A 144,179-nucleotide genomic window follows, 5' to 3' on the forward strand; every position below is an offset into this window, starting at 1 on the left:
ATATTACATCACATGTGTTTTCTGTATTCATAAATTCATGCATTAATGTATTTCAAAAAATGTACTTGAATAATACAAAACAGACATCAAAAACATATACTTCATGTAAATAACTCACTTGTAAAAGTGTAACAAATCAATAGAATTGACACTAATTCAAATGAACATTAAAGCACTACTTAGTTGCTGTCAATGAAACTTATTTGTCCAGAATGTTTGAGGTTTATTTACAGCTGTCATAAAGCTGAATTTCTGCAACTTGTTTGTGAAATCTGACTTCTTTAATGCTTTATATGACCATGCCCACGTTTGCACTTAAAATTCTCATGTGAATGAAAATGCCGAGGAAGTAAACCAACTACCAAAATAACTCCCCTCTTTCTTTCTACATGTAACCTTATATTTAGGTACAGTTAGACTTAATGAAAGACATATCTACTGTTCACAACAAGAAGAAGAGATTTTGTTTAACTGAATACTTTAGGATTCTCATTTGAGTGGAGCTGAAGCAAATTTCCTATGCATATCACTAGAGAACAACAGCTTCTGGAACAAATAATCACACATCTGGAGTCAACAGTGTATGGCCTGATGTCTTCAGAGAAGCCTCCCTGGTAAGTCTTCTTAGCTATCTTGCAAAGCATCTATAAGTAATATCTCATTACACAAATACATTTTAATTTCCAGAGGATTTTCCCCTTAGAGACACTGAAAGGAGGTTCACAAGTAAAGTTTCATAATATTTTCATAATCAAAAATTTCATGGAATATTATATGTATATATCACTATTTCTGAATCTCTGTAGTAGAGAGGGTATTCTTGGGATTAACTATCATAAAAATTTTCTTCCTGAGTGCTTAACAACTTGTTGGTTTGTGGTCAATTGTTGGATCCAATCAAGTCCAGTTGTCTCCTAACGTAAATCCTCTCTTCTGGCTTTGACTCGGAGTGCACAGTGGCAGGGAACTACGGAGCATCATGGTTGCTAAATTATTGTGCTGGTTTGGATCTGTTATGTACCCCAGAAAAGCCATGTCCTTTTAATCCAATCTTGTGGAAGCAGACCTATTGTTGGTTGGGACCTTTTGATTAGGTTGTTTCTGTGGAGATGTGAACCAGCCCATTCGAGGTGGGTCTTAATCCCCTTGCTGGAGTCCTCTATGAGAGGATAAGAGAAAGATGAAACTGCGAGAGCTCAGAGACGCTTAGAGAAAACACCCAGAGACACTTTGGAGAGGGAGGGCCATTTTGAAACCAGGACCCAGGAGAGAAGGACCAGCAGACATCACCATGTGCCTTCCCACGTGACAGAGGAGCCCTGGGTGCCAGCAGCCTTTCCTCAGAGAAGGTATCTTATGTTTGGTGCCTTAATCTGGACATTTTCATGGCCTTAGAACTGTGAATTTATAACCTAATAAATCCCCAATGCAAAAACCAATCCATTTCTGGTATATTGCATTCTAGCATCTTTAGCAAACCAAAACAATGACCTATCAGAATTTTTTCATTCCCCTGTAGTTGGATATTCAGACATTTCCACTCTTTCATAATACATATAGTCCCGTAGTTAACCTATTTATGTCTAAATCTTTTTACAAATGTCTAATTACATCCTAGGATAGATACTTTAATGTGAACTAATTGGTTAAAGATCTGAACATATTCATGTCTAAATTACTTTCCAGAATAGATATTGCAATTAACCCAATCACCAGCAGTGCACTAGTGTGTGTGCAACCCCACATTTTAGGGTACTCTTGAAGACAACATGACTTCAAGGCTCAAAGGAGCTAGGATTTATTGGTGGAATTTCAAGAACAGGATCAGATGTGTAAGAAACCGTCCATGTACAGGGAACTCCCCTGGGGGCATCCTTCCAGTGAAATTTATACTGACCTTATTTCAAAACCTGCTATGCACCAAACCCTGTAGTAGGTGCCTTGGAAATATTATTTTACACAATCTTCATGACTATCCGAGAAGATTAGTGCCTTATCATTACCATGGCGTATTTGGAAATTGTATCTCAGAGAGGTTAATTAACTTGCCCTTGGTCAAACATATTGAGTATTGTCGACCTTCATGCTGACATCTGCCAGCAATAAAACGAAAGTAAGTAGTCCATGCTGTCTCCCAAATCACACCCCATAGAGGGTCAGTAATTCAAATGACGGGATCCCTATTGGATAGCCCCCTGTCTGTGGTCCTTCATCTTATGTTTAATTAAAATGTGGAATAAGAAGTCCCATTTCACTGTACTCATTATTCACACCAAATCACATGAGCCACATACAACTGACAGAACAATAGTGAGAATTTCTATCTGACTATTTATCACCATCACTTCATACTTTCATGTACTGTTGTTTAATAAACAGCAGATTGCCATCTCTTGGCACTGTGAGACAACTATACATACACAATGAAAGCAAAAGAATTTAGCAACATTTAATTAATGGCACAGCCTAATGATTAATTATGGGAGCTCATTAAAAGCTGCTGGTTTCTACAATCATTCTATAATTTTGAAATAATGGTAAATGCTATTATTGTAACCAAAGGGTAAATTAGGTTAAAGGAGAGCATTCACAAGTGGAAATGGATGAAACTACCTGTCCCTAACAAATCACTTAACTGTTCATTCAGCTGTTAGAAAAGGCCACTTCTGTTAAATGCAATCACTTCTTTTCACCGGTTTCCAATCTTGGGTGACTTGTAGATGAGGGAAATTTCTACTACATGTAATTACCTTCCACAGCAAAGAACTACCAGCCAAATGAACTCAGTTACTAATTGGAGGCAGCTTCTCAGTTGAGATACGGTATATACTAATTAATAGTTACAGAAAATTACTATATTGCAAAACATTGCTGGAGATTATCAGAAACATGAACAGTACTTGCTTCCTTCTAGTGCCTTTGGGCTCTGGGAACATGGACTTGAAGATGCAGATTTTAGAAAATAGTAGCTTTATTGAGATATAATACACATGCCATCAAATTTACCCATTTAAAGTGTACAATTCACAGGTTTTCAGTATATTCACAGAGTTGTGCAACTGTTACCAAAATCAAATTTTAGAATGTTTTTATCATCCCCAAAAGAATCGCTATAACCACAAGTACTCCCATTTCTCCTCACCCTCTCCCCATGACATCGTTGCCTCACCCCATCTTTGTGGGGAGCTCCTTAGTGCTTGATTACCTCCAATGACATCCCTGTAAACAAAGAAGGATAGAGCCCTGATTAGCACATAATTTGGCAACAGTGCCACACTTCAAAAATCCTTAATTTGTGAATATTTTATAATTAGTATTTCATTTCCTAAACGCTGAGCTACAGACTTTATTTTCTTTTCCAGAAGATTCTAAGGAGTGAAGGTATCTTTGCTAAATAGAAATAACGTAGCTCAGTTAGCCAGGAGGAAAGGGTAAAAGAAAAATGCAATCAATTTCTCGGACTATTTAGAGAAAGTCTTTCAGAATATGCAGAGGGGAGGATGCAAATTCTCTTTTAATATTCGACCCACATATGAGTCTTAATATTGTAGCTCAGTGATGCAAGAATGATGAGAGAGACGCATGCAGGGGAAGCTGGGAGTCTAAGTAGGGCACAATCTGAGCAAGTCAAAGTCCACCTTCTTTGTCTATACCCCACTGACCATCCTTGAGCCACAGATTCTTCCTGAATTTAGTAACACTTATTGTCTTTACTCCCAGCATTGTCTGTCCATGCTCAAACTTAACTTTCTCATGTCCTTACTCAATAAGAGCGTCTTCCTGGACAAAGGTTATTTCTTATTCAGGCAGGAATGCAGCAGGCTGATGACATGGGATGATGTTACTTACTCCCACGAGATCATTAGCAACATGAACCTGATTCCACATATGTACTGAGTGCCCCACAGATTGATTTCAACTTGATTCCATAATGTTATAACCCTATGTTATCTTTACGGCTCAGTTTTTGTCCTCAGAGTAACCTGGAGAGAGCAGAGCAGAAAGCCCACAGCCATTGACCCCAGGACCCATGGCCATTGGGTCCTGGCAACCTACTAGCATCACAGAATCAGGCAAAGAAGAGGGATTTCTCACTGGAAGGCAAAGACAACACCAAGTCAGTGAAAAGCTGCCTTACATGGGCCCTCAAGCAGCACGCAGCCTTTGGAAAGGTCAATTGTCTGTTGAAAGTGTTTGTTTAGCCAGCGAAATCTGTGACTACCTTCACCTTAGAGTACAGAGCTGGAGAGCAATGTGCTCCCAAGGTGGGCGTTCCAGCTTCATTAATCAGAGTCCACGTCCCCATCGCACACACACAGACATATGCACACGTGCACACACATGACATGTGCAGCTCCTTCCCTGTGCTTTGGTATATGCCGTACTCTCCCCAGGGATCTTTTCAGGAACCAAAGTCAGACCAGGGTGCCCACTGTATCCCTGCAGAGGGAGGCTGCTAGAGCAGGGTGAAAGGGTGACAACTCGGCTGAGCCAAGAAGGCCAGTAGGGGATGGGGCCAGAAAGCGGTTCAAGCAAAGGGAGAAGCATGTGGTAAGATCTGAGACCCCAGAGAAAGTTGGTGGTCCTGCAAATAGTTCAGAGTTTGCATATGTGTGTGAGTGCACATATATGTGTGTGAGTGCACATATATGTGTGTGAAATGGTGATGGGCGAAGCTAGAGAGGCAAGCTGGCTTTGGGGGTCAGGTTTCATATTTACTGTATTCTAGGCATTCCTTACTTTCTAATCCTCACAAATATCAGAAGTTGTGACAAAGGAATGGACCTCAGGGTAATGGGGAGCCATGGAGGGCTTTAAGCAAGTCACCCTATCCTCACATGTAAATTTTAAAGCATCGCATTGGGGGAAAAAAAAGAAGAAGATCACCATGGCAACTTTAAAGAAAAAGGACTAGAGATAAGCGTTCTCAAAAAATTATGCATCGGAATCACTTGAAAGCTTGTTTATAATGCAGGTTTATTTATCTCTCTCCAGAGACTATGGTAGAGAAGATTAAACAAAATAATCCTTATGCAACGCATGAGAGTGCCTGGAGCATCATAGTCAAAGTAGAATAAAAATGGCCATTCAGATGATGATAGTGATTTCCATGATGATGATGATTAGCTGATCAGTTTCTAAGGGGCAGAGTCTCATCTGCAAAGTTAGGTCCCACCCAGTGTAAATCAGCTCCCTGGGAGTCTTAACCTCAAGGATCTGGTTTCCTGAGGGAGCGCTGCTCAAAAGAAATTGGAAGGCTTTCAGAAATCCTGGATCATAACCACAGTATTGTCAAGTGTGGGGTTCAGGTTTTGGAAGATCCAGAAGGAATTTTAGTATGCATGTAGACTTGAAAACTGATTGCCATGTGTCCTAGTTTGCTAATGCTGCAGAATGCAAAACACCAGAGATGGATTGGCTTTTATAAAAAGGGGGTTTATTTGGCTATACAGTTACAGTCTTAAGGCCATAAAGTGTCCAAGGTAACACATCAGTAATCAGGTACCTTCACTGGAGGATGGCAAATAGCATCCGGAAAACCTCTGTTAGCTGGGAAGGCACATGGCTGGCGTCTGCTCCAAAGTTCTGGTTTCAAAATGGCTTCTCCCAGGACATTCCTCTCTAGCAAGCTTGCTCCTCTTCAAATAACATCACTCACAGCTGCACTGTGTTCAGTCTCTTTGAGTCAGCATGTTTTATATGGCTCCACTGATCAAGGCCCACCCTGAATGGGTGGGATCACACCTCCATGGGAGTATCCCACCAAAGTCACCACCCACAGCTGGGTGGGGCACATTCCAAGCAAATCTAACCAGCACCAAAATGTCTGTCCCACAAGACCACAAAGATAATGGCATTTGGGGGACACAATACATTCAAACCAGCACACCATGTTACAAAACTCTTGTTGTACGTTCATATGGGGCCTCTGAGAAAATGGAAACTCCTGAATCTACCCCAGATATGCTGGAGCCAGATTACCTGGAGTGTGGTGGTTAATTCACTCTGCACCCATCATACAGCTTCTGGTTCTGTTTCCCAGCTCAGCAGGGGATTTCTATGCACATTAAGTAGAAACCACTACCTTGGAGGTATGAGTTTTGTATAAACAATATTTCATATCATCATCTTATCTTACCTCAAAGGTCTGATCTCTGCCTTATTCAAATTTGAATGATCTATAGCTTTTACCATAATTCGTAATATGTTGGGTCACCAAATATTTGTAGATTGATCAATGATCTTACGATGTTTATCAGGGTTCTCCAGACCAAACCCATAGGAGCACATCTATACACACACATGTATTTTTAAGGAATTGGCTCAAAATTTGTAGGGCAGCCCAGCAGGCTGGAAGTTCAGACAGGATCTCTATGCTGCAGTCTTCAGAAATAATTTCTTCTTCCTCAGGGATTGTCAGTTTTTGGTCTTAGGGCTCTTAACTGATCGGATGAAGCCCACCCACACCATCCAGGGAAATCTCCTTTACTTAAATTCAAATGATTGTAGATGTGAATTCCATCTGCAACATACCTTCAAGCAACATCTAGGGTAATGGTTGCCAATAACTGGACACCATCACCCAGACATGTTGACACAAAATTAACCACCGCATGATGTATTTGTTTTATAAAATTTAGCATGATACACACATATAGGGGTTTTCTTAAACTTTGTATTGTAGTAACATATATGCAACTACTTTTTGCTGTTATTAACATTCAAAATTTTGTGCTCCCATCAACGATGTCCATTGCCCCAATTTTCATCATCTCAAATAGAAACCTTGCACCCATCATACAGCCCCTGGTCCCTGGCAACCTATTTTCTGTCTCTATAAATTTGCATACATTAGGTATTTCACATAAGTGAGATCATATAATATCAGCTTTTTGTGACTGGCTTTAAGGTTTATACATGTTGTAGCATGTATCAGAATGTCAGTCTTTTAATGGCTGAATAATATTCCTCGTGTGTATATCCCACATTTTGCTTATTCATTCATCTGCTGATGGATACTTGGGCTGCTTCTAGCTTCTGGCTATTGTGAAAAACACTGCTATGAACACTGGTGTATAAATACCTTTTCGAATCCCTGCTTTCAATTCTACAAGCCAGCAATCCCACTTCTAGGTGTAAATGCAAAATAATTGAAAGCAGGGACTCAAGTTGATATTTATAAACCAATACGTACATTTTTAAAACCAAGCATTATCACTTTGATCTTTCATCAAAAAGCAACAGCTGTGCAGTTAACTTTAGTGGATTATTCTTTATTCTGCTTTTTCTTTCATCAATGGAAGTGGAGAGGGGAGGGGATTTCGTAAATACTTACTGGGTGCCCACTATTTCTTAAGTACATATACTATATCCTCCATGCCGGCACATGCCCACAAACAAAATCACCTTAAATCCAGAACAAATCTGAAATTCAGAATTTTCTATGGATTAGTTTAAGTACACCCCCAACAATACATTTGTTATTTATGTTCCCTACACTACACTTGCTTTCTTTATCTTCTCCAGTTTGAAGTAGAAACTCTCTACAGCCAAAGAAGCAGAAGCTAAGTGCTTGGATAAATGCTAACACCTTTGCAATCATTCTCCTTGTGTTTCTTTTCCGTGGTGGTGCTTGTGCAAGGATCTTGTCATTTCTCTGCAGGAACGTTTGTGCAGATCATTAGCCACCCTCTACCCCTCAACTGGGAGGCAAAGCCATAAAAATTGCCATCAGTTCTAAACCTTTTTAATTTTTCCTTTTTTGGTGGTTCATCAGAAAGTAGTGGGCTCTTCAGTCAAGTTTAATGATTCTCAATAGTCCTGTTAGTGATATAAAAGGAAATAAACAATTTACCCAGTGGGATGAGGAGCCAGTCACAAAATTTAGAAATGCAATCCTTTTGATATCCTCAGGATAAATTATTTTAGGGCTGGGAATATGTATTTATATAACTATATATTTTCAGTTCTCATTCTGATAAACTTTGTCTTTTATGTTTTACTTAATGATGCTTTTGAAAGTTTGATGATCCATTCTGTCATATTTTGCACAAAAATCAGTGCCACATTAAAAAAAATGTTTGGGACATAAAACAAATGTTTTAAATAGCTTGATATATAACTCTTCTTGAAATGCAATCACTTTAAAAAGCATAGAGTTTATGATCTGATTTTTGTAAAGCTGTTGCTCATATTTCATCAGCATATTTAATGCCTGTGAAGGTCAAATATTTTCCATTTTGATCAGAGGCTTTATGAAATAATTTAAAACTCTATTCATACCTACAGTGGATAGACAAACCAGAGGAAGGACTCAAATATCCTGCCTCTACTTGAAGAATACTAACCAAAACACATGAGGACATAGTCACCCTGAGCCCTCAGTCAAGAGTCTCAGGCAGGACAGAAAAGAGAACTGGGAAGAGGGGCTCCACTTAGAAAAATATGCAATGAGTCATTCCGATGGCATTCTCATTTTGTTCCATGTTGGGAAAAATTTTGTTCTATGTTGGGAAAAATCCCTTACCTGAGCCTGGTCATAGAACTTCAGATTATTCAAATCCCAGAGAAGTGTCAGGATGTAGAAGTTGAATGAGAACTTTCTCTTGGAGTCTGGGGTCGTCTGAGCTCTTTGCCTGTCTTTATTCTTTAATATATTCCTCTCATTCTCTGCCCTATAGAAGTGTTCCCTTCATCCTTGTTTTCTACATATGTTATTCCAGGTGCTACACAATTACCTTTCTGCCTTTCTCCAATTTCTAATAGTCATTTTGCTTCTTTTGCTCACTTAACCTCATCTGGGTTTTGGACTCTTTGTCTACTTGCCTATTCCCCTGCTGTCCATTATATCACGAGCAAAACTTCCTGTAAATGAGATTGCTTCCTCAAGCAGTCTATGAACCATTGGCATCCTATCCATTCTTCTGAGAAATTTCTGAACAGTGTCTCTGTGTCAGGACCTGGACCAGGTATGAGTAATCCTGAAATGAATAGAGACACCTAAACTCAAGGAGCTCAAAAGGAAACAGGAGCAAATGGGGCCAGAATAGTGGGCGTCACAGAAGAGAAGACCAAGGAAGAAGAGGGTCCTGGGGAAAATCACTCTGGAATGCTTGGTCATGCTGTCCTAGACCGGCCTTTGCCTCCCTTGTCAGGTTTATCATCTGTGGGACCATTAGAAGTAAGAGCGAAAATGTCATGTTGGCCTCTGTGTGCAAATGAAAGATCATCCCTTCTTTCTCCTGCTGATATCTACTATTGATGTCCCTTTTTCTTCCCTCATCTTCTCAACTCTTCTTCTGCAAGCTTACCTCTTTCTCAAGGAAGATTCCATCAATCTGAGTGGCTGCACAGAAGGATGCTTCTCACCCTGAACCCAGAAAAGGCAAAAGTTAGCGCTTTGCCTTCCATTAATCACTGAGCTCCCCTGACTTATCTCCTACCTCTCCCCTGTGCAGTCAGGGTACCTCTACTTTTTCAAACTAACCTGTTTCCCAAATAAGTAAAGCCCATTTTCAAGCCTTTGCACATTCTATATTCCCTGCCTGGATTGCCTTTCTCTCCTGTCCGCTTGATTCAGTGTGTTCTAACTTGAGACTCAGTTAAGACATTGTATCCTCAAATAACGATCCTTTGACTCCTTCTTCTCTCCTCCCAAACTTTTCAAACCAGTTGTACACCCCAATCTGGAGAGCAGGTTTTTGCAGCTCTCTGCATCCATGCTTCTCTGCACAGTTCTGCACAGCTCTCCAGGGCATTTCCTCCTGCACTGTTATTGACCATTTACTTGTGCATCTCCTGCCCCAGCCTGCCCCTTCTCAAGGGTGGACTCTGTGTCTCCCATCTCCACAGCTCATTATCACATCTGGCATCCGGAACATGAGAGCAGAAGAGGATCTGCTAACATTAAGATTGTATTATGTGCTAGAATGAGTAGTTCAACAGAGGCAAGAAAAAAAAAAAATACCCAGGGAGGAAGTGGCATTCCCTATGATATAAAAACACAAGAAAGCTAATAGTTAATTGGGTCTAAGACAAAGGAGGAAGCCCCGTGTCAACAACAAAATTGAGAAAGCAACAGAAGCTACATAAAAGCGGTTAGTGTCTTGAAAATAATCTAGGACTTTGTGTGGAGGTAAAACAAATGAACTAAAAACAAAAACAAAAAATCTGTTCTTTCTGTTCATGCTCAAAATAATTGACTGTTGGGCATGGATTTCCAGAGAAATATTCATCACAACTGAAGATTTCTCCCTAAAATCAATCTATAGCATTTCTTTAGTGTTCAAATTAGAGAATTTAAAATACAATCTCTTTCCTTGATAAGGCCCAATATTTTCTGAGAATTCTATAGAACAAATAGAAATTTCACTCCTTCAGAAGGATATTTGGTGCTTTTACACCAAGACCTTCACATTAAAAATGAAGTAAAATAAAACAAAATAAAAAAAATTAGAGAAAATGGCCCAGCTTCTTATGCGAAAATAGCAATGTGTCAATCACAGATAAAACTGTTATGCATAGCCTCCTGCTAGACCCAAGTAATTCTTAATTATTTTTCCTCAGTCGATTGGTATAGAAGTGAGATAAAATTATGTCCAGGAGTAAATTTATTCACCGAGAAATGAGCCAGAGGAAATAGAAATATCACAGGATAATACAAAGGAAAGGAAGTGTGAAACTTTTATTTCATTGAGCACACATGTTGCTAATGAGTTTCTAAACAGCATTTGCCAAGAAATAACCAGTGAAAAGGGCACAATTGAGGACTTTTGTTCAGTGCTGTTGGTTGATTTCTTGATTGTGCCTGAAAGTGGAGAGGATTAGAACACTACCACCGAATCATTAAAAACTCACCAGGACTCCAGGGTTGCTGGGATGGGAAGGGACATTTGGTAATGGATTTCTAACTTTCATTCACTTATTCCTCCTCCTCCAGTGTCATGAAGCTCACATCAGCTGGGACAGGCAGTGTCCTGAGTCCTAGGGACACAGCAGTGAAAACATATGTCACCTTCTCACACCAAGAAGCCCATTTAGATATGTTTGGTGCTTTAAGAGAGACTTGCCTCTCCAAGAACATCAACCAGTTTCATGGCTCTACCCCAGAAGGTCAACACCCCTTCCCAGCAAGAAGTTGTTGAAATGGTCATTGCCCAGATATCCCTGAAGACTGAAAGATAAATGAGAGGGAGGAGGTGTAACTGAGGAATTAGGATTTAACAAATGACTGTGATTACTGACTCATTGTATAGATATTTCTTTTTAGTGTCTAGGGTTTAAGAATAACCAGAAGGAAATACTTGAAATAGTTGAACTGTAATCCAGTAGTCTTGATCTTTGAAAATGATTGTATAACTATATAGCAAAAAAAAAAAAAAAAAAAAAAAAAAAAATAAGTTGCCCATATTTGTATGGATCTACTTCTGGATGTTTTGTTCTGTTCTTTTGAGCTATACTTCTATCTCTTACAATACCACACTGTCTTAGTTAACCTACCTCTATTATAAGTCTTAAAATTGCATAGAGTGCAATACTAGTGGTCAATAAGAGGGAGGGGTAAGGGGTATGGGATGTTTGGGGTCTTCTTTTTTCTTTTTATTTCTTTTTCTGGAGTACTGCAAATGGCCTAAAAATGATCATGATGATGAATACACAAATATGTGGTAATACTGTGAACCACTGATTGTATACTTTGGAAGGATTGTATGGTGTGAGAATAAATCTCAATAATATTATGTTAAAAGAGAGAGGGAGAGAGAGAGAGAGAGAGAGGGAGAGAGAGAGAGAGAGAGAGGGAGAGAGACTTACTAGAGGAATAAAAGATGTGGGATCACCATAAAGGAAACCAGAAAAGGAAAGAAATAACATCTGAGTATATTTAATTACTTAAAAAAAATGATATATGTAATAAATTCAATGTAAAAGTTTGCCATCTGGATTTGGAAAAAGAAGTGGGCATAGCCATTATGTGTAACTAATGTTTATGATTTAAAAAGAAGTAGCAACATATTCTTTCCCCAAGGTCACTATCATCATTGAATACTGATTGAATATTATTCATTGGACCTACGTGACCTCGTGTAAAACACTCACCTTCCTAGGCTCAGTTGCGTGGGCAGCAATAATTGTTCCATCTACCCCCTCAAAGCACTAGGGTCAAGATCAAAGGACTCGATGTTTCTGTGGTTTCTATATGACTGCCAGAGTTTAATAAATATTTCCCCTTGTGGAGTGGGCCAGGTTCAGTTCAGATGCAATCAGTCTCTGCTACTCCCATAGATGTTTTCCAACTAGTCACAGATATCAGCATGGAGCTTTCACTGGTCCTTAGGGGAGGAAGATAGTGTAAGAAAATTATAGAATTGTCAGAAGAATCTGATTGGCACATCTGTATAGAGCCTCAGGTCAAAAGCCAGGCTTGCTGATGCAGCCCCAGCCTGGGTTCTCTCAACCTCACCCTACTTTGGCATTTTCTGCTTCTTTGCCTGCCTGTCTCCCGAGCCCATCACTTCCTGGACATACTCTGCCTCTGTTCTCCTGGTGCCCCGACTCCCTAGCCAGGAGCCCTCCCCTGCCTCCCGAGCTGCCCGCCTGCTCCCTACTAGCCCTCAAGATGGAGCTCCAGCCTCCACTCGGAGGTTCTTGCAGCCTCTCTGCCTCCAGTGGCCTCTCTCTGAATGCTTAGGACACTTAACTTCCTGCGGTTTCAGAAACTTACTGCACACCAAGATCCATCCCTTGCTCTCTCTCAAATGCACACTCTATTCCCCAATCAGAATTCATCTCCTCAAGGGGAGGAACTGTGCCTGAAAGTGGTTGATTCACCCACAGTGCCTAGCACCCAGCCCTGCTGAGGGAAGGCGGTGGGAAGCAGATATTGTGGAGCGAGGCAGAGCTGGTTAGAAATGTCAGAAGCTTTTTCCTTTCGTGTGCAGCTGATGGTCATCATTGTCACCTCCACTTACATACAGATGAAACTGTTTTTAACCATAGTTCAGAAAGTAAAATACTTACAGCACGAAATTTGTTGAAATAATTCCTCTGTTGTTGAAATGAGGATTCTGTAAAATGGGTATATTGCTTTTCCTTTTATGAAAAATATTGCCTTCCAAAACCTCTGCTGCTGAAAATATCATTTTGTCTTCCTTTTAATTAAGAGATTATATGGAAAAACCTCATTGCTTTCCCCTAATACTACTGTTTAAGTTGGACATGAAACCAGCTTGTGGATTCAGAGAGGGTCGTGAAAGTTTTTAAAGCATAAAGCCACTTAGGAAAAAGGTTTGACAAGGAAAAACTTTCAGAATTGATGCCTCATACAAAACTCTTAAGACTGGAGTGCATCTTTTCCATTTCTGAATGTAAGAAGCAACTGAATTATTTGAAAGTAAGAAAAAATGTTCTTCCTTTTATTAAGTTTCAATAAGTGCATAAATTACTGATCATCATTTTAATGCAATCATCTTTTTGGTGGTGGTAGAAGAATACTGCATTGTTTCTCTTATGTGAGTAAAAGAATTAGGCTCTATAAATAAGTAGTGATTGTCCTTGTCAGAAACAAATCCCTAAGTAGTCTTTTAAAGACACTATTAATAATTCAGTTTGAGCATTTTAGATGAAATTAATTGAATGAGAATGTATGTAAAGCATCTAGCTCAGAAGCTCATCATTATCATTATTATTATTACCACTACTAACACAATTAACATTAAAAAAAATCCCCAATGAAAGAATCCAAATCAGAAAGGGAGAAAGAGAGAGAGAGCATACTGTACAATTCCATCTATGTAAAATTCTAGAAAATGCAAAGTAATCTATATGGAGAGAAGGTAGATCAGCGTTTCCCTGGGGATGGGGGTAGAGAAAGGAGTGAGCCATTGCTAAGGGACAAGGAAAACTTTCAGGATGAAGGATATGGTCTCTGTACTGATTATAGTGAGGGTTTCAAAGATGTAGGCATTTATCAAAACATATCAAAGTTTACACTTTATGTGCACAAATATATTGTATTCAATTATACTTCAATAAAGCTGTTAAAATAATATTCTTAAAGCGTCTCCATCAATACTGAGGGACAATAATGTGTGACCCCCTCCTTCACTGCCCCTAACCCAGCTGCCCCAGCAGGGCTCACTATCTAGTAGGAAATCCAGCTGTCTCTCTGTGCCCAAAGGACAGGGCTGTCTGCTAGAGGCAACATCCCCACTTCCCCTTTTCAAACTTCAGTACCCTCAGACCCTATTGCTATTCAAACCTGTGCTAAAGAAAGTGCCAAAATTATATTCAACAGAAACTACTCAGACCCCAAAATACAATCATATTCATACGCACACACTCATGCATACACTCACACATCCACACATTCGCACAAGCACACACACACTCACATTCACACTCATACACATTCACATGCTCATCTGCTTCAACAGATAAACTGCTCAACCTAAGGAATAAAATGATCTCATTGAAACTGAAGGTGTCAGGATGGAAAGAAAGGAGGTTGCAGTGTGGTATCACACAAGGTTTATGCATATCCAGAATTCCAGCCCTGCTAGGACCGTTGGCATATGTTTATTCATTCATTCACTCATCCATTCACTCATTCATGCAGTGGGCAGTTTTGAATACCTGCTACGGATGAGGCACAGAGCTCAATCCTGAAGATCCATAGAGCTTGTAATCCTCTTGCCCCTTTGCTCTCATAGGAAAGTGGGAGTGACAAACAGATAAGCACATAGTACATGATCTGAGCTATTAAGAGCGAACTCTGGCAAAAGTCATCTCCTCACCCAGTGTGCCACCACCCTGGTCTTTAAGGCACATCCTTATACATTAACGTGTTTGAATCACTAAACAGGTTGTAGAGCTATTTTATATTTCTAAGATTTTTATTAAAATTTATACTATAAAATTATCTCTGGCAAAAAGAGGATGAAGGACTCAGTTCTTCCGGTGAAGTTATGGAAGGCAATCTGGAAGAGGTGGTATTGGGTCCTACTCTGGAATCATGAATGTATCAGCTTTTCTATCATTAAGCTGCATTTTTTGATGATATTCACACTTCTTTCTTTCCTCAGAAGCGTAAAGCTTCTAAATAAAGATCATGGGTGTCCATGTCAAGACATTATTTTGCACTGATTTATATTTCTTTACTTATAAAAACCCAAGAACTTTATGTGTACCACAGAACTATGTTGATTTTAGGGAAATAAAAACAAGGAAAAAGAAAAAAAAGAAAAAATCTCAGTCTCAAACTGCCTAGGGCTTCCTGACACTGGGCAAGAAACTTTCTCTCAGTAAAGGCAGAGAAGGGGCTGCAATAACATCAAGAAACAAAAATCAGAAATGGCAAGCACCTTCCTTTAACTTTTCTCATATAGCTAGAAAATATTAAAATGACTTTCCCATGACACTTGCCTCACCGGGTTGCAAGGAGCTCTTTCCTTGGGTTCACCTGAAGAAATATGATGGAAATTGAAGCTTCCCTAAGACTCCAATTAGATGGAATCTACTGTAAAGAAGAGAAACTCAAAACTCCAACTGTATCCTAGGTGCTTCAGAATATCTGAAGTTTCAAACTGAAGTACATTTTAATTTGGATATTTAGGCTTTTATCCCCATTTTTAGAGAGGGGAAAAGTTTCTTCTCCTATTGGCATTTCTGAAAGGTTTTTAAAGGCACAATGTGAGACCCTTTCCTTTTTCCTTCCCCATGTTTCTGACTTTTATATTTTTCTTCTAATAAACAATGTTGGGAGGAATTTTTTTATTTTGTTCTTTCCCTCCTCCTCTGGCTGCCGAGGGCAAAAGAACCCTGACATTGACCTCATTCCGGAGATGCCCTGTCCTGAGGCCTCTAATCAGCTTGGAGCTGTCAGTTAAAATTCCCTGGAAACTCTCCTGTGATAGGAGCTCATGTAAGAAATGTCAGCAGAAAGTGGAGCGCTCAGTAAAAGAGACGTACTGTATTTCAGACTCATCAAAGAGCCATTTTCCACTCCAAATCTCTTATCAAATCTCTTGGTGAAAATTTCTCAGGAGGGTTTATAGTGCCCTTCATTAAGTGACCCTTTATTTAGATTTCAGCTTTGATTTGCTTTTCCGAATAAAACAACAAAGAAAGGCATAGTACTTTCTAGAAAGAGTATAATTATACTAATGAAAGGGGGGGCAAAGCTTCATTTGTAACTTCTTTTCATTTCACTTCAGTATATCTTTTATTATCAGTCTCCTTGAAATAATTTTTATTTCAATAAACATTTTTTTTGAGAATTGAATGCAGAGTCTTACTCTAGACACTGGGTGAAATTCAAATAGTCCCTGTTTTTCTTCTCTTCATGAGCTTAAGATCTACTAATGGAGACACACAGATAAGAGAACAATGAAATGAATTGTGACACCTACCAAGTACTCTATTTAATACAAAAATTTCTTATCAAGTCTGTGGACTGAGCTGATGCAGAATATCCCTTTATCTACATCATATAATAGGCATTCTGGAGACTTTCAACTGAACTATTTTAAACAGAGAGTCAATTTAATGCTCAGAATGGGTTTAGTGGTGTGGCTTTGGGTAAGGAGATAACTCTTATTCAAGTCCTATGGTTGGAATGCAAATTGGTATAATCATTATAACAAAATTAAAAACAAATTTGCCTTTTGTTCCAGTATTCTCATTTCTGGGAAGTTATGATGAAGACACATCCCTGGCAATACAAATATACATTTGTGTAAGGATATGCATTGCAACATTGTCTTTAATTACACAATACTGGAAACATCATATAGCGTTACATAAAAAGTTTGGATGAATATGCTATGGTACGTCCATCTGTTATGAAGTGATTCATAGGATACATTGCTATATAAAAAAGAATTAAAGAGTATGCTAATTTGAGTAAGACAAAAATGGGGAAGAAAATATACATATGTTCAATTTATTTTCACAGAAACAAACAAACAAACAACACTGAAAAGATAAAACATCCACTGATGAGTTTAACTGTCTATAAAGGGTTAATGAATGGAGTAGAATCCTTGAGTGTGGGGAAAGGACATTTCTTTGATTATATACTTTTGTGTAGCTCTGACTTAAGGAATGATGTTAATATTTTACATATTCTAAAATATAAAATAAAAGAAATAAGAATTGCTCAGGAAAAATAAAATGAAATTCCAACAAAAGCAAATTATGTAACTGCATTTTAAACAAATGTCACTAATGACCCTGAAAGAAAAGAGGTGGAAACCAAGTAGCTTTTGAACACACTGTTTTAACTATATAATCTCAGTTTTAAAACAAAAATAGCCATGAGGGGATAGTGGAATCTAGTGAGTAGTTTTCTTTTCAGTGATATGAGTTATCTGTTCTGAAACCATCTTTGAGCAAAAAGGTAAATATAATGAATGCAATGGGAACCAGATTTCTCACTGTTAAAAGGTTTACAAATATGGAAAGGGGGAAGATTAAACTGAACTGTGTAAAGTTGGATTGGATTGGAGATACTAGTGTGAAATCAAGGTTTTAGATAGATGGAGATTAAGGCATAGAGATGAAAATATTTATAACTATCCATCTTTCTGCCTGTTCTATCTCTGACGAGACCTAAAAGCACTGACACCCCACTATCAATGAGCACACCCTAAGCTCTCATCTTGCTTTCTAAATACTCTTCTCCATCCAAAGGAACCAGGGCTCTTTAGAAAAACAGTTCATTTCAGGTTTAAGGCAGGGAAAGTCCAAGAGGTACTTTGAACAATTGTTAGGCCAGAAATAAGAAACACTGCCGAGTGTTGGGGATATGACTAAAGGATACAGGAGCCCTCTAACCTGTCTCTATTTTGGTCTATAAGAGGAACAGTGAATTGCTTTCCTAAGATGAACAGCCAATGAGTTATTTAGTCTCTAAAATGCAAAATTCAATAAAATTGATGATATTAGTCAGTTTCTCTGTTATGCTACAGTAACAAACCATCCCCAAGTCCTATTGGCTTATTGCAAAAGAGGCAGGATTCTTATTTTTGCTCTGTGTCTACTTCTGTGGGTCCCCTGGAGCTCTGCTCCATGTGTCTTCATTCTGAGGTCCAGGCTTAAGGAGAAACTCATGTTTAGGACATTTCTGTCTCATGTGTGCATCAATTAAGGAATGATGGAAGCAAGAGGGGCTCCTAGAGGGTCTTCTCCAAGATGGCACATGCCACTTCTGCTCTCATTCCATCCACAGAGCCAACGGAAGTCGTCTGCTCAAGCCTGCTGTCCATGAGGCAGGGAAGTAAAATTCTCTCTTAGGAAGGAGCAGTGCATAGTTGGGGGTATGCATTGTGAAACATTGATCTTTTAAAACTCTAACAATATAAAATACTTTCAGTGGATGATTTACAAATTATGAAACAAAAGATAAAAGAGGAAAAAAAGTACAAACATTTTAAGCAGTTATGGAATACTGTCATTAATGTTACGTCGATGCATTCCTTTTCATTTTATCTCCACATACACATATGCATTCACACACACATATTTACAAAGGTTGAGTAGTACACATGCGATAATGTCGATCTCTTTTCTAGCAAAATTACATGTAAAGAATTTTCCCAGGTCATCAAAAAATGTATAACCATTATTGTAAATGGATGAACACCAGTCTACTAAAAGAATGTGGAATATTTTAAAAATATTATTGGATATCAAGGCCATTTCCAATTTTCCTCTTTAAAATAATGTCAAGATGAACAACTTTTGTGTTTAAATTTTTATTTCCATATATGATTGATTCTTTAGGATGGATTTCTGAAAGTGGACTTACTGAATGAAAACCTCAAAATCATTTGAATGTTTCTGTTGCATATTACCAAATTGTTTTTTTTCATTTTTTTTATTTTTTAATTTTGTCTTTGTTTCCCAGACATACCACCACACCCACTCTCCTGAGGCAAAGCAAACTCAAATTTGGGGCCATTTTTTGTTGAGCTACCCATGATTTCTGAGATGAGGATCCCATTGGAATAGCCATAGCAACACAAACACCATTTCTCCCCTTAAGTGGGGTTCAGCCTTTATTGTTTACTTTCCAGTAAGCTTTTGCTCATGCTTGCTTTAAAATATCAGTGCTAGATTTGAAAGATTGGAATCCTTCATGCCTCATGTCCTTCAATAACAGGAGAACTGTATAAGATACTTCACATATTTAAAATTCCATTAGCATATTTAACGAGTACAGTGATGGAGTGGCATGAAGAGCATGCTTTATAATATGTGACTATCCAAGAGAGACCCAGAGGTGATGGGGACTCAGCATCTCCCCCCAACACCTACCTGCCAAGTCAGCCACAGAGAAGGAGAAAAGAAAACAAGAGTTTCTGATCCTCCGTCTCTCACCTCTTCCTTCATACCCCTAAACCAGCTGCCTGGCACTACACTTACCACTGTGATTACTGATCTTGTTCCTATAAAAGTAACATTTGAATGATGGCAGGCACTGCATGCTGCTATCCACTGCTAAGAGGGATTTCCTTCGGGAAACTAATTGGTGACGACAGGAGGAAGGAGATCTTGTCAGATGCAAAGGGCAATATACTAGCTTTCAAATTACGGACTTGAAGGATGCAAATTCTGTTCAAGTTATCTGCTTATGATGGTCTTTGGGACCATCATTTTCCAAAAAAAAAAAAAACCTACACAACAAAGTTCAAATATGATAAGGCTATACCCAGTGGATCTCATCAAAAAGTACAAGTTTTGCCCTTTTCAATGCCCTTGGTAACAGCTCTCATTGGAACTTGAGGATACATAGAGAAGCTCTCTTATCTGGGGGGATGTGAGTTTGGTGGTTGCTTTCACAGAAGATTCTTCTGAATAGTTGCTTTTCTTTTTATCTGATCTTTGTCAGCCACTGGAGAATGATGCATTATAGGCTGCCAATCTCCTGCCCAATGAAGGAAACATATAATTCCTATTTCTTTCCATAATCACCTCAGAGGAAAGGAGACTGAGTTTCAGTGTCAGTAGCATAATCTATTGATGTCAAACTCCTCCCTTCTCTTCCTCCTGTTTTCACACTTGCTTTTACTTCTGTGAAATCCATTTCTCTTTCCTTTTGACTTGGCTAACCCCTTCTTCCCTCTCATAATCAGGGTAAACATCACCCCCCATCATTCAGCTCATTTAGTGGTCTTTCTCTGGCTCCCACACTATGCTGTTTGTCATTCTATTAACACATGTCAGGCTGCTTTGGTAGGAATTGTGTCCTGTTCATCTACATATCTTAACCTATTGGTATGGATCCTACTAGCAGCTCAATGTGCATCTAATCTCTGGTTTAAAGAGAAAAAATGAACATATGCCAGCACTCTTCCCATGGAAAGTCAGATGCGTATATATTGAATAGGGTCCAAATATTCAAGGGATTCTGTTTTGAAGCAATGCATGAAATATGTCTATGGTCAGGGTGGAATAACTGCAGTAAGTACATAACAGGTGTATGTTTCATGTATGATAATGGGTGGGTCAGGTATGAAATTTTCCCAAGCCTATTTGCCAAAAACCCAGTAGGCAAATGACTGACACACAGGCAGGCATCTGTCAAATGGTTGTTTGATGGAAAAATTCATGTTTGTAAAACATGGAGCTGACCTAGGTTGAAATATAGCCTACACTCTTGGTTATTTTCCTTTTTCCCTAATCTAGAGAATTTATGAGAAAAAAAAGATAATCCAGGCAGAGCAAGCAATGCAAAAACAGAAAATGGGAAAAAAAAAAAAAACAAAAAAAACAGAATTCAGTGTATTCTGTTTTGCATATCTGATAATCCACTTTTACATATGTGGGCATTCAAGTGATATCTCTTTCAACTGGCAGTAGTTAAATGCCAGAAAATGTTTTACATTTGCATATAATTTTTTTTCCTCTTTAGTTCAAAGGAGTTGGAATTAGAAATGCTTCCACTGTGGTACAACAGCCACTGTTATAGTGAATGAATCTGCAGATACTGAAAAATTTAGTTCCCAACCTGGTGCCTAGAAAATATAAAGCAATACATCTTCACTCGAGTCTGATGGGCAGAAGTGATACGCAGTGATTCTTCAGCAGCAAATGGGTAAGGGGAGCACAATTAATGGAAATCATTGGAAAAATAAAACCATTTCATCATTATCCATCACACTCTTTGATGCCTCAGTTGTTGGGGATTGAATCATGACCCCTACAGAAAGCACTCCCAGGTCTCATCGCCTGGTACTATGTGTGAACCAATTTGTAAATAGGACCTTTGAAGATGTTGTGAGTTCAGGTGTACCCAGACTGCATGAGGGTGGGCCTTCATCCAGTATGGCTGAAGTCCTCATAAGCAAAGGAAATCAAACACAGAAAGGGAAAGCCATGGGGAGAAGCAAGAAGCCAGAAGTCGGGGGAACCCTTAAGAGAAAGGATAGGACATCAGCATGTGACAAAAAAGCCAAGGACCAAAGATTGCCAGCAGCCAGTCGCAGAACACCACCATTTTCAAAAAGGAAGCATCTCTTGGCTGAAGCCTTGATTTTGGATTTCTCCTAACCACAAAACCATGACCCAATAATTTTCCATTGTTCAAGCCGACTCCTTGTATGGTATTTGTTTTAGCAGCTGGGAAACTAAAACATCAGACATAACAACTATACATCTTCCCCCTCCCCAGAGTTTTAAATAAAGGGGATATGTATTATCATAATTTCAGCACCCAGACATGAGCTCTACCACACAGAACACATGCAATGCTTCTTTACTTGAAAGTGATAGACATCTGTCATAGATTGAAGCATGTACCCCAAAGACGTGTTGTTAATCTTAATCTATGTTCCTGCTGATGTGAATATGTTGAAGATGTTATTATTAGTTAAGGTACAATGAAATGGAATCAGAGAGAGTCCTAACTCTTATTATGGGAAGACTTATAAAGAGAGGAAGTTCAAAACAAGTCAGAAAAAGAGAAACAGGATGAACCTGGAGGTCATCAGGACCCAGGATAGCAGACACAAGGAGAGAGATGGCCAGGTGACAGGAGGCAGAGATGGAAGTCAAGGAACCCCAAGGATCGTGTCAAGCCAGTGCCAGAATGCTACGGACTTTGGGGAGAAAGCACGGCCTTGCTGACACCTTGATTTTGACATCCAGTTGCCAACACTGAGAGGCAATTTCTTTTAAGCCAACCTGTTATGTGGTATTTATCATTGCATGCCTTGGCAAACTAAGACAATATCATTTTCTAACAAGTGGCATCCAAGGAAGGCCCTTTTGAATGACTTCATGTGTAAAGAATGTCATGCTGCATGGGATAGTCTTGTTAACCATAAGTTGCCTATAAGAAAATAGATGAAGAATGGCAGAATAAAGAAGCAGTAAGTAAAAAAAAAGAACCTAAGATAGTAGAAAGAGGTCAGTAGAAGGTGAGAGAAGTACTTAGAGTAGGAGTGAGAGAAGTTGAGAGAGGGAAGGAGATGGGGAGAAAAAAAAATGATGGAAGGCATATGTGAAGGGGTAAAAGAAGGGAGTGGACCACTATGGGGAGAGGAAGAGAGGTACCTTCAGTAACAAATGCTTCCCTGGATTCTGCTGAACACGTGGGTCATGGTGTCTTTCCTCAGTACCCAGAGCAAAATCTGGAAACACTTGAAAGAAAGTAAAACCAGTGTAACTGCAAAGTTAAGGAAGACCCATAATTATGTGGGCATAATCGTCTCTATTTGCCAGCATGTTAGGGTTTTTGTTTGTTTCTTTGTTTTGTTTTGTTTTTTCTTTTTTTCTAACCACTTGGATATCTTCCAACTCAACTTGGAAAACAAAGTCTGAGAAATTGTTTTTAATGACTTGCAAGCATATCATATTTTGCTAATTTAACAAAATAGCACATTCATAACTAAGATGAGAGAAAATGGTTAGAGGCAAAAAAGGGAGATGTGTTTCCATGGTCTTCAGCATTGTAGCACAGTATTTAATCAGCCCACGTTCAAGAAGAAACAGTGTGTAGCTATTTAGTTGGTTCTCTGCTGCCTAAAAATGTTGGTTCTTCTGTATTTTATTATTAACATTTATTTCAGGCTGTTCTAATTAAGCAAGAAAAGTTTTGTTATTTTCAAAGATATGACTAGACTTGAGGTTGCTTTGGATGCCAGAGTTATTATACTTGGTTTGGGAAAAATAAGAGGAAGCCTAGAAGAAAGAAGAGATTAGATATTTGTTTTAGTTTGCTAATGCTGCAGAATGCAAAACACCAGAGATGGATAGGCTTTTATAAAATGGGGGTTTATATCACTACACAGTTACAGTCTTAAGGCCACAAAGCATCCAAGGCAACACCTCAGCAATCGGGTACCTTCACCGGAGGATGGCCAGTGGCGTCCGGAAAACCTCTGCTAGCTAGGAAGGCAGCTGGTGTCTGCTCCAAAGCTCCGGCCTCAAAACGGCTTTCTCCCAGGACGTTCCTCTCTAGCAAGCTTACTCCTCTGCAAAACGCCACTCCCAGCTGCACTCACTTTCCTCTCTCTGAGTCAGCTCATTTATATAGCTTCACCAATCAAGGCCCACACTGAATGGGCGGGGCCACACCTCCATGGGAACATCTCATCAGAATCATCTCCCACAGCTGGGTGGGGCACATTCCAAGCAAATCCAACCAGCACCAAAAACGTCTGCCCCACAAAACTACAAAGACAATGGCATTTGGGGGACACAATACATTCAAACTGGCACAATATTTTTCTAAAAGATATCTAAAGAGGTTTGTAAAATATTGTGATAGGGACCTGGGCTCTTGGAGAACAGACGTAAGTGGTTGATGTCTGTCTTTTTTGGCCAATCTCCTGATTTCTAGAGTGTTCTAAATACACTTAACTTTAGGACATTTGCCCATCAACCACATTGAAATCAATGGTTGTCATGGTGAAGACAATCTTGGAGATATGGACTTTTATAGGTCAGGCAATGAAAATGCTCGTGGACAATAGCCAAAGACTTCTGGGTGGATGGCCTTGTAGATACTTTGCATCACACAATCTTAGATTTGAAGGGAAACTTCGAGATTATATTATTAATGCCCTCCCCATGGTAGCCCATTAAAGACGGGAAAACAGAGCAAGGAAAAGACTTATCTAAGGTCCCAAGAAGCTGGTGATAGGGCTGGGACTGTTTCCATCCCCACTCTGAAGCCTCAGTGCCTCTGATAGTGGCTGGAAAGAAGAAACACAAGGAAGACGTAAAGGAGACGCTTTCTCAAAATATTGAGGATATTTTCCTTGGAGGTAGACCAGGAGAGCATCTAAAAGAGGATTCTTTTCCTTTTATATCTCATGAGGCCTCAGCAGATCAGTAGTTCAGATCTGCATGGAACACCCTTATGTCTTTAGCAATACCCCAATGGGCAGTTATCACCATCCTTGGGGGTCTGAGTAAGAGCTACTGAGTGCTGGTCACAATATTTGGCATGGCTAATGCACTGCGTTTTAGCCTTTGTAGAGTTCTATTTTGAAGTGGAATGCCAGATAGTACAAGGCAATATAACATAAAGAGTATCTGAGAAGCAGTGTATAGTCTCTCTTTCTCTGTTTTAACTTTCTGTTTATTTTCCTCTTTTATTACAAACAACAGGTAGCATATTTATTTATACTTTGTTTATCCCCTATTTCATCTCTGATTCTGTCAAATTTCATCTTAAAATTGGTCAGATTAGAGTGACAAATGGAGACTGGGAATTACTTTATGAAAATCATCTTTTGGGAAAATACACTCCACAAACTGCTGCAAAGCAGAAGAGAAGTTAAAGGAAACTGTGCTGCATCTCTGGCTTTCTGTCTGCATCAATCAATATTAATTTGCATCAATCAATATTAATGAGGGTCCAGGAATTTCCAAAAGCCAACAGCACAAATACCGGTTCCACTTATTACCCACTGTATAAATTTGGCGGGGGGCTATAAAAAACCTGGATCTGTACAAACAGTTACACCGTTTCACTCATGGAGAGATTGTGAGGATTAAATATGGTAACTGATGTAAAGTCCTTGGAATAATGTCTGCCAGATAGTAAATGTTCAATCGATGTCAGCTGTTGATATTCAGATCAGTTTTCTCTAAGGGCATTTGTTACACTTTCTCGCCATCTGCTTGGTTTCAGTGGGTCATGTTCCAATGGCCGTGTGCGAGAGTCTTCACCAACCTCACTGTCTGTGTGGAAAGCTGGTCCTGAGTCAGTTACAGTGTTTGGTAACATTTACAAATGCTCCTTGGAGGGTAACGAGTGTGATTAATTCCATGTAGGGTTGGGGTGTGGCGTGCACTTGCACAGTTGTTGTATAAGAGGCAACAGTTAACTCAAACTTGAATATAGTGTCAGAAATAAGATGACCCAATGCCTAAGTAGTGAAGAAGCTAAAGGATGTGCTTCATCAGGATAGATTCCAAGTCTAGAAGAAGTTAGAGACAAAGTCTAATGTCTCATAATTCCCCTAGCTTCCAAGATGATAGATTGCAGAAAGCAGAGGATTGGCTTCAATATCAGTCAGTGGTGTGCTTGTAAATGTTTAACAACCTGCTTTCTGAAAATAGAAACAAAACAAAACAACGCTGATTTGTAAAATTTGCTGATTTCCATGGTATAAATACTTCTGTCACAGTCAATTCTGAGTTACCATTGTGATGTCACTCAATGTGGATTTGTGAAAAGCAGCACATGACAGGTTTTGGAGGACCTGTTGAAGCCAGTGCCAGCACATCACCGCATCAACTTCATAATGAGTGTCTTTCTGTACTTGGCTAAGGTAAGGTTTCTCATCTTCAGGTTTTGTTCCTTGTAAAGTGGAGACTATGGAATTTACCTGAAATATTGATAGAAAATTTGAATAAGAGTATCTGAAGGCTCTCAACCTAGTATTTCACATATGATAGAGGTTCAAAACTGCTACTTTCTTCCTGTTCTCATTTTTTAATCTTAAAAATTTTAAGATTTGAAAATTTTAAAATCTAGATTTCATGAGTACGCAAGTACCAAGAGGAGGAAATGTTGGCACCAAGGCCAGGCAACAGCAGGAAGGGTCACAAACTTCCAAGGATTTACAGTGACCTCCATGCATCTATGGCAACCAAGCTTGGCATATCCATCTCTGTCATGCTCATATCTAATGCACCCTCAAGCCTTGTTCATTATTTTCCACTTAATATCAACTGAAGTCATCCACTTCTCTCATTTCCAACAACTTAGTCTAAGATAAAATTGTTTGTCCTAAGGACTATTAGAATAACTTCCTTACTAGTCTTCCTGAGTCCAATGTTCCTTTTTCCAGTCCATTCTCTTTGCTGCCACTAACCTGCTAGATCAACCACCTTCAAGGGCTGCCCTTTGATTTCATCATAAAGACAATGCTTTAACATGGTGTACAAGGCAGCTCTAGGTTAATCAGCAGGAAAATCAGTTCACCAAAAAGGCATTTGCAGAATTTTGAAGATTATTCTCCTAGTTTTTTATTTTTCCTTTGCTCCTCCTTTTGCATCTGCTCTTGAATCTGTTCCTGCTCTCTTGGAAGCACTTATTTACAGTCACAAAACAGCTGCTCCAGGAGCAGATCCAGATCCAGAGGAGGAGTAACAGCAGAGAAAAAGACAGATGCAAAATCAGGGCAAGACTAATACTCAATAAAATCCTCATTGATCAGGTCACTCGGGCAGGAGATGAATAGTCATTCAGCCTATTGGTTTAGGAGAATAGACTCTAGAAATTAATTTCTGCACAATTGGCCTACCTCTAGCCCCAACATACTGAAAGACCTAGGTATTATCATTCTTTCCAAGTTCATTTTATACCAACGCCTCCCCACCACCCTATCCATCACCTTCAGCCACAAGTGCCACTCTATGTAGTGGTTCTTAACTAGAGGTGTTAAGCTGCCATGGAGAAGTTTCAAATGGGGGGGAGCATTTGCTTGTCATAAGAAGCAGGGTGGGCTTTGGGTCTTGGAATTCCTGGCCTTTAGTGAGTGAAGGTCTGAAATGCAAAGGCTCTGCCATGCAGAAGTCATTTTTGGTCCTTGGCAGCAATGTTGAGATAGATCTGGTGTGTCTGAACTGCCCCACCACAGGTCTTCACGCTTACTGCTCTCTCTCCCTTGAATGGTATCCTCCCTTCTCTCTTTAGCAAATTAATTCCTGCTTTACGTACAGAGCTTGGATGGGTTGCTATTTCACAGAGAAGTCTTGACCTCCCTCAGTGCATCAAATTGTACTCTCAAAGTGACATGCCATTGCTGAGAGTGCTTCTCAGTTTTACATTTGGACATTTATTCATGTGTTCTTTGATTCATGTATGTTTTCCCCCAGAAGTCTTGCCATATGGGAAAGAACCATGCCTGTTTTGGGTAACAACTGTTTCCCTAGCACCTGACACAGTATTGGGCACCTCTACTGGGCACTAGAGTAGTGGTGATTGAGTGTGTGAATGAATGAATAAATGTATGCATCAATGATAAGGCCCCAATCTCAAGGGACTTGCTATATCACTGAAAGTAAGGAACAGAGTTGATGATGGGTACACCCTGGGCACTTCCTCCGGTCGGGCCCAGCCTGGGATGATGTGGGGCAGAAGAGGTGGCCCCGAGTCATCTTGGCATGGTGAGGCCACACTGCAGAGAGAGGGTTGGGTTGGAAGGTTTCCCACAGACGTATGCTTTGGGATCCTTCAGTGATGAATTTAGCGTTGCAAAGTCGACGCTTGAGGGGAACCACTTCAAAAAGGATGGTGGCTTCAAGCATCTCTGTTGGAGGCTCTCTTTGGGAGGTCTGCTGTCTCTCAAGGAATTCTAACCCAAAACATGTACCTTCTTTGCTGACGGAAATGCTATGGAATGCTGCTTTTCATTTGCACCCACAGCAAGAGTCTGTGGTCTCATAGAGAACAAAAAAGAGGGAAGCAAGGGGTCAGTTGCTGATCAGGGCAGACTTCAGAGCTGGAGGGCAAAAGGCAGAGAGTGGCTGATGGAGGAGGGAAATAAGCGAGTGGATGAAGAGGAGGAGGAAATAAAAGAGGAGCCGGCTTTAAAATAATTCCCCATGGTTGACAAGAAAAGTCTATTTCCCTCATCTGCAAGGAAACCTGGGGCACACAGTCACCTTGGGATATTCATTATTCCTTTAAATCTTTAATTGGACACTTCAAAAGATCACAATTAAGCTTTTTTAAGAAATATAAAGTTTAAGTTGAAAGAAATCCATGGGGGTGTACACTATTGGCTCTCCTAGTCCCAGCCAATGGCCTTATTAAAAACAGGAGGAGGTGATGGTACAAAGTCATAATTCCTGAGTCCCTGCCTAAAGGAAGTATTTAGACTTTACTTCTGCTGTTAATGGGCTAAGAATGAAGAGGAAAGGCAAGGAGAGACAGGAAAATATGCTCTATTCAGCACTAACTCCGCAATGGAGATGTGCACCCAAGAGGCAAGTTCATTCCAAAAACCTGCAGAAAGAAAAGTCAAGGGAACGATGTTCTGGAGCTTTGATCTGCTCTTAGCTCTCCTCTGTACTTGCTTGTGTAAGTCCTGTTAACACACTCTCCCATCCAGGTCCTGACAGTGGACATCAGTGGCCTCCGCATCCAGATATCCCAATTAGGTCTGGCCTGGGCTGCTCAGTTGCCTTATTACTGACCTGTCATTCATTCTTTCTCTTGCCCTTGAGTCCCACTAATTCTTGCAACCAGGGATACACCTTGTCCTGTGATATATGGCGCTCTGCCCAGGTTCTGGAAGGAATCTCAGTCCAGCCACTTGGCATTTCATTCTCCTCCTCCTTGTTGCCCACTCTGCCAGTCCTAACCTTTAACCCCAGATCTTGTGTGCTTTTGTCATTTCCACCATAGCCAAGCCAACAGGGGTATTCTAGAGCTCTCTGTTGCATTTCTCTTCCTGCTGAATGCTCTAGATCAGCGACAATGGAGGCTCTCTGTTATTCTTACAAGGTTTCTTTGGCCTGAAGTTCTAATCCTGTACTGTAGATGCCAGAGCTGGATAATCATGGCTCTCCTAGAGCCTTCAGGAATCGTTGCTGGGAAGCTCTCCATCTGCTGCAGCCAGAATGCTCTGGCAACATGCCCTACATGAGCGGCCAGTGCAGCCTGATGACGAAAACCCGTTACACGGAATTACAGTTTCCATTGCCTATAATATACTTTGAAAAGGCTCCATCAGTCTCTTTTGACCTCTACCTACTGCTTCCATTAAATGGCAACTTTCCAAATTGCCAGCTGCTACTGTAAGTCTCTTTCTGATTTCCAGGAGGCTGCCCTTTTGATGAAGCTTCTGGCAGCTAATGGGTTTCTGATGGAGATGTCTTGGCTCCATCCTGGCATGGGGTGTACATGGGTGTAGCTTCTAGCATGTTTCTCCAGTCTTGCTATGTCTCATACGAACTGTTTTGCTGCACTCTCTCTCACGACCCTGGGCATGACTTCAGAAAGGAGCAGGGAGCTCTGCAGGAAAGCACATTTGCTATTCATTTGCCTTAAGCCATTCCTGGCTTCTTTAGAAACACCACATCATCATCATCAGGAACAAAGCATCTAGGTGTCCAATGAATGCTCTCTCACACTCTGTGGGGACGGTTCTATGTTTCATTAGATTTGTCTAGTTGTATCACAAAGAAATGATGCTTCATTTTCCTGACAGAGTACACCATAGTGAACAGAGTGTTAAGAAAGCCAGTGAAATATGCATATTAGAAACAACCTGGTTTGACAAACTGCAGCTCATTAACACAAAGTAGTACTTTTCAGTTATTAAAATATAAGATAGACTTCTATTAGTTGTTTGGTGTGATTAACTGGATATATTGTTAAGTGAAAAAATTAAGATGCAAAAGAGTATTCTATCTTTTGTGTAGAAAGAAGGGGTGCTGAGAATATACATATATTGTGGGTTGTAAATATGTATATGTGCAAAAAGAGATATAAGAAGAAGACAGGAAGCAGTTATTTGTGGGTGAGAAAATGGTTGGGAGGATAGGAATGGAATCCTGAATTTTCTGAGTATAACTTTGTATGTAGTCTTGACTTTAGAATCAAGTATATGCTTTACATTTTCAAAAGCTAAAGTTAAAGCTAAAGAGTTGCTAAAGCAAACTCTTAGATATTTTTTTTAAACGAGAAGCAAATAAACCTAACTATAAATTGAAACTGATCAACTAGAAACTGATCAGACTCTTCTGACTATACACTCGCAGTCAGATACATTCTAAGAACAAAATAATTGCAAAAAATCTTGACCTTTTTAGTAAGCTTGTTGATAGCATTGGTTTTGTGTAGTGTTTCCAAAACTCTTTTGTATGAATTGTGAGTTTGGACAAATGAGTATATATTCATAATTTGAGAAGAAATCAATCAACAAAATTTGTTAATTGTGTCTTTCAAATCTTTATTTCATCTGCTTGTTCTATCGGTTACTGAGAGATTCGTTCAAATCTTTCATTAAGAGTATGGATTCGTTGATTTAAAATAGAAGTTTTATCATTTTTGCTACGTTTAATTTAAGGCTATATGTTTATACATATATTCTATTTGGAGGCATGTAAGATTAAAGCTGTTTTCCTGGCCTGGTGAATTGTGCCTTTTCTCATCAAGAAATGTTATTTATTTTTATTCTCTATGTTTTAAGCTTTGTTGTTGTTGTTGATGCTTTTTACCTTATTGCTAAATATCCTCCAATAACCTTCCCATGTCCACTTTATGGATCTGGGGCTCAAAAGGTTGACTCTTTGGACTTCATCTGTCAGAGGTTCAGTTGGATTTGGCCAAAGGGATGCACTGGCAGGATATAGAAGGAAGGCAGGGAGACAGTTTGGTGAATTACTTCCCTGCTCCTTTCCTACTGGGCAATGGGGTGGCAATAGCTGGAACCCTCTACCTAAAGCCACAACGACTGCAAAGGGGCCCTCTCCATAGCTGCTGCTGTGACTCTCTTCAAGTTCTCATTACCTTGCTCTCACCTGTTCCTTTTGTGTTTTAAATTAAATCTACTTTTTCTAGTTCCTTCAGCTGAAAAATTCATCTGAACTAGAACCCCAGTTTCTGAAAGCAGAATTCTTCACCCATTTTTCAGAACTTCAAACGTAATCCCCCAATAATTTATATCTAGAATCAGATACAAGAACAAACAGAGCCAATCAGAGTTCTCCATTGGGTTTCATAGATGGATGTTGAGCAGAAGATTTCATTCCACTGGAATTGCTTAGGTGGAATGTGTTGGCAACCATGTTTTTCTCTCAGAGGCATAGACTTCCTCTGCAAAATGACGGCAACCATAGATAAGTGAGGTGAAGGAAGATTGTAAACAGAGGAAACCATAGCCGTGTTGAATTCCTCTTCCAGTACTTCAGATCCTGGTAACTGTCTGTTTCTTGATTCCTGTGAGCTTCCTCAATATCCTTTAGTGTTATCTGAACCAATGAAGTCCCTGTATTTCAATTGTTTGAGTGTCTGTTACTTGAAACCAAAATGTTCTAACTAACATAGTGATAAAACTTGCATATGGAGGAGCAACAAATCAGTTTTTCTCATTCCCAAATCTTCCAGTCATACTTCTCAGTCAGTACTTCTATCTAATCCTTACTTTATTGTTGTCAGTATTGATTATTCTTTTTTTGACAAAATGATTCACATATTTTCTATTTGTTTGTTTATTTGATTTTATGGCATTTTATGAATTGAGAACATTGACAGCTGCAATTAACCTCCAGTTCTCACTTTCTTCAGCCTAATTCAGGAACCAATATTCTAAAAGAAAAATCAAAACCATCAAAAAGTCCTCACCTCGATCACAGATCTTTCTTTTTTAAATGAAAGAAAATATTCCCTTTCTAACGTATCCAATTGTTCAAGTCGTCAAAGCTGAGGGAAACAAAGTGCTTCTGAAATGTAATTTTAAATATTTATATGTTAGTGTGTACATAAGTAAAACTCCTGGGGTGAAAATTTAGCATAGGAAGGAGAGCTGCAAAGTTAGTTGGTTTACTTTTTGATGAGAAGCTGGTGATGATACATCACTACTCATGTTTTTGACAAATATGCATCAGATTTACAAATGCGCCCAGAATGAATTCCCACAAAGCTTTCCCAGTGGTGGGAGCCATATTTTACCTTTAAAATCCATTCTGTTCAAATGAATTCCACTATTTTTTCATCATTATACTGGGTACATTCCAAGTACAGGATAAGAAAAGAGATACTCAGGGAGTCCCATGTGACAGTGGCCACAGAATGCTAATACAGACAATGGTTCTCCACTGCTGTTATCACTGGGTATTGCTGCAAAAGAAAAGGTTTTCTATTCCAGATTCTGCCTAGTGGCAGAAACCATTCTCAGAACAAATCCCAGTTACTCTTTCCTCTTAATGGATCAGAATATAACACCCCTCCAATTGTAGGAACAGGGAGCTGGCAAGAAAAATAGAAAGCTAATGTTAGAAAGGCAATTTCTGATAAGACCACACAAAGAAAGCATAGCTATACCTTCAGAACCTGCAATTGTGGCTGACATTTTGTACATCATGTCGGAAACAACAAAAATGTTTCTTTAAATACCATTCCAAAGACACTCCACTTAAAGTGCACACCAAAAAATATAAAAAATAAAAATAATCAGAGAGGTTTGAGCTCATGTTACAGGAAAGAATAGGAGATGGGCATTATCTATCTAAAGAAGGTAAGAATAAGATGAGGATGTTATTGGAAACTTAGAAAAGAATGCATAAAATTTAAGAATTGAAAGTACAGATTATTTTACTTATTAGTCATTAAATTAATTTAAATAATCAATTATTAGTTAATTATTAAATTAAAATAATTTGTTCCACATTTTTGTTGAGAGACTTCTACATGTTTGCTACTGGTCTAGGTTATGAGGCTTATGTGCATGAATATAATTTAGTCCCCACTCATTTGGAGGTACTAAACTATTTTACTTACCAAGAGTAGTTACTGGATACCTTATAAGGAAAGGGAAAATACCAATCCATACTTTTGTATATATGGAAGCAGTGCCAGAGCTGTCAAATATCTTGCTTCACATTATTCCATTCATAGCTGTTTTATATAATTATATTAGAAGCAACTATAGAGTAATGTGCCCATGCTGTCATTTCCAGAACTAATAATTCAGTTGTCAAATACATAAAGCAATGAGTTGAAGAAACCCCCAAGTTGGGTTTGGATGGCGTGGTCGCCACCTAACTTCTGTAGTCAAGACTGGTGTCCAAAAGAACCTTCCTTAAAAAGAAAAATTATCTGGATTTCCTCTCCAATCCCTCCTGATTCCAGATCAAAGGAGAAGGAGCAGCATATCTGAGTCTTGAGGTTTCCCTACTCATTGGTGTCAAGGAGCTCCCTGCTCAAGCCTGAAGAAACTGCCTTCAAAAACAGCGAACCCTTTTCTCTCTCTATGTAGGAAAGAGCAAGTTTTCTCTCTATGGGAGGAGGCTGTCTTTCTCCACTTCTTCTGCTCATGACTGCATGGGACAGTGAGAATCTGGTTAGTTCATCATCTGTCCCTCATGGATAACCAACCATACTGGTTTCCCAGGATCCAGGGGTTTCCCAGGGACAGTCACTGGGATGCTGGGACTAAACCAAGGTCTACTTTCAAGAAGGAAGTAGATGATCTTGGCACAATTTCTACTCTTCTTTTTCAGTTTTCCTTAAATGTGGGAAGTGGGGATGTTGGGTGCCTATCCAGTCAACTATGATCAAGATGGTGATGACAATAGTGATAGTAATAAGAAACAATATTCATTGAGAGCTCTCCATTTTGCAGTAGTTACTGTAAGGGTTTTAGATATATTTTTCTAAGTGTCATCCTTATTTGGCACAGGAAGAATCAGATGTACAAGGAAGTTGAGGAACTTGGTTCAAGTCTCCAGTGGTGAGGTAGGGGAGCAAGGTGTGGGCACAGGCAGTCTAATGTCTGAGCTCACACATGTAAACACTCTTGGATGTGGATGCTCTTTTGAGTGTTGACTCCAGCGCCCACTGGCTCTGTCATCTACCCCTGCATGGGGTAGGAATGGGTCCTGGTCCACCTGACCCCAGCCTTCTCCCTGATCAACCCAAGGGCCCTATCTAGTTCCCATTTTTATTCCACAGGATTTTCAAATAATATGGCAATAAGTTGAATCATATGGCACTCCCAGATTGTGGCCAGATCTGTGACCTTTCATTTTCTCCACCGTACTAGGGCTTAATAAAAGTCTAATAATCCACCTAGCATTTTCCATTTTTCAATTATGATGAGATTGTTAATTTTAAAAATGAGAAAACCAAAACACTAGAGAGAAAATTTTAGTGGATGGAAATGATCTTCAGGCAATTATTCAGAATTAAATTATTTAGACTAATGGCACAATTTTCCTACAAATAAATGCAATTACGTTTAGAGATTTTAAAAGATGCACCCAAAGCTGGGTCCATCTGAGTCCAATTTCTTTCTTCACAGATACCTTTGAGGTCCTGTTTCATTAACTTGTATTATTAGGATTACAGAAAAGTGATATAATCCTACAGTTTCTCTTGCGTGATTTTTTTTGGGCAATGTTTGGAATTGGGAATTTTTTTCCTAATAAAGAGATATTCCATCTCCAAAAGCCCCTCAATTTATAAGGTGCTGGAAAAAGATCTGATTCTTAATCCAAGAAAGACTCCACTATCCTTGATAGAACCCTCTGCAACAGATGCAGCCAGCAGCAGGTGGAAAGTTGCTTGAATAAAGATGCCACTTACATTACCCTGCAGGCATTTGCTCCATCCTCTGATTAGCTTGGAACAGAGCCCATCATTCAACAGTGGATCATCTAAATGTGAACAAAAGAAGTGAGATAAATGCACATGTACTGGTTTAGGATCGCTTGGCTGTGTGATGTTTATCTCACGCTTTTGCTCAGAAGACAGGACAAAAACTACCCAAAGATAAAACACATTTCTGATTAAAGCAATCTTACTTTTCAAACCTTGGGGAAAAATGGCTCACAACAACTTCCTATTCCTATGTTCCTATCTCATGCTTGCCAATCTGGAGGGAAGAGGTGTTTGTACCTCAAACAGTGCACCTCCCACCCTCCCCTGCAGGAAAGAAGCTGATTCTTGTAACAAAGAACACCAGAACAGTCCATTCAGTGTGGTTTTCTGATAAGAGTCCAGTCCAGTTGAATACAGATTTGGGAAGAATCAGTTTTCTTCTCCCTCTTAACCCTTGATATCAACATTGTCTTCTTTGTTACTTGCAATATTAAATTATGGTTCTCTAGTGGTGTCCTTCCATCTCTTGTAATTGACAGCATATATTCAAATAATGATTTGATGGCCATAAACAGAAATTGGGCAACTGATTCAAGTCAACTCCCTAGTCTGAGTTTTCATATTGCATATTAGCTAAACACCCAGGCTTAGACTTATCCACTCCTGATTGCCTCAGAAAATCTCTGCCAGGAATGCATTCTGAAGCACATCTTTGCATTTACTGTGACCGCCAAAGCCAACTCATGGGTTTTATTGTAGTGTTTGCCCATGGTTCTTGACTTGATGTTTCAGTTGGTTCTTGATACCCGGGGGACTGGAGATTCAGTTCATCTTTTCTCCTCCCACTCAGTCCTAAGCCAATTTATAAATCTTAAATCTCAGGACACTTGATACTTTGAAATTCACTTTTGGTGTTGATTGCATTGTGCCATTCATTGCATTTATCTTTCAATTAAATTTTAAAATGCTCTTGGTGAGCTCTCCTCATGAGCCAGGTGCTGGATTCAACATATGGGGATTGATGGAGAGATGGATAACACTCAGCCCCAGGCCATTAAATATCAGGTGTGCAGCTCTCACGGCTCCCATTAAGACTCTGGATTACTCATGCACAGTAACCATGTACTTAAGTAAAACCATAGGAATCCAATTTTCAAACTGCAGGTCTGTAGAAGTCTACAGCCAAGTGGCCTAGGGAGCAAAGGAGGAAAAGGCCAGTGAATCTCCTTTTGCTAGCGCTGCCTTTGTACCACTGGGCAGTGGGACTGTACGTTTTCTTGTCCATTTATCTGGATGCTCAGAAAGAAGAGACATATTTTTTTTTCAAAATTTTGCAAACCACAGCGTTTGGAGATTTTTCTGTAGTCGTGGCTTTGCGCCCTATTTAGGATGTTTTTGAGGCCCTGAATCAAAAACCTCCTATCGAGGCCTGGAAGACCCTCCAGGCTGAATCTGACCATCTTTCCAGGCTTCCTCCTGCTGTCCAGGCAATGCCAAACACTGTCTGTGCTGGTATGAATGTATTATGTCCCCCAGAAAAAGCCATATTCTTTGATGCAATCTTGTGGGACAGACATATTAGTGGGGATTAAGTTGGAACCTTTGGATTAGGTTGTATGCATAGAAATGCGCCCCACACAACTGTAGGTGATAACTCTGATGAGATATTTCCATGGAGGCATGGCCCCATCCATTCAGGGTGGGCCTTGATCAGTGGAGCCATATAAATGAGCTGACGGGCAGAGGGAACTCAGTGCAGCTGCAGCTGTGAGGGAAGTTTTGAAGAGGAGCTACAGCCAAGAGGGACACTTTGAAGAAAGCACAGGAGTTGCAGATGAGAGACAGTTTGAAAATGGCTGTTGAAAGCAGACTCTTGCTCTGGAGAAGCTGAGAGAGGACAAATACCCCAAGTGCAACTAAGAGTGACATTTTTTGAGGAAGTGCAGCCTAGAGAGGAACATCCTGGGAGAAAGTCATTTTGAAACCAGAACTTTGGAGCAGATGCCAGCCACATGCCTTCCCAGCTAACAGAGGTTTTCCAGACACCATTGGCCATCCTCCAGTGAAGGTACCCTTTGTTGATAGACACTTTATGGCCTTAAGACTGTAACTGTATAACCAAATAAATGCCCTTTCATAAAAACCAATCCATCTCTGGTGTTTTGCTTTCTGGCAGCATTAGCAAACTAGAACAAATTTTGGTACCAGAGAAGTGGGGTGCTTTTGCTGCTGAGTTTGCAAATACCAAACATGTTGGAACAGTTTTTTAAATGAATAAGGGGAAGATTCTGGAAGGATTGTGAGGAGCTTGATAGAAAAGGCCTAAACTGCTCTAAAGAGACTGTTTGTGGAAATATGGACCCTAAAGATACTTCTGATGAGGACTTGAACAGAAATGATGAATGTGTTGTTGCAAACTGGAAGAAAGGCAATCCTTATTTTAAAGTGGCAGAGAATTTGGCAAAATTGAGTCCTGGTGTCAGATAGAAGGAAGAATTTGGAAGTGACAACCTGGAATACTTAGCTGAGGAGATCTCCAGACTATGTGTGGAGGATGTACCCTGGCTTCTCCTTGCAGGCTATACTAAAATGCAAGCGGAGAGACAGAAGGTGAGAAATGAACTCTGGGGTTCAAAGAAACCAGAAGCTGTGGCTTGGAAAATTACAGGCTTCCAGGGGGTGGAATCCCAGAAGCTACAGCCCAACATGAGGATGTAACCAAACATGGAACCCAGCTGCCATTTCAGTACAAGCCAAGAATGGAAAAGGAGTTAAGCCGAAAGCATTTGTGGAAAGTCCTATTGTCTGACGGCTTTGAACCCTGTGTGCTTCATGCGAAGCCAACAGAATTTTTGTGAAGCCAACAGAATTTTTGCCTTTGCCAGTCTGGACTGGAGGAGACAGACAGGGAACAAATTGAAGGAAAAATTTCTTCAAAGACAGAGCCATAGAGGTTGAAGTCTGGAGTCAAGAGGTCTCAGGCTGGGAGAGCAGAGCAGCCCACACACATGGGAAGGGTGAGTTTGGCCTGGAGGTCTAGGGTGGGCCTTCTACCTTGATGCTCCAGAAGAGTTTTGCCACCTCAGACCCCAAAGATGATAGAGCACATTCCCAGGGAATTGGGGAGAGCCTGGCTGCCACCACACTGTTCTGAAGGGGTTGAGCGTGTGCCCCAGAGATGGAAGGGAATCCGGGTGCTGCCCCAATGTTTGAGGAGGGTGGGGCTGAGTAGGTGGTCTCCCCAATGTGTGGATATGTTGGAGAACTCACCTCAGCGTTTGGAGAGGAAAGGGCTGCTGAAAAGGCCCTTAGGAAGGGTTAGACTCCCACTCTCTCAAGTCTCAAGGATGCAACACCATTCTGTTAATGACTCTCAGACTTTGAAATCTAATGAAGTTTGTCCTGCAGGTTTTAGGAACTGTTTTGGTCCTCTTAACCCTGTTTTCCTTACTGTTTCTCCTTATGGCAGTGGGAATGTTTATCCTATGAATGTCCTTCCTTTGTATATTGGAAGCACATAACTTGTTCTAAGTTCACAGATCCAGAGCTAAAGGAGAATTATGCTTTGGGACTGATCATGCCTATAATTGATTTTGATGGAATTTTGTACTTAACTATTGTTACTGAAATGATTTAAGTTTCTGTGATATTTTGGGTGAATGTATTTTGTATTTGGAAAGAATATGATTTTCTGGGGTCCAGGGGGTGGAATCTGCTGGTTTGAATGTATTATGTCCCCCAGAAAAAGCCATATTCTTTGATGCAATCTTGTGGGGCAGACATGTTAGTGGGGATTAAGTTGGAACATTTGGATTAGGTTGTTTGCATGGAAATGTGCCCAACCCAAATGTAGGTGATAACTCTGATGAGATATTTCCATGGAGGTGTGGCCCCACCCATTCAGGATGGGCCTTGATCAGTGGAGCCATATAAATGAGCTGACAGGCAGAGGGAACTCAGAGCAGCTGCAACTGTGAGTGATGTTTTGAAGAGGAGCTACAGCCAAGAGGGACACTTTGAAGAAAGCACAGGAGCTGCAGATGAGAGACAGTTTGAAAATGGCTGTTGAAAGCAGACTCTTGCTCTGGAGAAGCTGAGAGAGGACAAATATCCCAAGTGCAACTAAGAGCAACATTTTTTGAGGAACTGCAGCCTAGAGAGGAACGCCCTGGGAGAAAGCCATTTTGAAACCAGAACTTTGGAGCAGACGCCAGACACGTGCCTTTCCAGCTAACAGAGGTTTTCTGGACACCACTGGCCAACCTCCAGTGAAGGTACCCTTTGTTGATGGACACTTTGTGGCCTTAAGACTGTAACTGTGTAACCAAATAAACCCCCTTTTATAAAAGCCAGTCCATCTCTGGTGTTTTGCATTCTGGCAGCATTGGCAAACTAGAACACTGTATATTTGCCCAGGCAGCCACGCTGTTTCGACATCTTTGATTCTGTTTTTTCTTCAAGTGAGTAGCCTTCTTTTTGCCTGTGTAGTGTAATCCTAGGCATTGTTTCAAGACCAACTCAATTTTAATTTCTTCAGCCAATATCTCCTGCTCCCTCACTGCAGTTGGTCCCTCTCTTATTCCTACAACTTCTGTACCTTTATCATACTTATAAATGGTACCGACTGTATATATTTACATATCTGTCTCCTCTTCTGGATTGTGAACTCATTAGAACATGAGCTGTGTTAAGATATAGCGTCGTATCTGGACTAGAAAAGCAACCTGCAGCTCTAAAGAGCCCTTGAGCCCGGAAGCCACTTTTAAGTCACTATACGTGTCTATCACTACACATGAGCCTGCACACTGGGAGCAGAGAGCCAGACAAGCTTACCCATCAGGGCCCTGGAGCAAGAAATCAGGTTCTCTGGGGCAAGGTGTCGGTCTGAAACAGGAAGGGCTGGTGTTGTGACTCTGAGCCAAGTCCTCAGAGAGCAGTGAGGAGCCTGACAGGCAGAAGCTGGGGGACCCAGCTGTGAAGACAGACGTAGGTCTCTAACTAGGACAGAAAACCAGGGATGAGGGCCAGATGGGAGCAAGTACACAGAAGGAGCAGATCAGGAAGAAGGGCCTGGGGCCAGGGATGGTTGGAGCAGATGTCAGTAGTTGGTGGGAATAGGATTCAGTCCCAAAATCTTGCTCTTTATGGGAGGGGGCCTTTTTCCACCTGTTCAAAAGGCATCTTGAAAATCTATGGTCACCAATGCATAATGGTGTTACAGAGAATTTAAGAGCCTATCCTGGGGTGGTCATTGTTATCACTTGGAGGCTGTGTGACAGCAGCAATATAACCAGGGCTGAATTATTATTTTTCTCTCTCTGTGAAGTGCAGCATAACATGCCTTGAATGAAAATGGAGGAATGGAATAAATTTTCTGAAGACTTTATGTGCTGTCATAAGTGAATGACAGTACCATATTTTTCTGCATATTTAAAAAATACATTTTATCCTAATTAACTAACAGAATCATATGAATAGGTCCCTAAGAAGAATATACAAAATGAAAACAGTCTGTGGGTCTTCGGGATTTGGGAAAAAAAAAAAAAAAGAAAAAATTTGGCTTCTGGGAATGTTAAAGGCTGTATCTATGTTTATATATTGCAGTACAAACCTGATGAGTCCTTGTTTATGTACTTCAAGGGATTGTGCTAATTTTCCCTGAATGGAGGAGATAGCAGTGGTGAATGCTTGATTCCTTTCAGTGTGGGGAATTACATACAATAATGCCAATCACATGCACTTTCTGTATAGAGACAGAGATTCAGTCCTGCAGAACGGAAGTACATTTTCTTACCTACATTTTTACCACCAAACATGATATACCTTTTAAAATCATAGGATGATCTTAAGCTGCAATGGATCTTGGAAGATGTATAATTCATGGTGCTACTCTTTCAGAGGAGGAAACCGGGGTCTAGAGAGTTCACGTCTGATGAACACTGGACTGGGAATCAGAAGATCGAGGGCTCCACAAGCTACTTATAAGTGCTTTGACCGTGGACAAGATATTTAACATCTTTGAGCTTTGACTTCCTCTCTTTTAAGGAGAGGGAAAAGTATGCTAAGACTCAGAGGCTTCTTGTAAGAAAGAAAGAAATTTACAATAACGGGGAGGTCGCTGGGATGATTTTCACCACATACTATGTGTCTTTGTGTCTACTTCACCCCATGACTTAGAAACTTAACATTGGGGCTCTTTAGGAAAAGGTCCTGATTTGTCAGATCCTTTATACAAGCATATCTCTAACTGCTTGCCCACTGCAAAGTCATTAATATTCTAAATCAGATCCATCCTTTCCCATATTTTCTCATTCTGATTTCTAAACCAGTGGTTTCTGAATTTCTTTGTGGTGTCCAAGGGACTACGTAAGATTATCTGTTGAGATACTAGAAGAGAATATTAGAATATGTCTTCATATTTATCTTTAAGCCAAATCATAAGAAAACAGTCTTAGCCAACAGTTAAAATACTAGGCTGACAATGGCACTCTTGCTCGGTTCTTCTACCTTTTGTTCTGGGTCCCAAGAGGATGAGTGAGATATTCCAAAAAGGGAGGACACATCCAAGTGCAGCCTGAGAGCTTGATCACAGTTCCCTCCTTTTGGAGCTATCCACATCCTGTCAAGTGTGTTTGCAGAATATATTACTGAGTTTCATTGCATACACATTCTCCCAAAATGGATATAAATGGATCTCTGCTAAAAGACTGTGGATTAAAGACAATACTCATCTGTAAGTACATGCAAATGGCAAGAAAATGGCCGACATGGTGCCACCCCAGTTCCTGATAAAATCTCATCGATGGCCCTGGACTGCAATTGCGAAAATTATCTGGAAGACATTTTCAAATGTAATTTACATTCCTTTTTAAGAAGGAGAAACATTTCACTCAGTATATGTTGTGCCTTAAGATATTAGCTAACAACCATATGAAGTAAAAATGGCATTGTCTACTCTTTCTCAACTTTAAGCCTTGTCAATTTTATTCATGTTTTATAATGTACAGAATATAACTGGCCATTAGTACATGGATGGTGGAGATGTGGCATTTTTTTCTGATGAGATGTGCAATCATAAAAAGTTTGGTGAACATAATGCTCTACTTCCCCTAGCTAAGCTTGTTTTTTCTTACTCTACCTCTGTGTTCTCATCTTCTGTTTTAGGTCAACTTGCTCTTCAGTTTCCAACTTTGATGGTTTGGCTACATTTGTGTCTTTCTTTTTTGACTTGAAATTCTCTGAGGTGACCAAAAAATCTCCTCTAAGACAGGTTCGAACTTGTTATTAGAAGGGATCCCAACAAAATACAATTATAACAAGAATGAATGATTTGAATATCAAATCACGTAGGTCTCATATCAAAGGACAGTTTCTTTACCTCTAAGTATAGAATACAAGTTCTCTAACAATGTTTAATAGGTGTTCCTCCTACAAAAAAAAATGAGAATTGATATATAATTGTGCATATTTATCTATTAAAGATGCTAAAGAATCTCATTGCAAAGAAAGATCTTTTGCTTTGTTTGGCTGAGCATCTTCCATTTACACATAAAGTGAGTGTCTCGCAGGATACAATATGGTATAGGCTGATGTAGATAAATAAGCAACTGAGAGGTGAGAGAATTTCACATGGGTTGCTACAGTAACATTTTTACCTTTCAGCCTAATGATCTCTAATCCTGAAGGCTTTTTCAGGGTGGACTTTTGATTGCTCCATTTAAATGTTCTTTGTTTGAAAATTGTGGCTATTGTATCCAACTACAAATCTGTATTAGAGTAGGATTCCCACCGTTGGTGGTTTGTACCCACTCATCTGTTGGATGCCGCTATGGATTAAACAAAGTCTTCCCAACCACCAACTAGAAGCAGGAAAGAATGAAAATGTAGTATTCTGAGTTCGTCTGAAGAAGCTGATGGCACAGCTTTGAAACTCAGTCCTGCCAAATGTGGGCTCTGACAATGGGGCCAAATGAAATTTTGGATTTGGGTGTAAGACAGATACGTTTGGGCTTCGTTCAATTTCTCACTGGCGGTGTGATCCCCTGTTCTCTCTGAGATTCGGATTTAGCATTTGTAAAAATAGGAAAAATTGCTTCTATTTCGATGACTCCGTGAAGAAAATATGAGGAATCCCCCAGAACAAGCCTGTCCATTCTACAGTTTTCTACATGTTTCCATCTCTGCTTTCTTCCTACTTGAACTTCAGGTGTAGACTATGAACTATTATTTTAAGTATGAAATTTTCTAATTTGATACTTAAAATATTAATACTTAAAAAATTGATACAAATGTTGATACAATCAATATTTACAATTATTTTTTCCCATATTTGAAGTTCTCCATAATGGGCTTGCCCCCTAAACTTCTTCACCCATTCTGTGCAATAGATACTAAGATTCTCAAGTTTGCTATCTAGAACATTTCCATTTAATGGTATTAAAGAGGAAATAATGATAACAGCATTAAAGTGCTGTCTACTATTTATTGAGTGCTTAACATGTGCCAAACATTGTAATGCCTTATATAATAACCTCATTTAATTTTAATTTTAATAGTCTTGAAGATTGTGATCTAAATGGTTTCGAGTAAAATTTACAATGTTAACATCTATAATGTGAAAAGTAACAATGTAACATATATACTTCTTTCTGAGAAATGGAATATACATGAAATACAAAAAAATGAATAAATATAACTATTGTCTTAGATTATTTTATTGCCATTTGTTAAGACACCACTTTGATTAGCTATTTCAAGGCACATTAAGATTTTTTGTTTTAATATCAGTTAAAATTATTGGAACTGGAAGAAATATTGAACTATTTAAAAATAGTTCTCAGAATAAACAACTTTTAAAATCTGGACTCTGGAGTTTATCAGAGGCAAGTTGCAAATTTTGTTGGTTGATAAAATAACCACTTACATGCCAATTTTTATTTTACTGTTGAATAAAGACTGGAGTGGCCAAAGCATTTTTTATTTTTTTAAAGAGAAACACTGAAATGCTAGAAAGAAGGGACCTGCTTGAAGGAATCAGGGCCTATAAATTCCCAGAAGGATGGAAATGAGGGTCGAGAGGGATCAATTACTATCTGTGTTAGTCTATCAGGGCTGCTATGACAACTACCACTCACTGGCTGGCTTAAGCAGCAGGGATCTATTGTCTCCCAAGTCTGGAGGCAGAAGTCCAATATCAAGGTGCCGACTGGCCTGTGGTGTTCTGCTACTGGCTTATCATCATGCTTGGGACTCCTTGGCTTGGCTCCATCACAGGGCTTCTCCTGGTTTCTCCTTCTGTTCAGTCATCTGTGTCTCTGTACTTCCTCTCCTTGTAAGGACTTCAGCTATAAGGATTAAGTCTTACCCTGATTTGATGTGGCCTCTCTAAACAGGATCTTCAAAGATCGTTGTCCACAAATGAGTCCACCCCTTCACTAATAATCACATCAAAGGTCCTATTTAAAAATGAGCTCAGATCCACAGGAAGGCAGATTAGGACTGGAACATGATTTGTGGGAGACATAATTCAATTCCCATCACCATCCTAATAGTCAGGACCTTGGCCTACTGGTCTACCATTAGGAGGTATTTTTACTCAAAATGCAATGGTCGAACCGATAGCAGGTGAAGTAGCAGGACATTTGTTTATTTCAAAACTAAAAACTGCTAAGGAGTTAATGACTTTCCAAAGGAAAAAAGTAAAATTTATGGGGTCCAACCAAACTCTACAAATCCTTGTTGACCATTAAAGTAGAACAAGCATCTTGGATTTTGTAAGAAAGAGCTCTGAGATTGGGACATTTTGGATGCTTCCATCAGAAACCCCACTCAAAATGAAGCTAGCACACTCAGGCTTAGGGACCAGCCCTCTGTACTGATCAGTTGGTTATGAATCCCCGGTGCAAAAGGTAAAGAGGGAGAGTCTGTATACCTAGGAATTAATGTGCTGTCACTAATACATTTTCTAGAATTTTGAATTACTAAACTCTTCACCAAAAAGTCAATCTTTCATAGGAATCAAATTAATCAATTTTACATCATTTTGCATACATATTAAAAAATACCTAAGGAAAGTATTATATATATACACACATATATACATACTCATACATACATAATTTTTTATGCACTTCTATTTTCAAAACCAGATTATAAACTCCTTTGAGCCAGACATTGCCCTCCACATTACATTTAAAATGAGGCAGGGTCAGGGAGATGGTAGAAGATGCATCAATTCTGGCTCATTTCACTTTTTTTGTATTGTCTCAGGGGACCTAGAACTTGGCATATGACGGTACCTCTTAATACACATTTGGAGTAACTTTTTAAATGCCTTATCAAGGAACATGCCATCCCATGCCTCACTCTTGTAGAGGAAGGTAATAACAGGAATTATTATAAGTCACTGGTTCTTCAACACACTAAGCACAAGGTTAAGTTGGAAGAATCTTTCCTTGATTGCTGCTTTAGATAATCAGTAAAAGATAAAAGTCATGGAAGAGTGAAATCATTTATGATCCATACTGCCCTTCTTATACACAAGTAATATTTCTTGAAACTCAGAAACAAAATATTTCCAAATGGGCTCAGAGAGTTGTTTCTGCCATTCTGAGCTGGAGGGTGCCTTGCAGGGGCCAAAATAGCTTGGATCAACCTTGGTGGGAGTTGATTACAAGAAGCTTTTCCTCCCCATGCCTGCGTGCTCTTCTGGGTCAGACATCCAGCTTATGTATGGTCCTCTGGTGCCAGCTCACTTTACCAAGTGATGCTTTTCCACTTGTACTTTCCATTCCAGTCACACAAGCCTTCAGAGAGCCCCTAGAATTTGCCAAGCTCTTTCCTAATTCAGAGATTTGCATATGTTTTAACCTTTGCTTAAAACTTAATACAATTACAATAATATCATGTCATCAATTGTAACAAATGAAACACACTAATCTAAATTGTTCATAAAAGGAGCTGGGGTGTATAGGAACTCTATTTTCTGTGCAATTTTTCTCTAAATCTACAACTTCTCTAATAATTGAAAAAAACTAGCAAAATATCACTACTTCTTCCCCCAGCTGTCCATTATTCCCATGGCTGGTGCAATTGTATCATTCAAATCTCAGCACAAATGTACATCTCTCCTTGCCATGATTAGTTTCTTTTTTTTTTTTTTTGAAATAAATTCAAAGTTACATGAATAGTTGCAAAAACAATACTAGCCCCATACACAGAATTTCATCATACCCTGACCCTCCTCCCCCAATAGCTCAATCCACCAACTTTAACATGCTGTCACATCACTATTTCTTTCCCTCCCCATCTATCATCCATCCTATATTTCTCTGTCTTCTGAACATATGAGAGTTAGCTGCACACATCCTTGAACATACACTATAATTCACATATGTACTTCCCATGAACAAGAACATTGTTTTATGTAATTCCATTAAGCACAGCTAAGAAGTATAAGAGATTCAACAATAATACAATGCTTATGTTCTATATTTCCTTTTCCTTATGTCTCAACTGTGTCCCTTCGAGCCACCTGTCCTCCACCCTCCAATCCCATCCTAGTTCATCCTTAGCATTCAATTGTCGTCTAGTTAGACTGTCTTTTTTTTTTTTTTTCCTTTTATCAATTGTGGAAACATATATACAGCCCAAATCTTCCCATTCCACCCCCTCCCTAGACTTCCATTAGTGGGATTAATCACATTTAGAATGATGTCATGCTCTTTCCCACCATCCATTGCTAGAAATTTCCCTTCACCTCAAACAGCAACCCTACACTCCTTTCTTAACTCCCCATTGCCCCTTCCCCCATTTCTCTTAACCCAAACTCTAATTTCATCTCTATGGTTATATTCTCTGATAATTTATTTGTGTTTACTGTGGGGCTTAAAATTAACCTCTTAAATCCCTATCAATCTTGTTTTTTTTTGATACCACCTTCACTTCAATAGGGCACATAAACTATGTTCCTATACTCCTTCATTCCCCCACCTTTATATAGTTGTCTAAAATTACATATTTTACATTGAGTTCAAAACCACTGATTTATCCTTAGGGTTTGTGTATTTTTTTATCATGTAGGAAGTAAATAGTGGAGTTATAGTTCAAAAATTATTGACTTCTATTTGTATTCCATTGTAGTTGGAGAATGTGCTTTGAGTATATGCAATTTTTTTTTTTTAATTTCTTGAGGCTTGTTTTATGTCCCAGCTTATGGTCCCTTCTGGGGAAAGATCTGTGATCACTAGAGAAAAATGAGTGTCCTGGTGATTTGGGATGTAAGGTACTATATATGTCTGTTAAAATTCTCTATATCTCTTTCTCCTTTCTTTGTCTCTCTGTTGGTAGGGCTTCCTTTAGAATCTGAAGTAGGGCAGGTCTTTTATTGGCAAAGTCTCTCAGCATTTGTTTGTCTGTGAAAAATTTTAAGCTCTCCCCCAAATTTGAAGGAGAGTTTTGCTGGATAAAGTATTCTTGGTCGGAAATTTTTCTCTCTCAGAATTTTAAATATGTCATGCCACTGCCTTCTCGCCTCCATAGTGGCCACTGAGTAGTCACTACTTAGTCTTATATTGTTTCCTTTGTATGTGATGAATTGCTTTTCTCTTGCTGCTTTCAGAACTTGCTCCTTCTCTTCAGTATTTGAGAGTCTGATCAGAATATGTCTTGGGGTGGGTTTATTTGGATTTATTCTCTTTGGAGTTCGCTGGGCATTTATGCTTTGTGTGTTTGTATTGTGTAGAAGGTTGGGGAAGTTTTCCCCAACAATTTCTTTTAATATTCTTTCTAGACCTTTACCCTTCTCTTCCCCTTCAGGGACACCAATGAGTCTTAAGTGTGGACGTTTTATTTTATCTATTGTATCCCTGAGATCCATTGCGATTTTTTCAATTTTTTTCTTCATTCTTTTTTTTGTTCTTTCATTTCCTGTTCTGTGGATTTCCAGGACACTGAGATGTTGTTCAGCTTCCTCTAGGCATGTATTGTGAATATCCAGAGTCTTTTTAATTTGTCCAACAGTTTCTTTTATTTCCATAAGATCTTCTGTTTTTTTATTTACTCTTGCAATGTCTTCTTTATGCTCTTCTAGTGTCTTTTTTTATGGTGCTTATATCCTGGGCCATGGTCCTCTTGATGTCCTTTAAATCCTTTGCCATGTTTTCATTCTTTGATTGTAGTTCTTTAATTAAATTTGCAAGGAATAATGTTTCTTCCGAAATCTTGATTTGTGTGTTTGGAGCTGGATTCTCCATATCATCTGGTTTTATCATATGCATTAAGATTTTCTGTTGTTTTTGGCCTCTTGGCATTTGTTTTGCTTGATAAGGTTCTTTCAAGTTGTATCAAAAAAAAAGGGATATCGATCTAATTTTTCAGACATACAGTTTGGTGACGTCCACTTTCTCTAAGTAACCAGCAGATGGTGTCTGTGAGCCACCTATATCCCTCCAGTGAGTGCTCGCTTAGTGAGGGGAAATGATTCTTGTGTGTTCAGTTGGAGAGCTCAGCCTGGGCGCGCCGCTGGAGTCGCCTGCCCTGAATGTGGGGCGTGCGCACGGGTGGCCAGGGAGGAAGGGCAGCTCTCTCTCGGTGTCCCGTAAACCACCGGACTTGGCGTAGTGCCCCTGGGTTCTCTAAGCGGATCCCCCCTCCCAGCCACGTTCCTCCCTCAGCTGAGGGGGCTGCCGTGCTACGTCATCAGTGTGCGCCATCCCTCTAGGGAAGCCCTGGGCCACTTGGCTGTGCCGCGGGGCTCTCAGCTTGTTTCAGAATGCAGAATGTGTGAGGCCGTCTCCACTGCAACTCCCTGTGGGCTGAGAGCAGCCGAGGTTTTCTCCACAGAGAGAGAGCGAGAGACAGAATATTTCCCCCGATTCTCCCAAGGTCAGTTGTCACCAAAAGCCTCTGTCTGCTTGTTGAGGATTCGCTGCTGTATTGAGCAGTTATTATTAAAACCTCACTTTGAGCTTGTCTGAGAAAGTGCACGGCGCGGCTTCCGTGAGGGAGGGGCTCCCGGCTCTAGGTTCTCGGCTCTCAGCGCGGGTCCGCAGTTTTACTTACAGATTTTATGCTGTGATCTCGGGCATCCCTCCCAATTCAGGTCGGTGGATGTTGAGTGTACAGTCACGTTTGTCTCCCTGCTGTTACTCCAGGTTATTTACTGGTTTTTTGTTCATTTATGAATTGTTCTGGGGGAGACTAAGTCTTCCACTTCTTTCTATGCCGCCATCTTCCCAGAATCCCCCCTCCATGATTAGTTTCTTAATAATTTTTCTCTTGGCATTTATCTCAATGTGTAAGAATTTGTTCAACATTTTTTTTTTTAATCTTTCTCCCATTAGACTGTGGGGTCAGGGACACTCCTAGCTCCATCGTTTATCTATCTGCAGCCATTAGCACAATAACTGGCAGGCTGCTAAATAGTGTTTGTTGAGTGAACATATAATGGATAACAGGAGAATACAAACAGTAGGGTCTCATGTAGATGGAGACCTTTGCTGATCAGAGTCACCTTGGTGTTTGTTAAGAATAGGTAATCCCCAGGCCACATCTGCAGAGATTCTGATTCAGGTTGTGAAGAGCCTCCCTGCTTGCCAGAAATACAACACCCCAGGCCCTTCCCCACCTACCGAATCAGAATCTGTATTTTAAGACGATTCCTGGGTGACTCCTATGCTCATCAACATTTGAGAAGTGCTGGTCTAGGGTGCTTATAAAATTATCTCCAGGTGTTTCTAAGGCACAGCCAAGAATACAACTGAGCCAATGGAAATAAAGACAAAAGTAACCCCCAGCCCCATCCCTGCCAAGCAGAACAGATATTACAATGTGCATTTACTCATTTATTACAACATTCATCAAGAGCACCTTCTCTAAATTAGGCAGTGTGCTGGGCTCAGAGGCTATGAAGAAAAATCAAGCGCATTTCATCCACTTAAGAGGATTTCTGCCTAGAAGTGGGAAATACACTTGCAAACAATTGACAGCAACCAAGTGTTAAAGCTGCAATGATGGACATTATATGGTATGAAATCCGGAGTTAAAAGCTAAGGAAGGCATTGCTACTTGCAGAGTTATGAAACCCATTAGGAAAAGTGACCTGGTAGCAAATCTGGACCCACCAGTACATGTTTACGGGTCAGACAGAGGTGTGGAGATCCAGAGCAGCCTGTGTGATTGAGAATCTATACACATCAGTAGGTCTTGGTGGGAGGCAGATAATGAGGCCAGAAAGACCCCCAGGGCTAACATTCAACCATGCACAGCCTTTGCCTGCATAAGGCTATGGGGAAGACAGGTGAATGAAAGAGCAATTAAATGATAAAACAACAAACACTCTTCGGGGTGTTCTGGGAGCCTTGAGGAGGGTCACGTAACCGGCCTTCAGACCCCCAGCTGTGTTCTCGAGGATAAATAGATGTTATGAAGGTGGTATAAGAAAGGGGAATATTCCAAGCAGAGATTGCAGCACATTTGAGGATTTAGAGATTAGGCAATGCTTCATTTGTTTCAGGAAAAACACGTACTTCCCAGGGTTTGGAGCGTAGGGGATAAAGCAGGTGAGACAGGTGAGGGTCTGCAAGGTAGGAAGGGGCCATGTGTGGGGGCTGGGATTTTATCACTTGCAGTGGAAAACCTCTAAGTGATCTTAAGTAGGAAAGTGACACACTCATACTTGCATTTTTATCCCTGGGAAGAGGGAATTAATGAGGAGCTGGGAGCTGTCAAGGCCAGCTGGGAGGTGATTTTCAAATCAGTACAGGTGGGAGATGATGAGACAAATACAAGTGGAAAGTGTGCATTGTTCAAAATGAAACTCCCAAAGCAGTCTGTTTTTTTTTCCTGATATAATTCTGAGGAGCTTAGTTACTGGATTTCCTAGCCCACAGAATAATTTATTAGAAGCAGAAGTTAAAATGTGTTGGAGGTGAGTGTAGGGTAAATAGAACTGCTTCTTGCTAAAAGCAAGAAGGGAAAAGCTGAGGGGATAATCTAAGAAGGAAAGAGAGAACAGAATAAAAACAACAGACCTAATGTCTCCAAAATTAAATCAATATTGTACCATTGAAGTCTGAGGTAAATATCCCTGGACATCTCAAAACATCAATATACACCCACAGAAAATGAATAACATATTCCTTTTCTGGAAAAGAGCAAAACGTGCTCATGAAGGCAGGGAAATGTCTTATATTATTCATTTCAGACACACTTCCATTCAAAAGATCTCAAGTTAAAGTTGTTTTGGCACTTCTAGGTATGCATGGAGAAGTACACGGCTATGCCAGCTACAGCTGCTTACCTGCTTCATTTCCTTCCACCCCAATGGTGCAACAGAACATGCAATTTGGGGCCCCATTACCCAGGGAATTTTGCCGGCTGCAGGATACTTTGAGTGGAGGTGGGAGTGAAGCCCGTGCAGGTTGATGCCACAAAGAACAACGTTCCCCCCAAAGGGATCTGATGTGATTTTCTGATTACAGTCATCATGAATGACAGTGGCAACAGTAGCAAAGAGGATAGTTGCAAATACCGTGTCTTGGATAAAAGAAAATAGTCAAATTACAGCTTTTTCCTATAAAGGTCAGAACACGAAGACCAGTACTGTAGTTTTTGTGCTTTCTCAGGACACACGGGGTGATTACTGCTGTGTTAATTTCCTAGATCAACACATCCGCGGAGCGGAGAGGCGCAGGTGATGTGGGAGGGTGTTATTTGCCAAAGGAAAGGGAGGCATAGTGAGAAAAAGATCACATCGCTATGAATTATTTAAATTCTAATAAAATATTTTAAAGCTTAGGACTTCTCCCGTTTCTGGGATGTTGCTCTTTTCAAGACACTAATTAGGAGAGTAAAGGCATTGAGATAAATTTCAAAATCAAGGGACGATTTGGAAGGGAAGTCTCCATGAGGGAATCTTGTGAAAACCCAGATGGATGATGAGGAAAAGTCCAGGATTACAATATTAATAATACAAATATAAGTACTTTGTGCCATGCACTGTCATAAGATGTGTTAGCTAATTTATTGTTCCCTTATACGGGAAAGTCTGTTGATATTTCCATGTCACAGATGAGAAAACTTTCTTGAAAAGGGTTAAGTAACTTACCGTAGATCACACAGCTGGTAGCCTAGCTCCAGAGACCCTGCTCTGAATAACTGATTATAGTTAGTTTCCAATATGTATCACAAAATATGACAAATCTGAGAGGAAGGAAAGTCCCTGAACTTGAGGGTGTGATTTCAATGTGAAGCTGGAAAAGGTACCCAGTTAATCTGATCAAATTACTGCCATCACGCAACCCTTTTCAGATAGAGTTTTCTAAAGAAAATTGCTCCCATTTTGTGCTTCTCCAGTTCCAAATTCTTTAATAGCTGTGCCTTCCTTAGAGGACCGAGTGTCCCTGGTATTGTATTCCCTCCACCATCTGGTTCCAATCCATCCAGATTCAATAATCTGTGATCTTTTCCATTCTAATCTCTTCCAACCCTGTCCCTTGGAAATCTCTGCCCCAGCCAGAATAGATTCGTATTTCCTCAAATGCACTTTGCATCGCTGCTTCTCGTTCCCTGCCATTAATTGGGGGTGTTCTTCGCACAAAGGACAAATATGCATTTCTTTTTCCAAAACCATCATCACCTCCGTGTGTGCTGGAACCGTGTTGGAAACAAATGCTCTCTAATGCAGAGGACTGTTCTCAAGACCGGCTGAGAAGGGACATTTAGGATGCTGCCTAGCACGTGGTTGGCAGTTGAAAGTGACAGCACTTATGATTTATAAAAGGTAAATGATTTTGTACACAAGTACTGGTCCACTGAAAATGGCCAGAGAATTCAGGAAAAAAAAAAAAATTCTCCTTCTGAGTCTGTACTGTTTGGCTTTGTTTTCTGCATAAAAAGCATTCAGCATTTTGGCACCCTGCTTAGAGGATATATACAACGTTGGCCTTTCATTCGGGCTATAACTGGCTCTAGAGTTTCACTCATCTCCTCCAAAGTGTCTGTCATTCATTTATCTAAGGGCTATTTTGACCCAGGCACAGGTAACTTTAGGTGCCAGGGTGCCATACCATGGAGACACTATTATTTCCCATTTTCACAGATGGGAAAACTAAAGTTCAAATGGAATAAGTAGCTGCCCTATTATCACACAATTAGTAAGTAGGAAAGCTGCCATTTGGATACAGCCTTGCTAACTCTAAAACCATGTTTTCTTTCAAATTAAATGGACTCTCTTTGCTACCCTACTTGTCATTCATTGTCTATAGCAGTGATAAATTTCAGCTTACCCATGTTGGACAAGAAGCCTATTTGCTATAGTGACTTTTTTAAAGACAAATCAGCTTAAATTCTAGATTAATTAGGACAGTACCTGGGAAGATTATTCCATCCCTGGATTAGCACCTCAAGTTCCTCCCTTATGAGCCTATCTTTCCAAATGTGGGTTGCTGAACAATCAGACCTGAAAAGCAACAATTCAGGAATAAAGCAGTGTAGAGAACTAGGCCGATTTGAGTTCCCTATCCTGTTCTGCAGGCCTTTCTTTGAACATCTGTTCAATAAATATTTCCAGAAGACTCACTTGTGCCAAACTCTGCTATGAGGTTGTGAAGGTTAACAACACAGAGTGTATTTCCTATAGGAGCTAACACTACAGAATTGCTGCAATGCTATTGCAAAAAACCACAGGTTGAAAAATATGTTCTGTCAACTATGATTCTGCAAGATGTTTCTTTAAAAGGGGTGCCAAGGTCAAACAAGTCTGGGACATGCTATGTGCTCTTAGTGTTTTCTTGATATTCATTGTGTATCAGTTTATTAAATATACTGCAGCAATGCAACCTGTTTCACTTTACCTAGCTAAGGTTTTACAAAAATTCTATGTCTATATAACCTTCTTTGTTCCCCCACCTGCCACACTTAGTAAAACTCTGTGAAATTAGAGCTTTTGAAATACATTCTAGGAAACATTAGCCTACAGTATTATAGCAGCCTCATAACTAATATCTGTCTCCCATATTCCCCAAATATTCCTTTACACTATTGCCAAAATAGTCGTACGCAAAGAATGATCAGACTAGGCCGATTATGCTATTTCTTCATTTCAAATCAAGTACAAGCAAACAAACTATCTAGGGTCTCTTACTGAAGAGTAAATTCTGAAGCATTATCAGAGCTGTTCAGGGTTTATTTCTGCCAAAGTACTTCTGTGACTTTGTCTCCTACTGTTCTGTGCAATCATTAGATGCACGGAAGTGGTACTATTTGCCATTCGCACAAGGCTGCCAGAATACCTTCACGTCCTCAATGTTGGTCCCTGGCATACCCCTTTCTCTCCCCTCCACCTCTAGAGACTCTCCCCTGCTGGAATGCAGCCTGGAAGCCTCCACGAAGCCCTTCTTGATCTTTAAAACTTACATAAATGCCTCCTGTCCTGTGTGTCCACAGCATCTGTTCTGCTTTGCTATTGCTGGTGTTATACAAAATACCAGAAATGGGTTGGCTTTTATAAAGGGGGTTTATTAGGTTACAAATTTACAGTCCAAAGACCATGAAAATGTCCCAATTAAGGCATCAACAAGAGGATAACTTCACTGAAAAACAGCCCATGGCATCCGAAAAGTCGCTGTTAACTGAGAAGGCACGTGGCTGGCATCTGCTGATCCTTTGCTATGGGGTTCTTGTTTCAAAATGGCTTTCTCCACAATGTCTCTGGGCTAGCATCTCCAATCATCTCCAAGCACCTCTAAGTGTCAGCAAACATCTCTCCAAAAGTCTCTCTCAGCTGCTCTGAGCTCCTTTTCTCTGTGAGCTGTCTTAAGGGACTCTAGTGTTTTAATTAAGACCCACACTGAATGGGTGGGTCCCACATCTCCATGGAAATAATTTAATCAAACATTTCCCCAAATCAACAGACTAATCAGCCTACCCCCACAAGAATGCATTGACGAACATGGCTTTTTCTGGGGGACATAACATATATAAACCACCACAGCATCCTTCTTTGACCTGTCTTCAAGAATCCAGCTCTTTCTGCCTCCTTCACTGGAGCACTCCTTCTCCCAGTCTGTTGACCTATGAAGGTGGAAGGTGAAAGGACCTCAGCTCCATGGCCTGTCTTGCTAACATGGTCTCTATCCAGGAATCACACTCTCCTTTGCCTACCAATGCTTGTCAGGAGTGAGTCCTGCCTTTCGGGTTATCTGCATTATCATCGGCCCTCAGAAGTTTGTGTTGGCTCCCTGTCACTTTCCAAATAACAAAAGTTGCAGCCCTTGAATCTATAAATAAAGGTGAGTTATATGAGATTTAATAAATAAGGTATAATAATGTAGGACTGTGATAGATACTGGCTTTGGTGGAGGCAAGTTCCCAGACAGCCTATCCATTCTCTTGCTCCCAACTCTGAATGCTTCCTTTCTCCCATTTCTGTGATGAGCCATCCAGGCCATCCTCTGTCCTCCATACAGGGCTGGACAACAGCCAGAAAGGACACCTAAGGTCAGGTGTCTGCTGGAGGACAACAGGTCAAAGACTATTGTCCACAGAATATAAAACAGAGACGTGCGTGGTGAGATTTCTATCGCTTAGCTTGTAGGCCAGTCCTTTTCATAAAGTAGACCATGTAGAAAATAGTTTGTTAGTAGTAAGAAAAGTATAAGCTAGAGTTTATAGAGGGCTTAGACAAATCAGTGCTGTGGGGCAGGAGAATAAACTGAGCTCCAAGAGTTTCCCCATGATCACCACTAGAAAGTGTCACCTTGGAGTTTGGAGCCAGGTGTGTGTTGCTAAAGTCTGTGCTTGTAACCACTGCCTTCTCCACTGTCCCTGCAAGTTAAGGAGAGAAGAAAGAAATGCTCCAAAGGATGCTGGTGGACTGACTTAACCTAAGGAGGACTTTTGCAGCAAGTGAAAAAAGATAGTATTTATTTGAAAGTTGGCTAAGTGAAGTTTTTACTAAGTGATTTTAGGCACAATGATTTTGCCTGAGTTGCTGTACATCATGCTACATACATTCATACAAAATAAATAACTTGCAATGAAAATGCTGGTGGCCTGTTGTAGTGTAAATTTTCCATATGTTTGTTAAAGTATATTGACTTCCAAGAAATAGTGTAATTTTGACTTGATATATATTGACTTATACCTACTAGGAACTTATTGATTGTTTTCAGTAAATATTCTGTGAAATGTTTTCCCATTTAGGTAAAAATAAAGTTCAGTCTTTGGAAGGATTTTTTGTTCCCTTTTCAAGTAGAAACCTTTGTTTTTCACAGCGCTCATTCTCTAAAGTTGATCTGAGACCATTAGTTGTAACTGAACAATCTGAAAATCTGAGAAAAAAAAACATTTTAAAAAAACTAGTAATGATAATGGAGAAAAGAACATACCATTTCCTACCATAATAACATAAATATAAAAGTATGCTTAGTGTAGTCCAACTGTATAAAATTAACAAATAAAATCAATGTAATAAATGGAAACAAAATAGATCTGACCCTGCATTCATCAGAATTATTCTCTGAGTGGTTCCCAAATTCACAAAGAAACATTTAAACAGGATTTTGGGTTTCTCCCAAGATGTGTTTACTCTGAGAGCTTTGGTTTCTTTTGTTTGTCATCAAACAATACGAACCACTTTTTAAGTTTAACTCACATTTTATCCTTTGCTAAATGACCATAATTTCTACAAAGAAATAAGGCTTTAATTTTTTTTCCTAAATATATGTAACTACAATTATTCTGTTTCTGACACTGAAGGGACCAAAATCACATGATTATATTGTTATAATATGTTGGGGAATTGGCCCACTGTCCTTTTTCCAAAAAAAATTAAAAACTTTCCATATGCCATCGTAATTCAAACTCATGTCCAAGGTAAATCACAAGTGTTAATTAGGATAATTTTTTTTATTATGTCCAGGGAGTTAAATTATGTAAATTTGTGAATTTTAAGGATCTTCTCTGTATCAATACATTAATAGCAATTATCTCTGAATAGTGGAAATATGGACAATATATTTTTCTTTTTTCTACAGTTCTGAGCCTTCCAAATTTTCTGTAATGATCCATTGATTACAGTAGAATCTTTTTAAAATGAAAATTTAAATAAATCTATGACTTTACATTTTAATTAGGAGATAGCTAAGCGCTTCTTCAGTATGTTTCACTAACGTCTATATCTTTGCTTTGTAGATACCATTTATACAGCATTACATTAGAAATAGACATTTTATCTGTGCTATAGAACATGGGTCAACATGACTGTCACAGACTTAAAGCACAGCCTGAAAAGTCCCTAATGAGCAGAAAGCTAGAGTTCACAACCCTTTTCTTATCAAACAGGATTTTGAAGGAGAGATTTGCCATATTGCTCTTAGCCCCAGTCCCTGCCATTCCCCTTGTCTGTTCTCTGTCACAGAAACTACATTTCCCAGGATCCCCTGTCACCTGGCTTCCAGTTAGGCTCAGCCAGTAGGAGGTGCTGGCAGGAGGTCTAAGGGCACTTTTCATCCTTCCCTGCCCCTAACTGGGTCCTCTGTAGAAGAGACTAATATATAACATTCCCTGTGTTTGCTCCAGGAACGGCTAGATGGCCACACAGTTCTTCCATCGAGTGATTCTGGCTCCTGGGTTTCAGTAACACTATCACCTCCCTTGCCTCCTCCTTTTTTTTTTCCCCAGTGGTTTATGGTGTTGGCAGTTGCCCAGTCCTTCTTTGCTATCCTGCATTGCATTCCTTCTGTTTGGTGTGCTAGGTTGGATACAATTTTCCTGACCAGATCCTGACAGACAGATGCAGGGGCCATTTGGGTCTCATTCCACAGCCTTCTGGAATTCCCTAGAATTCCAGCCGTCATCACTGCCTTCTGACTTTATGAAACTGGACTGCCTTGGGTGTTTGTATTGATCGTTTTAAAACTAAAATTTCCTGAGAAGCCATTCTGCACGAGGCATTGTGGTTGGCTCCCTCCAGCCTCCCTGCCTCTGCAGCCTCATCTCAAGAGACAGTTGTCCCCACCCTCTGGCTTCCATCCAGGTCTCCAAATAAATGCATGTCCCTCTACCTCAGTGCCTTTACACATGCTATCCCCTGTGTAAAATGGCTTCTCCCCTTGACCCCTGAAAACTCACTTATCCTTCAGGTCTCAGCTTAAACACTAATTCTCTGCAAAATCTTCCCTGACCCCAAACTGTTCACAGAGTTCTGCTGTATGTTTGCATTCCACACTTACTTCCCCTTGCGAGTATTTGCCTTAAAAATTATTAAGCAATTTACATATCATTTATATGTTAAGGTCTCAATACACTTGCTAAAATGCAAAGTTAATGAAGGCTGGGGCCAAATCTGCCTAAATCATCCATGTCCCCAGTATCTACGTGGATTCTTATTTTATTATTATTAGAGAAGTTGTAGTTTTACAGAAAATCTTGCAGAAAATACAGAGTTCCCGTATTATCCCCCATCCCCGTTATTAACACCTTGGATTAATGTGGCACATTTGTTACAATTGAGAAAATATTATTATTATAATTGTACTATTAACTATAGTCCATAATTTACATTAGGGATGACTGTGTTTTACAGTCTTTATGTGTTTTTTTTTTTTTAATTTATATTCGTGTAACATATACAAAACCTAAAACTTCCCCTTGTAACCACACTCAGGTATATAATTCAGTGCTGTTAATTATGTTCACAATATTGTGCTATCACCTCTATTGATTCTTACACATGCAAAATTGGTGCTCAATAATACTTGTGGAATACGTATTATTTCATTTAGTCTTCTCAACATCCTTTTTTTTAATATTCATTTTATTGAGATATATTCACATACCATGCAGTCAAACAAAACAAATTGTACTTTCGATTGTTCACAGTACCATTACATAGTTGTACATTCATCACCTAAATCAATCCCTGACACCTTCATTAGCACACACACAAAAATAACAAGAATAATAATTAGAGTGAAAAAGAGCAATTGAAGTAAAAAAGAACACTGGGTACCTTTGTCTGTTTGTTTCCTTCCCCTATTTTTCTACTCATCCATCCATAAACTAGACAAAGTGGAGTGTGGTCCTTATGGCTTTCCCAATCCCCTTGTCACTCCTCATAAGCTACATTTTTATACAACTGTCTTCGAGATTCATGGGTTCTGGGTTGTAGTTTGATAGTTTCAGGTATCTACTGCCAGCTACCGCAATTCATTAGAACCTAAAAAGGGTTTTCTATATTGTGCTTATGAGTGCCCACCAGAGTGACCTCTCGGCTCCTTTTGGAATCTCTCTGCCACTGAAGCTTATTTCATTTCCTTTCATCTCCCCGTTTTGGTCAAGAAGATGTTCTCCATTCCACGATGCTGGGTCTAGATTCCTCCCCGGGAGTCATATTCCACGTTGTCAGGGAGATTCACTCCCCTGGATGTCAGATCCCACGTAGAGGGGAGGGCAATGATTTCACCTGCCAAGTTCTCAACATCTTTTTAATTATCGGATATTATTTTTCCTATTTTACAATAATTTACTCCATTTCTTCTACAATATATTGCAGGAGCAGCTACATAGCATGAATCATTTTAAGTGCTGAAGATAAAGCAATGGACAAACCAGACGAACTCCTTTCCTTCAAACAACCTATGTTCTAGTAGGGGAGATATACACTAAACAAATGAAATATACAGTATATTGGCTGATAATACGTGATATTGAAAATAAAGCCCGGAAGGGGAATAGAGAATGCCATGCAATGACAAGGTGATGTTTTCAATAGAGACGTTGCAAAGATTGTCTTGATATCATGACATATGAGAGGAGAAGTGAGGAGGTGAGGCAGAAAGCCAAGTAGATACAAGTGGGGAATAGTTCCAGGAAAAGGAAAACCCCTGATCGTAGAGGTGAGAAAAATGAAGTTCTAAGAGGTGAAGCCAATTTCCTTAGGTCACGGTGAGCCTTGATTTGTAACCAGATCCTGCGGCCCCAAGCTCCCTGCTCTATTCACTCCATTAAAATTTCACATTCCAGGATCTGGGGGATAATACCTTTTGCAAAATGTTCACCATAACCGACATCAAAATTGAACCATTTGACCACGATCAATGCATTCCTCCTCACTGTGGTAACCATATTTTACAAGGGAAACAGCAGTTGCAAGCAATGTTAATGATAAATTCAGCCTGTGATTTTAGGGCATTTCAGCTAAGGAGTTGCTTTGTGGATGTATGTTAGCAGTGGGGTAGATTTCCCGTTAATAATAAACAAAGCTGCGGCCCTTGCGTTCCAGAAAAATCCTGAGCTCTGTGCTATGTCAGAGCTGTGGTCAGACCCTCACGATTTATCATAAAGCAGACAATGGAGTGTGCAGGGCTGGAGCTGGGAACAATGCTGTGGAAACATTTAAAAATCATTTGCCATTTTCACACATAGAGGCATTTTTAGGCCATGAAAATTATGCTTTGGAAGTCATGTCTAGTGGAAATCTCGTGTTCAGTTCTCTGCCTTTTAACTCAACTGTGGCATTAAAAAAAAAAAAAATCCTTTTGGTGTGTGAAGAACCACTAATGAAGACAAATGGATAAGAAGTCCTCTGTAGGCACAGCGTATGACAGCTTACATCGGGTTGCCCCATTGTAGAGTTCCTGTGGGTCAATGATTTCCTAAGATTGTCATGGTGATTACTTTTGAGCATTTCTTTGGCTTGGCTTTTCTTCAAGTTCCAAGATTAAAAGAAAAATTTCAAGTTAATTATGATTATGAGGCAGCAGCTAATGTGCAGCACTGGGGGTTGGCCAGGGTTGGGTTTTAAATTCTAGCTCCAATATGTAATAGTTATCCATGTTTTACCCGTCTTGGTCCCATCCACAAAATTCAGGAGCTGGAATTACCTTAGAGGGTTAATAGAAACAGTTGGTGGTATATATTAAATATACTAATTAATAGTAGCTGGCATGTATTAGACCTATAACAAAAGATGACCCTTATGTGTATATTTTTCTATCGTAATTGGGCAACATTGAGGTGGATATTAATAGAGGGGAAAATCATAACATACTGGAATTGAGAAAGCTAAATTATGTCTTTGCTATTCCAATAAATCCCACTAGGTTGAGGAACACATAGTGTAACCCACTGGACTCTACTTATTAATTTATTTATTCCTTCATTTTTAATTTGGCAATTAGGGAGTTGGAGCAGGAGACTGAAAGTTATTTGTCTAGACTTTCAAAAAGGAAAAATCCCAAGATTCTCTAACTTATATACTCTATGAATTTATATGATACCATCCAACCTTCAGTGGCAAATGCAATCTGAAGCACTTGGGAAGGTCTGACATTCTATCCATCAGACAGTGGAATAAACTTCCATTAAAAAGCACATTACATTTGGGAAAATCATCCATTTTCAATCACAAATAGCATTTTGATTCAATCTCTTATATTACCCAGGCTAACAAAAAACGTTAGTGATATTTCCTTAGGTAACCCAGATTGTTTTTTCCTCTAATTTTGATAAAGCAAGAGACACATTTTTATTAAATATTAAATTCAATGAAATAAGAGCAGCTCCATTCAGAATCAAGATTAAAAAATCTAATGGGGCTTTGTCTTTCCAGTTTCCACTCAAAATTTCTATCTAACTTTTTAAAAACCTGTCTGTATTAATGAGGTTGGAAACTTGAGCGACATTTATGACTACTTGCTTGAGGATAAATAGCATTTTTACCTGAGAGTTCTGATTTTTGCATTGCAGTTACATAAGTCATTTGACAGACCTATAGATGCTTTTCAATTATTCTCTCTTTGCACAAGTACTTTATTGCCTCCCTACTATTTCCCCCCATAGTTACATCTTTCACTGGAAAGAGAAGAAATGAAGCCATACAAAATCATTTCCTCTCCTTCAAGATCTCCATAAAAATCTAAACTGCAGAAATTTGGACTCTTCCTTTGGAGAAGGAGGGGAGGAGAATTGGGCCGAGGAACATCTATTCCTCTATCTGTCAGGCTCTATGGGTTTGGTTTCATGCATTTAAATAACTGTAAACTCTAAGGCTTCATATTTACACTTTTTCACTTTTGAAAACTAGTTTAGCTTTTATCCTAGAAAACGAGTGTTCATTAATATTTTCCATTCTCCTCTTCTCATAGCATTGATAATGAAGACTTTAATGTGGCAATAAGACTTTAATGTTAATTATAATTTATACCCCTTATGAAAGTTGATATGCCTAATATGGGAAAATAATCTTCCCCAAAGAGATAAGAATATGGTGACGAATACTGACAGCTCTGTAGCAAAATGTGCTAGAAATATGAACATGTATTTTTTCAGAAAAAGTAATGTCAATTGCCCTCAACCATATAAAAATGATTCTGAAACTGGATCATAATAAGATAAATGAGAATTTAAAATACTGTCATATATCATTTCTTATCTAACACATTGGCAAATTCCAAAGTTGACAACACACTTTATTGTCAAAACTATGGGGAAATATCACCAGTGGAAATGTAAAACTATACATTACCCAAGGGGGTGTGTGGCAATATTTTCCAAATTTATATCCACAATTATCCTTTGATCCAGTTCTAGGAATCTATTGCAAGTCATATGAGCAAGGTGATTTACTGCGAACTTACTGGGAACAGCGGAAGATGGAAGCAACCCAAATGTCCTTAATTAGGAGAATGATGGAATAAACTCTGGTAGATCTTCACAAAGGCTTATAGGCAGAGTTGAAAAAGAATAAGGGATTTATCCTGAATACCAGGGGAGATAGCAGCAAGGTGGACAAAAATGCATAGTTAATTACTGTTTATCTAAGAAAGTGTGCATGTGAGTGTGTGCACAATATATATGCACACTCAACATGTTTGCTTACATTTTGCAAGAAAAACAATTAAAAGGTAAACCCATAAAATTAAACAGAATTTTCCTTTTTGTATAAATGAAGGACAACAAATGGAGGGGACAAGAAAAGAAGCTAGACTTCTCCAAATATATGAGATTTTATAGATTTGACTTTGTAAGTGTGTGGATATTTTACATAATTACCAAATTAAATACCATATACCAAGGATTAGCAAAATGAATTAAATATGCATAACTGTATCTCAAGTTGGTGGCAAAACTGAATCAAGCAGAAATATTTTAAACTATGTAAAACGGCTATTTTGCTGTTATCCTGCTGGACTATACCAGAAGGAAAAAAAATGGAAAACAAAACACAACAACTTTAAGTTTCTTTAATAGTCCTATTGTTGAAGGTGATGTTGATGTTATTGTTCTGAGGTTGTTGAGTATGTCTTATGGGATAAAGCAATGAGTCATTTTCTTGGTGTCACTGATAATCAGGAAAAAGGAGTTATTTGTAAGGTCATGGAGATTTGCACTGATAATAAGGCAAAAGGAGTTATTTGTAAGGTCATCCATGCAGACCTGAATTTCAACTGAAAATGCCAGTATGAATTTGTGATGTATTTTAACTCTAGAAAGAAATAGATTATTTCCTAGTTGTTGCACTGAACACTATTAAGAAGAAAAACAAAGCCAGTGAAAATGAGCACCTCTAGCAGGTAATGTGTGCGCCTAAAGGTCATTTCCTGGTAATAGGTACAGGACTCCTGGGAGAAATGGCTGAAGTGGGAAAAGGAAAAGTTGAACCCAGAACAGTTTGTCAAATCAGATAACAAGGAGGTTGTCAGAGACAAGCATAATTTTATTAAAGTGACTCAACAATCACCTTAAAAAGCACCTCCCTGACGAGGCAAATTGAACAGCAACAATAGAAAATGCTGCAGAAAATTGATGTCCATTAAATATGACTAAATCCATGAATTCATTTAGAGGATACTAGAACAATAACTCATAATTTTGAAAATTTATATATAAAAGAAAGTAATCAAGAATTTATTTTCCTCTTCCTAAATGTACTATACTTGAAGGTATCCAAAAAATGGATGAGGCATTTTTCATGTAGAAGTGTTCAAGTTAATGAACAAAGATGCGGCAAAATTAGAATAGTTCATTTGCAATCTCTAATAAATTAATGGATTTACATAGTGATCATCAATAGCTACTAACATCATCACAATTAGAATTAACTAGATATCCTCATTTCCTGATAGAAACATACAAACCGCCTATGAAGGATTCTTGCCAAAAGAACCAAATCTGAGTATGATCAGCACTATAAGATATAAACCAATTGAAAGGAAATATTGGGAACAGAGAACATGTTAAATGAGACAAGGGAGAAACAATCAGCTAAACACTGACAGTGGGAAACTCCACAGGACAAATAGTTTCTTCAACAAATTATTGCAGGGGGAAAAATAAAAAGTGGTAGAAGAGGTATTAAAAATTCAAATGGAATTTAAGAGACATATCAGCCAATTGCCATACATTTGAAATCCAAATTCAAACAAGCAGATATTAAACAAAAAGGGAGTCAGGGAGTCTTTGATGGTATATAAAAAATTATTGCTAATTAATTTATAGATTTGATCATGGAAATGTGGTTTTTTTAATCCTGATCTTTCAGAAATACATGTTGGCATGTTTACAGCATGATCTGAGGCTTTCTTGAAAATAATCAAGTTTGGGATAAGTGAGTGTTGGTATACGTGAAGCTAGCCTGGCCATGACTTGATCATTTTTGAATGTTATTTATGTGTATTTGGGGGCTTATTAAACTATTCAAACTATTACTTTCATTTGAAATATTCCATAGTTTAAAGTGCAATAAAAATAGGCACCATACCCCTGCCTAACATGTTAAACTATCTGAAATATTAACTTTATAAGTTAATAATAAAGAAAACACAAATAATGATTCCCAGACCAAAATCCTTTCCCTCATAATATTTATATTTCTTTTTCTTTTGTGGTTACAGCTTTTGTCCCCTGGGGAGTCCATTGTTAAAGTGCAAATTCTCCCACAAGAGAAACAAAAGAATTTAACATCCACCATTGTAATTTCAGCTATAATTATACTATAAGAGAGGTTGCCATTGCAATAGCTAACAAAGAAATAATGTATAAAAATATAAAGTTTGGATAAGAGTATGGATTTAAGATTCACTTTGTATCAGCTCAGTTACAGAGAACAGATTTTATTCTAACTAGCTTAAGTTGAAGAGATTTATTATAGGATGCGACATTTCTTAGCGATGGCTAGGATGGTTAAAAATATACCCTAGGTTGAGTTTCTCAGAAGTACCCTCAAAGCCACACCAGGCACCAGGGCTGCTATGGGAGCTGCTGCCTCTTCTGTGATCAGAAAACTTTGGCAATCAGGACATCATCCAGTTTGGGGAATTGCCCTAATCAGGAAGCCCATTCTACTATTGTCAGTTCCAGGACCAGAAGCCACACCCCTTATAATCTGACTCAGCAAAAAATAGATGCAAGCACAACTGATTGGCCAAATCTAAACCAAATTTGGAACTCGAGCTGCAAAGTCAGCAAAAAATAGTTTTAACTTCCTAGTCACATTAATCCTATATGTCACATTCTATAGAGTATGAAATTCAAGTTAAATAATTTAATACTGATCAGCATCGTACATCACAGGGACCAGCTATATGCATAGAAAAATATGTTTTTCTATACACATTTCATAAATTACACACATTTCATAAACTATCTCTCTTTGCTCTCTTCTGCTTCTGCCCTCGCTTCTGTGAAGGCTGCACTGCTTTAATCATGTTCCAACTACTTGTACAAACTATACAGGAGAGAAGACAGCTTTTCTTGTCCATTTAATAAGAGAGTTATGTCATACACACCCAAATCAGCAAGATGTTATTTCCAGGCCTCGCCTTTTGAGTGCATAATCATGCATGCCTGGGTAGGGCCTTAGCCTCAGCTTCCAGCTCTACCTACTCTTTGGGCATGTTTTTCTTGCACATAACAGTGATTTTGGAAAGGTAGACAGGAATTTTTACATTTGTTATTCTAAAACTGTAGGTTATGATGGTTCATTTATTGCATAATGTAGGCTTTTGCCATCCACCATTCAGGTTCTGCATTTTATCCCTTTCTACATCCTCACTGTGAATCCAGAATCTGATGTACGTTCAGTAAATATCTAACGACAGAGTGACTATTTGGGACACGTGTGTGTGTGTATGTGTGTGTGTGTGTGTGTGAAAACAACAGGGGTTCTGGGCAGCTCATGTACAGGCTCCTAGGCTGGGGGTTCTCGAGAAAGAGCATGGCATCTAGCAAAGAGAGACAGTGCTGGAGGCAGTTGCAAAATTCACAGTCCAGAAAATGTGCTGGTAAGTGGCACTGTTTAGCTGCAGAGAAGCCTTTACTAAACAGGAAAAAGATACCAGATACTTGTTTTTTTGAGAAAAAAATAATAGAACAAAGAGCACACATCAATAGAGTAATCAACATTTGGTTTCAAATAATGTATCAGTGCCAGGAGTAGATAATAGCATCTAATTAAGATGTTAATTAAAACTCATAATACTTACCTAATGAGAAAATGTAAAAGTACTATTAGAATTTTTCCTTTTAAATTAGCTGAAGCAGATGATTAGCAGGTGCCCATAATGTAATTTTTTTTTATCAAATAGAATACTGCATAGGTAAAAATTAGACCTGTATATAATGGTTTTACAATCAATTATTATTAAATGTTTGTAGCAGCTGCTGGAGAGGTGGTGTGGAGGTGCTGCCCCCCTGCCCTGGTGCCGTGCCAACTATATAATTGCTTTCTGCTTACTCCCAAATTCCACTATAGCTTAAATTGGACAAGCTCCAGTCTTCACCCTTTATCCTGAACTTTCTAGGAGTCCTTACGCTCTTCGAGACTCTGAGAACTCAGGTTCTGAAAAGAAGAACCCAAGAGGATGATTTAAATTGGAACAGAAGGAACATAGGTTAAAGACAGCAAATGCCAGAGCAGGTGCTGTAGAAGTTAGCGAGCCCCATTAGAGGCGACCCTGGAGGGCAGGTTTGCTGGAGATAGCATGTGGTCTGTACAATCTCTAGTAGCTACCCAGGTGTATGCCTTATCATTCCCAGACACCATCCTTTATATTTATTTTATCATGTGGTGAAAATACATTTGTCTGCTAATTCCCAAGTGCAAATGATTCTGTCGTGTTGTATTGACATTGGTTTCCATGGGACTCAGACAGGAGTACAAAGTAAGTGCTCAACAAACACATGATGAACGAAAGAGACTACTGAGCATGTGTGTGTGCATGTGCATGGGTGTGTGTGTATATCTGTGTGTGTGCACTTCCTCTGACATTATGAGAGGTTTGGGGGACAGTCACTGTTTTTAACTTTCCATGGGATCAAAACTGTCAACTGGAGTTAAAATCCCCAGTGTAGTGGTTAATTGTCACACATTCCTATCATGCCTGGATTAAAACGCTGTGCCCCAGAGAGGGCTAAATAAATATTATTAGCTTGAGACAGACAAAAAGATGGCTTGGTTTGTCCTTTCGATCTCTACTGTGAAATCTATTAGTCCCTACCATCAACCCCACCAATGAAGACCACTAATTCTAAGGGTAGGCATGTAAGGGAAAGTACATGGAGGACAGAGATATGGATGAAGCAATTCAGAAAAATATTCTTGTTTGTTAGGGCTTATAATTCAGAATGGGAAGGAGGGGGTGCTGATAAAGAGCAAAGGCATGGAAAATGGCTGGACAAGATGACAGGGTCCAGGAGGAAAAGAACCTTCAATGTCACACTAAGGGTTGTGTATTTATTTTCCTGGGCCTCAAAGCCAAAGGCTGATGGATGTTAACAAGAGAAATGACTTGTGAATCTTGTGTTTTGGAAGTCTTATCCAGAAATCCATACAGACAGTGGATTAGAGTGGAAAACCAGGGGGATGAAAACCACTGATGTTGGGATGGTGAACAGTGCTTCCATTTTTCGTTTTTTAGTTGTCACTCAAGTGTCTAATGAAATCAAGAAAACCGACTCCCTTGTCCTTTTAGAATACTACTCTGGGATTTCCATACTCCCAGCAGAAGCTCTAAGCCCATTGAGATTTTTTTAATAGTTAGTAGGAACTGAGGAAGGAGGAAAGAACCTGAATCTATCAAAATCAGTGATTTCCCTGACGGTTGCTGTAAAAGGCACTGCCTGCCTTCCCGAGCCTTGGTATATGCTGAATATAAGCACTGATGTCTTCACAAGAGAGAAGATATAAAAGTGTTACTTAAAATTGCCGGGCAGCCATAAAGGAAATAAATGACTCTATTACTTTGAAATGCAAGCAAACATCGACATGAAAGCCCTGGGCAACACATGAAGCCATCCTATATTAATAAATGGGGATTTGAGGACCTCTCCTCATATGATATTTAAAGGGACAATATTGTCTTTGTCTGAGAAAGCCTATTATTGGGATGCTGTGAATGGAGGTGCAGTCACAGGGATATGGTTGTGGGCCCCTGTTATTCCTCTGTGTGACAGTTTGGCTCCACCATGGGCATGGCACAGGGGTCTGAGATGGACTGCAGCATCTGCCCTTGGCCAGTGGTAAAAGCTCTGACAAAACAGAAACTATGATATTCCAAGTGAAGGTCAAATGTCTTTCAACAACTCTACACCACCCATATGGGGAGTTCCTTTAGTTTTGGGGTTTGCTCACTTCACCCCCAGGAATGGGATGGAGTATAGGAGGCTCTTTCAAGGTGACAAAGAGACAAGATTAGAGCTTCTACCCTTTTTATTCCTCTTTTTTTCTGCTATATGATTGGCTGACAAGAAAGACGTGAGATCTCCTTCCCTTGGGAACTGAAGTAGGTTTGGAATAAAGGAGAAGCAAACCGCTCTACAGTACACAGAGAAGGGCTCTAGTCTCCCTGTATGAATGTGTTTGCCTCATTCTGCCATTTGGAAGGACAAGATGAGGGAGTTAACCTTGGAGAAAAGGGGCAAAGAGGGCATTCTTGCTAGGAGGCAGAAAATTAAATATTGTTTTCTTGAGTCAGACCTGGATTATAATTTAGCACTAACTTGATTGACCTTGGGTAACCTCTTATAACCTCTCCAACTCAACTTCTTTGTCTATAAAATGCAAAACAAAACAAAACAAACAAAAACCCCGAAGGTATCAAATTCTCAGAGTTCGCAGGCATAAGGAAGTCTGATATACCCAAGTACTGAGAAAATGTTGACTGCCTATCATTATCAGTTCTATCACTACTACTCTCAGGTTTCATATTCTTATATTATGAGGGCTCCTGATGAAGGCAAGAATAATTGACCAGAAAGGGAGCCCTGTAGGATTTTGTGTTACAATCACCAAAGGAATATTAACTGAGGGGATATGTTGAGATATACATCTATATTCTGACACATGCACACACATCCTTATGTACCCATTGGAGCTTGCATCCAAAACAAGCTGAAGTTCAGGCATTTGGGATTGGTTTTCTAACCATACTCCATCCCAATATCCACCTAGCATTAAACACAGAAGTAGGGTACAGAGCAGGCTCTCAAAAAGAAGCATCCACCCTGCTAGTCAGGGAGCCTTTAGATCATTGCAGTATTGATATGAATCAAAAAAGTGGGTTCTCTTCCCAAGTCACTCAAGTGACCAATTCCTGAGACACTGAGGTTTCAAAGAGAAAAAGATTTTATTGCTAGGCTCGAAGCAGAAGATCAGAGGGTCTATAGGCCTAAAAATCTGTCTCCCTGAATTGCAGTAACTCTGATGGTTTTATAGTTATCAAAAGTTGGGCAGGTTTTAGGGAAATGAGTACAACGGCTTGAGATGACAAGGTTAGAGATGATCTAACTGTTGGGCACGCGCAGATTGATTACATACTTAGTCACAGAACTTGTGTAAGAAATGGCGGCTTTAATATAATGTTGGGTATGATGGTTAGCATTATGATGAGGTATAGGTCACTTGTAAGTTAAAGTTTAAGCTACTGCACATGTCAGGTGGGCCCATTTTGGTTAGATCCAGCTCTGTCTATCAAGATAGCTTTGGAATTGGGGTGGGTTAGTTCTGGGCCCTTCATTAACAAACATTAGGGGCTATCTTTAGTGATCATAAGACTCTATAAAGTTGAAAAACAAGATAAGGGGGTACAAGTGGAGGCCAGTCACAAGGTTTGTGCACTTCCAGGATAAAAGCTGTATAGTTATACAATCATTATCAGATCAAGACATCTGGATTACAGTAATTTCAGGTATTTCCCTCTGGACACTCCAATACACCAGAAATTAAAAAGACATATCTATATGATGATTCAGTGATCATCATCACTCGTTCAATCCCACCTTCTCCATTACAGTATCACACTGGCGCAGTTGGCTAGACCTGGCCCATTTATAACTTACCATCACCTCTCTCTGGACTTCAGCTGGCCTAGGTTTAGCTAAGGTTAAAGGACAGGCATTTTCTTGATGCCTTTTCACTTCCCTTTCTAGTGGCCTTCTCCATCCTCATAAGCATAGAAACCACTCAGGATTTTACATAATGATATTATTTCCTAAATTAATTTAAGCCAATAGGCCAAGTCTGAAAACACCTGATTATAATTCAATGGCTTTAAGGTAGATGAAAATGCTTTGTGGAGAATATGAATGCATGATTGGTGTTTAGCAATATATTCTTAGAAGAATGTTGGATGACTGCTGCAGAGGCAGCCAATCCCTTGGCATGACTGCTTGCTTGATCTAAAGAAACATCTGCATTCCACCTCCATGGGTTTCCAGCTAAGAGGTTCTGGAGGCCGCATCTTCTTGCCCATTGGTGCACTGGTTGCGACCTCCTGCCTCAAGTACTGCTAGCTTTTGCCCTCCATCTAGATGGGCCTGTGGCTTCAGGAAGAGACTCACCCCTTCTTCTCCCCTCCCCTTCTGCACAGGGGTCTGGAGCAACCAGGAACTTACTCCTTTCTGCTGTCCTTGACACTTTACTTCCAAGTTTAGGGAGGACCAGAAAAACATTAACGCTTGTTTTTGTTTACTTTTGGTGACCCTGTTTCTATGGAAATGCCCACGGATTTGTAGAGGAAGGGAGGTGATTCTGGTTTAACTCTTGGGGCTACAAAGTCACAAAGCACTATAGGAAAATGCACCCAGAGTGCTTGATGAGACCTGGACATTGCTGTCCGTTTAATGCCCAACTACGAGCTGTGGGTACTAAAATTTAGTTGTGGCTGCAGAAGGTGAGGTGGCCTGTTGGAAGGGGAAACTTCCAGCACCTGGCTCAGAACCTGGGCTCCAGTTCACATTTTACCTGGACTCCGGAAACTAAGAGCAAGATGGCGCTGAACAATTTAGTCCGCTATTGGTCCTGAAGAACGTCACAGGAGGTAGGGTGATTGGTAAGGTAGAATCCAGGCCTTCTTGCCTCCATTCCTGTGGGTTCAAAAGATGTTATCAGTCTAACCTCTAGTCTTCACAGTCATGCACAGCTTGCCCCTGGTTAGCCCCAGTTCTGATCCTGAGGCTTACTACACCCACCTCCAGGAATGTACTGGAGAGGACCCTCCTCCTGAAAGAGCCCAGGCTGACACATTCATCAAAGTTGAGAAAAAGCAGGGGATACTCCAATGCAGGGAGATGTTTAGTTTGCCAGTTGCCGTGTGCCTCTATAGAGAAAAAGGAGGTAGAAAAAGGAAGGGGAATAGGATACAATGTGTGCCAGTTTGTATGTATTATGTCCCCCAGAAAAAGCCATGTTCTTTGATGCAATCTTGTGGGGGCAGACATATTAGTGTTGATTAAGTTGGAATGTTTGGATTAGTTTGTTTCCATGGAGATCTGCCCCACACAACTGTGGGTGTTAACTGGAAAATTTCCATGGAGGCGTGTCCCCATCCACTCAGATGGGCCTTGATTAGTTTACAGAGCACTATATAAGCTCAGACAGAAGGAGCGAGCTTGCTACAGCCAAGAGGGACACTTTGAAGAATGCACAGGAGCTGAGAAAGGAGCTGCAGATAAGAGACAGTTTGAAGATGGCCGTTGAAAGCAGACTCTTGCTCCAGAGAAGCTAAGAGAAGAAAGATGCCCCAAGAGCAACTGACAGTGACATTTTGAAGAGCATCTGCAGCCTAGAGAGGAACGTCCTGGGAGAAAGCCATTTTGAAACCAGAACTCTGGAACAGATGCCAGCCATGTGCCTTCCCAGCGAATAGAAGTTTTCTGGACACCATTGGCCATCGTCCAGTGAAGGTACCCGATTGTTGATGCATTACCTTGGACACTTCATGGCCTTCAGACTGTAACTGTGTAACCAAATAAACCCCCTTTTATAAAAGCCAATCCATTTCTGGTGTTTTGCAAAAAGGCAGCATTAGCAAACCAGAACACAATGAGTGTTTGCTAAATACCCCAAACCAGGTATTTTCAAATATAATATATAATCATTATGAAAAATAAATCCAAAGAGAAAGAGTTATTATATTCTTTTGGGAAAAAAAAAACGTAACTTTTAATTTTGATTTAAATATAGATTAATTATACAGAGAGATCCATGTACTCTTTCCCCAGTTCCCCCAATAGTAGCAATTTACAAACCTATGCTATGAAATCACAGGCAGGATATGGACACTGATCAGTCAAGATGCTGAACAGGTCCATCATTTCAAAGAAACTTGCAATAGCCATGCCACTTGCCTTCCACTCCCATCCCTCCTTAACTTCTGGGGACAAACTATCCTACATTCCCATAATTTTGTCATTTCAAAAATGATCCATAAATGGAACCATACAGTTTGCAACCTTTTGGAATTTTTTTTTTTCACTCAGCCTAATTCCCTAGAAATTCATTCAAGTTGTTTCATGTATCAATACTGCTTTCCTTGTTGTTGCTGAGTAGTGTTCCATGGTATAGATGAGTCACACTTCATTTAATCATTCACTCACTGGAAGATGTCTAGGTTGTTTCAAGTTCCAGGCTACTCTGAATAAAGCTGCTCTGAATAGTCGATAGAGAAGTTTCTGTCTAATCATCAGTTTGTATTTCTAAAAGATAAATGCTCAGGAGTGCAATTGCTTGGTGATATGGTAGTTGCATGTTTCGACTTTTAAGAAAATACCAAGCTCTTTTCCACTACAGCTTTTCATTTTACATGCCTATCAAAAATGTATGTGATCCGGTTTCTTTGTATTTTTGATGTCATTTTTTTAACCATTCCTTTAGGTATTAGTGTTATCTCTTTGTGGTTTTAATTTGTATTTCCCTAAAGGTTAAGAATGCTGACTATCATTTTTAATGTGTTTATTTGTGATATATGTATATCCTATTTGGTGAAAGGTCTGTTGATACATTTTGCACATTTTTTTTTATTGGATTGTGTGTGTGTTTATGTGTGTGTATTTACTATTGTTTTGAGAGTTCTTTATAAATCTAGATACTAATCCTTTGTCACATATACTGTTTTAAAATATTTTTATCCAGGGTGTATCTTGTCTTTTCATCCTCTTACCCAGTGTTTCACAGAGCAAATTTTCTAATTTTGAAGAAATCCAATTTAACAAATTTTCCTTTTATAGATAGTGCTTTTGAGGACAAGACTAAAATATATTTGCTTTGCCCTAGATTCTGAGGATTTTCTCCTTTGTTTTTTTGTTTGTTTGTTTGTTTGTTTGTTTTCCCCTAAATGTTACATAGTTTTATACTCTACCTTTTGGACCACAATCCATTTCTTGTTAATTTTTGTATAAGGTGTGAGGTTGAGGTGGAAGTTTTTTTGTTTGGTTTGGTTTGGCTTGGTTTGGTGGTTTTGGTGTTGGTTTTTGGTTTTTGGTCTATGGATAACTAATTTCCCCAGCATCATTTGCTGAATAGGCTCCCCTTTCTCAGTGGAATTGCTTTTGTACCTTTGTAAAAATCAGCTGGACATATTTGTAAAGATCTATTTCTGGGCTCCCTTTTTGTTCAATTGAACTAGGTGTATATCTTTTTGCCAGTATCACAAATTCATTATTACTCTAAACATTATGACAAATCTTTCCACTTTATTCTCCTTTTTCAAAATTATTTTGACTGCTATAGTTCTTTTACCTTTATATATAAATTTTAGAATAATCTTTTCTATGTCTTCAAAAAATTTACTGTTCTTTGATAAGAAATATATGCTGGTTTGGGTATATTATGTCCCCCAAAACACCTGTTCTTTAATGCAATCTTGTGGGGCAGATATATTAGTGTTGATTAGGTTGGAATCCTTTGAGTGTTTCCATGGAGATGTGACTCAATTAACTGTGAGTGAAACATTTGGTTGGAAAATTTCCATGGAGATATGGACCCTGCCCATTCAGGTGGGTCTTAATTAAATCACTGGAGCCCTATAAGTGCTCAGACAGAAGGAGCTCAATGCTATAGCTAAGAGAGACATTTTGGAGACGGCCATTGAAAGCAGACTTTGCTGACACTTTGCTCCAGAGAAACTAAGAGAGGGCAAAACACCCCAAGAACAACATTTTGAAGAATGTACAGGAGCTGAGAGAGGATCTGGAACACTACCTGGGATCAGCAAATGCCAACCACGTGACTTCCCAGCTAACAGAGGTTTTCAGACACCATTGGCCTTCCTTTGGTGAAGGTATACTTGTGTTGATGCCTTAATCTGGACATTTTCATGGACTTCAGACTGTAAATTTGTAACCAAATAAACCCCCTTTATAAAAGCCAAGCCATTTCTGGTATTTTGCATAATGGCAGCATTAGCAAACAAGAACAAATTATAATAAAGTTGAATATCAGTTCTAAAAGACTTGGCATCTTTGCTATGTTGAGTTACCCAATCAAATAACACAGAATATCTCTCCATTTATTTAGATCTTTTCCTAAAAATTTCTTAATTTTGGTGTTGTTTTCAGTATACAAGTCCTGTACATCTTTTTGTACATTTGCAAAATGTGTTGTCCTTTAAATGTCAATGTTCACAGCTTATTTCTAGTATATAACTGCAGTTGATTTTTGAATGTTTATCTTGTGTCCTGCTACCTTGCTGAAATCACTTTTTAGTTTGATAAGGGTTCTTTTTTTCTCATTTCTTAGGATTTGCTATATAAACCATCATGTTTTCTGCAAATAGGGATGGTTTCATTTCTTCCTTTCCAAACTGTATGCCTTTCATTTCCTTTTATTGACTTTTTGTGTGAGTTAGAACTCCCAGCAACTTGTGGAATAAAGGTTAATTGGTGTTAATCTTTCTTTAATATTTTTGTAGAACTCAGCAGTAAAATCATCTGTTCCTGGATATCACTTTTTTTGCAAGTTTTTCAATTACAAAGTCAATTTCCTTAATAGTTAATGCTATTCAAAATATCTGTTTCATATTTGATGAGTGGTGGTAGTTGAGCTTTTTGAGAGATTGATCTATTTCATCTAAGTTGTCAAATTTATGGGTGTAGAGTTGTTTGTACTATTCTTGTATTATTCTTTTGGGGACTACATGTTCTGTAATTATGTCCCTGTTTCATTCCTGATAGTGATAATTTGTGTTTTATCTCTTTTTTCATCTTTCAGCCCTAGAAACTGGAAAGGCAAGGGGACAGATTTTCTTTTAGAGCCTCCAGAAGGGATGTAGCCCAATGCACATCCTGATTTTAGTCTAGTGAAAGCCATTTTGAACTTATGGTCTGCAGAGGTGTAAGATAATAAATCTGCATTGTTTTAAGCCATTAAGTTTATAATTTGTTAGAGCAATAATAGGAAATTAATGCATTTATCAACTATCCCTTTTATTCAAGTTGAAATTTTCCTGGTTCTTGTTATGATGCATGATTTTCAATTGAAATCCAGAAAGCCTGGATATTAGGTTATGAGATTCTGAATGTTATTTAATTCGTATGTTTTAGCTGGCTTCTTCTGATCTCGCTCTGGCAGGGGAAGGGTGGGTTCTGCCTTGGTGCTGCCAGGTGGGGGTACATGTCCGGGTCTTCCATTAAGTCTTCACTGATATCTGAGGAAGGGGATGGGCTCTGTGGTGGTTTGCAGCTATATGTACCCCAGAAAACCATGTTCTTAAATCTAATCCATTTCTGTGGGTGTGAACCCACTGTAAGTAGGACCCTTTGATGAGGTTACTTCAGTTAAGGTGTGGCCCATCTCGTTCAGGATGGGACCTAATGCTATTACTGGAGTCCTTTATGAGAGAGTAGATACAGGGAGAGAGAGGAAAGTACGAAGCTGAAAGCAATGAAACCCAAAAGAGAAGGGAGAGACCAGCAGAAGCTTCTGTGTGCCTTGCCATGTGGCAGAGGAGCCAAGGATCGCCAGCAGCCAGCCATGATTTGGACATTTTCCCAGACTTTAACCAAAAGTGAATAAATTCCCATTGTTCAAGCTGAACCACTTCATGGTATTGCTTTTCTAATTGCTGCTGGGGGCAGTGGAACTTCCACCTCCCACTTAAGCCTTCCAGAGACCACCGTGGCTAGGTGGAGAAGCAAGAGCTGCTCACCACTGCTTCCCGTGACCTACACCAAAGTTTTGAGGGTTGGCTTCTATTCCACTGAGTGGTACTAAAACTCCTGGCTCTCCTCTACAGCTCTTGTTATGTCCTTCCCCCAGCATGGAGGAGAAATTTGCCCCATTTCTGCCCACGGCAGGTGAAAGCCCAGGATCCTCCCATAATCCCCAGTGGTGCCACCAAGGGAGTGTCTCCTCCCCACCCAGCGGGGATGAAAATCCTGGCTTCCTACTTAATCTTCTCTGACACCTCCCTGGTTGGGTTTCAGACAACTCATACCAGCCTGGAGAAAGTGGAAGACTTATCTCCCCACTCAGCTTTTGTTGATGTGGCTGGTGATGGGTCCAGAACTTTTTTGTGGTATTTGGCTGGGCAGAACAATTATTTTCTAAAAGTTTTCTCTCTTGCTAGACTCTCCTTTTCCTGGTTCTTTGGTATAGAGATCAAAATTTTGTTGGGGCCTTTTTTTTTTTTTTTTGTTCCTTTCCTGTGCCCTTTGCCATTTCTCAGTTACCAGCTTCTTCCACTCTATGCTTGGGATATAGGAAGCAAAAAGAAAACCAAGATAGGTCACCAGTACACTTTTCCTTGGGTTCTGAGCCTGCCAGCCAGTATGCCTTCTCTCCATCTTTTATAGCTTTCTTATTTTTGTTTAAATTTACTGCCTAAGGTTTTTAGTTGTTCTTTGTGAGAGGAGTAGGAAAAAATGTGTCTTGTCCATCTTCTTGGAAGCAGAAATCCTATTATCTTCTTTTAAATTATAAATCAGGTAAGGCTCAGCGATGTTACATACCTATTACTCCAGTAGAGATTGTTTTGAATTCAATGTCCATTTCACCCCCAAACTCCAGTAGTTGGAATGCTAGGTTGGGGAAAAATAGTTGAAGGTTTTAAATGCTCATTTAAAGAATATGGTCTTCATGTTCTAAAGGCAATACAAGGCATTAAAGCATTATAGAAGAGGAGGAAGGGCATAAGATCAAACCATTTGACTGAGTTTCAATTAAAATGTGACTTAATCCTACTTCTAAGTCTAACACACAAGTTTTGTTTTTTTTTTTTTCCTTCAGCTTCCCTGCATAACCTCTTTTAAACACTGGCTAACTTTTGAGCTGAATGCCTATTTTTGGTTTCTGCTTCTAATTCTGATCGGCATTTCTCAAACCTCAAAATAGACCCACCGGAGTAGGAAAGCTGCCTCAGGTCAGGCTATCGACAGCTGCAGCCAGAAGCTGGGTGAGGAGAATGACAAAGGGTATTTTGACATAAGTGCCAAATTAAAACAATGTTAAAAATATTCATTCATGCAGCACACCTTAGTTCAGCAGCTGAAGGTAGCTCTTAACAGCACCAGCATTGTTTCCACCTCGTGGAATCCAGTTTCTTTGTGGTTATGGATTTGGACAGAAAATGTGTGTATGTGTGTGTGTGTGTACACAAAATACATATTTCAAACGGAGCTACAACTACTATGTCTAAGACATAATGTGGAAAGCCCCCAAATCAAAGGTTTTCTCTCCCTCTTTTGCTTTTTTTTTCCAAATGATCCAATGAACTAGGTTTGAGGGTTCATTACCCCAAAATAAAAAATTATTAATATTAGATTAAAACCATAAATAATTATTTATTGATTACTACTATGTTTTTAGCAGTATATCAGATGTTGAGGGAAAAGGGTAGCAATCCTTTACACCTTTAAAGTCTAAAATCTGTTCTGTTATGATCAGTCTCTCAAACCAATCCTACCTCATTATTTTTAGCCCATAACCTTAGTTCCTACTTCACTGAGTTGATCTTGGCCAAATGAATAAAATTATAATTTCTCTTTTCTTCACTTCAAAATGCCAAGGTACATGTTCCACTCCTAATTACTTCTCTCCCAGAATAGGTTAATTCCTTCTCCTTTCTAAGGTCATCCTCTCCATGGGGGCATTTGGTCTCCTCTCCTAGTCTCAGCATAGGGCTGATGTTTCCAAACTTTCTAGGTCCATGGTGCCTGTTGGGTCTCAGTAGATTTTTCACTGTGCTTCTGAGTCAAAATAATTACTTAATGGTTCCATTTATTAATTCATTAATCCAAACAAATTAAAAATTATTTCTGTTCCAATAACTATGTATCTGTTAGGAAACCACAATATACTTAAATTGAAAGAAAAAATCATATATTAATTTTATTCTTAAAACTCAATTACTTACTGGTAGGATAAGTTGGCTTGTTGAGTGCTGCACAAGTTCTCAAGCCTTGGAATCTTTTTAGACACCATCGTCTTTGAATCCTATCTCACCATGAGTTTTTTACACAGCCAGCCCTGAGAAACCAGTTTCATATCAAATGGGGTATAGTGCAGTATAATGTTGAAGATACGAACTACCTCGAGCAAATAATTCATGAAGGTGCTTTGTAGATGTCAATATCATTGTGCTTCTCTCAAAAACTTAAAGTATCCCAGGTGCTCCTGTGGGTTCACTGAGGTTCCCTGGATCACTCAGGCGGTCAGTTTGGGAACTATGGGCATTGTAGCTACAAGCGTCAACTACAGAGACAGAATGTGCAGGTTCAAATCCCAGCTCTGCCATATCCTAGATATGTGACTTTGGAGTTACTTAATTTCCCTTTAGAGTGTCTGTTTAGAGAGTTCTGTTTTGGTGACTGTGCATCAGAATAATCTGTGCAGTTTGTTTATTTCTTTGCTTTGAAATTAGAATGACTGGTCTCCATTCCTACAGAATCAGATCAATTGAATCTAATACAAGAATGCTATACCATAAAAGTGGGAGTGAAAGAAATATCGCCATCTTAATTTGTCAATAATCCAATATGGAGTCAGTGTTAACCCCCTTTTCCAATGGAGAAGATTGACTTAATCATAGGTAGTTTGGGGTTTCCTCTTTTTGCTCTGAAACTTTATGCAGGCTCGAAGGGTTTACCTAGCACCAAGCTGGCAGATACTGGAGGCTTTTACTAGCCCACCAGGCTTGATCATCGGTCCTTCAAACCTCTGCTGAGTCCCCTCAATCCTGATGGCTCTCTAGGAAACCCCTGCATCACTCCTGCATGAGTGGAATTGGGACTCTACTTCTCCATTGCAATGGGGTCTTGCAAACATATCCTCAGGTCCCTTCTGTGCATATAGCCATTGCTAGTTGAGGCTGTTTCAGTCTGTGGTTCCTTCTGAAGCCTGCAGAACCTTGATCTAGTGGTGGCACTCCCATTCATCAATGTCCTGGGGAAGTTCTTTTCTCCTTGGGGACCACATGGTCTGGGGCCTCCAATGCCAGTGATGGCAGGCTTCCCTTTTCTGATTTCTCTTGACCCATCCCTTTTCTGAGATCTTGATCTTAGAATGGCCAACTAAATTAAATGGGGGAGATTTCCGGGGCATAAGAGAAAATATTGAATAGGAAACAAATTAATTTCCTGAGGTTTCTGAGTCTTTAATAGCAGCCAGGTGGAGCGATAATGAGCTATATTTTTCTCCCTTATTCATTTCATAAATTGCCAATACTCTCACCATCACTTTGAAAATCATAACTCCCATATTTTTGTCTCTGGCATGACATACCCTATAAACATCAGATTCTGACTTCCACTTACCAGCTAAGTATTTCCACTTGGAAGTCTCTAGTATCTCCCACTATATATAGCTAATATTGCAACAACATCTTAACTTTAACCAAAATATCTATTCCTCTTCCATTTGCAATCTTGAAAAACGGCACCACTAACTTAACTATCTATCATTTGGTTTAGGATACTTCAGACTTCTTGGTTCCCACAAATCTACGGTTCCTCTCAGTTGTTGAATGCCACAGATTGTATAATCCCATTTTTAATATTGCCACTGCTTCTTCTCTATATAAACTGAAAATTGGCATCTTGCAGAGTGGCTAGTATACCAAGTGATTAAAGAAATATAATCCCAACTGATGAGTACCAGAACTCTGTGAAGTGGAAAAGGGACATGTTTTTATCTCCATTTAACAGATCTAGAAACTGAAACTCAGAGAACTGGCATGCCAAAGTTCATACACATATCCACAAAGAATTTCAATTCTATATACTTCTCTTTTTGGCTTTTCAACTCTTTATCTGGCCCTTAGATTAGCTCAAAGGTTTTTGCCTTGAAAAATGTCTGATGATATTTTGATTATATTGGATTATAAATCCTTTAGCTTGACCAAGTTTCTCTAGTAAGTGTCAGAGTAGCTATGGATACAATATTTGTGTAAGAACTTTAATGTTTTCACCATCTCTGAAGTATCCTATACTTTTAGCTCTAGAATGATAATAGAGTATAAGAAATTTTTATGGTGTTCATTTGTTTGTTTTTTCCCAATTAAAACATTTGAGCCATAATTCTCCTCTGATATTGTTATTAAGCATATAGATGTTTCTCTAAGAATTTGAATTTGGGAGAGGGAGAGTGTGTGTGTGAGAGAGAGAGAGAAAGAGAGAGAGAGAGAGGAAGGATGGGGAGGAGGGAGGGAAGAAAAGAACCTGGAGAAGTCATTAATATAAAAATCACAAGTCTTCCTTCTCTTTTAATCTAAGGCATTGTGTACTTGACCAGTGTCTTGCTTCTGCAACGATTGGTTACCTAACTCCTGAACTGAGTGATTTCAACCACTGGAAAAGCGTAGTATCCAGGCAATGATCAGCAGGTGAGTCACCTTCATTTTATGCCACCTGCCCCTACTGATAACTAAAAACCAGGCTGAGTTTTTGTCCTGAGCAAATGAGCCAGCCCACAACAGCCTACCCAAGGAGCAAACAGGCAACAGCAACAGAACCCTATTCTCATTTTGTCCTTCTTTTCTTTCCCCCTCCTACATGCCTAGTGACAAATCTTCATGTGCTTCTAAACTTGATCCAATTTGGGAATAAACTATGCCCTTGAGCAAAAGATCTTAGGAAGTCTATCAGTTCAAGCCTGGTCCTGAAAACTGGAAGGAATTTATCGTTAAAGGAATTTGCAGTTTGACGAGGAGGCTGGGGAACAGTTGGCTTATAAAGTGTTGGCTTGTGAGAGAAGGAGTGACATGGCACCTTTGTGCTTTTAGAAAATGCATGATAGTGAAGAGCATTAAGGGTTAATTCAAACTGAATTAAACATTAAAGACTGAGAGGCCAAATGGAGCCCTGTTTAAATACTCTGCATTCTCAGCTGGGTGAGATAATGTTGTATGCCTTTTCTTGACATTAATTTATCACCCAGAGGAATCTTTATTGCTCTTTGTCATTGAGATTACTTCATAAATCCAAAATATAATGGTAGGAACAATGTTAAAATATAAGCCCCCAAGAATGGTCCATTTCATACAGTCTCAGTGGAAATGTTCTCTAAAAAGATATGCTGTTATTTCAGTCAGAAAACCCATCTTATTTACAAAGGAAGGAAAACACTCAAGTAACAGATTCAGTCTAAAGGTATCCAATAAGAGGACTTTGGGATAAGTCTCAATTAGTCAGCAGAACAGAGACCAAAATAAATGAATGGTGGGACTGTATACAAAACCAAACCAAAATGGACTTGGGGCCTGAAAAATCTGAGCTCCTAAAATGAACAAGTTTCTATGATATGTAAGTTTCTTCATTTTTATGAAAGCATAAGATTTTCTTTTTTTAAAAAAATGTTAATAGTAAGTGAAAACAAGAAGGGATGCTCAATGATAACATGATATCAATTGTAATCTATTTTAAAAGGTATCAAACATATATGATTTATGAAAAGCAATAATATCTGAGACAAAAAAAAATTGTGTTGCTTAAAAGACATCCTATCACCAAAACATTGCTTTTTCCTCTTCCCTTAAAAGTTCTGTTTCTTCTTGTATATTAATCAATCTTCTACATTGCCTTAAAGACTCAGATCAAGTCTCAACTCCTTCTCAACCTGCCTCAATGTCCCTGGTTTCCTTTTGACTTATTTGAGATTGGGGGCTTAATCCCCTGCTTCTATTGTAGATTGAAGTCAATCAAATATTAGTAGGAACATAAAGTTGATTACTAAGAATAAACCATGTATAGCAGGGCATCCTGTTCATTTAGAGCCAAGTAAAAATCATTCATTACCAGATAGTTACTTGCTGATCTTACTATGTGCTAGGCAGAGTTCTAGACATTGGGGTTGGAGACAGACATTTTTGTTTTTTTTTTAACTTACAAGGCTTAGATTTAGTGAGGGGAGCAGAAAATAAGACATATATAATTAAGATAATTTGGGGGAAGCATGAGAATGATATGGAATTTAAATAGTGTTATTTAAAAGATAGTGAGGGAGATTTTATTAGATGGAGATTAAAAAAGGCTTTGCAGAGGAACAGAGCTGACACCTAAATGATGAAAGGGAAACACAAGTAGATGAAGACTGAAAAGGCCAGGTCTGTAGGGATTTAAGACCTAATCAAACGTGTGGCTTTCATTTTAAGTCCAAAAGGAAGTCTTTATAGAGTTTAAACAATAGAATGCGATGACCTGATTATTATCTTTAAGCATTGCATTTATTTTCCGCTTCACCATAGATGGAAATCCATTGTTCCATCCTATAATGGGATTCTTAAGATTCTTAGAATCTTAAGATGGCTCACTTGGTTAACTTCACCTAATGCACCCATGTCCCAAGAGTAGCTTTCTGGTCCTGAATGCCTGGCTGTGCACCTGGTTACCTCAAGGATTTTTCTTGGGTTCAGATTCCTGAATTCAAAGCATCAGAATACACAAATACCACAAGTTGGCTGCATAGATCATTTACATATAGGCAATTTTAGTGGGCAAAATTTTCATTATCATGGTTGGGTACAGGTGTGACATTTTGTTCCAGTGTTCTCTATCATCTTGAACCAGAAGAGATACACTATAATTAACTAATGCATTATTTCCCTCCCCAAGCCTTTTGTTGTTATCTTTTATCCTTAGGTACGTGAGATCACATTTCTGAGTTAACAATCATTTCCATAATCCATTTATTAGACCAAATAATTTCTCATGTAATCATTGGTCTTAAAATACAATATTATAATATAATGTAATAATAATTCCCCTTATAATAAGTGGTTGCTTCTACTGTTTCCAAAACTGGACTTTTGTGCCTTTGGAAAAAAATCAAAGTTTCTCTACTGAAGGGCTTTCTTTTCCTACCGCACTATGGCTCAAATATTCCTACTGAGTTCTGTGCCAATCTGCTCCTTCATCTGGGCTTGCAGGAAGGGATTTAGGGTTCTATCCTCTATGGTATTACAGGAACAGTGACTGGCTCCATTCTGACATTCCCCATGTCCCCTTGCACTTACTAGATGTGGTATCATGATCTGAGATGGGGCCTGTAAGACAAAGCACTGCATTTTATTGCAAAATCTGAGCCAGTAATCAACACCATTTCAGTTCTCTTCATTTCTGATCCCCTTCAACCTGGCTCATGAGTGTTGGCTCTGTCTCTTCCTGCCCTTTGAACTTGTCAGCTGCTCCTGGAAACTCTCCCTCTGCATTGATGACCTTTGGCAGCTTAATTCTGTCCTTCATTCTGTTTCATTCTCTGTTTAACTTTACTGGATGCCTATAACCCTCAGTCTCTTCTTTTACCTGCACCTGGTGCTGTTTTAGAACAAGCAAAACTCAGAGGAAGCTGACTATTTGAGGTTAGGGATCTCTCATTAACCATGGAGCTGTTCATAGACCCAACACTAACACCTCACCTTAAATAACTATACCTCTCATATTCAGAACATTTAACATTTACAGCAAATATACATGCAGATTTTCTGACTCACTTGCTTTGATTTTTCTGATGCAAAACTGTCTGGAGAGAAACTGAGAGTTTAATATAGCACAGTTCTAAATTATGCGTGTGTGCATGTGTGTGTATGCAGTTTGATTGAAATATTATACTAGTAACCTACAATTTATTAAAAGGGGAAATATGTTGAATTGCAGACATAATGTTACTGTCTTGTTGCGTGACCATATGTTAATGTCATATTTCACAGACATTAAGTATGGCAATAAGACACCATTTAAATCTTTTTCTCTGACTGATTTTAGTACACGTTCTGGAATTATGAACTCTGTTAACAGGATTAACTAATTTAGTACGTTGACTTCCAATTCTTCATCATTTGAGAACTAAATCCTAGTGGTTAAAATTCTCGAGTAAAAATTGTGTGCTTAAATTAGATGGGCAAATAATTCACAAAATATTTTTGGGTCTAGAGCAGGATGTTTTCTTGAATACCACACATGTATGTGCATGCTTGTGTGTGTGTATGTGTGTGTGTGTGTGTGTATTTCTCTTCCTGAGTTTCTAGTTAAACAGTAATAAGGAAAACAGGAAAAACATGTAATAGAAAAGAGAATGAGAATGTAGCTCTCAACGAAAGAGGAATTTCAGGCAGTGGACAGACAAACTACTTGGGCAGATGGATCCTTGCCTAGTATAAGTGCCAAAGCAGTTTACAGCCAAGGAGACAGTATCTATGAGGCACCCATGAGTGGAATCTGGAGAGTCTGATGGCAGGGGTGAGAGGTGGACCTGAAAATAAAGGATGAATGGAGAAACGGCCCCCACTGAATCTCAGAGAGTCTAGGAATCCTCCTCTTCATCCTTTCTTCTACACCAAGAACCAAGGTACCTTAATGTCCAGTGGGAGCAAAATGAAACAAGTAAAACCAAACAAACAAAAAATGAAGGTGTATTCTCTAACATCAGAGTGTGCTCCATCTAGGAAAACCTAGTCCTAGTGGATGGGTGTCTTCATGTAAATCTTTCTTTGATGTGGCATTTAAGGGCCATGCTTCTGACTTAGATGTAAGCTGGAAAGAGCATCATTCACACCCAGATATAGAGAAAAAGCCAGATAAACCACAAAACTTGACTTTTCTCAGTCTGGAAATCCCTCCACTTTCACTCTTCTCATTGAAAATCACCCCAAATAAGAACTCTTCCATAACTGTATTTCCCTCCAGTCTTTCCATGGCCAGAAGCAAATTTTCCTCATCCTTTTCCTATGTGTTGAGGGCTTGTGGTCCCTCTTCTTTGGTCCAGGTGTCTAGAGTTTTCTATGTAGGTGTCTCATGTTCTCTAGGAAATTAACTTCTTAAATCAGAGAACATATCTTAATTAACAATATATCATCCAAAGATACAGGGACTCTCTTACATGAAGCACATTTTTTTGTTGTTTATTTGTCTGATATTATATGCCTTGCATTATCCCTGTTGTTTGTGTTATAGCAATGAGCCTATGGAGAACAAACCCCAGCCTGGCGGAATCAACAGTCTGATGGGGAAACAGACACATAACAAGCAAACTACATTTGTTGAAATGCTGCTAAGATGTAAACCTCAAAACCATCTTCTTGATCTCCATGCTTTCTCTCTATGTAAAGGCCACATTTTAAACTCTCCAAAAGTTATTTTATTTGGATGTTTTGTCATCACCTTAAACACAGTATGTCTATTCTGAACTCAGTAACTTCTCCCTATGTTGACTTCTATTTCAATTTTCCTATTTTTATGAATAACGGAGTCTGACTAATGATATATTTCTTTTACTCTCCATATCTAACAGTACACAAGGGCAGCAATGTCATTCGCAGCAAAAACTTTCTTTTTTCCCTTCATTTCCATTTCTACTGCTCTTTTTTGGGAAAAAGTTCTAATCACTTTAGTTCTACCTTTCTCCCCCTCCAACCATGTCATTTGTACACACTTACCTTGTCTATCCTCATTCTAAACTAGTGATTCCCTTAAATAGCTTTAACACTTACAGCATAAATACTCACTCTTTAATAAGTTGTTCTTGAGTCAGAGAAGGTTGCAAAAGAAAGAAATAGCTCAGCAGAATCTAAGTCTAATAGGTACTAGGAACTAGTCAAGTACAGAATTGTTGTGGGGAGCTGGGGGGATGGTGTGCTTATGGTAAGGCTTCCATGACAAAGAATGGTATATTTAAATATTCACAGGCAAATGATATTGGAGTTATGGGATGTATTGAGAGGAATGAAACTAGTTAATATTGGGAAGCAGCAGTAGTCAGATAAAGTTGATTGGGACATTTCCTGCTAAGGAGTTGAGCTTTCATTTTGTAAGCTCTAGAAAGCCAAAGACAGGGTTTTAACTAGGTAATTATACATTGGGATTGGGAACCTTAAATCATCACACTAGCAGCCTTCTCTAAGTAATTCAGTTCAAATTGCTTACATTTTTCTATTAGGTTAGTATCTACTCAAGGGTAAGAACCAGGCCTTATTCAGTTCTGAAATTCTAATGAGGAGCAAAGTGCTTGCCATATAACAAGAACACATTCAGTGTTTCTTGGCAGTGGGCATAACTCCAATATCTCCATAACTCCAATATCAGATAGTCTCTTCTAGGCATTTGCCATTTAATTATGTTTTAAAGTCATCAGCAAACTATGTACAGCATGGGTCTTCTCTCCCCAGCTAGATAGACTGCTAATTTTTAAAAAGATAACTATCATCCTATGCTTAATTATTAAATAAAAAATATATACTTATCGAAAGCTTCTCTGTACCAGAAACTGTTATAGGAGATGGGATACTGGGGATGAAGGAGATAAGAGAGCAACCCCTACCCTTACAACTCATACCATCTCATAAACCCAGAGCATGGTAAATTAGAGCCCATGATAGAGACCATAGTCTTTTTTACAAGTTAATTGAACATTTTTCATCATGCAAAACAAGTCAGATTTCCTACATGAAAACTTTCCAGTGTTTCTAGAGTTCTGTGCAAATGATCTTCGCCTGTCATGTTTATTCTCCTAAAGGCCTGAAATGCCTTTTTCCCCCCAGCTCGAGCAAATCCTTTAAATGAGTTTGTCACTGAAAGTGCTAATTTTGATCTATTTTGAAATAACATGATGGATTCTGAAAAGTAATGCTCTGACTTGTTTACATAATTAAATTTGTGGCATCTGTTTCTTCCACAAATATTGTGTTAATCAAAAACTTGAGCAAGGAAGGAAAAATAAAGCAACTTCTGTTTGGAACTATTTTCCTTAAGAGCATCAATTAATAATTCATTATAATATCAGAGTGAAGCTTGTTCTAATCAATTAATAATGAATAACTGTATTTTGTGTTGATATGCAAAACCTGTCTCCAGCAATCATAAAATGTCACAGCCCTATTGTAAGTTATAGTGAAAGGCCACATGGGGGTAAAGCTCCACCATCATTGGGGAACTTTTATTAAGCAGTTAATTCTGTATGACAATGTGCAATTGTTTTAGTTTCCCAGCTTCCAAATACCATATAACATACAATGGGTTGACTTAACAACAGGAATTTTTTGGCTTATGCATTGAGAGGCTAGAAGGCCTGCTTCCTTGTGGGGTGGATATCTTATGGCTGACCTGCGAACTTTGGGGTTCTTTGGCTTTTACATCACATGGCAATGCACATGGTGGTATCTTCTCCTTTCTCTTCTGATTTCCATTGACTTGCAGCTTCTGGCTCCTCCCCATGGTTTCTCTTTTTCGTGTCCAATAACCTTTACTTATAAAGACTTCAGTCATATTGGATTAAGGCCCACCCTCATTCAGTTTGGACAGAGTTTAATGAATAACAACTTCAAAGGTCATATTTAAAAATTCATTCACCCACACAGGACCAGGGGTTGGGTCCTGAGCATACCTTTTGTGGGATACATGATTCAATCCCCAATAAAAAGGAAAAACACATAAGCCTCGTGTCTGCACTCTCAAGCTCTCAAGTGTTGCAACCTAAAATGGTCACTAGGATTATTACAGCTCAACAAATACCTTCTGAATACCATGGAAAATCCAATTTTAGAACTTCAATAGAACTGAAAATCTGTCTTTGAGTTGTCCTCAATCCGTTTTAGAGACAGGAAGAGTGTTTAGTGGACTACAGAACAGCATGGCCATTGTCGTTCCTACTGTCTTCTTGACCTGACCCGTTTTGGTGACAGGGACCTTCCCTTGGAGTATGAAACGCCTGGAGGAACTATCAGTGCACAGGCTGCCCTATAAGCCACACCTGAGACCATCTCATAAGGCTCATCCTCTTAGCAGTGATTTTCTTTGATGCAGCAATAATCATTAGGTAGGAACACATCAGGCAGTAGAGTCATTCAGTTTATTTACAGAAATCCACCAGGTCATAAGTAGGCACAGCAAGAAGCTCACAAATGTGCAGGGCCAGCAAAATCTACTGAACTAACCCCACAAATCTGTACCTTTGACTGGAACTTCTTCACTATACACATCCACCATTTACTCAACCATTCTACATGGTTTTGTTGTTGCTGTTTTGGTTGTGGTGGCGGTTGTGTTGAGAAGAGAAATATATAAATAAATGTGCATGGGAGGGGGTGGTTAAAATGTGATGGATTCTAATCCTTTAAGAAAAGTTTAAGACTTCCATGTTTCTATGAGATGGTGTCCGAGAAGAAGCCTGGGTAGGATTATGAGAGGCAGGATTTGCTGTAGAGGGGAGAGTGTATGGTTGCAAGGCGCAAGGCATGATGGTCAGTTAGGATAGGGTGTGTCTAACAGGTAGATTGGGTTTGATTGACAGGGTCAGAAAGAAGGTACAGGAGAGTGGTGGAAAGAAAGACTGAAAGTTCACTTGAGACCAGAGGAGGGTATACATGTTGTGTGTGAGAGAGAGAGAGAGTGTGTGTGTGTGTATAGTAATTTTTGTTGACATTAGAAAGCAGTGGAGAGCTATGGGAGGTATTAACAGAAAGTCCTAGTAGAATATACACTTGGTAACTGGAGATGTGTTCTGGAACCCAGCTTGGAAATATGGGCTAGAGATGTAGATTGATGAGCCAGCTGCAAAAATTAACAAATTAATTAATTAATTAAAGGTTGATGCTTGGGAAGGAGTTTCATCATTGAGGGAAAGATTGTCAATACGACTTGGCAGAGAAGAGAAGGAGCAAAGAACCATCACGAAAAAAGTGTCAATGAGGAGTCAGAGAGAGGTTAAATAGAAGCATCTGGAGTGTCAGAGGAGAATGGTGAGAGTTTGTGGGCCAGAACATGTGTGGAGGGTGTGGGTACAGCCTGGGTTGTTGTCTACTCTGTTGGGGGACGGAGAGAAGTGAGGCATAAAAAATGCCCCCAATTACTACCTATTTAGTAGGCCAAGCCCTCAATCTTGGGACTTGCCCTTATGAATCTTGTTACTGCAAAGGAGAGGCTAAGCCTACTTATAATTGCGCCTAAGAGTCTCCCCCAGAAAACCTCTTTTGTTTCTTAGTCATGTCCTCTCTCTCTAAGCCAACTCTGCAAATAAACTCACTGTCCTCCCCTCTATGTGGGGCATGACTCCCATGGATGAGCCTGGACATGGTATTGTGGGATTGAGAAAGTCTTCTGGATCAAGAGGGGGAAGAGAAATGAAACAAAATAGATTTTCAGTGGCTGAGAGATTTCAAATGGACTCAAAAGGTTATTCTGGAGGTTATTGTTATGCATTGTAGAGATATCCCTTTTTAGTTTTTAATGTATCGGAATAGCTAGAAGGCAATACCTGAAACTGTTGAACTGCAATTCTTGTATCTTTGATTCTTGAAGATGATCATATAACTATATAGCTTACACGGTGTGACTTTTATTGTGAAAACCTCATGGCTCACACTCCCTTTATCCACTGTATGGATGGGTGAGTAGAAAAATGAGGGCAAAAAGTAAATGAATAATAGGAGGGGAGGAGGGGTATGGGATGTTTTGGGTGTTCTTTTTTAGTTTTATGTTTACTTTTATTCTTATTTTTTTATTTTTTGGAGTAATGAAAATGTTCAAAAATTGAATATGGTGATGAATGTACAACTATATGATGACAACCATGAACGGGTGATTATACACTTTGGATGATTGTATGGTATGTGACTATATCTCAATAAAATTGCAAGAAAAAAAATTTCCTAACAGTTTTAGTTTATTGTAGATGAGAAGAAGTCATTGGTAATGTTGGCTTCCAAACTCCCCAAAGCAGAGTGAATATAATTAGGCTCGCAAATGTGATGGTAAACACTGTCTTGTTAGACACAGCTAGTGTCTTGTAGAAACAGCTAGTATCTACAAGAATGAAGTCAGAGGAGGTTCACAAATAGGTATTTAGGGCCTGGACTGGGTGCTTTTAAGATGGGTCTTGTACAGAGGGTTGCTGTTTAGGATTGGGCAGAATTGGATCTTTGGCTTGGTAGGCACAAAGAGGGGGTGTTGTGCTTATTGAAGATCAAGCTGTTAGTCTTAATATATAAACTATGTTAGTTGCAGCAAAGTTTTATCTTCCAGGAGCAAGTATTTCCTGGATCAAGTAGCTAAGCTCTTTTTTCTTTATCTGAGTATTGTTAGCACAGAAACAGGAAAATATTTTTCTTTGTCCCGGAATTGTTTAGTACATTGAGAGAAAGTATCTTGGTTCCACTTCTTACTGACCTTTCAAAGACTTTTGATCAAGAAGTTAGGAGTAGACTGAAGAAGGAAGGAAGTGAGTTGAACTTACATATGTTGAAAAGACTCTAAGCAAATGACCCTGGAATGTGAGTCCTACTCTGCGGATTTTATTTCTAGCAACTCTGGCTCCCATCTGTTAGTTCTCGGAGCTCCCCAGTGTTTCTCTTTTCCTCTGAAGTGATGCAAAGATGGCTTCCACTGTGTTGGTGGAGGAAGTAGTTTTACTCCCGTCAGGACCCAGTCTGCCTTCCCGGTAGTGGAGAAGAGCCCCAAGAAGCCAACTGCCAAAGCTGCTGCCTCATCAATATCAGCCTCAGGGCTCCCCAAAGCCCCAGCCTTTACACATTTATCTTTCTCCATTCTGTGTCAACTTCAACAGTGGGGAATGCCTTGGGGCTGAAATAGACACAAGATCCAAATGAATCAATGTCCTGTAAGTCAAATGCTATGCCTTCAAGCAAGGCAGGGTAATTATTATCCAACATGGATGCCCCTGCTGGTTTTCAAGGACAAGCAGGGGAAGGGAATCTATCACAGCCCTGCCACTTAGATGCATTTTAAACTGCAGTGGCTCTTCTGTATAGGCATCGTCCATTTGTGCAAAATATCACTCTTCAGCATTCCTTCAAGCCTGACAATCTGCACACAGTAAATGAAAAAGACAAGATCCTGGGCCAAGTGGATTTAAAATTTAAACGGAGTTAAGGATGAAACAGCTCTTCAGGGGGGATCCAAAAGTTCTGCCACAAGAGGCTCACATGGGCATTTTTAGGTAACTGCAAATTCTTCACCCCAGTCTGGCACTAAAAAGTAATATATGTGTATATCTGTGTGTGTGTGTGTGTGTATGATTGCAACTTATCACAATACATTTAAAGAAGTCTTTTTAGTATATTATCAGACATTTGATTAACCTCTGTCAAAGGATATAAACGGGAAAACTAAGTCTGCCCTCAGTGAGCTCACATTTCAGTGAAACAGAGAAATAAGCCACAATTATGATATGGGATGGTTAATTAGCAGCAGAGACGAGCAAAGAAAGTACCCAGATGGTTAACACATATAGAGGTCACCAGGGAAGGCTTTCTGTCTGCCAGACATTCCTGAGCTGAGTGTTGAAGAACAGGGGAGCAAAGAAAGACCAGTAAATAGAATTCTGGGCAAAGAGAATCATGCGTTTAGGGTCATGGAGGCAAGAAAGAGAAAGTTGCATTTGACCAAGTGCAAATGGTTCCTTGTACTTTGGGTATAGGAACTAAGGAGGGCAAGAGAGGAGAGATGAGGGTGGAGAGAAGGTAAGGCCAGATGGTAGAAGGCCTTGTGAGCAGAAACAAGGAGCTGGGCACCTTTCCAAGTCCTGGAGAGCCTGGAGGGACTCTGTGCAGCAGTGACCTCCATCACCTAACAGCTCCATCTGAGTGAAAGTCGCAACCACAGTTTGTTCTTTTAAGTACTGGAACACATTTTATGGGGCAATTTCTACAGTGTATTATATGTACTTCATTTCTTAAATAAAATATGTCCAGCCTAAAGATATCTTTAATCTGAACTCTAACCATTCTCAGTTGATACTGGTTTTATGTTATCTATTTACTGTCTTAGATTCATGCGATTTTTGCACATGCCCATGTCCTCTATTAAAATATAAGCTTTTTGTTTGGTTTGGTTTTTGAATATTTTACTCATAGGATACAATGATGAAGATTATATGTACTGATCAAGACATTGCTCAAAATCATATGTCCCGGAAATGGCAACCTGTGGAAATCAAAAAAGACAGTCAGAATACCCTAGCCAGTTGACTGATGATCTTCCAGGATTCTGATTCGTGGAGCCTGGCTCAGCACAGAGGAGGGTATGACAAGTTCTTATACAGTGGAGCAGAAAGGCAAGGAAGATCTGAAGAAGAATATTCAGGGGTGTATTTGGGATTGAGCTCTGAGCAATGGTTTGCAGAGATTGGGGAAATTTGAACCATGTGAATTCTAGAGGTTCCTCAAGCTCTCAAATTTTATGCTTCCAAAAGCCTGGAAACCTTCCATGATAACAACTTAAAGCATTAGTAACTAACACGGTGATCAGTACCTAGTAGGCTCCTGATATATATACCTTGATTAAATGAATGAATAAATTCTTTCTAAAGATGAATCCACAAATACTTCTACATTATCCCTACAAATGAATTGTCATAGACTGTAATTAAACACCTTTGAATGTCTTCATATTTTCAGTCTAGACTAACACTTGATTTTATTGATTTGGTATGGATTTGATGTTTCACAACTCTTGGCCCCATATTCTTTAATGATACCCAGAATAGATAGACCTATATATAAATTGTTTCATGTTGTTAAATAAAAACAATATTTGGAAAATGCTGCTTCATAAGCAGCCAAAACCCTTTTGATCAGGAGCATTCTGCCAAGCCCTCATGGAAGTCATTATCATTAGCATCATCACTGCCTTATTATCTTGCTTCTTAAATTATTTCTCAGTAGCCTAAAAGTATGCTCCAGTGCCCACCATTTCTATATGGGCTATATGAACTCCATATAGTCTAATCCCTAATATACATTCTATCCTGCTTCTCTAATCATCTTGGTATTTTAAGAAAGTCTGCATTTATTGTAGGAAAAAAAAACTCTAGGAATTTTTGTAGGTAGATTGGTAGACTGTCTGGGTTGCACCAATCCAATATGGGAATGGCAGCTATAGTTTTGGAGCAGATTATGGAAGTTACCTCACTTTATATGAAGTGACTTTTGTTTCTCAGGGATACACCAGGCAGAAGTCCAAATTTGGACCACACATTCTGCTAAATATGACCCTGTAAATATCGTGCAATAAATAGCATGTGATACATGCACAACATAAAATATGTATACTCAATACCTCATAATCCGTCACTCATTTTAATTACCTTGGGTCTTGAAACTTTTCAGGATGCTTGATGAAAATGCAAATATTTGTCTGTCTGATTTGTCAGCTCAAGCTTTAAAGGAGATAAGCACTGATCCTCAGGGACAAGACCTGGAGGGTGGGGAAACCAAGGGGCTCCTAGAAGGAATAGGTGGGCTGTGTGAGATGGGGAACCACAAGAATGAATGCTGCAGCCATCTTCCTCAACAGAGTGACAGCAGCCCCAAGAGGGGTTCCCCTAGCCATAATTTAGGAAATATCCTCCATTCCATTATATATAAAGCATATATATATAAAGCATATATATCTCCAAATCTCACAAACTGTAAAATCCAGGACTAGCAGATAAATATTATGTAAAAATTCAGACAATCTTAAAATATGTATGGAAAGAAAACATTCTTTTCTAACTAGACTTATTCTATTTTCAAGTCTAAAATAGGTACATTGAAAATGTTGAATTTTACCTGTACCCCGTGATCCTGGAAAACAGTATAGGTTAAGAAACCCCCAGCCTTTGTTTTACTAACCAAGATCGCCTTAATTTAGTCCTAACTTTTCTGAGTTTAGACAGCTTCTCCTTGACTCCAGGCCCTTGGTTCCCTCCCCTTGGCTCTGACATAATCCAGAAAGAATGTGCTGCACCTGCTCCACCTCCACAGAAAGCTCAGAAGACACCTCCATGTGACATACCCATCCTGCCACCTGACCTCCCCTTCTGGAACTCTTCCATCAGCTCATCGCAGTCCTTAAAAACTCTCCTGCCATTTGCAGGAGGGATGTTGAACACCCTCTCCCCGCCATTGTGATAGCCTTCTGGGCTCTGTCTATATATATCACAACAGATTTCTTGTCTCTATCCCTCTATTACATAAACCTTCTGTTCTCACACACACACAGTAGATTCTGGTCTCTCTCTACTCTCTGTTGCATAAATCTTTATAGAATAAAGTCATATAGGATGAAGTCAACCCTGCTTGATTATCTACGTCTGGTGCAATTTTTGCTCTGTCAGTTAGCAGTTACATGACTCAGCTCCCCAAACCTGGTGATGTGCAAGGATTTCCTTCCCCAGCTCTCCAACAGAGAGACGGGACATGGTGCTTTTTCCCTCAAGCTTTCTAGATCCAGAGATTAAGTGAGATGTCCCCTCTCTTGGCTCTCTGGACCCTAGGTTTGCACGAAGAAATTACTCTACTGGAATTCTTTCCTGGTCCCTTTAAAGTTACTTTTTTTTTTTTTTTTTTTTTTGCTTAAGTATATGTAAATCCCATGGATAACTTAATCTGTCAGAGGACTTTCTCTCCTTTTCTTCCTTTCTTCCCTGCTGCCTACATCATTAGTAATTATGATAGTAACTCACTTCAAAATCTTCAGAAATGGAAAAATTTTACTAAAGGCAGCTTAGAACTTTGAGAAACTGTCTCATCTAAGAATTCTCCCATCCCATCACACTCTGCTCCTTCTTTCTCCTTTTAATCATTTCATATGTCCCCCTTCAACCCCTTTTTCCCTTCCACCCCTCTATTCATCTCTGCCAGATCATTCCCTTCCCACTCCACTCCCCCATCGCCCTATTGTTACTTGAGCTTTAGGCCCACTCTCCCCTTTGGAGGCTCGTGAGGGGCTTGGAAACCCCAACAACAACCACCTTGAGCTAAAACACTAATTGCAGACAGGTTGTATGCTTTATCTACTCAGATGGGCTTTGGAAACACCCAGAGGGCCACTTGGTTTCTCCTCAGTCCTTTACCCAAAATTTTGCCCACAGTGACCATAAAATTCTACATCATGGCAAAGGTTATCTTCACATTATCCTCTACAGTTATTGGTGAAGGTGCTTCATCCTTTACCCTGAACAGGTAACCTTCAATTGTCCCATCCACAGAAACATAGTCCTGGTAAAAATGTGAAGGTGGGCGAGATCAAGGGCCAGGTCTCTTACATAAACTAGTAAATTCTGAATTCATGTGTTTATGTTAGATTAATTTTAGAATTGAAGTTCAATTCCCTATTTGTGTCTGTCTATATGTTTATGTGTACACATGTTATGTATGTATAACATTTTTCTACTTCCAGATGATGTTAACAAATTAATGTTTAAATTCCCTTAAAGGAGTCTTATTCTAATTGGCTTAGAAATGAATACTTTTTCAATTAAATATTAAAATCCCAGAAATTAACGTCTAATTAGAACTTCTATTTCTTCCTATGTATATATATATAAAGTATCCTTATAAAAACCAACCCAAATGCTTTTTTTAAAAAAAATTCAAGTCACATAATTTAGGTAAATCTTTGGCAAAAGGGTCTAGTTTAATATTGTGTTTTTTATAAAAAGTGATGTCTTCTAAGTTATCATTGTTAAGTACAATAGAAGAATATAAGTTTATTCTACTCATGTATGTTCTTCCTAAACTTATACAGGTTTCCTGACAAGATAAGTTAGCATTACATCTGCTAGATCCCCAAGATGATAAAATATTTAAATTTGTGTTTACCCAAATGGAATCATTATAGTGATAAACTTTATTTACACACTAGTTATGTTTTATGCCAACTTAATGAGTTTCCACTATCTTTTTTGGTAGCTCAAAACCTTAGGCTTATCCTTAGTTAAGTATATAAGGTATAAAGGATGTGTTTTTGACAAGATGAAAGAGTAATCTTGTCCTAAAGTGAAATGACTGGTTATTCCAGAATGAGAAGAAGAAAAATGTAGGACAAAACTTGAATGGATATGGAAAGTTGTGAAAGTTTAGGGAGAGGAATTTTATATGTCATGGTCAGGGCTAACTAAGATGTGCTAAGTTAATTTACAAAATTTTTAAAGAGCTCTTGTATCAAACAATATACTCATGCAAAATTATAATTTGGTTTTCTGTTTGTTAAATGACAAAGTTTCTTGGATTATTGGTCTGTTTTTAATAAGATAGCATAAAAGCCTTCTCCTTTATGATTAATCTGTCTAGAAAGCAATGATACTATATCTTATCAGAATAATTCCCTGTGCTTTATGTTGACTTTGTCATGTCCTTTATTATTTAAGAGAAATGTCTTCTTATAAAATAACTAAGGTTTATTTTTTTTTAAAGAAAGGCAAATCCTCTTTTATAATCAATATGGCTAAATAGGAAGCCAAGTATTATTTAACAGTGACCCATGATACTATTTAACCACATATCCAAACCTTCTAACAAGTTTTGATATTTTGCTTTCCAGACATTAAATCTTCCTGAAATCAGCCTTAATCTCTCATTTGCTTGACTAAACTTTAGACAGACTTCTCCTTGACTTTAAGCCCATTACCTCCCCCACTTTGATCCTTGCAAAATACAAATAGAATATTTCCCATCTGACTTGAACAATAAACTCAGAAAGTTGCATAATGCTATCAACACATACCATTGCTTGAAATGATATCTCCTTGATTTCAAACTATCTTTGGGACTTTCCAGAGGACCCCTGGAAAACAGCAAAGGATATTTCACCTTGAAAAACAGAGGTGCTAGAAATAGTTAGATGTGTTTGATATGTTATGAGTTCCATGGGAAGCACTGTCAAATCAGAGATGTTTATCTTTCCTTGGTGAAACATTTATATGTTTCAGAAACTCTGTGAAATTCCTACAGATTTGCCAATATCCTCACCATCACCTGGTACTGCTCTGATATTAGGAAACAAAAATATAGTGTTACTCAAAATGTCAGTTATTCTTAAGTAAAATATTGCATTCCACAGAAAAAACAAAAACAAAAAGAAAAATGTCCTTCTCAAATGCGTTTTTTTTGTAATGAACACTGTTCTGGCTTGCTAATGCTGCCATTATGCAAAATACAAGGAATGGATTGGCTTTTATAAAGGGGATTTATTAAGTTACAAATTTACAGTCTGAAGGCCATGAAAATGTCCAAATTAAGGCATAAACATGAGTATACCTTCACTGGAGAAAGGCCATTGGCATCCAGAAAACCTCTGTTAGCTGGGAAGGCACGTGGCTGGTGTCTGCCCACTCCCAGGTTGCATTTCAAAATGACATTCTCCAAAATATCTAAGCATCAGCATCAGCAAAATTCTGCTTTCAAGGGTCATCTCCAAAGTCTCTCTTAGCTGCAGCACCAAGCTCATTCTATCTGAGCTCATATAGTGCTCCAGTAAACTAATGAGGACCCATGCTGAATGGGCAGGGCCACAGTTCCATGGAAATTATCTAATCAAAGTTATTACCCCCAGTTGGGTGGGTCACATCTTCATGGAAATAACCTCATCCAAAGATTCTAACCTAATAAACACTAATATGTCTCTTCCCACAAAATTGTATTAAAGAACGTAGCATTTTGGGGGACATAATAACCCAAACCAGGCAAACCCTGACAAAATCTATCACTTTTGTAAAAGAGTACATTAACCCCAGTCATTTTAAGTTCTTTTGTCATCCACAGGTATCTTGTTTTACTCTAAGGTGTCACTGAAACACTTGCAATCAGCTACAGGGTAGAGTGCTTCCCTTCAACCAAAAGGACTGTCTAAGATCCAAGGAAAGGACTGTGCCAGGTACTTTGGGACATTGACTTCTAAGGACATTGCTTAGGTAACTTTGAGACCATACTAAGGGACTCAGTTAGGATTTCCAGAACTCTAGTGGAGAGTGTGATGGGTTCCTGAGAGTGCTAGTACAAGACTGAGAGAAATAGGGATTAATTTCCTAGGACTGAACAAACTGATGGAGAATGATTATTACTGATTGTGCCAGTTTGAATGTATTATGTCCCCTAAAACGTCATTATCTTTGATGCAATCTTGTGTGGGTGGACATATTAGAGTTGAGTGGATTGTAATTCTTTGATTGAGTGTTTCCATGGAGATGCGACCCACCCAACTGCGGTTGATAACTCTGACTGATGATTTCCATGGAGGTGTGGCCCCACCCACTCAGTGGGCCTTGATTAGTTTACTGGAGCACTATATAAGTTCAGACAGAAAGAGCAAGCTTGCTATTGCCAAGAGGAACACTTTGAAGAATGCACTGGAACTGAGAGAGGAGCTTCAGCTTACAGAGACATTTTGGAGATGGCCTTTGAAGGCAGACTTTTGCTCTGGAGAAGCCAGGAGAGGACAAGTGCCCCAAGGGCAACTAAGAGTGACATTTTTGAGGAGCTGAAGCTTAGAGAGGAATGTCCTAGGAGAAAGCCATTTTGAAACCAGAACTTGGAGCAGACACCAGCCACATGCCTTCCCAACTAACAGAGGTTTGATGGACAACACTGGCCATCCTCCAGTGAAGGTATCCGATTGTTGATGACTTACCTTGGACACTTTATGGCCTTGGGACTGTGGCTTTGTAACCAAATAAACCCCCTTTGTGGAAGCTGGTCCATTTCTGGTATTTTGCATCCCAGTGGCATTAGCAAACTGGAACACTAAGGAAGTCTGTCTTCCCTCTGTTAAGAATCCTGACACCAAAACAGCTGACCTTTGCCACCACCTGCCAGTAGATGAGTCAATTGTTTTGTAGGAAAAACATCAACTAGAATCTTCAAGAAACATATTTCTTAGGACTTGCTTCACCCCAATCATATCTGTGATCCCCCTGAGTTGTTCTGTGATGAATGAATATCATTCATCTGAACAAAAAGGGGGACTGACAATGTTGGATTTTACATGAAACTTCTGATCCTGGAAACTTGCAGGTAAAGAAATCTGTCACACAGTGTGTTACTGTCCAAGACAGCCTTAACTTCCTCTTAACTTTTCTAAAGCTTGAGCAGTCTTCTCCTTGACTCTGGGCCCCCAGCCTCCCTCCCTTTGGCCCTACAGAATCCAGATAGAACCTGTTCCCCCTGCCTCCACAGTAAACTCAGGGGATAACTCCATGTGATGGACCCAGCCCACTGCCTGACCGCTCCCTCCAGAGCTCTTCCACGAGCTCATGCCAGGCCTTAAAAGCTCCCCACCCTCTGCTTCAGGGGACTTGAGCCCCCTCTCTCTCCCTATTGTGATAGCTTTCTGGTCTCTTTCTCCCTATTGCCATATCCTCTGTTCTCTTTCTATATATACCACAATAGATTTCTTATCTCTCTCTCCCCTCTTTGAAAGGGTAAGCTTTGATGGAAGTAATCTTTTTTCTGTTTATCATTGTCTGGTACAATTTTTTCTTTGACATTATATTTTAGATATTAATCCTTCCACAGGGAAGAGTGAGTTGTGAATACCCCTTTAATCCTGTGCCTTTTACTCATCCTTCCAAGACCTGTTGCACTCAGCTCTTGGACAAGTTTTGGTTTAGACTCTTAGTGTTAGTCAGTGTTTTCCCAAGTGCCCATTTGACATTTTTCACTATGAGGTTTTTCTATTTTTTTATTTTTTGCTGTTTCAGCCATGAAAATTAAGTTCAGGAGTAAATAAAAATTGTTTTTGACAATATGGCCTGGCATGTTTGAAGCATGGAATGAATATTCATTAATTATTATCCACTTGGTATCAATAGGTGAGAATGGCTTTGTTGGAGATCAACCCAAGTTTGAATAGATAACAGTGCTAAAAAGAAGTTTGAAAACAGCTCAGAAAATATTAACTTTTGGGGCTTTCTTAATAAGTGTCTGACCTTTATAGATGTAACAGACTGATTACTGAAGAGCAAATAGGCTTTTCTATATCCCAGAGATCTTTGGTATTAACTTTTCTATCACAATTTCTATCATCAGAGAGTTAGTATTTTGTTTTAATTGATCCAGGAGATTTCTCAATTGCTGTGAAGTTAGGGATTAATAATTGAGGAGGTAGGGATAAGCTATTTGCCCTTTATTTTCCCAGGTGAATTTTTAAAAAATTGCTTTTAAAAGTAACAAGGTCTGAAAAGTCAGAGGAAGGTATAAGAAATGTCACAGAGAAGTCAGTAGAAAGATTGATATAAAAATATTCCTTTTGCTCTTTCCATTAAACTCCCCAATGAATATGTGCCTGTGCCTTCTATAAATTAGTGATAAATTATATCTATTGGGGTTTAGGTAGTAGAAGCAAAAACTTTGAATCAGCTGCAAAGATATCAGATACATTACCTTTTCTCTGTGTCACAAAATGGGTCAAATATAGCAGAGTAAAATCTCCTTATATTTTTTCATGGATGATTCTCTCTCTCTCTCTCTCTCTCTCTCTCTCTCTCCCTCCCTCCCTCTTTCTCTCTCCTAGTTATAAGAACTGTCATTTTACTGGACAGTTATACCAGACATTTGCACTATATTCAAGTTAATGGAAGGAATCTGAAATGACTTTTGAGCAAGAAAAGGCATCAGTTATGTTACAGATGGATTGGGAAGATAGACTGTTGAGCTGGTCAACAGTGGATTGATCTGTCAATCATGTTTAATTTTCATGGAAGGGAAATTAGTAACCAGAAATCTAAATCATCTTCAAGTGAGGATAACAGAGATTATCACCTTTGTCCGAGGGCAGATGTAACTCTGGTACCATGTGTGTGTGAGTGTATGTTTGTCTGTGAGTGTGTGTGTGTGTGTAGCATATATGCTATATGGTACCTTGTGTTTTTTGTTGGCTTGTTTTACTGTTGTTTGTATGTTTGTTTTAGAATGTTTGGAGTGAATATTGGTAAAAGAAATCAGTTGCATTTCCAAGTGAAAATTACATGGTTTTAAGGAAGAGCAATGCATATGACATTCACCCATTCAATAATAATTTATTAGGCACTTAATATTTTTAGCCAGTGACTTCTGCAATCTCCATTACAATACAGGAGAAGATTTTGATCCAAAATTGTCATAACACAGTCAAGAGATTTTGTTTGTTAATAAATGTTTAACGAATTCACATGTGCCACCCAGATCTCATAAATGGCAGGATATTTGGTGAGCTCCATGAAAGTCAGTAGCAGTTCCCTCCAAGAAATCGTTCCAAGACCAGCACTGCTCCAGGAACAGTTTGATATGGGTCTGCAGTGCAAGAAGTATGGCATTGTGAGTAAGGGTTTAGTAACCACTATAGCAAAGGGATTTTGCCACAACACCCAAGCATTGGATAACTTTTCTTGTAAATCACTTTTACTGTATTTTACAAATGATCGACTAAAATTAAAACAAAAACAAAACAGCAAAACAAACAAAACTTGTCCTCCAAAAGAAAGTCTGAGAAGTTTCAGACCCCAGGATCTTGACTTAATCTCTTTCTTAGTATCCTAAAAAGATGTTTTGCTTGCTAAGTAGACCTTTACTTAAACCTCACAGCTTTCCTAAGGTGATTCCTTTCTCATTTTTTTGGTTTAGTTATATTGCCACTTTTATCCTTAAATACTGAAGGGAGATGTTTACAGTTTGTTTGCTCAATTAAAAAAAGGATCTTTTTCATCTCTATATTAATATAAAACTAAATAATATACAGCATTTGGTATTGAGGAAACGGTCTGTATAGATTGTGAGCTTTATATTAAGCCCAATGAATTTGAAACATGTTAAATTGCACTTGGAAAGTTATCATTCTATGTATATGTGCTATATTCCACAAATAAATAAATAAATAAATAAATAAATAAATAAATAAATAAAATGTTATGGGTATTCCTGAATAACTGAAGGGAAAATTGGGACTAAAGCATGACATTTGGTGCTACATGAAAGATAAACTTGCATGCCTTTTTAAAGCCTCTTTCGTGATGGGTCTTAAGTGTAGAACCTAGGCATGGGGGTAGGGGGAGGAGGAGGGCAATTCCAGGCATCATATTTCTTATTGGATTGAATGTTAACCTTACCAGTATCAGGACTAGAGACGATTAAGCCCCCAGTAGCCCAGAGGGCAGAGGCTGGGACTAGGCTAAATCCCTGATTACCAGTCACCCAGAAACAGCACATACAGTGCAGCAAAGAAGGCATCACAGTAATACTTAAATATATTTAAAATAATATTTAAAATCAAATCTGTGGAATAAGGTGAGCACAGAAAGGAGAGGAGAAAATGCAGAACAGGTCAGTACTTATGGAGGAAAGAGGAAAGCTGGGAACTGGACATTTTGGGGGAATGAATGAAAGGTGGAGAAAATACTTAGGAACAAGGCTAAGAACCTTGAACAGACAGAGTTGTCCTTCCAATCTCAGAGTAAGGTGTGGGCTTGGACACATTAAGAAAGCCAAGAAGCCAGACTGAGTCTGTGCCCTGTCTAATGACTTTATGGTCTATAGTTTTTTATGATATTTTCCTTATTTCTAAACACTGGTTCCTGGGCACACCAAGCGAACATGTTTATTATCTTCCTGCTCTTTGCTCTATTCCTGTACCTCACCCTTAACCCAACTCTGCATGGAGACACTCTGCGATGCTCCCTGGCTCTGCTTCTCCCAGTCTTAGACTGAAACTTCTATTCACTGCACCTGACAGCTGTATGAATGGCACCAAGTAGTTCAGGGAAGGAGAAGGAAAGAAAATCAACTCTACTTAAATAAAACTCAAGTTTATCATAGGATGAGAAATAGCTGAAGTTATCACATGCAATATCACTTTATTCTCTAAGCAGAGAAATTAAGGTTTGATTTTTTAAAAATACTTAAACAGGAGGTGAAACAGTTCTAATAAGAAGCAAGTTGTGCATTGACCACTCTTTAGTGGTTCTGTTATGTATAGATTCCCTATCAGCCTGCTCACACTGTCCTGTACACCTGGGCTCTTCGTACAATGCAGATTATTTTATAGTAGCCCTGAGGTATATCCTGTGATTCTGCTTTTCCAGCACATTCCCAGGAGATGTCAATCCACTGGTCTCCACACCACACCATCAGGGTTGGGGGTGTTAAACCAACATGCCTGTCTCAACCTTTGCAGGGAAGCCCCTGCAGAAAAAAAGTAATTCACAGCCTCCATTCTAGGCTCTCTGTGCAAGCTGTTTCTCACCTCTGCTTTTATTCTTTGTCTGCTACCAGCTGGCTCCTTCTCTAATCTACCACTTTGCCAGTTGTTTCAAACTTGTCAGCATTCTGGTCTTCAGCATTACCAACCATAGCAACTGCTACTGTTACCAAGCAAAGGCTTGCTGATCCACATGCACAGAAGTCAGTGACATGAAATTGGGATTTTGAGAGAAGAGCTTTAATGTGAAGTTGACTGGCAGGGAGACAGGAGGCCAGGCTCAAATCTCTCCTTGAGTTGGAAATGCTTAGGGTTTTTTATGAGATTAAACAAAGGGAGGTGGGGTTGGTGATGAAATCTAAATGGATATACTGTGACCTGTTATGTACATATTCAAATCAGGGAAGTAAGTGGGCTACTATGATTGGTTGTTTCTTTCAGTTACTGTTTGTAGGGAATAAATACAAATCTGAGAAACTCTTAAGATAACTGGGATAGACATTATCTAGCTATAAATGAGGGGAATGGGAAATACCTAGTTATAGCACAGTTAAAAATCATTCAACTACAATAACAAGGAAAAAGTTTGATAAATCATAGGCAGTAGTTTCAGGTTTTTTGCTTCAACACCCAGCAGCAACTGTTCAATGATTTCAATGCCCCCTCCCCCTCTGTTATTCTTGTTCTTTCCTCAGTCTTGAAAGATTCAGGGAAATAACTGCTCTGGTTACGTAAGGCTGGAGAAGGATGCTGATATCATGGGGTAGAGGAATAGAATTGGTTTGCTTGCAGTTGAAGGTGTTCATGAGTTCCTGGTTGTCATTCTTGGAAGGATGGTACCCCCGGGTTTCGGTGTTTAACCAACATAAGAATAATAAGGATGCTTTAAGTCCCTAAAAAATAACTTAGCAAGCAAACTGAAAATTATAAGTCCAAATAAAAGAAGTAGACGGATCATGATTAGTGGATTTACAAGAGAATATAACCATGTCATGTTGGGGAAATAACTTTTCTCAGATTCCAGATAGATTGCAGGGTGTTGATTCTATGTAGCCATGTTGGCTGGTTCATGGTTTCTGGATGTCCCTAGGGTTTTCACCAATATTGTTGCTTGGTGGTGGTTTGTGATATCTGGCTGAAACCTCCATAAGAATAACCTCCAGAATGACTTTCTGACTCCATTTGAAATCTTGTAGCCATAAAAACTTTATCTTGTTTTATTTCTTTTAACATTTCCCCCTTTTGATATAGATCTTTCTCTGAAAGCATCACAGATAAACATTTGATATTAATAACTCAGTGTTGGAGGCTCATTCCTGGGAGTCATGTCCCATGTGGTGGTGGTGGTGGGGGTGGGTAGTGAGTTTCTTTGCAGCATTTGGCTTAAAGAGAGAGACAGACAGAGAGAGAGAGAGAGAGAGAGAGAGAGAGAGAGAGAGAGAGAGAGACTACATTTGAACAATAAGAAAGTTTTCAGGGGGTGACTATTATGGATTAATTATAACTAGACTTAGTTTTGACTCATGCATTAATTATAATTAGGCATAGTTTCATCATTACAGAAGTAATTTTTGTAAGTACAAGCCTCAAGATTGAGTGCTTGACTCATTAGTATATTTCTTTTTATGAGGCAAGGCTCATGTTCTAGAGTTTATTTTTATGAGTTCCCCTGTTATAAGTTTAGATGTGGATGATTTATGTTTCCCCTAAGTGTGGATTTTAGAGTTGGACCTTGCAAAGTTCTTTGATAACAGTTTCAGTGAACTGGGAGTTCCTATTCCTTGAGAGAACAGAAGGACATTCCCAGGTGGGGACATTTAATAGTTCCATGCCTGCCTTCCCTAGTGCCTGAAGGGACTTCACAAATACTTTTTCACATTTTATGCCCAAATCCTTCTGAAAAGCATCAGAGTATTATATCAAACTGTTCAGAATACCAAGATCTCATCCTGTAGTCTAGGTTTCTTGTCAAATAAAGCTGAATTAAGTTGTTCAAATAAATTCATCAGACAGATTAAATCGGATAGTGTGCCACAAAATTTAAATTTTGGACAAAATAAATCTCTTTTCCTTTGGTCTCACACAGAAATTAAAGTCCCAAAATAGTGACACCCTCCACCTTGTATTTTGATTCATTTTTAGTCCTAACCAGATCAGCCCCATTCACATATCCAATTGAAGCCTGATGTTTTTTTCAGCTTTTTAAATAGCTGCTGTATAGAGTCATTTTTTAGAACTAATGTAGCTCCTTCCAGACCTCCAGACCTAGAGAACTCCAAGTCCGAGTCTCAAGTGTCACCATGGCACCCAAAGTTCCAGGGAGCTATCAGGTCACACACAAATTGCAAAATTTGGAAATAATAACCAAAGCCCAGGAACAAATTTGACTGCTGCAAGAGTTTACAATCCAGGCCCTAATTCCCTTATGAGCATTTTCCAAATGAAACTATTTCCAGAAACAAAAACATTTGATAATTAATTTATGTTCATCAACCATAGAGCATAGCTGAAGATTTTTCCAGTCTCACCTTTACACTTTTACCAGGGTTGGATTAATTAAAAAGTAGAACATAATTTGTGTACTTGCCTTGCTTCTTTTGAAGATGAAGTTCTGAACTGTACCTGACTACATGTACTTTCAGAGAAGAATCAGAATAAAACAATGTAACTGATAAGGAAATTTGATTGTTTCTGTGATGTGTAATTTTTTTAATAACTAAAAATACGACCATCAATATTATATTATCTTCTGATATCATGCAAATCCGTACAAGGACATTAACATGAACAGTGAGAACATTGTCAAGTCTCTAGGAATTTTATATAAGCCTTAAATATTTATATGAACATTTCACTCATGCAAATTCAACCAAAAAAGTTTAGAAAATCCCTTTTAATTTTAATAACACTTCCCATACAACTCATAATATATAAAATTAACCCAACTATTTTTATCACCTCATTCTCACAAGGTGAAAGAACAAATCTTTTGAAACCATTTGAAACAAAAACTGTTAGGTTTGAACATTATGTTAAAGAGAAAAATGGTTCACTGTGAAAAAATATTTGGTTCCCTATTTAACTAAAGTGACAATAAAAGAGTAAAATAGGGGTTACGATGATTGTTAGAAAAAGATTTAGTTCCTTTTAAAATGATGAGACTTGTGTTCCAAAACAATAAAGGATGATAAGGTTAAGATAAACATCAATGCGAGTATTCTTTTGATATGACATAGAATCTTTGTCTTCTAGGCAGAATACTCAGATGGTTAAGAAAAACTTTTTATAACCTCTCACCAAGATCATACCAATAAATCAAGAAAAAATCATTATCTTAACAGAGTGAAAGCCAAATTTTAATTTTGTATAAATACACAGTTTGATAGGAAATCTCTAAAAAATATAAATTATCTCATCAAATCTATTCAGCATTGACAAGGGAAAATAAAATTCATTTCCACAAACCCTTCACTACTTTCCATATCCACCCAGGCTTTGTCTTATACATTCTTGCTTCTCATTCTGGGAAAGCCAGTCATTTTACTTTAGGACAAAAACACACTCTTTTCCTTAACAAAGCACATCTGCATAGTTTACATGCTACACACCTTATACTTTACATGCCTACATCCCTTAAGTTATTAAAAAGTTATTTGAAACTGTTTTCAAACATCCTACAAAACAGTTATTCTTAAAATAAAGTTTGTAAAAATAACTCAATTTTGTTAAACACGAATTTGCATTTTCATCACTTTAAGGATCTAAAAGATAGGATGCTAGCTTATTTTATCAGTATACCTGTAGAAACATACCCAGGTAGAATAAAATTGTATGGTTGCATTGCACTTAACATTGATAGCTCAGAGGCAATAGCTATATTAGGGGATAGTTTTCAGAAATATTGCTTTCTTCAGTTCATCATTTTATCAGTATTTCAGTGAGATATATTTTGAATAATTTTCTAGAGGTAAGCAGGGAGGACTGGTTTAAAACCATGATTGAATTGCAGGCTTATAAAATCAATCAGCATTTTTTCATTCTTTTTTAATATTTCCAATAGAGTTGTTTGATTCAAAAGTCATCCTAGAAACACTAATAGGATTAGAATTTTCCCTGCATTTTTGCAGTTATATTTGCCTCATGGTTATCAGATTTTTCCTCCACATTTGCCTAACAATGACAAGGAATTTTAATGACAGCCAAAACCTTTGATAACAGTATAGTATACAGTAATTTCCTACTGCAAGAATTTTTTTTTTAATTTTTTTTTCTATTGGAGGTTTAGAACCTCTTTGTTTCCATAATATCCTAAAATTATGAATAACCCCAAAAGCATACTGACTTTCAGACTCTGGAAAATATACGATTGTTTAATCTTATTCCACGTATAATCCAGGAAAATCTTTCTGGAGCTCTCAAGGACATTTACTTTTACTTACTGGACCTTTTGAAATCTGGCAGTTGGACTTTATTCAATCACCCCCATCCTTTTGTCTTCTGTGGCTACCTTTGAAAAGATATTAGAAAAGATAATTCCAAGCTGGGAAATTACAGGACAAATCATGCAAAACATGATCTATTCTGCAAAATCCCCTGTCCTTATCACTGCTAATCTCCAGGCCCAGTGGAAAGAATTTTTCAATCAAACCTACACCTCTGGGTTTTCTCCCACACTGAACCCTTCCCCCACAGCTGTCTTAACTGGTTCACTCTGAGTCCGGGGTTTAAGAGGCCATGGAGGCAGGGATAGGTGAGACAGAGAGAATTCAGCCTGGACTGTTGAATTTGGTTTTAAATGAGGGGGTGGAACTTAGGACAGATAAGGTGGCCCTAGTATTGATCAGACCCATTTTGCCTTCATTTTAATTGTTTCCAATTATTAGATTTATTTCACCTGAAGATGTGTGCAGAAAAGTCTGCTGTTTCCAGAGGCAGCCCTGGCAGTTAAACTGAAAAGCACTTTGCTTTCTCAGAGGGCAAGGAGTTTTGGGGGGCACGCTGCTGCCTTCAGGAAGGTCCAGGCAGTTTCTTTGCAATGTCCAGGTTGGTTACAGTAATTACAAGTAATAAGGCCCTGAGCCCTGGTGTCTAGGTGTCTCTTTTTAAGGGGGGTGTTGGGGTGGGGGGCGGTGTTGGCTATTTAGCTGCTATTTTAGCTCGGGAGGACTTTTTTCTCAGTTTTTTTTTTTTTTTTGTATTTTTTTGTTTTTATTTTTGTTTTTGCCTTACAAATAGTTCTGTCTACTCAGATTTCTGCATGACTGTCACCAGCAGTCCTATAAATTAATTGGTAAAGGTCTGAGTATCCAGGCTCATAAGTCTGCAATAAGATTGAAAATTTTGCAAAGCCCACTGAGACTTGAGAGGATTTGGGAACTCTTATTACTCTAGAAGGGGAGCTAGGCTAAGCCAGAGCAGAGGAGGAATGCAGAAGGAGATCAAAGGATGCTAGAAACTCATCTACCCCAATTTCTGAGACTCTAGGAGTACTCATTTATAAATATATATGAAAGTGCTTGTTTATCTGTCAGCAATTTGTATCAAGCTCTTCTAAGAATTTTTTATTTGCTAATTTAGTATTACTGTCCAGAGGTAGGAAAATAAACATCAAACAAACAAACAGACACAAATAGAAAAGCCTTTAGCTTCAATTTACTCATGAGTCAGACACAGAAGCACAGAAACATAAAACTTATTAAACTATAATTTTTACTTCTTCTGTAAATTCTTATTCTGATACTAAGACATAAAACATTGAAAACATGGGATTTAATTCTATTTTTCTACCCTGTTATAGTACAAGTCTAATTGCAATATGATATTACAATTAAAAGATCCATTTTCTGGCCATCGTTCCCCAGATTCCAATTTATACTGGGGCCTGGCTGTGTTACCAAGGAATATCATCTTTTTCTTTTTCATTGATTTGTAACTAAACTTAAATCAATTATCCAGAATACATGCCAAGGAACTGCAGACAGATGTTCTATTAACATTTCCCATTGTTGTAATTATCCAGTGCCAGTAGAAGATTTCCTGGGGTAGATCTGCCTAGCAGGACTTGAACCTGACTTCTAACCCGTGTCAGCTTACCCAGAACCAGAACCAGGTAATGACTATCCAGGTTAGTCCAAGAGCTTCTCAGGCCCACGTTTATTCCCTATTAGCAGTAACTGAGAAAAACAACCAATCATAATAGGCCACTTACATCCTGAATTTGAATGTATGCATAACCAATCACAATGTGCCAATTTCAATTCAATCATCAACCCCACCTCTCCTTTTTTAATTCCATAAAAACAATAAGCACTTACAGCTCCGGGAGACAGATATGAGCCTGTCCTTCTGTCTTCATGCCAGTCGACCTGGCAATAAAGCCTTCTCTCCTCAAAATCCTGATATCATGGCATTGACTTCTGTGTGTGGGGCAGTGAGTCCTTGCTTGGGAACAATTTGGTGACCACAAAGGGACACTGAAAGTCCCCAGGTCCTTTCTTGCCCGAGGTACTACAACCCCAGTGGGGTGTGGGCTTCCCTCACTATTCTTAAGTGGTCTAGACAGCCACTTAAAAACGGCCACAGTTTTTTCTAAACACTCGACAATTGAATCCCCTTCATTCCCACTGGTACTGCAGGCATTATCTGGCTTCAAATGAGGGGCACAGGAAGTATCTGGTTACAGCTACAATAACAAGGGAAAAGGTTGATAAATCATAGGCAGTAGTTTCAGACTTTTAGCTCCAGTGTCATTGGCAACCATTCAACGATTTCACTAATAACAGGTACCAGTGCTTGAACACTGTGCAAAATCACTGTGCTATATGCTGTCCATATTGATTCTCTCTCCCCTCCTTCCCTGCTTTTATTTTTTTCTTTTCCATACGGCACATATTGTTTCATTGTGTATTTCTCCCCCAGGAATATAAAGTTCAGGAGAGTAAATCTTGATGTTTCATTTTAGTGTAGAACACTTCCAGGCACCTTAGTAAGCCATCAATAAATATTCTCCAAATGAAATGAAGAAATAAAAATGAGCAGCTCTGTGAATGAGAAAACTAAGCTTTAAATAATGCAAGGCACTGCTTTTGCAATAATTCTATCTTATTCCAAAATATCAAGCCCTTTCTGCTGTGCTGTAACTCATGTAATCCCACTTCCCGTCAAGGAGTTTGGTCCATCTCAAAACTGCTGATTCCTCCAAACCTAACCTACTGGTCAATAAAAACTATGGTCCTTAGTCGACTTCATGCAAGACTTCAACCCCATATATCTGGTGGACCACCTTTGGCATGATGTATAGGAGATGAAACTCCAGGCAGTGGCCTTGGAAATGGATCAGTATTTCCACTAGAGATTGGAAAAGTTACAACTGCCACCTGGCAGACTCTTTTTACTTCCTTGAGTATGGGTTCATTAACTGGAGGGGGGAAAATGACAGCTACTGCAGAGTTCAGAAAGGTAAGATGATAGGACAGCAAAAAGGAAATTGCATGTCACAATGATCATGAGAGAAGAGATACTTACCAAGAAAAGCAATGAAGCCAGAGAGATGGTCTTGGATTCCAATTCCAAACCTGATTTGATCCAAGTCTTCCTCCTAATATGGACTACCCCCTGGTACCTCCAGCTCCACATCCTTCTCCAGCTGAGGATTCCATGAGCTCCTAAGCATGAGTAACTTCAGTCTTTTTGAAGTGACCTCTTACATGAAACTCCAGAAAACATTTTCATTGAAGTCCTCAGGAGTTCTTTGAAGATTGTGGTAGAATATCTTTCTTCACTTTCTTCTTTTTCTTCTCCTGCTTCTCCTAGAACCACTTTTGAACATTGTTCATCCTTACTAATGCACTTAGAGTATTTTTTGTGTGTTTTTTTTCCTCTGATACATGTGTATCTTCGATCTTTAATTTATGCTGTGCTATCAAACACTTACCTAGAACACTTACCATGGTCATTTTTTAATAAATTAAAAAAAAATTAAAAAAAGGAAAAATTGTGTGAAATTAGGCTTGCACAGCAATGGTTTATTGGCAACGGAGTTTCCAGGTACAACATTATACAGCTTCTGGCTTCCTCTCTTCAGAGCTCACTCATAGCTCCATGATTTTATTGCACATGTACATTATGAATAGTCATTTCTTTGCCTCTCAGTGAGCTCCTAAAGGGCAGGGACTCTGCTTGTGGGATTACTGTCTCCCCAGTGTCCAGCTCAGTGTCTGCCCCATTCTAAGTGCTCAGTGAATTGTCAGGTTGTGATATCTCCTAAGCTGAATATGATGGTCTGAAGCTACATGTACCCCAGAAAAAGATCATGTTCTTAAAGCTAATCCGTTCCTGTGGATGTGGACCCATTGTGAGCAGGATCTTAAATTGAAATGTTACCTACCACATCCACGGGGGGTCTTAATCTGTTTACAGGAGTCCTTTATATGAGGATAAAAGACAGAAAGAAGACACAGAAAAAAGGCCAGAGAAGCTGAGAGAAGACACAGGAAATAGAGAGGAGGCCACTGAAGACAGAAGCTGGAAGCAATGAAACTTGGAGAAAAGACAGAGGCCAGCAGGCATTGCCATGTGCCTGGCCATGTGACAGAGGAGCTGAGGATCGCTGGTAGCTGGTTTTCTGGGAGAAAGCATTGCCTGTTGATGCTGTGCTTGTAAGTTAATAAATCCCCATTGTAAAAACCAGTCCATTTCTGGTATATCCATCAGCTTTAACAAATTAAAACACCGACTTTAAAGATTTGTTGAACCTACTGCACATATAGGAAGAAGAAGAGTGTGCAGAGATAAAAGATTCAGAAAAAGATGAATAAGACATGAAGGAGGAAAGAGATCCCCCAGAAAAAGTAGGCTAAATCTGTACAAAATATGGAATGTCATCATGTTACTTAGAAAGGGGGAAACAATAAAAGGGTCAGAAGAGGAACTGAAGGGCATAACATGGAAATGCATCAATTTAGCAAGGGAACCAAGAGAAGAGCAGAGGGACATAACATGTACACTCACTAGGAATCTCCACCATCAACAGAGCCTTAAACATCATGCATAGCCTAGGTGCAAAGGGCAAACACAAGCACATGTGGATGATGAGTGAAACTTGTTTGCCTAAAGAGACATTAGAGTTCAATGTTGAAACATATAATGTCAAGTTTATGCATCATTACTTCCTATCAAAATAATAAGATGCTTCTGCTGAAATTATGTGCTTTTTGGGGTATCTCATTCATTTATTCAAAAGATATTGAGAGCCCACACTATTCCAGGCACTTTCTCCATAGTGGAAATAAAAGGGTGGACAAAGTGTCAGAGCTTGCAGTTTTTCCAGCTCTTTGCAGTAGGAACTGACTCCATCAATAGATGCTTAGTAAGCACCAGCCATCCCAGGTCCTCAGATGACAGGGCTGAAGGACTTGGTCTACGTCCTCAAATCACTCACACTCTAGAAGGAAGGACAAATAAATGGTAAGGTGATTGCAGAGCAGAGGGGTTTAACCCAGCTCAGCCTTAGGAAACTGAGGTCGCTGCAGCCTTCTTGGCAGAGGATACACCTGAGCTGACTCTGGAAGGTTGGCTCGGTGCTGGCCATTCAGCTGGGGAGAGGAAGGTCTGGCAGAACAAAGGTTTCCAAGTCAGAGAAGCTTATATGTCTGACCTTTACAAAAAGTACGAGTTGAATATGAAATGTGTAATTTGATGGAAGAGTAAAGGGGCAGCTTCCTTTTGCTTGGTTTCATCTGTCTCCCCACCCTCTCTTTACCCTGAAGCCTGGTAGCAGAAGGTAACTCTGAGGTGCAAGGCGGGGGGTGGGGGTGGGGTGGGGGGTGTTTCTGCATGATGAAGATGTGCAGAAATTGGGATAGAATGAGGCACAGGAAGAATAGGAAAGAGAACGTCTGAGTATATTAATAAGTACAAAGTCCAGAGAAATCCAGTACAGCTGTGGATTTAGGAGGCTGAGTAGGCCATAAAAAGCTTAGCCATCTGTTTAAAAATAATACCTGGGATTTATAGTGCACATTGACCTCCAAAGAACCTTCCCTTGTATTTCCCCCCACTTCTCCATTCTGGGCAAGGGACATGGTGCCTGCCTAGGGGAGACCCTCCAAGGCTTCTCTGACCTTAGGTGAGGACAGAGAAAGAGATCACAGTGCCCCTGTCCATTTTCTACAACCTGAGAGTTTCCTTTTTTACTGAAGCTATAAGAGGAAGCTATAATCCCTGATGCATGCTACACACTATGCTAGACGCTTATGAAACATCTCATCCACAAAATAACCCCCTGAAATGTGAATTTTAGCCCCATGTCCCTAAATAGGCTCCTGAGAATCAGAAGAGCTAAGCAGCATGCCAGAGGCAACACAGCAGATGAATTGCTGAGTGAGGTCCTATATCCAGAATATCCAGAGAAGTCTGTATATTTTCCAACATAACATGCTGCTTCAACAAAAGTGAGGCCCAGGAATCTGGTGAAGACCATGGAACGTGCCAAATGGCTAAGATATAAGCAAAGATTATATGGCGATAATTTTTCCCCAAACCCTAAGACTTATCCAACATCAGATTTTCTTTGGAGGTATCATTATATAATAATCACGTGTATGTTTATGTGTGTATATGTGTGTATGTGTTTGTATATGTATCAATTTCTGCTGCACTCCCAGTCCTCTGGCTGATCAATCAAAGCCTGCAGAAAAAAAGGGCTCAGTTTGGAGAGTGAGAGAATAGTAAACGGAAGGTGCTCACCTTTGTATGACCCTAACTAGACCCCTCTTTGTGCCCTGAGCATACACGGGGAGAATTAGAATAACCTCAAATTCCAAAGACCTCCAGTAGCACAGATGAAAATCCTTGGGTAGGTTTCCTAGGGAGTTTGCATGTTGGAATGCATTAAATTTAAAAGGTGGCTGTAGAAATAACACCACCAAACTTAACATTACCTGCAAATTACTCTGTGAGTTAAATCAGCACTTTTCTTGTATTCAGTATATTATTTGAAGAGAGCCCATGCCCATTTGGAGCAACCCAGTAAATTTAATCAGTAAAGGTACCTTTTTAGGAAGACATAATATTTAAAGGCAAAAACATCAGTTTATAAATCAATGCACATTGATTTAAATGAGTAAGACCATTGCCCTCTGGTCAACCTCACTCAGAGGTTGGGTGGAGCAGTAACCCTTGCTTGGAAAGCTGTTCGCTCCGTATTTCTAAGCAGTAACCCAAAGGGGGATTCCTTCCAAAACTTAAATTACCTGCACGATCTTACAGTTGCAGAATTTATCCAGCTGCACCGTCTGTCCAAAGCCAAGTCAGAGAGGGGCAACGGGTATCATATATTGAAATGATGCTAATGATCTTGAATTCCAAAAACATTGGAAACATGTTGACAACAATTAGAATGAAAACACATTGAGAGAAACATGCTTTTTTAATAAGCAATAACGAGACATCCCTGCGAGGTTATGATATGAACTGGCTTGGTGCCAGCCAAGAGAGGCACTCCATTGATAAAAATATTGACGACTGGAGGCATAAAATCCCAAGGCAGGCACTGCTTTGGTGAGCATCAGCCACAGACAGGCTGGCACCCTCCAAGGCTAGGGGTGTGTTGCAAGACTCACTGTTGCCCTTGAACCTGCATGGCAACTAGCAACTGCTGCTGAAAGCTGCAGACGCTCCACAGACACCACATCAGAGCAGCTCCGGAGACCTCTCCAGTTCCTCACTGGATGAGCTCCTGGGCCTGCCTTGTCTTGCGGCCAATGGACTTAGAGTCTCTGTTATCCTCCACCTTTAGATGCATTTTTTGCTCTTTACCTGGTTATCGTGCGTTGGTTGTGTTGGCAGATTGTGGTTAAGTCAGCAAATAAATTGACTTGAGTTTCTGAACAATTGTCATGTTGAATTTGCTTTGGTTACTGACCCTCCTTGAGTCAGTACCTGGAAATGAGTCTCCTGTCTAGTGTCGCTTGCATCAAAAGAACAAAACCAGATTTTGTGAAGCAAAGCAGAACTTTATTCTTTGGCCAAACAGTGGAGAAAAATGGGCTCACTTCCTGTTCCAGTTTGCTAATGCTGCTGTTATGCAAAACATCAGAAATACATTGGCTTTTATAAAGGGGGTTTATTTGGTTACAGATTTAAAGTTCTAAAGGCCCCGAAAATGTCCAAATGAAGGCATCAACACAAGCATGCCTTCACCAAAGGAAGGCCAGTGGTGTCCGGAAAAACTCTGTTAGCTGGAAAGGCACCTGGTTGGCATCTGCTGATCCCAGATTGTGTTCCAGCTCCTCTCTCAGCTTCTGTGTGTTCCTCAAAATGTTGCTCTTGGGACATTTTGTCCTTTCTTAGTTTCTCTGGAGCAAACTCTGGGCTAGCAAAGTCTGCTTTCAGTGGCTGTCTCCAAAATGTCTCTCTCAGCTATTCCTTCCATTTGTGAGCTCTTTTATAAGACTCTAGTGATTAAATCAAGACCCACCCTGAATGGGCAGGGTCTATACCTCCACAGAAATAATCTAATCAAAAGTATTACTCACAGTTGTGTAGGTCACATCTCCAGGGAAACATCCAATCAAGAGGTCACACACTAATCAAAAAGATTAATCAATCTGCCCCCACAAGATTGCATCAAAGAATATGGCTTTTTCCTAGGGGCATAATATATACAAACTGGCACATCTCCTAAAGGCAACTTCTCATGGAAGGGAGGTGAGCAGTGCTCCTCTGTAGGGGTCAGGGGATGCACGTACAGGTGGCTGATGCAGGCAGGCAGTGGGCTTTCATCACTGGTTCTGATCATGCACAGAATGTGGTCAGGTTAACTATGGTCAACCTACACTGCACGTTTAGGAAACGGTGTCTAAATCCGACCCAGAGGTGGACAATTTACTACTATAATGAGCACAGGTAAAGAAAGGTCAAGGTTAGGAGCTCAGTGTACAGACTTTGGGAAGGGGATGTTCCCAGCTGAGGCAAGGCAGGAACTTGTGGCAGCAATGAGATGGGTTCCTGCTATTTCACTGATGGGGGACTTGGCGGTTCACTACAGAGAGAGATGGGGCAATGGCTGCTGGAGCTGCAGTTCTCAACAGCTGCTTGTAAGTGTTTGCTTGTGTTAATTTTCTGGAAATAAGCACAACTCAAGCAGAGACAGAAGTTAGATGGAACAACTTTTTTGATCAGACTTCATCCTGGTGACACTTTCAAGTGTGAATTTACTTTTGATTTCATCTGCTTGTAATTTGTTATGACAACTATGTCAGCATGACTGTGGACTCTGCCTGAAAAGAGCTTTGCTGGGGTCAACATGTTTTCTGCAATGAGATGCCACCATGGAAGATTTGAGCCATCTGCCTCAGGAAAAACAACCAAGGGACACTTTTGTGCAGCTCTTCTGCTTGTCCCCAGTGGACTCCAGATTTGTTCCCAGTGTGGTCCCGGATACTGGAATAGGGGCTTTACGATATTAATTTTTTAAATTTAATCCTTAAAATAATAACCCAGTGAAGTGAGTAGTGCCAGCTTGACAATGCAGTTAAGCACAGCCTCTAAATGCTAAAAGGGAACCCATATAGCCTGGTCTTTGAAGGGAAAGTTCTAGTGAAAGCTCTGCAGCATTGCAAAAAGCACATATTTGAACAATGAGGAACTGATGACATTGTAAAAACCCACCCCATAAGCTCCACCAAAATGTCTCCCACGGATCCCCACTTGTTCCAGGAAAAGATCAGCCACAGAAAACCCTCTGCCCCTAGCACTCACTAATCCTTCCTTTTTTTGAAATGTTCCCAAACTTCTCAATATCCTCCTGCAGCCAACAAGCACTGCCAAATATACCAAAGACCAATCAGAAAGTCTCCTCATTTCCAAAAATCCTACCCCACTGGGACACCTGCCAGTCAGAGGATGGCTCGGTATTTCCCCTCTTCTCTAGAAACTCTATTCTCCTTTCAAATACCATTGACCCTCTGCAGAAACAAAAGTAATAGCAGAAGGGTCTCCTTGCCACAAGTTTATACAAAAACAGCTTTTGTCAATTTTGTCTCAGACTTGGTATTTGTGCTGGTTAAATTTTTTCTTTAATGAAATTTATTGAAATATATTCATACAACATACAAACCATCCAAAGTATACAATCAATGTGTGATGGTTAATTTTATATGTTATCTCAGCTAGGTAATGGTGTCCAGCTCCTTGGTCAAGCACTGGCCTAGGTGTGGTTGTGAACATGTTTGGGAGATGGGATTAGCATCTACAGCCAGCTGACTTTAAGTAAACGAAATTACCCTCCATAATGAGGCGGGCCTCAACCAATAATTGGAGGCCTTAAAAGCAATAATTAATGATTCCAGAAAGAAGAGAAAATTCTTCCTCAAGATCTCACCCTCTGCACCTTCCCGAGTTCCCAGACTAAGGAAATTCCTACTAGAATCTCCAGCTCTTGGCCTGCCTTATAGAATTTGGACCTACCAGCCCCCATAATCCTATGAGCCAATTCTTTATAATGAATCTCTAATATATATAATAGACATATATCCTGTTGTTTCTGTTTCTCTAAAGAACCTTGACTGATAATTTTGTCTTTAATAGCAATAAAGAGTTTGAGCAGAGAAAGAGTGCCTAAAACGTGGCCACTACCTTTCTTCAGTAGTCTAAATAAATAAACACATCTATAGATAATAAGCAAATCAGAAATCATCAATTCAGCCTTCTGTCTGTTGTAATTGATCAGTGATATTACTTGAATATGGGTTTGGTTGCTCCTTAGGCTGGCAGGGCAGTGGGACTGGTGGATAATTTGAACAGTGGCTCGGCTCTGAATGGTGGTGGTGGGACCACTTTTATGGATCCTTGGTGCTGTATGAGGTTCTGAACTAAGTGTAATCTGTGTCACAAAGCTCAGCCTCAGGATTCTTGCAGCAAATCAGTACTATTTCCTCCAATAGTCTGAGAAAGTGGGGACTCAGAGGCTGAAGCCCTTGTCTTTGTAGAAGGGGCACTTCCCTAATCTGGGTTCATCACTTGGCATGCCCAATAGAAGTCACACAGAACCAGGCTAAAGAAGAAAAGATGGTTTATTTACAGAGATGGGAGTTAGGGGAAGCTTTCCTAAATCTGCCTCCCTGAAGTGTTTCTTCAATTGGATTTTATACCCAGAGACAAAGAGAGCTAATCATTTAATTAACATGTAACAAGAGTGATATAAGAAAGGCTTAGCTGTATCTGGGAGGTTTGGGGCAATCTCCCCTAAATGATTCTTTAATTGGCTAAAGCCATTAGAGACAAAGGGAGTTAATCATTTTAGTTAACCTGTAACAGGTTTGGAGAATTTCGGTAATTTAGTTATTTCCTGTTTTCTTCAGGAACTAGGTGACACCAGTGAAAGGTGCAAACTTGACATTTACATATTGTTGCAGACTTTACATCTTGTTTTCTTTGTGAGACCAAGTCCTCACCCCCGCCCACTTCCCGTTCCAAAATTACATTCCAAAGCTGCTTCAGGTTACATTCCAAGGTTAATTTATAATTTCCTGCTTGCTTGACAGTTTTAAGATTATATTTAAAAAGTCACTGTTAGGAAAGGTGAACTCACTGCCCTCCCCCCTACGTGGGACCCGACTCCCAGGGGTGTAAATCTCCCTGGCAACGCAGAATATGACTCCCCGGGATGAATGTGGACCCGGCATCGTGGGACTGAGAGTATCTTCTTGACCAAAAGGGGGATGCAAAATGAGACGAAATAGTTTCAGTGGCTGAGAGATTCCAAATGGAGTCGAGAGGTCACTCTGGTGGACATTCTTATGCACTATATAGATAACACCTCTTAGGCTTTAATGTATTGGAATAGCTAGAAGTAAATACCTGAAACTACCAAACTCCAACCCAGCAGTCTGGACTCCTGAAGACAGTTATATAATAATGTAGATTACAAGGGGTGACAGTGTGATTGTGAAGACCTTGTGGATCACACCCCCTTTATCTAGTGTATGGATGAGTGGAGGAATGGGGATAAAAACTAAAGGACAAATGGGGTGGGATGGGGGGATGATTTGGGTGTTTTTTTTCACTTTTGTTTTTTGTTCTTGTTCTGGTTCTTTCTGATGTAAGGAAAATGTTCAGAGACAGATTGTGGTGATGAACACATAACTATGTTATCATACTGTGGACAGTGGATTATATATCATGGATGATTGTATGGTGTGGGAATGTATTTCAATAAAAATGAATTTAATAAAAAAAAAGAAATTAACAAAAAAAAATGGGCATGTGACTACCTTCTCACAAGAGGATCAAATAAGGTAATATATATGTATTTTATACATGTGTAATCATAAAGGACCAAGATGAGAGGGTTCTCTTTGGATTACCCTTGGGGCCAAGGTAGGTTCTGGGGAAAAAATACTATAGTAAAACCTCAGTTACCTTGAATATGAGGGAGATCTCATTCATTGAATCATCTGATGAAATTGGTTAACTAGAATATCCTCTACATTTCATTACTGGTTGCTGTTCAGTGTAAAGTGTCTGAATGTACTCTCTTAACCTTAGGAAGTCTTGTATACTGCACATATTTGAACTGATTTATTTTTTGATGACTGAGGACATTTGGATTTATCAGAGCTATCATTCCAAATGCCAGTTTTTTAAGTGTCTGAACTAAATGGGTATCAACTCCCCACAATATACCTAAGAAATTGTTTTGATGAAGTGGGCGCAGACAAATTCCATGTATTTGAGGGTCCCAGATAATCAGAATAAACTTAATTGAGATTTTACTGTCAAAAAAAAAAAAAAAAAAAAGTCACTGTTACACATAGAGTAACATGACTTATGAACATTGTTTTCTAGGGTACCCCATCTTCATCTAGTTTAGACCCAAGATCTTGCATCAGTTATAGAAATTGAGATGTCAGTCTGTGATGCTTCCAAGTTTTTTGAAGCTTTCTCAGTGCCTTTGTTTAGCAGAAAACTCACCATTCATGCAAATCCCATTCTGTAATGAATTCCACCCAACCATTCATTTTTATAGGCTTTTTCACACAAACATACTGCAAAGGTGTTTCACATTTGTGCCCTATAAATCATAATGGTAGGATGATGTTTTCTTTTTTCCTAGATACTTTGTTTTTTCTCATACCTTCCGAATTGTTATTAAATCAAACAAATGTTTACGGGGTTTGATGGAATAAGGCAAAAAAGACTAGATACCCTCCTGTATGCTAAGGGGATGGTTAAATGAATCATTAAGATCCAGCCTTGTAGACACATTCACACCTCATACAGATTCTAGGGAAAGATAAAGTGCAGAATATACATATGTAGATTATGCAAATAAACTTCCACTCTTGAAATTATATTGTTTGAAGTCATAAAAGGTTAAATGCTATTTGTTTAATTTTACTTTTTAAATGGAGATTTCATTGGTTTTGTGGAAAGCTTTTGCCTATTATGAAATCTGGGAGCTTTACAACTTCCATTCATCAAGGCTTCACATACTGATAAGAACAAGAAAGGCCTGCAAATCAGACCAGACATTTTGAAAAACACTAGGGTCAATTAAGTTGGCTCTTGAAACCTTACAACTTGATTTTCCTTGGTTCTTTTGCTTCCCCAGTATAGTGATCAAGAAATAGCTAATTTTTAGCACTGAGTTAAGTGGATTGGTGTTTTCACAAGCAGATGGATGCAGGCAGTTAGCTATCGAAAGTGAGAATAACAGTGCAGTCCCTGTGTAGAGAAAAGTAACAAGGAATGATTAACCTTGGCCGGTTGGAGAGCTAGAAAGAAGATTGTGGCAGTGAGAGGAAGAGTGTGATGAAAAGAGGAAGGTTAGGCAGGCGCAAGACCTGTAGGCTTTGCAGGTACAAAGTCAAGGTTATTTTTATTCTAAATACGATGATATGCCCTTGGGGGTTGGATCAGTCAAATTCTCAATAGGAAATATATAACACTCTCAGAAATGTTCAAGTTCAAATTAATGAATGAAGGAACTTTTTAGAGATGTGAGCCAGGAAATGGCAATGAATGCTGTGGCTTCAGGGATTAGCAGTGGTTGGAAGATTTACCACCCCTTGGCATGAAGGTGAAAATGGAGTGGCAGCTATTACCATCCTCAGTTAGGTCTAGAGTTATGGAAGAAAGCTGCCAAGCCAGAGAGACAGCTGTCCATGAATGAACAAAGGAGAAAAAAAAAGCCAAAGGAAGATATAAATACGAGAGGGTAAGAAAACAAATACCTTAGCCTGTCTTTTCTACCCCCCTACAAGGGTTTGTTAGTGTCAGAAAACAAGGTAGTCTCTGTGACGTCATCCATACAGCTCCCCTTCACAGGGGACAGTGCAAGAGAACTGTGTGAAGTCTGCGAAAGACAAATTGAAGTTGAGTTTGCAGGCCACAGAATTTTATTCGGGACACCAAAGTTTTGCTGCAGCAAAAGAAACCAGAATGGAGGTAGTTTCAGTGTTGTAGGGATGGCAAATGACTTCTACAGATACAGACAGGAAGTTAGCTTGACTCCTGCAGATTGAACCAGGGCCTGTCCATCTTATAGGTATGGGCTTAGGGCAAGTGGACTTTATTTTCTATTGGGTCAAAGGTAAAGAATGAGGGGCTTGATTGGATCTCTGGGTGAACTGCCTTGGCAGGGATTTCAAATTTCAAAAGATAAAGAGGAAACTCCAGAGGGAGTGTTTGTGTGTGTGTGTGTGTGTGTGTGTGTGTGTGTGTGTGTGTGTGTGTGTGCGCGCGCGCGCGCGCGCGCGTGTGTTTGCCTCTGACTGGGCCCAGTGCTATCTCTATTCAATTTTTTTCAGGCCAGTGTTGTATTCTCTGCTTCGGGGCATTTTTATCCAGGTCAAGAAGAATGATCTTGGGAGAAAAAGTCAGCAAAGACAGATGAAAAAGACATATAAATAGGCAGCTTGACTGGGGACCCTTAAACATACTGAGTATATATTTTTTTCATTTTCTCAGACTATTCCAATGCATAGTAATGTTTGGGAAATGCTAACATAGTGTAGACACTGCAAGTTGTGCAGACCCAAAAATAAAGTTTTGTTGTGGGCTCTGTTGACTCTGCAGTTTTTATATTACCTTACTGAAACTCATTTTCTTATCTGTTAAGTAGAGCGGAGGACATGTATTCTATGGCTGCTACAAGGAATTAAAATACTGAACTTAGAGTAATTAGTGATATTTAGCATATCTTAGGTCTCTATAAATGTCAGTTGCATTAAATGACAAGAAATAAAAAATAAAATAGGACATACAGTCTTCATAATTTTGTGATAGCACTTTGAAAAAAAATAGAGTGGAAGTTATTCACAATTCAACCCACTGTTGAGTGAGGATACCTGGAATATGCTAAATAGTATGGATGAGAATCAATAAAGTGCTCTCCAACAGCCTGCCCCCGTATAGGACAATGTAATCCATGTCCTGAAGAAACTTTTTATCGATAACTTGAATAATGTTAGAGAAAGCACCTTCAAATGATTTTCAGATGACGCTGAGCTGCAAAATGAGGACAACGAGCAGGAAAATAGGATACCCAGAGAGCCAAAATAGACAAACTAAAATTCAACTGGGATGCATGTAATTTTCAGTACTTGGGCCCAAATAATCAAATATACATTACTGATGAAATTCTGTAATGAAGGATAATTTAATTGAAAATTTAAAAAGGAAGAGATTTCTGGTTTCAACTCCAACATATAAACATCTTAGAAATTATCAATTTCATACATATAAGACAAAAAAAACTGAACAAATTGAAAATTAATGATTTTTCTTGGACCCACTGGAAAACTGTGGTCACAGTACAAGCTACCACCTCCAAATCTGGAAAGACGCCAAATCCAGAGTCACAGAAGAGATCTGCTTATTGGGAACAGGAAGGTGCTGAGGAGACATTTAAATGGTAACTTTGAGAAATAGCTGGAGGTTGAGTGAGCACTAGCATGATAATGAAAATTCCTGGGCCTCACATTCTTTTATGGGTTTTACCTCTAAGAACAAAAAGAACCAAAAGATATCCCCTCCTACTCTGGTAATGGGGAAGAAAGAGCAATCTTGTATGTTCTTCATAAGGAACTTGTACTCTCTGGGAGAAACACTTTACCAGAGCCTTATTCCACTGGGGAAAGAGCATTTTTCCCACTCCAGGACCCTCTAGCTTTCCTGTGTCACCCAAGGGGGAGATGGCAAAGAAACCCTTGTTGAAGTGGTAACCCAGAGACCTACATCCACTAAAAGACTGAGGTTGAAGTACAAGATTATAGAATTCATCCTTTTGCAGGCCCCTACCGCTGCACCAGCAGGGCCCGAGTATAACAGTAGATTACAGCTGAAAGATTTGCAAGAAATTGACTCTATCTTGCAAAGGTTTGTTAGGAAGGTGTTCCGGTTTGCTGCCATTTGCAAAATACCAGAAATGAATTGGCTTTTTTAAAGGGGGGTCATTTGGTTACAAAGTTACAGTCTTAAGGCCATAAAGTGTCCAAGGTAACACATCAGCAATCAGGTACCTTCACTGGAGGATGGCCATTGGCGTCCAGAAAACCTCTGTTAGCTGGGAAGGCTTGTGGCTAGTGTCCACTTGCTCCCAGGTTGCATTTCAAAAATGGCATCCTCCAAAATGTTGTTCTTGGGGCATTTTGTCTTCTCTTGGCTTCAGCTCCTCTTCAAAATGTCACTCTCAGTTGCTCTCCAAAATGTCACACTTAGCTGCTCTGTGTCCAGTGTTCCAATAAAGACCCACCCTGAATGGGTGAGGTAACACCTCCATAGAAATAATCCAATGGAAGATCTCCCCCACAGTTGATTAAGTCACATCTCCATGGAAACACTGAACCAATAGGTTTCAACCTAATCTACACTAATAAGCCTGCCCCCACAAGATTCCATCAAAGAATATGGTGTTTTGGGGGGCATAGTACATTCAACCCAGCACAGGAGGCTAAAAGACAACAGGGGAGAGAAAAACAAGAAAGAACCCAAGAGGAGTTAAAAGATACTGGAAGTAGAGCTACAGCAAAAGTCAAACACAGCTCAGCTCGTAACAAAATTAACAAAATCTCAAAGTTAAAGTCTATTTCCTTTGTTTCAAATGATATGTTATATTCCATGTAGCTTTCAAGAAAAATTAAAGTAAAAACCAAAAAGATAAGAAAAAACATCCCAACAAAACAAAACAAGCATCAGAACCAGATTCAGATATGAAACAGGGGTTGGAATTATTAGAGAGGAAATCTAAAATAACTACGAAAATTGTATTTTGAGCTCTAATGGAAAAAATTGACAGCATGTGAGAACATATGGATAATGTAAACACAGAGATACAAATTTTAAGAAAGAATCAAATGGAAATGCTAGAAATCAAAAATAGCATAAGGGAAATGAAGAATGACTTTGATATAGCCATCCATAGATTGGACATGGCTGATAAACAATAAGTGAGATCTAAGATAGGGCAATAGAAACTTATCAAACTGAATACAAAGAGTTAAAACAAAACAAAACAAAACAAACAGAATAGAATAACCAAGAACTGTGGGACAATTACAAAAATTTTACTTAAATATAATGAGAGTAACAGAAGGAGAAGACAGAGCAGAGAAGAAGAAATATTTTAAACAATCATAATGGAAAAATTTCCAAAATTTATGACAGATATAAAACCACAGATAGAGGAAGTTCAGAGGCATCAGGCAGGATGCATACTAAAATATCCGAACCCAGGCATTTCATATTAAAACTGCAGAAGAACAGAAGCAAACAGAAAATCTTGAAAGAAGTCAGAGGGAGCAAACAAACAAAAAAGACTTTGAGGACAAAGATTGTTGCCAAGCAATGTGCTCATTGCCCAGCATGCAAAAAAGTAAAGGCCCTGGAACCGGGATATCAGGAAAAGACAGATATTTTATTGTGAGGCAGCCAGGCATGGAGACAAGAGGTAAAAACTCATATCTGTCCTCTGACTGAAAGAGGAGTAGGTTTGTATGGAAGTAGGGTAAAGGTGATTCTGGAAGGTGGGGGTGATATGACATGGATTTAGGGCATAGGAGATGATGCCTGGTCATTCATTACATGTTCAGAAAATGGCAGCTTCAGCATGACAGGACAGTGGAGTTTTAGGGTTTATGTATCATTGGTAACTTTAGGTTACTTTAGGTTAGATGTTTGCTGTCTTGTGCATGTGTAGATAGTGGTAATAGGGACTTTTTAATTTTGTCCTGCTTAAACCAGTTGGGAAGGAAGAAGTTAAAAAATAGGAACAGGCTGTTACTAAGAGGTGGGATGATTTCTGTAGACTGTACTAGGGTGGAGTGGAATAAGGCAAGGAGAGTGGTTCAATAGAAAAAAAAAAAAGACAGACATGGGTGGGAGGGTTTGAAATAAGAATCGGGAAATTACCATGAGAAACCACACATGCAAAAAGAGTGCAGGTTGGGATATTTACAGTATTGAAATTATAAAAACTACCAACCTGGAATTCTGTATCCAGTGAAAATCCCCTTCAAAAGTGAAGGATAAAAACTTTTTCAGACAAACATTAGATCTGCCTTACAGGAAAGAATAAAAAAAAATGTTCCTCAGAGAAAAGAATAAAGCTATAGCTCCACAACTTGGATCTACATAAACAAAGAACTTTAGAGAAAGAATAACTGAAGGTAATTTTAATTTTTTTTTCTTAATTGACCCAATAAATAATTTTTGTTCAGAATAAACTCACCATAATACATTGGGTGATTATTGTTTATGGATAAGTGAAATGAATGATAGCAAAATATTATAATGAAGGAGAGGGAAGAATTAGAATAAATCTATTATAAGACATCTACCCTCCCATGCAATGGTATAATGTAATCTGAAAGTGGACTTAGACTATATTGCAAAATGTAGGGCAACCACTAAAAATATTTTAAAATGATGTCTAATTGATAAGCTGAGAAAGGAGAGAAAAGGAAATCTGTAAAATGCTGAAGTATAAACTGAGAAGTCACAGAAGGTGTGCTGATTTGAATCTGTTGTGTACACCATTGTGCCGGTTTGAGTGTATTGTGTCCCCCAAATGCCATTATCTTTGTGGTCTTGTGGGACAGACGTTTTGGTGCTGGTTAGATTTGCTTGGAATGTGCCCCACCCAGCTGTGGGTGGTGACTTTGGTGGGATACTCCCATGGAGGCGTGACCCCACCCATTCAGGGTGGGCCTTGATCAGTGGAGCCATATAAAGCATGCTGACTCAAAGAGACTGAACGGAGTGCAGCTGTGAGTGATGTTATTTGAAGAGGAGCAAGCTTGCTAGAGAGGAATGTCCTGGGAGAAAGTCATTTTGAAACCAGAACTTTGGAGCAGACGCCAGCCATGTGCCTTCCCAGCCAACAGAGGTGTTCCGGATGCCATTTGCCATCCTCCAGTGAAGGTACCTGATTACTGATGTGTTACCTTGGACACTTTATGGCCTTAAGACTGTAACTCTATAGCCAAATAAACCCCCTTTTTATAAAAGCCAATCCATCTCTGGTGTTTTGCATTCTGCAGCATTAGCAAACTAAAACATATTTTGGTACCAGAGAAGTGGGATGCTTTTGCTGCTGAGTTTGCAAATACCAAACATGTTAGAACAGCTTTTTAAATGGATAAGGGGAATATCTGGAAGAATTGTGAGGCGCTTGATAGAAAAGGCCAAAACTGCTTTACCGAGACTGTTTGTGGAAATATGGACTCTAAAGATACTTCTGATGAGGCCTTGAACAGAGATGATCAATGTGTTGCTGTGAACTGGAAGAAAGGCGAACCTTGTTTTAAAGTGGCAGAGAATTTGGCAAAATTGAATCCTGGTGTCAGATGGAAGGAAGAATTTAAAAGTGATAACCTGGAATACTTAGCTGAGGAGATCTCCAGACTATGTGTGGAGGATATACCCTGGCTTCTCCTTGCAGCTTATAGTAAAATGCGAGTGGAGAGAGATAAACTTAGGACTGAACTCTTGGGTTCAAAGAAACCAGAAGCTGATGGCTTGGAAAATTACGAGCTTCCAGGGGGTGGAATCCCAGAAGCTACAGCCCAACGTGAGGATGTAACCAAACATGGAACCCAGCCACCATTTCAGTACAAGCCAAGATTGGAGATGGAATTATACAGAAAGGATTTGTGGAAACTCCTATTGTCTGATGGCTTTGACCCCTGTGTGCTTCATGTGAAGCCAACAGAATTTTTGCGAGAACTTTATAGACAGAGCCGCTGCCAGTCTGGACTGGAGGAGACAGACAAGGAACAAATTGCAGGAAAAATTTCTTCAAAGACAGAGCCATGGAGGTTGAGGTCTGGAGTCAAGAGGCCTTGGGCTGGGAGAGTGGACCAGCTCACATGCATGGAAAGGGTGAGTTTGCCCCGGAGGTCGAGGGTGGGCATTCCACCTTGATGCTCTGGAAGAGTTTTGCCACCCGAGGTGCCAAAGAGGGTGGAGTACATTCCCAGGGAATTGGGGAGAGCCTGGCTGCCACCACACTGTCCTGAAGGGGTTGAGCGTGTGCCCCGGAGATGGAAGGGAATCCGGGAGCTGCCCTGATGTTTGAGGAAGGTGGGGCTGAGAAGGTGGTCTCCCCAATGTGTGGGTATGTTGGAGCACTCACCTAAGCATTTGGAGAGGAAACGGCTGCTGAAAAGGCCCTTAGGAAGGGTTAGGCTCCCGCTCTCTCAAGCCCCAAGGATGCAACGTCGTTCTGTAAATGACTCTCAGACTTTGAAATCTAATGGAGTTTGTCCTGCAGGTTTTAGGAACTGTTTTGGTCCTGTTAACCCTGTTTTCCTTACTCTTTCTCCTTATGGCAATGGAAATGTTTATCCTATGAATGTCCCTCCTTTGTATATTGGAAGCATATAACTTGTTCTAAGTCCAAAGATCCAAGCTAAAGGAAAAGTATGCCTTAGGACTGACCACGCCTATATTTGATTTTGATGGGATTTTGTACTTAACTTTTGTTACTGAAATGGTTTAAGTTTTTGTGATCTTGTGATGAAATGAATGTATTTTGTATTTGGAAAGATAATGTCATTTTGGGGTCCAGGTGGTGGAATGTGCCGGTTTGAATGTATTGTGTCCCCCAAATGCCATTATCTTTGTGGTCTTGTGGGACAGACGTTTTGGTGCTGGTTAGATTTGCTTGGAATGTGCCCCACCCAGCTGTGGGTGGTGACTTTGGTGGGATACTCCTATGGAGGTGTGACCCCACCCATTCAGGGTGGGCCTTGATCAGTGGAGCCATATAAAACATGCTGACTCAAAGAGACTGGACGGAGTGCAGCTGTGAGTGACGTTTTGAAGAGATGCAAGCTAGAGAGGAACGTCCTCGGAGAAAGCCATTTTGAAACCAGAACTTTGGAGCAGACTCCAGCCACGTGCCTTCCCAGCTAACAGAGGCTTTCCGGATGCCATCGGCCATCCTCCAGTGAAGGTACCCGATTACTGATGTGTTACCTTGGACACTTTATGGCCTTAAGACTGTAACTGTGTAGCCAAATAAACCCCCTTTTTATAAAAGCCTATCTGTCTCTGGTGTTTTGCATTCTGCAGCATTAGCAAACTAGAACAACCATAAAAGACTACATTCTTTTAATCCAATCTTGTGGGGGCAGACCTATTGTGGGTGGGATCTTTTGATTAGGTTGTTTCCGTGGAGATGTTACCCACCCAAATGAGGGTAGGACATTTTGATTAGATTATATCCCTGGAGATGTGACCCTGCCCATTCAAGGTGGGTCTTAATTAGTTTCCTGGAGTCCTTAAGAGAGCACAGAGAGAGAGAGAGGAAGCTCAAAGATGTGTAGAGAGATAATGCCCAGAGACATTTTAGATTCAGCCATTGAAACCAGAACCAAGAGAGAAGCTAAGAGATGAAATCTAGAGTTTGCCCTGAAGAAGCAAAGAGAGGACCCCCAGACACAGAGAGACAAGCAAGGATGCACAGGAGGTAAGAGTGAGAAGCTGAGACAGAATCCCAGGGACATTTTGGAGAAAGCAATGGGAACCAGCACTAACCCTGAGAGAGGTCCAGCTGACTTTGGCCATGTGCATTCCCATGTGACAGAGGAACCACAGATGCCAATGGCCTTCCTCAGAGAAGGTATTGTCCTATTGATGCCTTAATTGGGACATTTTCATGTCTTTAGAACTGTAAATTTGTGAACTAATAAACCCCCATTGTAAAAGCTAATCCATTTCAGCTTTAGCAAACCAGAACAGAAGGGACTGTTTAAAAAAAAAAAAGTGCAATGGAGAGCAAACAGTTAAGAACATGGTATATATTTGTCTAAATGTACCAATAATCACTTTACAGATGAATGGTCTAAACATTCAAAGTTAGAGATGTAGGTTGAGAGAGTAGATAAAAACACAAGACACAAATATATATTGTACTCAAGAAACTCACTTTAAGTAGAGAAGAAGATGGAGGCATAGAGAGGAGTGGAAGTTAGTTAGTCCCCCTGTAATAACTAATAAACAACCACGAACAACCAGTAAATAATCTGGAATAACTGCTGGGGGACAACTGTGACTGTCCACACATTGTATATCAACCTGGACTGGGAGGAATGCCTGAGATCATAGCATAAAATCTGTAAATAAAAGCTTCAAACACTTGCCAGGAACCCCTTACCCCCATGGCAGCCTGAACTGCAAAACCTCACTGTGGGAGAAAGCAGCATTATCTGAACAAGCAAATATACCTCAGTCCAGCTCCAACCAGGGTTTTAATTAACAAATGTGGACTGCTCAATATAAGCTACAAGTCACCAACAAGTAGACAGAAGCTTTTAGTCACAGTTGACCTTAAAGAGCCAGAAGACCTCTGTCCTGGAAGGGGGAGTCCAGAAGAAAGGTGCCTTCCCTGGCTGAGGAGTGAAACAGGGGGCATGTACTGGCTCTGAAAGGGGGCTTCTGTCCCTTTCTGTCTCTCAACCTAAGGGGCTCAGAGGAGAGAGCCACAGCCATTTCCAGTTTGCTGTGCTCTGACCCAGACAAGGGTGGACATAACAGAGTCAGAGAGACAAAGAAACTATTTAAACTCAGATGATAACTTCCTAGGGGGTGTATCTTCCCTAAGAGGAAGGAGGTGGTGCCCAGCTATACTATTGGTCTTCCATTCAGAACCAGACCCCAGAAACTGGGGAAAACAGCCACAGGACACACCTTCTTACACCAGTCAGGACTGACAGGCTGACAGGCACACCTGATGGGCAGGTTAGGAAAAGCGTAGCAACTAGAAGCTGCACAAGGTGTGTCAATCTTCTAAGACACACACTCAGGGAAGCCTGATACTGAATATTTCCCCATTCTGAGACCTGAGACCATTCTGGTCTGGGAAATCCTGATTGGGGTAACCAAGGAAACCAGATGCCTAGACAAAACTAAAACCTACACTAAGAAAAATGAAGATATGGCCCAGTCAAAGGAACAAACTTACACTTCAACTGAGATACAGGAATTGAAACAACTAATGTTAAATCAATTCAAAAAGTTTAGGGAAGATATGGCAAAGGAGATGAAGGGTATGATGACAACACTGGGCGAACATAAGGTAGAAATCAGAATTTTGAAAAAATAACTGGCAGAATCTAAGGGAAGGAGTACACATGAGATGAAAGACACAATGAAGACATACAGCAGATCTCAAGAGGCAAAAGAAAACACCCAGGAACTGGAGAACAAGACACCTGAAATTCTACACACAAAAGAACAGATAGGGAAAAGAATGGAAAAATATGAGCAACATCTCAGGGAACTGAATGATAAAATGAAGAGCATGAATGTATTTGTCATGGGTGTCCCAGAAGGAGAAAAGAAGGGAAAAGGAGCAGAAGCAATAATAAAGGAAATAGCCAATGAGAATTTTCCATCTCTTAGGAAAGACATAAAATTACAGATCCAAGAATCACAGCATACCCCAAACAGAATAGATCTGAATAGCCCTATGCCAAGACACTTAATAATCAGATTATCAAACATCAAAGACAAAGAGAATCCTGAAAGCAGCAAGAGAAAAGCTATCCACCACATACAAAGGAAGTTTGATAAGACTATGTGTGGATTTCTCAGTAGAAACCATGGAGGCAAGAAGGAAGTGGTGTGATATATTTAAGATACTGAAAGAGAAACACCACCAAGCAAGAATCCTATATCTTGCAAAACTGTCCTTCAAGAATGAGGGAGCGTTCAAAATATTCTCTGACAGATAATGACAGAGTTTGTGAACAAGATACCAGCTCTACAGGAAATACTAAAGGGAGCACTACAGACAGATAGAAAAAGATGGTAATGAGAGATTTGGAACACAATTTTGGGTGATGGTAGCACAGCAATGTAAGTACACTGAACAAAGATGACTGTGAGTATGGTTGAAAGAGGAAAGTTAGGAGCATTTGGGACACCAGAAGGAAAGAGCAAAGATAAAGACTGGGGCTGTATAACTCAGTGAAACCTAGAACAGTCAATGATTATTAAAAAATGTACAAATATGTTTTTACATGAGAGAGAACAAATGAATGTCAACCTTGAAAAGTGTTAAAAATAGGATGGTACTGGGGGAAAAATACAACCAATGCAAACTAGAGACTATAGCTAACAGAAACATTGTATTATGTTTCCTTTAATGTAACAAAGTTTATATACCAAGGCTAAATGCATAGAAGAGGGAGACATAAGGGAGGAATATGGGACTCTTGGCATTGGTGATGTTGTCTGACTCTATTCTAATTTAATGCTATCTTTCCTTTTGTTGCTTCCTAGCCGTCATTTTTTTTTCTCCTCTTTCTTTCTTTTTCTTTTTCTTTTGTCTCTCTGCCTTCTTTGACTCTTTCTCCTTCTTTGTGGACAAAGTGGATATGTCCTTATATAGATAGTGACGATGGTGGCTAATACATAACTACGTGACTATGCAGGGAACTATCAATTGTTTACTTAGGACAGAATGCATGGTGTGTGAACAAAACAGTCTTAAAAAATGGGTTGATGAAAAAAACTTCAGGGCACTATATTGAGTGAAATAAATCAGACACATAAGGACAAATGTTGCATTGTCTCACTGATATGAACTAACTATAATATGTAAACTCTTAGACACGAAATATAAGTTACCATGATATTGAACAAGAATGGGGAGCGGTTGCTTATTATGAGCAGAATGTTCAACTAGGTTGAACTTTAATGTTTGGGAAAGGACAGAGGTGACAGTAGCACATTGTGAGAAGAACAGTGCTGAATGGTGTGTGAAAGTGGTGGAAAGGGTAAGCTCAGAGTCATATATGTCACCAGAAGGAAAGTTGGAGGTTAAAAGATGGGAGTGCATAAAGCAGTGAATCCTGTGGTGGGCAATGTCCGTGATTAATTGTACAAATATTAGAAATCTCTCTCATGAACTACAACAATGTATGACACAATATGTAGAAGTTAATAACAGAAGGACATATAGGGAAAAATATACTTATTGCAAACTATATACTACAGTTAGTGGTATTTTAGCATTCTTTCATCAACAGTAACAAATGTACTATTCCTATACTATGAGTTAATAATGGAGAGGGTGGTTAGGTGTATGGGAGGATTTGAGTTTCCTTTTTTTTTGTCTTTATTTCTTTTCTGGAGTAATGAAAATGTTCTAAAAATTAAAAAAAAATAGTTGTGGTAATGGATGCACAGCTGTATGATGGTACCATGGGCAATTGATTGTACAACTTTGGATCTTTGAATAATTGTATGGTATGTGAATAATCTCAGTAAAAAATAAATAAAAAATGGAGAGGGATATAGAAACATATACCATGCTAACACTAATCAAAAGAAAGTTAGAATGGCTATATTAGTTTCAGATAAATGGATTTCAGAATAAGGGATAAAGTGTGGTAATACATGTTGATTTCATAGTGATTAAAGGGATCAATTCTCTAAGAAGCCATAACAATCATTAATACGTATGTGCTTAACGAGTGAGCATTTATACACAGAGGGAAAAAGTGTGAAACTGCAGGAAGAAATAGGCAAATACACTATTATTTTTGGCAAGTTCAAAACACCTCCATCAAACAAGAGCAGAATGCACATTATTCTCAAGCTCACATGGAAAATTCACTGAGACCAGAAAATGGGCCAAAACAAATTTAGAACATAAATCATACACAGTATGCTGTCAGACCAAAACAGAATTAATCCAGAAATTAACAACAGAGAGATATGTGACAAATCTGAAAATATTTGAAGATTAAATAACACATTTTTTAATAACACATGGACTAAGGAAGAAGTTTCAAGAGAAACTAAAAAAATATTTTGATGTAAATGAAAGTGAAAATATGACTTAACATTTATGGGATTCAGTGAAAAAAGTACAAGGTTAATATAAACACATATTTTCTCCCTCTCTCAGCTTAGAGGGAGTAGAAATAACAAAAATCCCATAGCAATGAATGCATCCATCTCACTGATACAGGTTTCTAATATTTCTCCACTGAAAGAAACAAGGGCTTCTTGAAAAATGACTGATTCTAGGACCAGTGTGAGGAATACACAAGAAAATCATTTGGTAGTGATATAAAGTAAAGAAGATCTCAAAAAATAAATACACACAATGATGAGGTGTGTCAAAGGGACATGCAAGCCAACTTGAAGAACTCCCAAATGGGACAAAACTGTAAAATACTCAGTAAAAAAAAAACTTGTATAATTATGACCCAAATTATGAAATAAATATCCATGTGATATTTATCCATTGTGATATAAATTAAGTATTGAATAAATGCATAGTTAGGAAGAAAAAGAAATGTTCAAGCAGCAATATTCCAAATAATTCCTGTAGGTAATCTGCACTCAAGGAGGTGGAACATAACACTTCACTCAATCAGAAGTCAGACTCAGTGACTTACTTTCAAAAAAGACAGTGTGGAAAGGGAGAAAGGGAAGGATAACCATACATGGGAGAAAGTTAACACACATCAATCAGCTGATCAGGGTTAGCATTAATATTGAAGACTTATATTGACTGTATGTGCCCTTGAGATTGGGACTTCCTTGAAAAGTCATAACCACGTTCTAATCATGAGAAAAACATCAGGAAAATCCCAACTGAGGAACAGTCTAAAAATATCTTAACAGTACATTTCAAAACTGTCAAGGTATTTAAATCAAGGAAAACCTGAGAAGATGTCACAGCCAAGAAGAGCCTAAAATACATGATGGATTAATGCAGTGTGGTTACCTGGATGGGATCCTGGAATAGAAAAATGACATCAGGTAAAATCCGAGGAAATCTTAATAACATTTGGACTTTAGTTAATAATTGTCAGCATTTATTCCTTAAGGATAACAAATATTCTTTACTAACATAAGATGTTAAAAATAAGGTAAATTGGATACAGCATTTATGAGAATTTTTGTATTACCTTCACAATATTTTTGTAAATCTAAAACTGTTCTAAAATTAAAAATTTATTTAAAACTAAAAAAGTAAAGCCATTTTGGAGAGCTTCTGCTTCAAGCTATATTAAATGAAACCTCTTTAAAAGAATTGGAGCACTAGGAAAACATTTGTTATTGAGGGGTCAAATTCCAAGCAGGGGAGAAGTCTAGAGAAGTGAGCCTAACTTACAGTCAAGGGGTTGAGAAACTGAGCAGAGATTTGTGGAAAATTTCAGGATTAATGGAACAAGGGTGTGGAGTTTTGAGCCCCAAAATATCTAGGGGCAATACTAAAAAGAAAAAAACAAGTGACCTAGGAAAAAAGGTGAATTTAAGATAAACCAGTCTACTTGAAGGTTGACACTCAGTTCTTAATCTGATACTCAGATTAAGAGTATCTGCCCCAGGGAAAGATGGATATGAGAGGTTGAGAAGTTCATCAGAACTTTTGGAAGTCTAATGGGCTTATAAGACAAGGATTGGATTTGGAGGCTTCAAGCAAACAAGGGTCCCATTTTCAGATTTCAGAGGAACATATACTTTAGAGTTAAGAGCAATTCAGAAATATACCAGCCCTTCCAAACACTGAAGTTAATCCTCAAATTAGTTTAAGATACAATTTGAGATGATTTTCCCATAGCATTAGTATCCAGCAGAAGGAGAAATAAATCTCAAAGAAAGTTGAAACCATCTAGATTATCCAATTATATCTACAATTATTCATATTCAATGCTGAATTCAATCAAAGAAGAGCAAAGAAAATGGTGTTATATAGACAATGATACATCTCAAAAGTGTAAATGAGTATTAAGATATTTTATGTAAATTAAAATTTATTTGTATAATTCAAGTATATAACAAAAAATTAAAAGTCAATTAAAGTTAAAATGTACTAAGAATCTTTGATAATCTAGAATGTCCTAAAAATAGATTAGACTTTGATAAATCAAGCAGAATTATTTTACTTTTTAGACCCTCCACTATAAAATGGCAAAATTATATTTATGTATGTAGACACATATATGAGCAAAGATATTTTTATTGTTCCATTTATTAGTATGAGCTTGAAAAATAAGGCAATAAAAGAGATAAAAATGATATATAACAAATGAGAGAAAAAATTTGTGGCAAGATGCTAGATTGAAAGCCAAATACATCAATAATAATATGAAATATAAACATACTAAATTCTCCAAACCATAGAAAAAATCAGAAGAGAATAAACAAAGAAGCAAGCAAGCAATAAGCAACTATACTAAACATAAGCATTTAAAATTTTCAAAGTGAAAGTATGGAAAAAGACATCTATGTAAACTATATTAAAATTTTTGATGGACAATTTTGTCAGAAAAAGTAAACATTGAGACAAGGAATATTTCTAAATATAAAAAAGAATATTTTTTAATAATAAAAGCATCAACCAAAAAGGAAGACAAAAATTCTAAAATGATTTTTTCCTATTAATTTTGTCTTTAAATGAATAAAGTGAAAAGTGACAGAAATACAAGGAGATAGTTACTAATCCATAATCAGAAGTAGAGATTTTAACACACTTAGCTCAATAACTGAGACAATGAATAGTCAAAAAATTAGTAAAGACCAAAAAGATTTTAAAAAAATGATTAATAGAGAATACATATTCTTTTCTAGTATTCATGGAACATTTAGCAAAATTAAGGTGATACTACAAGGCATGTCACATGATTCAAAGGCAATTCAATTATATAGAATGTATGCTCTAACCAGAGTTGAACTAAGCTACATATTATTTACAAAACCATAACTAGAACTCCACTTGCCTCATGTTTGGAATATAAACAAATAAAAATGTATACAAAATTAGGAATAAAAAAACAATTCCTTTATTTGATAATGAATTTCTATAAAAACAAACATACAGCAAGCATCACAATTAATGGTAAAATATTTTTAAAAAGTTGTGGCTTTGTACTATCAACATTTCTATTCCACAGCCTATGCAATAAGATAAGTAAATATAATCCATAACATTTGGAAATGAAGTAGTCAAACTGCTATTGATATGTGATGAAAAATTTCAGGATATCAAAAAAGAGCCAGTTGAAATATTGGTATATGCTAGATGTCCTTTAATCAAGGCACCATATTTTAAAATAGAGTTCTATCCACCAAGAGTTGTCAAAGAATTCATTACTCCTATAGAAGAGTCTTGAGTGAGCAAAGAGAAAGTTAATAAGGCATATTGAAGGTGACTATATTTATTTCTTTGAGACAGAAAACTTGTAGGAAGATTGCATCTTATCAACCTATGTGTATAGATTATTTGGATATCTAGATGCAAAATACTCAAAAATTGTAAAAAAAAAAAAAATCATGCTGAAAATTAACAATCTGATATAGAGGGTGCCCTCTCTGCATTTTCTCCATTATTGAGAGGTAGAAAGTGTTTGGTGCATCTATTTTTTTTTCCTATGTCTTGATTTCACCTTAGTTGCAAAGTTTACATGATTTCAAAGAGAAGGAAGTAAAAAGTTCCAGGTTTAATTTTTCTAATCAATTTAGATTATTAATTAACAGAAACATGCATTAGAAATGTTAGCATTTTATATTATCTCAAATACTTATTCAAATATGTAGGATAAATATTTCCATTAACTTTTTCCAAAATATTGTCATATTCTCTAAATTCATACTCATTTTTATTTGGTGCCAAGTTTCCAACACTCCTTCATTATCCAACATTTATCTCCTCATTTATTGATTACTGTGATGAACCAATTCAAATTGGAATAATTAATGAGAATATGCAGTTAATTTTGCTATAAATAATGCATTGTCAACAATTATTAATTCCCCTTTTGATGACTTAGAATTAATGTAATCTAAACTTTCTCTTTTTTTTCCTGTTAACTTTCACTGAACTCTGTCTTATTCTAGCAATTAGCAATACTTATTTATGAGAATATAAATTTTGAAAAAAAGGCCATCTCATTAAGAAATGCATTTCACTTAAAAGTTTACTTTTTATATTTAATGGCTATTTATTCACATTTGTAGTATAATGTTATTTTAGTCTAGTGCATAATACTACTAATTGCAAGGATGACTTAATCCAAAAAGAAAATGAAATACTTAAATCCTTAGGTTCACAAGAAATATAAAAATCTAAATTTAAATTAATAGATACATTTTGGCAGATAAGTACAAAAAGGCAACAATTAAAAGACTTCCAATAAAAATATATTACATAAACATTAAATCATGGGAAAAATGGAAAAGAAATACAAGGTAAAAGAGAAAATGAAACAAAAAAATTCTGACCTTTGAAAGAGCTTTCTCATGTATTTTAAGTGAATGGCTGTTAAGTGTCCAATTGTCACAAAATTAGTAATTATAATCTATATATTTAAAAGTAATGTAACACCCTTATTTTTAAATGTCAATATTTGAAAACACCAATATATATACCATTTATGATGATGGTATTAAACATGAGGAAAACTGTATAAATCAAGTTAAAATATAAAGGAAATGCATATTATTTTCACAATGTCTTCAGAGGTCATTATAGTAAAAAATAAAATTTTAAACCACTGTACTAGATCACTTAGCCAGTCTCTTGTAAAATGAAATTTTTGGCTATGCCAAAAAACTTTATCTAACTCTATTTCAAACAAGGTAATTTAATGACTCATGGTTTTGAGGTTCAGAAGAAATCTAAACCGCCAAAGACTGTGGTATTCTTGGACTGGCTGCTGGCTATCCTTGTCCTTAGCTTGTCACATGGCAAGGATATGGTGGCATCTCTTGGTCTCCGTCTTCTCTTCTGAGTTCTGTCAATGCACAGCTTCTAGCTCTTCCCTCTGTGACTTTCTCCCTGTGTCTGAATTTCATTCTCTTATAAAGGGCTCTGGTAATAGGACTGAGGTGGGCCACACCTTCACTGAAGTAACCACATCAGAAGGTACTAATTACAATGGGTTCATAACCACAGGAATGGATAGAGTTTAAGAATATTTTTTTTTCTGTATGTACGGTTCCAAACCCCTGCAGTGTGTGTATAAAACATGAGTGTATGTATCCTATTCATTCTGTTTCTCTGTTAGAACCCTGACTGATACAACTACCACATTCACTCAAGCTGTGAGGTACTTCTAGAGATGTTTTTAAGACTTTAGAGCACATTTTCACAATTATAATATTGATGTTTGATTATAAAGCCTCTGGAAGTAACGGTACTATGTATGGAAAAAAAACTATGATGCATTTAGATTATAGGAGCAATTTTACACTCACAAAGATGAAAATTTAAAAGTCATTTAGTTAAAAATATATTTATTGAGAGACAATTTTATGTCACCTACTCTAGGAGACCTTGGTATACTTCAGTAAAAAATAAAAATTTCCTGTATTCATGGGCCTTAAATTCTAATGGGGGTTTCCAGTGGTCAAAATACAATATTTTAAAACAAAATTTTTTTGATGCTTGTCATTACCATGTATTTTGTACATGGTATTAAATTTATTTCATCAACTTCCAGTATGTTGAAATATAAAGTAGTATTAGCTGACAACAATATTTTTGAAATAATTATTGGATACAATTTGTAAAGTTGCATTGCAAGAATTTCTTCCATTCATTGCTTTTTTTTTTTTTCCTGGTATATTAGAAAAAAACACATGTATTATGTTCCCCAAAATGCCATTATCTTTGATGCAATCTTGTGGGGCAGATTGATTAATCTCTTTGATTAGCATGTGACCTTTTGATTGGATGTTTCCATGGAAATGTGACCCACCCAACTGTAGGTGATAACTCTGATTAGATAATTTCCATGGAGACGTGGCCCTGCCCATTCAGCATGGGCCTTGATTAGTTCACTGGAGCCCTATAAAAGCTCAGACAGAAGGAGCAAACTTGCTACAGCCAAGAGGGACACTTTGAAGAATGCGCAAAAGCTGAGAGAGTAGCTGCAGATGAGAGACAGTTTGAAAATGGTCATTGAAAACAGACTCTTGCTCCACAGAGGCTAAGAGAGGAATGCCCCAAGAGCAACTGAGAGTGACATTTTGAAGAGGAGCCATGGCTAGAGAGGTATGTCCTGGGAGAAAGCCATTTTGAAACCAGGACTTGGAGCAGATGCCAGCCACTTGCCTTCCCAGCTAGCAGAGGTTTTCTGGATGGCATTGGCCATCTCCAGTGAAGGTATCTGATTGTCAGTGCACAACATTGGACACTTTATGGCCTTAAGACTGTAATTGTGCAACCAAATAAACCCCCTTTTATAAAAGCCAATCCATTTCTGGTGTTTTGCCTTCTGACAGCATTAGCAAACTGGATCACTTGCTATACATTGCATCATGAGAAACAGGCTTGGGGCAACAGAAACTTCTAGAATATCACTGCTTTATTACTTACACACACACAGAGTCCAAAAAAGCAGGGGAAGAGATTCCACCATGGCCTGTCCCCCTGGGAGGCCAACTGCTTAGATCACAGTCAGTGGATGGTGGCTCTGCGTGCTCCACTTTGTGTCTGAAAGGATGGAGGCATGTGTTGCCAAGAGCTGAGTATTTATACACCCCAGGGGGAAGAGGCCCTGCCACTGAGAGTTCCTGCCCTGATAAGCAACTGGGGATGCTTGTTCCTGGCTTCCGGTTCAAGATAGAGTCAGGCCATTCAATTAGACCTATAGTCTCTCCTGAGATGCAGAATGGAAAGATATTGCAACATTTACACACAAGCAAGGGGATGAAATGGTGGGGAGTAGGTGAGGGCTGAGAGAGGGCTGCTGACCATGTCCCATGACTTCCCCAGTAGACAATTATTATTGTATTTGAGTAATGGAAAATCCTAGTCCAGCGTGGACTACTGAGTTAGAAAAACTGCTCAGTCACCTGCTGCATGGTAAATGAGCAAGTACAGCCATGATTAGAAATGGTTAAATGTAGGAAGCAAGATCTGAACTTCCTGTAGGCAGGGGCAATAAATGAGGATTTCCTGAAGACGGCTTGAAACTCAGTCATTAAAATCCAAGTGCAGACATTCCTCATTTTGTTCCTCTTTGCTTTATTGTATTTCACAGATGTCACATGTTTTACAAATTGAAGGTTTTTGGCAACCTTGAATCAAGCACCATTTTTCCTACAGCATGTGCTCACTTCATATCTCTGTGTTGCATTTGGCAATTCTTGTGACATTTGAGACTGTTTTATTATTATATCTGTTATGGTGATAAAAGGTGGCAAACTTAATTGTTAAATGCTGCATGTGTTGACTGCTCTACCAACCGGCTGTTACCCCATTTCTCTCCCTTTCATCAGGCTTTCCTATTCCCTGACACACAATATTGAAATTAAGCCTATTAATAACCTTACAATGCTTCTAAGTGTTCAAGTGAAAGGAATGGGTGGATGTCTCTCATTTTAAAACAAAAGCTAGAAAAGTTCGGCTTAGTGAGGAATGCTTAGAACACTGAGATATGGCAAATGATAGATCTCTTGTACCAAACAGCTAACCACATTGTGAATGCAAAGGAAAATTTCTTGAAGGAAATTAAAAGTGCTATTCCAGCAAACACACAAATGATAAGGAAGAAAAACAGCCTCATTTCAGATATGGAGAAAGTTTTAGTAATCTGGGTATATCAAACCAGCCACAACATTCCTTTAAACCAAAGCATAATCCAGAGAAGGCCCTAACTCTGTTCAACTCTGTGAAGGCTGAGAGAGGTGAGGAAGTTGCAGAAGAGAAGTTTGAGGCTAGCAGAGGTTGGTTCATGAACTTTAAGGAAAGAAGCCATCTCTACAACTTAAAAATGCAAGGTGAAGCAGCAAAAGCTGAGGTAGAAGCTGCAGTAAGTTATAGAAATTATTCAGAAGATCTAGCTAAAAACATGAATGAAGGTGGCTACATTAAACAACAGATTTTCAGTGTAGATGAAAATATTGGAAGAAGATACCATCTAGGACCTTCATAGTTAGAGAGGAGAAGTAATGCCTACCTTCAAAGCTTCACATACAGACTACTCTCTTGGGGCTAATGCAGCTTGTGATTTTAAGTTGAAGCCAATGCTCCTTTATCATTCCAAAAATCCCAGAGCCCTTAAGAATTATGCTGAATCTACTCTGCCTGTGCTTTAGAAATGGAAAAGCAAAGCCTGAATGACAACACATTGTTTACAACATGGGTTACTGAATATTTTAAGTCTGCTTTTGGGACCTATTGCTCAGAAAAAAAGATTCCTTTCCAAATATTACTGCTCATTGTCAATGCTCCTGGTCACCCAAGAGTTCTTATGGAGGTTACTGTTGTTTTAATGCCTGGTAACACAACATCCATTCTGCAGCGCATAGATCAAGGAGTGATTTTGATTTTAAGTCTTATTATTTAAGAAATACATTTTGGAAGGCCATAGCTGCCATGGATAGTGATTCCTCTGATGGATCTGGGAAAAGTCAATTGGAAACCTTCTGGAAAGGATTCACTCTTCTAAATGCCATTAAGAATATTCATGAGTCATGACAGGAGGTCAAAATATCAACATAACCAGAAGTTTGCAAGAAGTTGATTCTAATCTTCAGGGATGAATTGGAGGGTCTCAAGACTTCAGTGGATTTAGTAACTGCAGATATGGTGGAAATAGCAAGAGAACTAGAAGTGGAGCCTGAAGACGTAATGAATTACTGCAATTTCATGATAAAACTTGAATGGGTGAGGAGTTGCTTTTTATGGATATGCAAAGAACATGGGTCCTTGAGATGGAATCTACTCCTGGTAAGATGCTGATTCTTTGAACATTGTTATAATCACAAAAATGATTTAGATTATGATGTAAACTTACGTGATATATCAGCAGCGTGATTTGAGAAGACTGACTCCAACTTTGAAAGAAGTTCTACTGTGGGCAAAATGCTATCAGATAGTGTCTCATGCTACAGGGAAATCTTTCATAAAAGGAAGAGTCAGTCAATGTGGTGGACTTCATTGTCTTATTTTATGACATTGCCACAGCCACCCCAACCTTCAGCAACCACAACCCTGATCAGTCATCAGCCATTAACACCAAAATTATTACAATCTACTGAAGGTTCAGATGTTGGTTAGCATATTTTTAGCAATGACATACATTTAATAAAGTTATATACTTTTTTTTTTTTAGACAATGCTATTGCACACTTAATAGACTACAATGCAGTGCAGGTATAAATTTATATGCACTGGAAAACCAAAGAATTCATGTGACTCACTTTATTGTGAGCTTTGCCTTATTGTAGTGGTCTGTTAATGAAATTGCAGGATCTCTGGGTTATGCCTGTAGAGCAGCAGTGCTAAGGCATTGCAGGAACACTGAGACCCAAGAATCCGGGTGAGAGAATCTGTTGTGTGTATTCCATATCAGAGGCACAGAGGCAGATATGGGGTACAAATAGGGCATTACGGAGCCAGGAAGGGAATAATAAGTTCATCGAGACCAAACTAGAAGATGAGCAGCTTTGTGTAGTTTTTGGCAAATGTGCTGTTTAGAATGGGAGCTACTTACTACATGTGATTATTGATCAATTAGAAGATGATTGGTCCAAACTGATATCTGTCATTAGTGTAAAATACAAATTGTTTTTCCAAGATATAGTACTCTGCCAGATTAATAATTAATTAATTTAAAATCATTAATCTAATATTATTTATATATTAAAATTGTTTCAGATACATTAGATATTTTATTTTACTTTTTTATTTTGGTTACTAAAAATTTAAATTATGCCTGTGATTTGTATTATGATTCTAATGGACAATGAAGATTTGAGTCCCAACTTTCTACAACATGCACCACAATTAGCAAGACAATTTAAGTAAATCTTTCATATTTATTGTCAAATTTAATGTCTGTCAAATTGTACAAAAGTTGGTGTATTTTATAAAATAAATAGAAAAATGCTTATTTTTAAATAGCATATTAAAAATTGGGATATAAACTCATACTTTCTTCCAGATTCCCAGAGGATCATCTGATGCACTCCTCTGGAAGCTAAGTAATTATATTTCCAAATTGGTTTATGATCTGACTGGGCAGGGTTATGTAGATGACACACCTGGGTTTAAAAGACTAAATACAGAGAATTCAAGAAATGTGTTTACTTGTAAGTACATTTTAAAATACATTTTTATTGCGAAATTCAACATATATATATAACAGTGATAACTTTCAAACTATGATTTAACAAGTAGGTAGAGAGTAAATTTCAAAGAATATTAAGAGTTACAGTTCCACAATTTCAGTTATTTCCTTATTGTGAAATATAACATATA

General features: G+C 38.9%; 1 long non-coding RNA gene across 1 annotated transcript; it reads right to left on the reverse strand.

The window, feature by feature from the left end:
• Positions 1-10,926: 10,926 nt before the first annotated feature.
• On the reverse strand, positions 10,927-109,845 carry LOC119544679. Its single transcript, XR_005218898.1, has 3 exons — positions 109,753-109,845; positions 71,034-71,155; positions 10,927-10,983 (listed from the first exon to the last, which is right to left on the reverse strand). It is a non-coding gene; the product is annotated as an uncharacterized LOC119544679 (long non-coding RNA).
• Between the last annotated feature and the right edge of the window lie 34,334 nt (positions 109,846-144,179).

The sequence above is a fragment of the Choloepus didactylus genome, chromosome 9 (genome assembly GCF_015220235.1).
Source record: "Choloepus didactylus isolate mChoDid1 chromosome 9, mChoDid1.pri, whole genome shotgun sequence".
Classification (NCBI taxonomy): domain Eukaryota; kingdom Metazoa; phylum Chordata; class Mammalia; order Pilosa; family Megalonychidae; genus Choloepus; species Choloepus didactylus.